We start from the raw sequence: 144,179 nt of genomic DNA on the forward strand, positions 1-144,179 counted from the left end.
CTCTGAGCTGATGGCGAGAATCAGCCAGCGTTCCTTTTGATCCGTAGCCAGTCACCCCAGCTGCAACCTGTGTGTGTGTGTGTTTTTTGAGGATACAGGCGTACTGAGTTGTGTGCTCTTCCACCAGTGGAATAGCCCGCCAACTTCCACTCTCTGGGGCCACTTGAGCGACGGAGTGTGCCAGTGCCTGTGGTGTACCATTGCATGAGCCACCTCCTCAGGAGAGGAACAGAATGGGGAGGGAGGGTGGAATAGAGGAGAGGAGAGAATCTTAATTTAAGGTCTTCTGAGTTGTGGGCTATTTACTAATAACTTTTTTTTGCATGCACCACTCTTGAGCTTGGTTAGTTATCAAGCCATCTTGCAACACTTATTCCAGCATTTATGGTGCAATTACACCCTCCCCGGGTTCTTGTCTTCTCTGGAAAGGACTTCAAAGTTAGCAGCATCAAATCAAATGTCATCAGCTTAACTCACGAGTATAGCTTGAAAAGTGGTGTTCCTGTGGCTTCCTCGAAAGAAGTGAGAGTGAAATTACTGAGGAAAGAATGCCATTTGTGGTTACAGATAACTTCAGTTTCATTAAAAGAGTAAGATTTATTTTAGTCAACAATAAAGGCTAGAATGAATTTCTTCTACTACTTTCCAGGTGACAGGTGCAGTAGCTGTCATTCCGCCGACGCAGTGAAGGTCAGAGCGTTGCTCGGGAGTGAAACTCAGCCCCAAACTTGGGGCTGAACAAACCACCGGAATGTGAAGGAGTTGGACTGGAAAATTGCACTGGTTACATTTTACAAGACAGCAGAACAGAATTTAAAAATGCATGCTTTTAAATTTGGATTGTAACATTTGTTATCGCAATTTTATACCAGTTGATGTTACTGCATGTAATTACAAAAGTATGTTTCTTTTTTTAAAAAAAGATCTTAGCATCTTTATGTAAATACATTTATGGCTGATGTTTTTTAGTCTGTTTCATAGAATTGTTGAAAATCAACTTGAAAATTCTAAATAAATGTTTCATAACCAGTATAATCCTCTGCAGCCTCGTTTAAATGACCTTAGATTTGCAATGATCATAAACAAACAATTCTCCAGCCCACAGAAATCAAGTGGCAAAATAACAAGTAGCATAATATTCATTTGCAAAATGTAGGTTGCTGTTGACACAAAACACGCTGGAATGCATTTCCTTTTCTTAGTAAGGTCTTTTTAAAAACATAAGGGTAGAATGTTTTTACCTAACAGCCAATAACACGCGCTGATTTTGAAATATTTACATTGTTAATACTGTCGCACGTGGAGATTGTACACTTGCTTCGCACTAAAAAAAAACAAGGAGCACGATCCCAGCTGTGGCGCAGCTGCATTCACGCACATCCCCGAGCAGTGCTGAAAGACCGACAGCCATGGACCGACTTCACTCGGGCATCAGTACACCTGGAGGTGCGCGGAGGTGCTCCCGTCCTTCCAGTAGCGCAGGGTTTCGACGACAGCGGTTCGGCACATTGGACAGCTCCTCTCTCGGTCGAACCACAGGCAAGCGCACTCGTCGCAGAAGACGTGCTGGGGGAAGCAGAAGAACAAGGGCAAAGAACAGAGCGCGCACTTAAAATTAGTGAGATCCGCGCGTGTGAAGATGCTCGAAACGCCCCAGTAATTGAACGTAAAGTCACACCGATAGTATGTCTGAGCTGTTAGTCGCTCCACACTCGCACAGAAAGCGTGCAGAAGCAATTTAGCCTAAAGAAGGGGGTGGGGCGGATTTACACTTTAGTTACTTTAGTTTCACATTCTAAATCGTTTATCTTTTGATTAGAACTCACAAGGCACCTTGAAAGAATACAACTAAAATCTAAGACTCAACTGCGTGTTCAATTATGTTAACTTCAATGCAGATGGAAATTGTAAGGCTGCACTTGAACAGTTTACGTTGCCCTCTCTATGTGTGATGCAGAAATAAAGTGTTCCTAAACGCATGAATAATGCAGTATTGTATTCTCTTACTCCACAACTGGGTTTCCACCGAATGCATCTTCCAAACACATTGAAGAAAGTCCCATAACATTCCAAGTGTAATCGTTAAAAGACGAGAAATTCAGACCGAAAATGCTGGAAATACTTAGCAAGTCTGGCAGCTTATGTCAAGGGAGAGAAAAAAGTGTTAACATTTCAGGCACGACGTAAGGGTTTTCTCTCTACAGAGGCTGCTAGACCGCAGTATTTCTAGCATTTCCCGATTTTATTTGTTGTTGTTTAACAATGCAGTTCGAATGTTAATGAACTCCACCCCCGCGTTCACAGTATTTTGCTTTTATAACAACGTGCATTTGTGCGGCGCCTTTAACGTAATAATAAGTCCCAATGTGCTTCACAGGAGAGTTATCGAACGACATTTGCCATGGAGTCACAGAAGGAGAAGTTAGGTCTGATGACCAAAAAAAGCTTGCTCAAATAGGTACATTTTGTGGAACGTTTTAAAGGAGGAAAGTGTGGAGGGAATTTCAGAGCTTCACACTTTGGCAACCATCCCTTCAGCTACCAATGGTGGAGGAATTAAAATCGGGGATGCTCAACAGACCGGAGTTGGTAGAGTGCAAAGATTGGGGAGGGGGAGGGGTAGTGCGGCGCTGTTGTGTGGCTGGAAGAGATGAGAGATGGGGGAGCAATGCCACAGAGGGGTCTGAAAACCAGGAAGAGCATTTTAAAAATCAAAGTTGTTGCTTATCCAGGAACCATGCTCTCTAGGTGCCATTCCATTCCTATTGGACTGCTGACCACACAACTTTCTTCCTGACTCCTATGTTATCACCTCTCTCCCAAAAAAAAATCCTAGATCCCTCTGTTCTTGTAAATTTCTGTTCCATATCCAAACTCACTTTCCTCTCCATCGTCCTCCAATGTGTTGTCCTCGCGCAAATCCGGAGCTTTTCCAGAGCTTCATGTTTACTCACTCCAATCAGGAGATTGCCACTGACCCGGTACTGAGGGCTCTTATCAGTCACAACTGGTTTCCTACTTGACAGTGACCCAGCGGGCGATTTCAGATCGATGACATTTCATAGCATTCATCGAGCTGAAATGTTAAGTCTCTTTCACTCTCCACATATGCTGCCTGACCCGCTGAGTGTTTCCAGCATTTATTATATTTTTATTGCACGGAGTCTTGCTTCGAGCTGCATGCATTGCAGCAGCAATCTTGTTCTCACATATCATTTCCACAATTATAATTGGTTAAGTGCATTGCTTCATTCCATTTTTGTCATGTCTCACGCTTCCCAATGCAGTGCCCCGAAGATAAATGTTACTCTTCAGTGTCTTAACAGGGCTGTTGACTAGTAATAGACCAACCAACCCCACGCCCACGACCGCCACCACCCCCCCCTCCCCCCCCCCACAACCCCCCTCCTCCATTTCTAACAATCAGATTGATCGCTTATATTGCATCTGTTGATCGGGTAATTAAAACCATGAAATCTTGCTCAGGGATACTCTCGGTGAGTACTGACAACGCCAGACATTATCATCAATATAGGATTGATTTGAACACACAGGAAAACTCATTTCTGTAACAGCTAAAAACAATCAACTTTGTTTTTTTTGCGCCCCCCCACCCCCACCCCACCCCACCCTTCCCCCTACCTGGCAAATCAACATCACAGGTTCTCGAAATTCTGCCTGGCAGATCGGACAGATATCTCCGGCTTCGCTGCACTGCTGGCTGGTAGCTCGCACGCCACAGCTCTGCCAAAAGAGAAGGCAATTGCAGTGAGAAGCACAGCTTTCATATTGCCGTTTTCCAAAAAAAAAAGACGCAGATTATGCCAATACTAAGGCTTTAGTTTATGAAGCGCCCTGCTTTTGGGTCTCCTATTGTTTTTTTACACTTTCCAATGTGGTGGCAATCTTTGGAGAAAACAGATGTATTTGGGGCGACTGATGATAGGACTGATGAAAGAACCCATTGGTCCCAATAAGAAATTACATCTAAAATCAATACGAAAGTTTCACTTTGTGTAACAGAAGTGCGCCTGACATAATGCTAATTGTGCTGATATAACACCAAGAAGACGCTTTCATAGTTCTGAAGTCAGAGCTGTATAACCTAATTAGAATAGACTCCGCATCCAACCCCGTAACATAAACGCTCCTCTTGAATTGATTACATCAGTAGCTGTAAAATTAACACAGCTTTTAGTCTCAGGCATCAATTATGTTGTAAAGTTCCACTTTTTTTTTGCAAGGATAGTTATTTTGACTTGGCACAGATTTTGCTTCTGGCCCCACTTAAAATTTATTTTCTTCCTCTTCATTATACCCACTACCTTGCAACACTCCCTGTCCTTGTGAAGTCAGAATGCTGACCTGCTCTGAGGCTTTTTGCCAATTCCATTTATCATCTTCCCCCAATTGCTCTGAGAAGAGAGTAGTGATTGTTTTACACGAGTGACTTGCTCGGCCATTTCAGAGGGCAGCAAGGGTCAACCACACAGTGAAAGACTGGGATCTCATGTGGGGCAGATCAGGTCAGGATAGCAGAGGTTTCCTTTCCGTTCATGCCCCAGCTGGGTTTTTAAACCACAATCTGGCATCTTTTCCAGTCGTTGTTATGCTGCCAGTCCTACAAATTATCAGATTTAGTGAATTCAATTTCATAATGAGATTTGGGCTCCTGACCTCCGAGTTACTATTCCAATCTTCGTCCATACCTTGATATTCACTTGACCACGGCTGAGAGCAACATAATAGATCTCATTCCGGGAGAATGTGATTCGCGTTGTCTCGGCTCAAATCAAATTCTCAGGTTTAGGGGAAAGCGCCGCTTACATCTCTTCTGCTTATGCTCAGAACTTTGCCCCTAGCAGATACTTTTTAAATGGTCTGAGTTTATGGGCTGGAATTTCTACGTGCTCAAAGCAGCACCTGTGAATTTGTACAAAGAACAAGGAGGTCAAAGGAACCCACAGACACATTTTAAGGCAGGTATTGCATATAACTGGAGTTATGGTTCATGTGGTGTCAAACCCCAGCAGCGTTAAACTTTCTCAGAGGAGGTCTCACTGCTTGGGGATCAGGTTGGGATCGAACTCTGGAATGGTACTATCATGTTTGCATAAGGTAAATGGCCCCTGTTCCTCCTGCTTTCTCTCTTTAACCATCTTTTCTTGAAGGCAATATGTCATGCTGGATATAATGTACTAGCATTAATAAGGCCTTCACTGCCTTGTTCATTCAGTATGAACAGTGTGTTAGTGGCTTAATAAAATATAGGTGGCATTATAAACACTGAATGCTGTCTACACATATACCATTTCTAGCTGAAGCCACTGGATAGTAATAAAGGTTTCCAGCCAGCTTCCAGCTCCATCCTTACATAGGAATACATAGAATCATAAAACAGCTAGGGCAAAGAAAGAGACCATTCGACCCATCGAGTACATTCTGCAAGAGCAATTTAACTGGTCTCACTCCACTGCCATTTCCCTACAGCCCTGCAATTATTTTTCCTTTGGGTGCTTATCCAATTTTCTTTTGAAAGCTACAATTGAATCTACCTCCACCATGCTCTCAGGCAGTGCATTCCAGATCCTAACCACTTGCTGCATAAAAAAAATGCTTTCCTCATGTCACTTCTGGTTCTTCTGCCAATCACCTTAAATCTGTTTCCTCTGGTTTTTGATTCTTTGGCCAATGGCAATAGTTTCTCTCTATCTAGACCCCCTCTTGATTTTTAACACTTGTACCAAATCACCTCTGAAACTCTTCTTTGAAGAGAACAATCCTAGCTTCATGTAACTGAAGCTCTTCATCCCTGTAAGTATTCTCGTAAATCTTTCTGCACCCACTAGGAAGGATGTGAAGGTTTTATAATGTGCAGTGCCCAGAATTGGACACAATACTTCAACTGACACTGAACCAATGTTTTATAAAGATTCATTGTACATCCTTGCTTTTGTACTCTATGCCTCTATTTATAAAGGCCAGGATCCCATTTAACTATTTTCTCAACTTGCCCTGCCATCTTCAATGATTTATGCACATATACCCCTAGTTCTCCCTGTTCCTGCACCTCCTTTAGAATTGTACTCTTAATTTAAATTGCTTCTTCTCATTCCTCCTACCAAAATGTATCACTTTGCACTTCTGAAGTAAATTTGACCTGACACATGTCCACCCAGTCTACTAACTGGTCAATGTCCTCTTGAAATCTATCACTATCCTCTTCACAATACTTCCAAGTTTTGCGTCATATTTTGCCCTATTTTGTACCAAAGTCTAAGTCGTGATATAAATAAAGAAAAGCAGTGGTCCTAGTACTGATCCCTGGGGAACCTAATTGTATAACTTCCTCTGGTCTGAAAACAACAGTTCACTGCTTCATTGCAAGACCAATTTCTGCAAATATTCCTTAGCTGAGTAGTTAGTAACACTTAAATGTGACAGAGAAACATGGTTGTAAGTACTTTCTAACAGTTTGAACATTTAATCATAAATTAATAATACGCAGAATCAAAACTTTTGACAGTTTTCCCCACAGAATGAGAGTGCTTGTGTGAAGTGAGTGCACACTGTTAAACATGCTTTTATGGATATGTTCCCAACTGCGGAACTTTAGTTTATGCACACCGATCAATGCTCAACTTCAGATCTCAGGTTTTTCTGTAACATAAAATGTTAAATAATTTTAGTGAATCATGTGTTGAAATGCAAAATCTAGTTCAGAATTCATAAAAACAGGTCAAATTTTTTTTTGTTACACATAGGTTTTTTTCTTTATCTTTAGACTCCACTGTGAGTTTGATAAGAGGTTGGGACTGATCACTTGCCACCATGTCCCTGCCAGTGCATCAATTTGATCTCCAGGGGTGTAGCAACAGCAACAAATGAAGTGCCCTTGGATGTTCCTTTCCTTTCTGGAAGGAAATGCCTGGTTTCCACTTAATACTTTTCCCTAAATATAGGTGATGGTGAAGAATGCTTCTATAGGTCAAACACGTTACCTGCGATTTGCACAAGATCTTCAAGGCCTTTCGCAAACCACCTATTCGACCACAGACATCCAAGAACTGCAGCATTTCACAAAGAGAGAACATAGTATTGGTCAAAAGAAAGAAAATCAGATAAATTGTCTAAGATAAGCAGCACCCTAGAAAAAGATAAGTTGCCTTATGCCACAGGGTTTGGGACAATTCATCTGTTTGTTATTTGTAGTAAAATTGTAGACTGGATTATAAAAGGAGATACTTATGGTCTTACTACAAATTTCAAACCGCAGAAGTGTTCTCTAAAAAATGCAGTGAGGCAATACATGTTTCAAATTGCACCTATTGCTCGTAATTCTGTACTTACTTAGTGAGACTATTAGTTGTCCCAAGAAGTTATTTCTGCACAATAGTTACTGTGTTTAAAATCTGGAGAATGCTCAATGGCCTGTATGCAATAAAAGTATTTTTATTCTGATTTCATGTACCATGTTTGTTAATAGAATGAATGCAAATTGAAAATACACCCTTTGTAAACTACAAGAACAAAAAGGGAGGAAATGTTCCTGTAATAAGGAATCTTCTGTTCGCTTCTGATTCTGACCTTGCAGAGACTGTACAGAACAATCAGGGTGCCTTCCAACAAGTAACTATTGGTGGAGTCTCCTCCCATGATGCATTTGTACCACAGCTGGATAGGGGTCAACGATCTCAATAATTGGCTCACTTCTTCTATTAGAAGGTAAAGGGTTCCCTGCAAAAAGAATTTTAGAAGATTTAATTTACTGTGAATAATACAAATTTTATATTTGATTTTAAACCAACCATATACTTCTATTCCAGTGTTATTGTTTACAGTGATAACACTTTGTTCAGAAATGCTTTAAAAGTTTAGTTCATTCTATAGGTTTAAAGTAGAAGACAGGGATGAAATGGAGTATTATATCTTGATATTTGAAAAATATATTCATCACTCCATATTACTCAATTTTTAAAAGTTTCTTTAGTAAGTGCCTAATCCAGCCCCTTCATTTCAGCTGGAATGACAGACCCAATATTGGACCTGTTAAGTCTGTCTGCTGCTCTATTATGGGACTCCTGGAAAACAGCTCAAGCAATATGCGGGCAAGGATCAGTTAGCTCATCCCACTAACATGCAAAGTACCAACCTGGGAATTTATCAGGAATCTACTCTGCTATTTCTTAGATCCAATTATCTCCCCTTCACTTCTTAAGGGGCATAACTTATACTGGGATACAGTTCCACAGCAACCACTGTTGCTGTTTGGGTTATACACATCGTGAGTCCAGGACACTGAACCGAAATCTGGTCCTCACACTACATCCATAAATGCACACTTTCCAGCCAGCTACTAGGGAACAATTAGCGCTAATAATTCCTTAGCAATTTCTCCTTCCAATGAAGGAACTCCAAAGGTACTGTTGCATCCCTGGAGCTGCTTTGGTTGAAGTGAGTGAGTGAGCCAAGAGAGCAAGGACTAGAGATAAAACCTGGAGATTCCGGGTCGGTATAGTTCAGCATCACACCATACCATATGGCATTTTGAAATCCATTGTGCCATCGGGAGAGGATGCATTAACTTCTTGGTAAAAGGTAGTATGTTGAGATTATTTATTTTTAATTGCCAGAGTGCTGATGATGGGCAGAACTGGCAGTTCTCACCCAACAATACTCACTAATGAGCAATATTCCTTTAATACTAACATTTAACCAATTTCTACACAATAATAGGTAAAACTTTTTTACCCCAGATTTTTATTCTGTAATTAAAAGTGAGTGGGGGAGTACAAGCAACATCCCTTAAACAAAAACAGACAAAAGTAATAATGCCTTGAAAGTAACATTTTCACAGCTGCATTTCCAAAGGTAATTTAAGTGACTGTATGTGGCTATGTAAACTATGAACATTTATTTAATTTTAGTAACTCCTGATTTTTTCAAGTTGAAGGTGGCCAAAGTAGGAAAATGGACAGTTTCCATCCAATTTTAGAACAAAGCACTCCCAGGTCAGGCACAGATGGCTTGATGCAGGATTAAAGTTCCTCTTTGTACTGCCCCAACAACAAACCTTCATCCGGCATCAGAGGTATGCCCCCTACTGCATCAATATAACAATTTGTATTTCAAAGATCAGTCATCCTTCACTTCTGTACATTTCCCATTTAGTGCCAATTCATGGAGAATTGTTCAATGCTCATTGTTCAAAGCTCTGATATCATAACTACGGGGAATTGAATTGAGTGCCCAAAGTCACTTCAATTAGAACTCTTACAGCTAGATTTTTTCAGTCCAATAGGCTGGTCTGAATTCAAACTTGTCTCCCATTTATGCAATAGACAGCCTTCAACTACCTTTCTTTATACAGATGGTCTGCTCCTGTGACAGTTTGCTTTATTCAGATAACTTTTTTTTTAAAAATGGAGATAAAACAAATAACTTTTACTTTTAAAAAGTGTAATAATTTTTAATGGCAGTGAAGCCAAAGGGAAGCTTTAAATTGATCTGGTTGTCATTCACTTTAGTCAGCATCACTAATATAAAAATAGGATTATAGTGAGAACCTTCTTTTTTTCGATAAAATAACAAGTCCCATATTATTTAACCTGTAGCTTTAGTTCTATTTCATAGTCCATAATGATTTTAATAACAATCTTCTGTATCTAAAATGAAAACCTGTGTAGAAAATAGAAACGTAACTAATTGACTATTGGAGACAAATACCACCAATACAAAAGAAAAGTTCCAAATGCTATAGATCTGGAAGAAAATTTTGAAAATATATAGCAGGTGCACCATAGTCTAAATCTGAAGAGAGGTTAATGTTGTTCTGACAAGGAGAAATTAACTTGTCACAGCACCCAGTGAATGCCGCAAATCACAATTGCACCACTGTGATTTTGACCTGTCCCTCTTAATACTTGGTTACCTCACTGCCTTCAGCAGTTTGATCACTCAATATCATCCAATGCCTATTTTTCATGCTCCATTTTGAATGAATGACAAGCTTCCATTCATATAGTGTCTTTCACATTCTCAGAATGACCCAAAGAGCTCCATTTACAATGAAATACTTTTGACATGTAGTCCCTATTATAATGCAGACAAATGCAGCAGCCAATTTGCACATAGTGAGGTCTGACAAACAGCAGGAAGTTAAATGACAAGATAATCCTTTATTGAGCAATATTAGTTGAGGAATAAGTATTGGTTAACACATTGGGAGAACACCCCTGCTCTTCTTTGAATAATGCCACCTAAGAGGACAGACATCACCTTGATTCAACATCTCATTGAAAATTGGCATCTCTGATAGTTTTCCCTCAGTACAGCATTGAAGTTCCAGCCTAGATTATGTGTTCAAGACTCTGGAATGGGGTTTGAACCTACAACCTTCTACTCAGAGAGGGCTCCATTAAGCCACGTCTGACATATTCACAACAGTATCTCGGTTAAATCCTTATCTATCTGAACACAAACTAGTCCGTTTCCCCAAATGATTTCCCAATTATGTCAAGCCCCAGTGTTCCATCCTTGCTCCCGCCATATTTATCAACTACACGTGGCCGCCCACCACCCCCACCCCCGAGTGCCATCGTCCTCAAGAAAAGGACCAATTACCACGTGTACCAACAACATCCAACTCGAATCTTCCCAGCCAACCACCAGAGAGAGCAAGGATGGTGCCTTGCTATCAAACTGTCCATTTAATGCCAAGTCCTGAGCAAGCTGAAATTTCCTTCAGCTCAAAATCAAAACAAAATTTTCCACTCCTGCCCCTACCTCTCCCCTTTGTGAATGAAATCCTCATGCAAGCTGTTTTAACAAAAGAATTATTTCTCAGATGTGCACCTCACCAGCCTCCCCTCTATCATCTGCAGTGTAGTCAACAGACTGTTCTATTTCTCTGCTCCTTGGAACTCTCTCTGAAAGCCATTTAGCATTGATACCTTTCCCCTTTCCTTCAAAGGCTTCTTTAAAAACCTATTTGTTTGACTGCATTCTGTTCTCCCTCACCTTTAATTCTTCCCACCTCCAAGTCACCAATCCCATTATAAAGCACTCAGATGTACTTCAGAGTATTTGGCACTGTAAGAATGCAAGCTGTTTGTGTCTTATCTCTTTCAGATACTGTCATAAGCTCTGTAGAGACCAGCAGTTTTTTCATTTATATCCCAATTAATGTCATGATTCTTAACAACTGATTTTTTTTCCCCAAATCTAAAAGGGGAAATTAAGTTTCCCTAATCTGACTGCTTCAATGCTGCAAGTGAAATATTTACAGGTATAAACACAAATTGCACCAAGGGCAGCTGCATCACAACAGTTGGCATGGAAACCTTGTGAAGATAGCATGATGTCACTGCAACAGGAATAAAAAGTCACCTGTTTGCCTTCCAAAGTCCATGAGTCAAGTTTGACACAGTCACATTCACGTGTCATCCTTCTCCCCCACGTCTGGTGCTGTAGGATAGGCTCTATGCTGGAACACCCAATAAAACAGCACAGATATCTCATGGGTCTTGGGGATGAGATCATATAACAAGCTGTCACTCTAATCTTTTGTGCTTTGAACAATTATAATCATTCATAGCTTTGGCATTTTTGTGATCTCATATCTCTGGGGAATTGAGTGATGTCAGTTCTGCAGCAGGCAGCCAGTACAGTTTGTGTTTCTGGTTTGTGCAGCTGACAGCTTGGGACAAATATATAACAGCAATCGTTTTAGTCCTATCATCTCCACTGGCCCATGGGCCCATTAATCTGACAAAAAATTTGCGCAGTGAGAATTTTACTTTAGAGAATGGAATATTAGAACCACTTCTTCATTTAAGGAGTACCCTGACACAAAACAGGATTGAAGCAAAAACAATCCACTAAAACCCAGCCAGTTACATAAGACTAGGTTTTGTTGACATGACTCAAATGACTCATTCTACTTCCAGGTGAAATGCTTGATTCAGACTTGACAAATGCTAGGAAAAACAACCTCAGTAGTTTTGTTTAAAAATAATATTGTTGCTACAATTAGTCTCTACATCCTTGAGCTTGGAGAGGGGGAAAAAAAAAACTGGCCTGGATTCCCCACTCCTGATTACTATCCAGTGACCCCTGCTGGATAGTGTGTGTGGATGACAGGTGCAGACAGGATCTGCTTTGGCTGTGATGGGCCTGACAGTTGAGCTTGCTGGCAATCACTGTCCAGCCTCAAACATGAAGAATGGCCACTTGGGCAAAGGATGGAATGCCTGCCAGCACCCCCTGAAACCATATTCCAATATAATTAACTGTCCTTGGAGTGGAGGGCTAAATCAGAGAGGAAGCTGGACAAAGAAATAAAAAATACAATACTTTTGCTGAATAGCATTGTAATTATTACAGAATTTACAGGCAAAAAAATAGGCCATTCGGCCCAACTGGGCTATATAGGCTTTTATGCTTCGCATGAACCCCTTTTATCCTATTTAATCTAACATAATGAGTTTATCCTTCTATTGCTTTCTCCCCATGTAATTATCTAATGTCCCCTTAAATGAATCATGACCCTTTAAAATTAAATTTGAAAGTATTTTTTTGTTTAATGTGTGGAGTGATGATATCATGAAGGCAAATCGAGTTGGATCCGTCTTTAAGCACTGTGGTGTAAGGGAGTTAAAATTAATGTGGACTATACAATTAAGACCAGGGTTCTCCCAATTAATGGGTTGATCTCTGCTAACTGTAGCTCCTCCAAGCAAAATCCCTTAACGATGTAATCAACACTTACGGTTTAAACATATATACAGAAAAATTTAAATAAATGCTAAAGTTGAAATAAAGGCCATTGACAAGCTGACATTTTTTTAAAAAAAGTTTCAGATGGTGATACTCACTCCCAGACATACAAGTACTTCTGCATAGTTGATCTAACGGACTTTCTGAAACAGAACTTCTGTTTATACATCCCTTCACTTCCAATGGAAGCAGTTCTGTCATACATAGCATCGGTGCTGGACTCTCCTAGTTTATGCCATGTGGCACGTTCAGTAATAATTAAACAATGCATATCCTGAACAGTTGTGCATGCATTGGGGTTTCTCATAAACAACTGCTGTAAAGTTATATTTGCACTCTGATGTAAGGTCATCAACCTAAAACATGAACTCTGGTTTTCTCTCCACAGATACTGCTAGACCTGCTGAACATTTCCAGCATCGCAGTAGTTCACTTTTGCTTTCCCATTCTTGTCATGGACTCAAAGATATCAATATAAACTTAGTTTGGGCAGAATCAAAATAGTGGACTCAATTGAAGTGCAGTTGGTAGGGGTTGCTTACGTTGTTGCCTGCAGCAATTTGCTGCAGGAGTTACCCAGTGAACTTACAGGGGAGGGTTGGCAGTGTCTAAAACAGTAAAACAAGACTGGACTTGTTATGCTGAAAGTGTTTATTCAATACTACAATTGTCTTCAGAACCAATCCTGTAAGGTTATGAGGCTTTCAATGCAAAGAAACACATCTGTGAAATGATGTTCAGTGCCAAATTCCTTAAATCCACACATTAAAGGTATATTTTGACTTTTGAGAGTTAGTATAAACTGGGTGGTAATGAATCAGAAGTCCGTTTTACATCTCTCCAGATTTGCATTTCCAATGCAATAATTCAGATCAACAAAGCTCAAAAAAAGCTTAGTTTATCAATATATGTAAAATTGTTTGGGATTAGGATTTAAATTAATTGCCAATATTATTTACAAATATATGTACATTTTAAACTTTTGTTTTCAACTTTTCTTACCAATAGATTAAGGCAGCAAATGTAAAGAGATGGTTATCAAAGGTGGCAGCAATGCAGGCTGCATCAGATATTATATATTGTTTCCTAGCCAGTACTACAAACATATTTTATGGCATTTTGAAGTACAGAGGAACCTATAATCCATCACTTGTGGATGATAGAAATTGTGACTTTCTAAATTTTACCTTACACATATACAACATCTTAGACATGAGAATGATGACAGCTGCAATATAAACACATCAAAATGGAGAACTGTGAATTTATTCTTGAAGAAAAGAATAAAAATAGCAAAAGGAAGTGTGGAATAAAGATTCTCCCTCAAAGATATTCTTCTATGTGCAAAATGGGGGTTCCCTACATCATAGGTGAATTTCCATTATAAATTTATAGGGAAAGCATTCCAGTTGTTAAAATTAGATTATTTAGCTGCAAATCAGACTTACAAAATGTTGGGAAAATTATTTCAGGTAACAAAATATTAAAAAAAAACTTACAATGCAAATGATACCCACATTATCTGATATACACCCTTTTAAGCATTGAAACAGAGGAGGCCAAAGGGAGAGTTAGTTTAAGTATATTAAATTGACGAGCCTCGATATAGTGGTCCCTATTTCACTTAGGTCCCTATTTCACATAGCAGAGAGGCCAATAACAAGCAGTTGGACAGGTTATAGGTTCAAAGTAATTGGTAGAAGGATTAGAGGGGAGTTGAGGTGCAAGGTTTCCACCCATTTGGGAGTCTGAAACTCACTGCTCGAATGGGTCGTAGAGGAAGATACCCTTGTTACATTTAAAAAGTACATGGACATGCACTTGAAGTGCTGTAATCCATAAGGCTACACACCAAGAGCTGGAAAATGGGATTAGGCTGGATGGCTCTTTCTCGACCGGCACCAACATGGCAGGCCAAATGGCCTCCTCCTGTGCTGTAAATTTCTATGATTCCACGCTCCTTCTTCTGCACCCCCCCCTTTTGTTTCTGTATATAATGTTGAGTCAGCTGCTTTCACATTCTGATACCAAGTCTGACACTCCAGCACAGGATGGAGGGAGTTATGCATTGTGGGGAGGTGGGGGGGGGTTGTCTTTTGGATAAACTGTTAACCAAGGCCCCAGCTGCACTTCCAGGTGGATGTAAAAGACCCCAAGGCATTATGTGAAAAAGAGCAGGGGAATTCTCTTGGTGTCCTGACCAATATTTATCCTTTAACTGACATCACTAAAACATATTATCCAGTCATTATTGCATTCTTGACTATCGAACATTGCTGCGCACAAACTGACTGCTGCATTTCCTATATTACAAAAGTGACTACACATTAAAAAGTACTTAACTGAATATAAAGTGCTTTGGAAAGACTTGAGGTTATGAAAGGCTACATGCAAGTCTTTCTTTTGATTCTTTATACAGCATTGAAGAGTATTAGTGGTGACGCCAGTTTAGCCATAGCTTAAATTCTTCAGTTTATCATTCAAGATATAAATTTCTACAAAGTGTAGGTTCAAAACTTAAAATCACAACCAAAATGTGTGCAGAGAAAGTTTGCTAATTAAATACTTATATTTAATGCTACTGAATAAACACAAATAATGGATTTGTCAATTTCTTCACGATGAAACAATTTCTCCCTGGATTTAATAGTAAAAAAGTAATTGTTTGTAATAATGTTTTTGAAAAAAACATTGGCACCCAATGGTTTTCCTTCGAATTGGGAAGATCATTTTTACACATTTTCCCAGGATAGTACTGAAAAAATTCTTCATTCACCCTCTGTTTCCAGCAAGAACTCTTCGCTTTCCCCCCCACCTCATGTTACTAACATCCATTCACGTAAAAAGTGGCTTAGATGGTGACCTTAAAATGTGTAAGAATTAATTGTTTTGTTCAGAATTAATTTTAAACCATCAAGTGTTGAGGCTGGGGAATTACTTTTACAATAAAACTTCTCAACAATGAGGCTATTGTGGTACCTTTCCCTGGAATAGCCCTGTAAATAAAAAAAAAGTACCTTTTAATATCTTATGGAATGTTTCCAGTTGCAATAAAACATTTCACTGCTCTACTTAAAACAAGATTAAACATAGTGTGTTCAGAAAGAAAGCTCAGGAATTACGAAAGAACGACAACAATGGAGTTTGCCGCTCATAACTACAAGAATAGGGTGAGAGAATTTACTCATTGTAACTGCTAAGGCCCCAAATTCTGGAATTCCTTCCCTAAATCCTTTGCCTCACTACCTCCTTTAAGACACTCTTTAAAACCTCTCTCTTTAACTAAAGTTCCTGTCCTAATATCTCCAACAATGGTTTGGTGTAAAAGTTTATTTGATGACACTCCTGTGAAGCGCCTTGGGGTGTTTCAGCATGTTACGGATGCTACACAAAATGCAAGTTGTTGTTGTTCTGACTGAAAGACATGGTCTATGATTTGAAACTACCAGAGGGCCTTGGAGAAGTTCTTTGTGCAAAGGCACAGTGCTAAACCTAACAGTGGCTATTTTCTTTAGTTTGCACAAAAAAATTAAATGTGTAAACTGATTAGCAAGACCAACAGAAAGCAACACACAACATTCCCTCCGAGTTTACTACCACTCTGAATCTGTTCCCATGCTAAAATGAATTTACAAAAAATAGACACAATCTTGATTTTGTTGCAGGAACATCAAGGGAAACTTGTGCATAATTTCATGGGGAAAAGAGGCTAATGAAGAAAACTGAATTCAGATCTTACATTTAGACCTGCCAGTTAATTGGATGGCAAAAGGGCAAGATTTCCAAGTATCACCATAGCACTGACAGAAGTAAATGTGTGGCCGAGATTGATACAGGGGTGAAAGGACAAGCAGCTAACCCATCCAAGAGAACAAATTTACATTCCCCATGACAGCATCCAAAAATTATTTCACAATATTTGCTGCCGCTATCCAACTGAAAGTCTTATTCCTAGTGTTGATCACTCTTTGTGTGAATTCTCTGTATTTGGAATGTCCCCAATACTTGCAGCCTGCATCTTTTTGCCTCGTCCTTTATGACCCGATTTACTTTTGGTGTAGGCTAGAGCCTGATATCTATTCACTATCGTACCATCCTCAGTAACATCTCTAATCCTTTGCTGCAACGTATTTCTAACTTCGTCCATCAACAACAATTTGTATTGATGTGGTATTCTTAATGTAGTGAAGTATCCCAAGGGTCTTCACAGGAGAATTATCAAACAAAGTTTGACATCAAATCACATAAGGAGATATTAGGGCAGAGGAGCAAAGGCTTGGTCAAAGAGGCAAGTTTCAAAGAGCATCTTAAAAGGATGAAAGAGAGGGAGAGAGAGGTTTAGGAAGAGAATTCCAGGGCTTATGGCTTTGGCAGCTGAAGGCATGGCCACCAATGATGGAGTTATAAAATCTGGGATGCACAGAATTGGAGGAGCAAAGGGATCTTGGAGGTTGTTGGACTGGAGGAGGTTACAGAGATAGGGAGCTATAGAGGGATTTAAAAACAAGGGGCAGAATTTTCTGAGCCAGCTGGCACCGGGTATGATAGGTGGCGTGCACGGAAAATATAGTGGGACCTGCTTCACGATGGCATGCGTCTCTGAGATGACCCTGATTATGGAGCGCAAGCGAGCTGCCCTCAGCCAGTCAGGAGGCTATGTGAAGATCTGTGAAGTGTCCTCACTGCACGTTGTCATTATCCTCCTGCGATCGAGCGACTATTAGGGCCTCCACTGCATCTCCATGACAGGAGCATTCCCTCAGAGGGTATTAGCGCTGAGATAAGCCAGGCTGGAGTCAAACATTCACAACTGCAATATGAGGATCTATGGGGATACCTCACAGCATGGTCATCACCCTCCACAAATCTAGCAGATATGAGGACCTCCTGAGCGCACCTGCCTCGTCTAGCCAGTGCGAAAGCCTCATCCCCATCATCATCATCACCGAGCAACCCCACCCTCATCCTCATCGGAGATGTGCAGCTCCTCCATCTCCTACTCAGCCAGCTCCTCTCCCCGCTGCAACGCCAGGGTGCAAAGGGCGCTGCAGACAATGATGACGATGCGTGACACCCTCTGTGGACTGTATTGCAGGGCTCGACCAGACAGGTCCAGGCACTGGAACAGCATCTTCAGCATCCCGATGGTCCGCTCCACCAAGTTGCAAGCTGTTACATGATCCTCATCATAGCGTCGCTCTGCTGCACTGAGGCCGCCACGCGGGTGTCATCAACCATGGCCTTTGTGGCTAGCTCTTATTCACAAGGAGCCAACCCTGAAACCTCTGTGGACCCTAGAAGACTTCAGGGATCTGTGAGCAACTCAGGGGGTAGGTGTTGATGTGTGATAGGTTTGACAGTGTGTGTGTTGGGAGTGATGAAAAGAGTGATTTTTCCTGGCGGAACGGAGGATATCATTCATCCTTTTGCGGCCCTTGGTGGCTGTCCTCCTCAGCAGAGTGTTTGCGCTGACCACCGCTGCCACAGCCCCCCAAGCTGGGTTGGTGACTTTGCCGCCCATCCTGTGGCCAGAGCAGGGGTAGAGGACATCTCAGCGGCCACTACGGCATCCAGCAGTCGCTCGAGGGACCCACTGTTGAAGCAGGGGGCTGCAATCTTTTTTCTTTTGCTGGCCATGTCTCCCGGGCAGCAGTGGTGAGCTGGTGGCAATGAGTGCTTTGCTGGCGGCTGCCTTTTAAAGATGGCGGCCGGCGTGATGCAACAATGGGGTGATGGCGGGCGGGTGAATGAGAGCCTACTCGCAATGGAAATGGCGTATTTTGCGGGAGTGAATAAATAATGAGGCCGGCTCGGGACAGTACGGTGTGAAAACCCGCCATTTTTGTCAGAGGGTAGGACTCCATTTTACCCACCCACTACCACACTTAGTGCAATTCTGGGAAATTTCCAGCCTAGGATGAGAATTTTAAAACTGAGCCAATGCTCAACCGGGAGCCAAAGTAGGTCAGCAAAAATAGGGCCCATGGGTGAATGGGACTTGGTACGTGTTAGGATATGGGCAGCAGGATTTTGGATGAGCTTAAGTTTACGAAAGGTTGAAGGTATTCCTATTTGCTTAACTCCCTCAGTACACTTGCTGACCTTGTGCCTCGCAATATCATTCTCAGCTCCCAAGGACACATCAGCATGAAGATAGTTCATCAGGATGGAGGCCCATGCTTCTGTTCAGCCAGGAATCAAAAATATCCGGGTAGAAAGGTGTGCAAAAGCAAAATCAGAATGAAGTGGGACATAATCTTCATTAGGAGGCACCACTATTGAAGACCAGCAATTTGTATATTCCTAACTCATCCCATATCTAGTTTGCCCACTTCATTGATTTCCAATGTCTCATTTATTAAGTCCAGCACGTCAGCATACCTTCCATAATCACCCTCCTTTCCACATGGTTTGCTAATTCCCCTTTTATCTACCCTCTTTGTTCCTGTACCCTTCTCTCCAAAAACGCCCTTCAACTTAATCAACAGATATTAGTATATCTGTTAATAGGTAGGATTGATAGAGAAGTGATGTAGAAAATGAACATTTGCTTTACATGCTCTGAAGTTGGCCCTAGATGAAGAGGCACTCCCAGTTTTGCCTTATGTTCTGCCTCTTAAGCATTTAGCTTTTATAAAAAGTTAAAGTGATTGGAGGTCAAGTGGACATTTCATTTAGTAACCTGTATGAAACAATACTGTCTAGCATAACATGAATTTGCATAATCATGCCACAAAATCTTTGAAGGTAACTAAAGCCAGAGCAAACAGAAGCAACAGAAACTGAGGCAAGAAAGTTATCTCCCAACAGCAGCTTATAGTCATGAAAGGTCTTTCAATCCAAATAATGACATCATACTTCACAGACTGAAATGCATAAACCACACACTCTGTCCTTCTAATGTGATTTCAGTAAATGCTAGGAAAACAGGAGTTGGGGGCGGGGGTGGAGGGTGTCAAGTGACCTAACTTTAAGGGTGACATCTGGGAGAAATTTATTGCAATTTAAACAGTCATTCAGACAATTCGACAAGGGCACGAACTGTGAAAGGAGCACAATTTATCTTCAGCAGTGGTTAAATTGTTCATCTATCTGATGCTTTCTTCTTGTACTTTAATCTGTTTAATACAGAAAAGGTTAACAAAACCATGGAATCCATCCAAACTCATTCCTTTTCTCATGTAAAATGGCGGCTTTATTTAAGTAATGAAAAGCTGCTGCATTCAGTTACAGTGATCACATATAATGTGTACAGGTTGATGCAAATCCAGCTGAGATTTGTCTTGCATGTGCTGAGATACATTAAAATCTGAACACTATAGTTAGCCATCATTCTCTGTTTGTGACACTGCACAAAAGGCAGCTTTTTAGAGACTTGTTTGTATAATTGTTGCGTGTGTACCAGCTGTCATGTTGCTTTCCCTAATATACAGGTAAAACATTAAATGTATACAACAATAATAAACATTTTAAAATAATCAACAATTGGGGGTGGGGGGAAAGAGAGGGGAGGGGCAGGAAGCTACCATAAAGCCTACAGGTAAATTAATCACAATCTAATCCCAATAGCAAAACATTTCCATCATACATGCCTTCCTTGTTCAAGTGCTTTGACATGTGCTGCTCAATTCCATCGCTGTAAATTTTAATGCCCCTTCCAAAACTGATTTTTGATATTTCTCACATGTTAAAGGTCAGTGCTCCTTGATGGCTCTTTTGGGGTCTCTGTGGATGTGTGAAACATCACAGAGTGTCACTTTGTTGCAGGCATGATGATAATGCGCTCAGTATTTTCCTGTTCTCTTCCCCGACTCTCAAAATACCCCTATGGCAGCTGCTTCCAGTAGCAGCAACTACTCTCCCCATTCTTGGGTCTACGATCTTCCTCTCACTGACTGACCTCATATTCATGGGCCTTAATGTCTGGCCTCAATATCAGATCTTAGGCTATTCTGCTCTCAGTTTGCTGCTTCCCAAATCTAATGCTACACCACTTTCAATGCCTTTTTATATTCACACAAACTTCAGAGATCATGGTCAAGAGAAAAAGCCATTGGCCAAACAGCCAAAAGTATCAGGTAAAATCCCACAGTTGTTATTGAAATGACAGGCAAATAAGAATATTGATTTTAAAAAAAAGTCTCTTTATGCATTTATAAGGGTGTAACCATCCCTGCTTTCACCAATGAAATATTTATAAAATGAAAGGTTACCATTCATCATATTTTCTGAAACTGAGATATATTGACTATCAAGTAGAAAAAGGACAGTCATAATAACATAATATTAAAGGGCCCTTCCCAACCAGTGAGTAGCACCATGGGATATCTATTGGTTAGCAGGACATTAAACATAAGCACCAGAAATCACCATATCATCATCAAAGAGCTGCACAGAGAACAATGACACGTTAACTGCATAGGAACAGGGGGAGGCCATTTAGCCCCTCGCCCCTGCTCTGCCATTCAATGAAATCATGGCTGATCTGCACTCCATCTTCATATCCCCTTCTTATCCCCGTATCCCTTAATACATTGGCAGAACAAAAAAATCCAGAAGTCTTCTTTTTAAAATTAACAATAGATCCAGCATCAATTGCCATTTACGGAGGACGGAGTTCCATATTTCTACCACACCTCATCTGGTAAAATGTTTCCCAATTTCACTCCCTAAAGGTTTAGCTCTAACTTTTAGACTACACTTCCTAGTCCTAGACTACGCAATCATTAGAACTAGTTTCTTCCAATCAACTCTATCTGTTTCCCTTAATATCTTGAAACCTTCAATCAGGTCACCCTCAAGCTTCTAAATTCCAAGCAATACAACCGTAGAAGCTAAATCCTTGCAGTTCAGGTATCATTTTAGTAAATCTATGCTGCACTTCCTCCAAAACCAATATATCCTTTCTGAGGGTTGGTGCCCAGAACTGCTCACAGTACTCCAGGTGTGGCTTTGTATCACCCAGACCTCCCTGTCACTTGCCATTTTAACACTCCACCCTGCTCTCTTGCCCACATGTCTGTCCTTGGCTTGCTGCATTGTTCCAGTGAAGCTCAATGCAAACTGGAGGAACAGCACCTCATCTTCCGACTAGGCACTTTACAGCCTTCCGGATTGAATATTGAGTTCAACAATTTTAGATCTTGAACTCCCTCCTCGATCCCCACCCCCTTTACGTTTCTTCCCCCTCCTTTTTGTTTTTTCCAATAATTTATATATATTTTTCTTTTCCTACCTATTTCCATTATTTTTAAATCTATACTTTTTACGCCCTTTTAGTCTTATTTCACCCCACCCCCACTAGAGCTATCTGTACCTTGCTTGTCCTGCTATCCATTCTTAATTAGCATATTCTTTTAGATATCACCACCTTCAACACCTCTTTGTTCTTTTATCTGTGACATATTTTGGTTATCTCCTCCTATCACTGCATGCTTGTCCCAACAACCTCCCCCCCACCCCCATTAAACCAGCTTATATTTCACCCCTCTCCTCCTATTTGTACTTAGTTCTGTTGAAGGGTCATGAGGACTCGAAACGTCAACTGTACTCTTCTCCGCCGATGCTGCCAGACCTGCTGAGTTTTTCCAGGTATTTTTTATTTTTTGTTGTGGCTTTGTATAGCTGAAGCATGAACTGCAAATGGACAGCTACAATATCCAGGCATTATTTTGTCTAGAATCATGCTCTGCAGTCAAAATGCTCCATCCATGTTCAAGAAAGAAGCTCAGAGATAAAAACGTAAATGCATTGACAGACAAATTAAACAAAAGGAACAGAAGAGGAGCAGCAACTGAGTAATGACACTGAAGGACTTCCTGTAAGGCCTTGATTGTCTTCGATAACCGTTATTAAAAAAGGGAAGAACATAACAAGTTCTGAATTGATCTAGAGTGGGAGGAAAACAGAGGTACGACTATTTTGTGTTGAAGTATAAAAAGGGAATTGCGAACACAGTTGTGCTCAATTGATGAGCAAAATACAATGAAAGGGTTAGACTATGATACTACCTGATGGGCATATTTCAAATGTCAGACTGATTCAGGAGGAAGAGAAATAGATAGTTACAATGAACTTGCACAGGTAGTGGTTCCAATTCATATTTACACTGAAGTCACAGAGTATATCCAAAGTCAGGTTGTGCACTAACTCCAGATTAGCACTACAAAATTTACTCATTCGTGCACAACAAACCACTTTGTGCATGTGCTACTGCTGTGGTGTAAATCTACCTTGAGAGAAAGAATGACTGCACGGGAGTCTTACAAGAGCCTGAAATGCAATATAACTCATTTAAGCTCTCTTGATGCTATCCTTGTTATAGCTGAGTACAGAAAAAGAGAATCTGGTACTGATATTCGTCTCCATAGCTTCCAGGACAGAAGAAGAAAAGGAAGGAAAGACCCATTGCATGAAGGGACCGACTCTTTAATGTTGTCCAAGGATTTTGTGGGATTCCTCAGAGAGGTAGACCTGCATCTACAATGGATGAAGGACAGCCATGGAAATCAGACTGCATTCTTGCCCTTTCCACTTCAATTTCCTCCAGGATGAATGAAAGGGTACCCATTTTGAGAAACTGTCTAAAGAACCTGGCGAGGGGTCTTCTGCCTGGGACCTGACAGATCAGGGATCCTGTGGGAGGCCAGGAATGTCGAGTAGCAAGACAAGGGAAGCAGGAGAAGAAAAGTCCTACCTTCATTTTGTAAAGAACCTATCTTTTTATTTCTGTTGGACTGCGGATTAAAATTATAATGATTGTCGTTTGAAAGATATGTCCACTGGAACAGTGTGAGGGATATATACAATGTTTCTGTCCTGGAACATAGTGTGCCATGAAAGACAGGATGGTGCTGAGGAGGAGTCTGGTCTAATGGGGAACTGCCTGGCAACAACATTTTAATTGGCTCCTGACCAGGTGACCAGGCTTTGTGTGAGAGCAGTGCAGCAGGATAACTTCTAGCCTGAAAGGAACAAGCCTTAAAACTCTGTCTCCTGTGTGTGTAAGATTCCAGTAATTCTACAATAATAGCTAGCTGGCTTTTTTTCTCTCATATTTCTATAACCTGCTCTCTCTTTGAAAACCCCTGTCAAGAGGAAAAAGGGAAAATTACTGTTGGAGACATTGAAAGGCAAGTGCTTAACCAGTGAACTAAAGATTGAAAGTGCTGGAAGATCACCTTGTGTCATCAACAAAGAACTGAAAGGAATTCGTGAGGCATCGATCAAAATCAGCCCATCGAATTCTGTACTCTGGAATTGGTGCTATTGAACTGTTTTATCCCATCCTTAAAATCCATGTTTTTGTGTGTCTTATACGTCGTGTGTGTGTGTGTGTGTGTGCGCGCGTGTGTGTGTATAGGGGTTTAAGAAGGGGTAGAATTTAGGTTATAGAGTTAGAAATGAGCAGTTCATATTTCTTTTTTTTCATTAAAGACAATTTGTTCAATAAAGTTATTTACTTATCAAGTTTACAAACCTGGTGCTTGCATTCCGTTAACCTAAATTAAATAATTAGGTGGGTTGATCAAACTTTTTCACATTTGTCATGGCTCCAGGAGCAGTGGGGCTTGATATTGCACTATCCCCAGTGAGTCACGACAATTTGCAACCTCCCTACAGATCTTTCGGGCCGAAAACCTGCTCTCCAACAGCAGCCAGAAGGCCATAAAACTAATGGCCAGTCCTGTCTCTTAGGCTTGCCGCTGCACTTTTATTTCCATCGCAAGGTCTGAGCAGAGGCTGGACCGGCGCCAGTGGATTTCCAGAGGCCTGGAAAGGCATGTTTTAGGCATGCAGCACCTGTCTAATACCTGGGCAAAGAAGGACAAACCAGCTAAATAACACACCCAAAGCTACAAAATTTTTGTTCACCACACAGCAATTTTTACATATCTTTTAAGAATGTGATCAGAGGAAAACTCAAATACAAATCATCTGGAATAAAATAAACATCGTTTGTGGTATCCTTTAATTAAAAAAATCTTCACTAGCATAATGCGGTTTAAAAACTATAGTTTGTGTTCCAGAAGCTATAATTTTTCTTTGAATAGCTATCCTGCACTTATGTAAAAATATAACCCACAAATAATGATGATAAATCTTTTTGTATGAGCAGCAGACAAGGAAATAGAGCAATTCAAATAATTTTCCTTTGAGTGATTGTACAATCCATGTGCACCAAACTCAGGCTTCACAGGGATTTTGACTTGATTTTATATTGAAGCTTTCTGCCCATAAAAAGCATTTGAAGTTGGATGGTCACTATAGACTACATCAGCAGCAGTCATTCCCTGTTGGAAGGGAGCTCGGAAAGAAGGAAAAGGAAAGAAAGAAAGAAAGAAAGAAAGAAAGAAAGAAAGAAAGACTCGCACTTGGATAGCGCCATTCACAACCACTGGATGTCTCAAAGCCCCTTACAGTCAATGAAGTACTTCTGAAGTGTAATCACTGGTGTAATGTAGGAGAGCAGTGCATTCACCACAGGACATTCTCTTATACTTATTTAACATAATACACACTGCTTTGAATCCACTGTTTGGAAAATGATAGCATTCATAATGGTATTATAAGTACGTCACTGTAAAACAATAATCAGTAACATAGAAACAAATTCAGGAAAAGCTAGGCCACATACCCTTGACTTGAAAGCTAAGATGATTCTGGGCAGAACGAGGACCAAACACTTGAAACCAATTGTAATGTATTTCAGCACAAAGTCCGTGATTCCTGCAATCCAAAGCAAATCAAAGAAATCCTTGCTTTCCACACTAGTCTTCAGAAATATCAAACTGAGGAGAAAGGAAGAGACAAGAATATAAGTAAAATACTTGATTTATGTACTGAAATGACCATTAAATTTAATCATCTAGATAACGTAGCAGCATAAAGGCAAAGCAGCAAGTAAACCTACACCATGTAATAGATATGCCTAACAGACTGATGTACTGGTAATACAACGGCCAGATTTTGCAGTTGTAATGATGACAAAACTGCCAGCGTTCACATCATTATAACAGTGAAATTGGCAGCAAATTCTGGAGTCAGCACATGAACAGTTAACTGTGGAAATCCAGATGTTTCCATTGCAGCGATTCCCTGCCTGTCCCTCTGCAGGATATGTTGTTGAAGTCCCCACAAATGGCAATTAATTAGAAATCCCTGAAGGGACGAGAACTTCATCTTTTACGCTTTAATAACACTGTTAAAACCCCCTGGAAAAGCTATACCTTGTTAATGAGGTGTAACAGGGTCTGAAGAACCTCTCTGGCCCAGAAAAACTAATTTTATATTTCTGTAATGGCAATTTTTTCCATTATAATAATAAATATAATAAAATGTTTTTTAATGCTAGCTTATGATATTTCAGCTTATAACGTGTATGTCACAATCTTTATTTAGTTCTGCAAAACATATGAAAAGAAAAGGGCGATCAGCGTCTTTTACTTCCTGGTTTGCTGTCAGTGAGAATTCTTCAATGTTTACCTTCACCTGAAATTATTCGCCTGTTTTTTCTGCTCACTACTGTTGCTGGAGATCCCTTTGATTTGGCACTACACTGAAATAAACATCAAGAGAGGTGAAACTCATGCCACAGAGACTGTTGGATTTTTGTGGCCAGCTTTCTTCAAGATTGACAGCAAAATTTGGTCAAAAATCTTACAATAATGAAAATAAAAAAAGGAGAAATGGGGTACAATGGAGAGTACTTTCAATGTAAAAGGGCTACTTTGGTCTTCCTTTCTATGGAAGAAATTTGAGTGGGGAAATCCTCTTGATAAATACCGTTTGCTAGCTATTTAGTTGGTAGTATGCGAGAGATCCCTTCAGATGAGAGAATCCTGGGTCATTCTGGGGGCTCTCCAATACATTTTGGATTTGCATCTTTCAAACAATTAGAATGAAATATTTTATGGATTAATATTTTGTGTAGAGTCAGAAATAAGTTGCTCAACAAAGCATAGCCTGCCCACAATTAAAAATGCTGAATTTCCATATTTAAAATTGACCATTAAGGAAGGACTGTCCAAGCTTAGGTCTTCATGGGCCACACAAGTGTGTACAGTTTGTGAAATGATAGATATAATGTTCAAGGCCATATTTACATTCAATTCTAGCATTTGGATCATCCTGAATGCCAAGGACAAATTAGGGTTTATTTTCTCTGCAACTAATGGCTTTCTTAAACCCCATTTCCTTGTCTTCCATCCTTACTTTCTGCTGCTAACTTCTTTCCCTGCTTTCTGCTGCTAACCTCCATCCCTTTCTTCACAGTCACCCACCCATTCTAGCCCTGATTTCACATCACTCTCAGCGATTCCCAAATCTCCTCTTCCTGGCTAATTTCATCCAGAAGATCCAGGTTCTGCCCCTTGATCGCTTCCTAAATAAATTTCTCACTAGGAACATCACACCATAAGATGCAGGAGTAGGGCATTTGGCCTTTCAAACTTGCTCCACCATTCGATAACATCATGGCTGATCTGGTTGTGGTCTCAACGCCACTATCCTGGCTGCCTCCCATAAACCTTGACTCCTTTTTCTAGTAAAAATCTAACCCATTCTTGAATAAATTCAATGACCCAGCTTCCACTGCTTTCTGGGGTAGAGAATTCCACAGACTAACAACCCTTTGAGAGAAAAAATTCTCCTCATCTCCATCTTAAAAAGGGAGACCTCTTAATCTTAAACTGTGTCCCCTGGTTCTAGTCTCTCTCACAAGGAGCAAAATCTTCTCAGCATCCACTCTGTCAAGTCCCCAAAGAATCTTATAAGTTCCAATAAGATCATCTCTCATTCTTCTAAACTCCAATGGCTGAATGTCCATCCTGTTCAACCTTTCCTCCTAAGACAATTCCTCATCCCAGGAATGAGTCAAGTGAACCTTCTCTGAACAGCTTCTAATGCAATTTTATCCTTTTTCAAATAAGGAGACCAAAACTGTACACAGTACTCCAGATGTGGTCTCACCAAGGCCATGTACAGTTGCAGTAAAACTTTCCTACTTTTATACTCAATTTCCCTTGCAATAAGTGCTACTGTTCCATTTGCATTCCTAATCATTTGTTGTACCTGCATACTAACTTTTTGTGATTCATGTACTAGGACACCCAGATCCCTCTGTATTGCAATCTCTCTCCATTTAGATATCACATTGCTTTTCTATTCTTCCTGCCAAAGTGGACAATAGACAAGTTCACATTTTCCCCCATTATACTCCATCTGTCAAATTAATCTATCTATAGCCAGACTCTTCACCTCCTCTTGACAACTTACTTTCCGGCCTATATCTTGGTATCATCAGCAAATTTAGCTTCCATAAATTCACTCCCTTCATCCAAGTCATTGATATAGATTGTAGATGGTTGAGAACCCAGCACTGACCCCTGTGGCAATCCACTAGACCCATTTATCCCTACTCACTGTTTCCTGTTTGCTAAACAATCCTTTAACCATGCTAATCCATGGTGTTATCCCTTACACCATGTGTAGTAATCTTATCTTGTGTAGTAACCCTTGATGTGGCACCTGATCAAATGCCTTTTGGAAATCCAAGTACACCACATCTAACCTGCTTGTTACTTCCTCAAAAAACTCTTTAATAAATTAGTTAAACACAATTTCTTTTTCATAAAACCACATTGACTCTGCTTGATCCCATTATGATTTTCTAAGTATCCTGCTATAACGTCCTTAAAAATATATTCTAGCATTTTCCCTACGACAGATGTGAGGCTAACTGGCCTATAATCTCGCGTGTTCTGTCTCCGTCCGTTTTTGATTAAAGGTATTACATGCTATTTTCCAATCCGCTGGGGGACCCTTCCAGAATCTGAGGAATTTTGGTAGATTATAACCAATGCCTTTACTATCTCTGCAGCCACTTCTTTTAAGATCCTAGGATACAGGCCATCAAGTCCTGGGGACTTGAGCCTTCAGGTCTAATAATTTTCCCAGCACTTTTTCCTGATGATGGTGAATGCTTTAAGTTCCACTCCCCCTTTCATTTCTTGATTTTCAAGTATAGTTGCAAAGTTTTCTAAGGCCAGAATTTTCCCGTCGCCAATTTAGTGGCGGGGGGGCTCTTGCCGATGGGAAAATGATGCAGGATGATGTCGGGAGGAACCCCTGACGTCATCCCGGTCCATTTAAATTTTTAGGAAGGCGGGCGGACAGCGAAATCAGCTGTTCGCCCGGCGACCTGTCAATGACCAATTGAGGCCATTGACAGGATCATTAAGCTCATTGAAAGACCTGCCCGTCCAACCTTAAGGCTGGCGGGCAGGCCAGGAGCCTCAGCGGGCTTCTGAAAAAAGATAAAACCTCATCCACTGGCGGGATGAGGTTTCATCTCAGTTTTAAAAAAGTTTATTAAAGTTTCACTCATATTTATTAACATGTCTCATCTCATGTGACAGTGTCACATGAGGGGGACATGTTAATAATGATGTTTTTCTTTCTCTATTTTTAAAGTTTTTTAAACATTCAGCGCTCTCCTTGAGACAGCACTTAGTCTCAGGGAGCAGCGCGCTCTTTCACGCGCATCCGTGAATCCCCCCCCGCACAGGAAGAGCATAGCGCTTCCCGTCGGACAGGCCGCTGGGCGGGCCTTAATTGGCCCGCCCACATAAGATGGCGGCCGGCCCCGTTTCAGCGGCGGAGTTGGGCTGCCCGCCCGCCGCCGAGCCGGTGGGGCCCGCACGCCCATCAAGGTCAAAATTCTGGCCTAAGTCTAAGTGAAGACAGTCACAAAATACCCATTCAATGCCTCTACCATTTCCGTGTTTTCCGTTATCAATTCCCCAAACTCACTCTCCAGAGGACCAACACTAGCTTTCATTACTCTTTTCCTATTTAAATAATTGTAGAAACTCTTACTTTTTAAATATTACTAGCTAGCTTTCTCTCAATCTATTTTCGCCCTCTAATTTTTTTTTGTCATTTTTTGCTGGTTCTTTAAATCTTACTTAAAGTCTTCAGACCTATTACTAATCTTTGCAGATTTGTACAGTGTTTCTTTCAATTTGATACTACTCAACATCCTCCCTTGGCCCCCATACTAGCTTGCCCTCATGTACCCTCACCCTTCTGAAACAGCTGTCATCACCTTCTTCCGAAAAAAACACCCTTGACATATCCTCTCCAACTATTTGAAAAACTGAATACTGTGGATGCTGGAAATCTGAAATAAAACAGAAATTGCTGGAAATACTCAGCAGGACAGGTCACATCTGTGGAGAGAGAAACAGAGTTAATGATTCAGGTCGATGACCTTTCATCAAAACTAGGAAAAATTAGAGATGTAATAGGTTTTGAGCAAGGAATGGGTAGGACAAGAACAAAGGAAGGTCTCTTAACTATTGCCTGTTTCATACCTTCCTTCCCTCTTCAAAAGTTGTCATATATTGTTGCCTCCCAATTCCGTGCCTGTTTCTCTCAGAATTATATGTTTGAATACCTCTAAACTGCTTGTGTGCTGCACATAGCACCAAAATGGTCCTGGCCAAAATCACAAATGACATTCTCCGTGACTATAACTAGTTCTTGCTATGATACCTGTGTTGTTCTCAGGTTGCCTCTCCTGCTATCAAGCTTCATGCTCCTCTCTGGCTTTCCACTTCTATATATTCTAATGCAGTCAGTGGAACTCCAGCAATGATTTCTCTTTCCATCCATACACTGTCACCTCTGAAGTCACCCAAAGTTTTATCCTTGGCCTCCTCCTTACTTAAATGTTGTTGCTTGGCAGAACAAATGCCAGCTTTCACATGTGTACTGATGATTTTCCAGCTTCACCTTACTATCAGCTCAAATCCATGGCCATCCAGTGCTGCCAGGTACAAAAGCCTGGATGATCCACTGTTTCTTCCAACTTTGTATTGAGAAGACCCAAGCCATTGTTTTTGACCCAACTCTCCTGCAAACTATTCTCCCTTACCATTGCTTCATTTCTATCCATAGCCACTTGCTTAGATTGAATAAGAATGTGCATTGTTTTGACCCCGATTGAAGCCTTGGTGACCCTGACCTCACCTTTCATGAACCCACGGCCATTCTAACACCAATTTTATCTGCACATTTTCTGCCTCTTCCCCTCCATCCCTGGCACTAAAAGCCTGATCTATGCTTCTTTCACCTCTAGACTTGATCACTCCATGGATTGAGGACATTGATCTTGGCCTTACATCATATACACAGTTCAGTTTGTGGAAAATGCAGCTACACGTATGCTTTGATAAGTCTCATTTACCACTCTGCTCTTCACAGATGTATACTAGCTCTCTTCCTTTCAACACAAATAAATTTAGAATCCTTGTGCTCATTTTCAATGTGTTCTAGAACTTGTTGCACTGTAATTCTGCAAACTCTTCACCTTTAATCCACCACTCCCACCAACATTCACTCCTCTGTTTGGCTCTTTTCACACCCTATTATCCCTTCACACTGCATTAGGCTGCAAGCTGGCATAGCCCCACCCTCTGGAAGTCCTCCCTACCTCTACACTTCTTCCTCTTTAAATCCTTCTCAAAATCCATATTTTCTACCAAGTTTTTAGTCAACCATCCTGATGGTGCCCTCTGTTTCCATGTGTGAAATGCCATGGGATTTTTTGTTTGTTAACTGTGCTATAAATTACAAGTTGTTGTTACAGATACCAGCAGAACTTTAGCATTAAAGATAACCCTCTCCAAACCTGAAGGCTCACAAATTGAACACAGCAGCAAATAAAAAATAAGAGGGAGTTGGGCTGTCTTATTTGGGCTTCGATCTTCAAATTGCCAGCTTGGCAGGAATTCAGGTTGGACAGTACTGCATTAAAAGAAAATCTATTTAATTGGTATTGGAGTAGAATTACAAAACAAATACAGTGCTTGAAGTCTGTTCACCAAGTTAGTCAGGCTTAAGAAATGTTAGCTTTCATGAACTATTAAGATAGTCAAAATAATAAAGTAAATTAGGTTCATGTTTCACTATTGAACAAAACAACAGAAAAATTAAAGGATTTCAGTTTAGAATCAAATAATAAAAACAAAATCAAATACTCACATTGCATAAGAGATCACATAACACAACTGATGTCTCAACTAATGTTCAAAAATCTGAATGTACAAATGAAACCTATGAAGAAACCAATGTGAAAAAATTGGTACCTTGTAGAACATGCAGGGCAAAATGAAGATCCAAAATATTTGCATGAAAACACAATTCAAAAATAGGAAGTAGCAAAAGATTGGGTTCTAATCAATACCTGCCTATAGTACAAGGGGTACATATATTTACATTAATGGGCAGGGCTTATATATTCCTTTTTAAATACCAAATCCTAAATAGTTTTTGAAGAATTTTTATTGTTGGAACTATTTTTATTAAGGTAAGGAACATAACAACAGGGAATCAAATATTCTTCCACTTAGTGTACTGCGCCAGTATCAAGCAGTCTCTGCTCAGATATACCATGCGAAAACCAAAGCTCAGAGCTATGCATAAAAAATTCCAACAATTATGTAAACATCAAAAAGGCTCTTTCAACAAACGCGAGTATCTTCTCATTTTCCGTAACAGCCATCCTTAAGTTTGTAAATTCCAAAAACTGGCAGGTTTTTTTCCCCATAGTAGTCTCACATCAGTTGAGGCTGCTTAGCTACATTTCACATAAGGGCCCTAAATTTGCACTTACAATATAACTGGCTTTGCTTCACATGGATGTTAAGACATTGTTGTGTAACTTTGGGTCCCAACAAAGTAAAGGGAGTAAGAGTTCCTCCTCCAGGGAGTCTCACTTTATTTCACACTAGATTTACATCAAGGCCCAATTCCAGATTTACACTATAATTTTAGGTTTTTGATAAGTAAAGCCTAGAAAAGATAACAAATAACACTGGAGGAAGGATTTTAAAAATACATTGTAAATAGAAAAACAAAGCCTAAACTGCTCAATGTTACTGCATGTAATCACAGAATGATACAGCGCGGAAGGCAGTCAACTTGGCCCATTGTGTTTGTGCTGGCTCTTTGAAAGAGCTACCTAAATCCCACTTTCCTGTTCTTTCTTTATAGTCCTGCAAATTTTATCAAAATGTTTATCCAACTCGCTTTCTGAAGTGATTATTAAATCCTCTTTCACTGCTCTTTCTGCAGTGCATTCTATTTCTGAATATAACAAGAAGCTGTGCAAATGCTCCCCCCACCGCTGCTTCTTCTGCCAATTATCTCAAATCGGTGTCCTCCGCCAGGGGAAACAGTTTCTCCTGATTTGCTTGATCAAAATTATTCACAATTTTGAACATCTCTATTCAACCTCCTCTTAACCTTCATTGCTCCAAGGAGAACAATCCCAATTTCTCTAGTTTTTCCACATAACTGCAGACCTTCATCCCTGGTACCATTCTAGTAAATATCCTCTGCACCCTCTCCAAGGCAGTGACATCCTTCTGAAAGTGCGGTGCGCAAAACTGGACACAATAGCTGTGAACTTCCAGTCCCAAATTCCCCCTCAAAATCAATGGACGTTTGGCTGTCTCTCTGAATTTTCCATCCTGCCCGAGACGGGTCCCAGTATGGGGAGGACTGGAAGACCACGGCCAATATTTCAGCTGAGGCCTACTCTCAGTGCTTTATGAAAAGTTTAGTACAACTTCCTTGCTTTTGTACTCTACGGCCTGGATTTTGAAGTAATAATCAGTGAAACTGTCAGCGTTTGCTATCATTACTCCTCTAAAATTGACAGTAACTTCTCAAGTCTGCACTCTTGCAGTTAAACGTGGAAAATCCAGAAGTTGCTGTTAGTGATTCGACTCTTGCCCATAGGTTCCACTTTTGAAGATCCCCCAGCCTGCAGTCAAGTAGGAAATCGCTGAACTGACAAAAACTTACCCTTTTACGCTATTGGTCTCACTGTAAAATCCCTTGAAAAAGTTACACTTTGTTGAATGAGATGTAACTGGATTTTAAAATTGAGTTCAAAGTTCATAATTATTGCTGAACAGCCTTACTATCTCTGAAAAGCTAATTCTATAAAATCATTTTAAAAGTTTTTTTTTAAGCTTCTATATCAGCTTCTACCTTAATCCCATGTGTACGTTCCAATCCTTTATTTTGCTGTCGATAAATGTTTTTAATTAAAAAAGTGAAAAATTCAGTGCATTTACTTTCTAGTTCGCTGCCTTTGCGAATACTTCAATCTGATCGGCTGCTTAACCTGTTTGATGACATAACTGTTGCCGGATGTCTGGAAATCCTCTTGACATGGTGCCAGATTCAAACTGAATTCTGGAAAGGAGAAATCTATGCCACAGAGACGGCTAGATCTTTGTAGACAGCTTTCTGTGACGTCATTGGCGAGTGCTGTCGCTTTGCTGCTGATTGCAAAATCTAGGTTTGTATCTCCATTTATAAAGCCAGGGATCCAGTATGCCTTTTTCATAGCCTTCTCAACTTGCCCTGCTACCTTCCAAGACTTGTGCATGTACACCCCCAGATCGGTGTTCCTGCAAATCCTTTAAAATTGTACCATTTAGTTTACATTGCATCTCTTCATTTGTCCAAAAAAATTTAGTCACTTCACACTTCTCTGCATTAAATTTCATCTGCCAAGTGTCTGTCCATTTCACCAGTCTGTTTAGGTCCCTGGAAGTCTATTACTATTGTCTTCACTGTTTATCGCATGCCTGCGTTTTACGTCATCTGCAAATTGTGAAATTATGTCCTGGATTCCCAAGTCTAGGTTATCAATATACATAAAAAGGAGCATGGGTTCCAACACCGACTCCTGGTGAACACAATTGAACACTTCTCTCCAGTCTGTAAAACAATCGTTGACCACTACTCTCTGCTTTCTGTCTTTTCGCTAACTCTGTTTCCAAATAGTAACATTCTCCGCTACTTCAAAGAACTCAATCAAGTTGGCCAAACATGCATTGCCTTTAACAAATAAATGCTGGCTTTTATTTATTGACTCATTTTACCAAGCCACTTCATTTTGTCCTGGATTCATAACTAAAGCTTTTCCTACCACTGAGGTTAAACTGGCCAGTCTGTAGTTATCATCCTCTTCTTTGAACAGTAGTGCAACATTTGCAATCTTCCAGTCCTCTGGCACCTTTCCCATATCTAAGGAGGATTGAAAAATTGTGGCCAGAGCCTCTGCAACTCCCAGCTTTATTTCCCTCAGCAACCTTATGTGCATCTCATGGGGACTGGCGAACTTTTCTACTTTGGAAGACTGCCAACCTTTTAAGTACTTCCTCTTTATCTAATTTTATCCTATCCAATCCAATCCAATCCAAGCTGCTCCAGTACAGCTACAGCACTGGTATCTACCCAGCAATGTAGAAAACTGCCCTGGTATGTCCTGTACACAAACAGGAGGACAAATCCAACCCGGCCAATTACGGCCCCATCAGTCTACTCTCAATTATCAGCAAAGTGATAGAAAGGGTTGTCGACAGTGCTATCAAGTGGCACTTACTCAGCAATAATTTGTTCACTGACGTTCCGCCAGGGCCACTCAGCTCCTGACCTCATTACGGCCTTAGTCCAAACATGGATAAAAGAGCTAAACTTAACAGGCGAGGGGAGAGTGACAGCCCTTGACATCAAGGCAGCATGAGACCGTGTGTGGCATCAAGGAACCCTAGCAAAACTGGAGTCAATGGGAATCAGGGGAAAATCTCTTCACTAGGAGTCATACCTAGCACAAAGGAAGATGGTTGTGTTTGATGGAGATCAATCATGTCAGTCCCAGGACATCACTGCAGGAGTTCCTCAGGGTAGTGTCCTAGGCCCAACCATCTTCAGCTGCTTTATCAATGATCCTCCTTCCATCATAAGGTAAGAAGTGGGGATATTCGATGTTGACTGCACAATGTTCAGCACCATTTGCGACTATTTAGATACTGAAGCAGCCTGCCCATAAGCTGCAAGATCTGGACAACATTCAGGCTTGGGCTGACATGTGGCAAGTAACATTCGCACCACACAAGTACCAGGCAATGACCAACGAGAGAATCCAACCATCTCCCCTTGACATTCAATGTCATTACTATCTCTGAATCTCCCGCTATCAACATCCTGGCGGTTGACCAGAAACTGAACTGGACTAGCCATATAAATATTGTGGTTACAAGAGCAGGTCAAAGGCTGGGAATTCTGCAGAGAGTAACTCATCTCCTGACTCCCCGAAGCCTGTCCACCATCTACAAGGCACAAGTCAGGAGTGAAATGGAATACTCTGTACTTGCCTGGATGAGTGCAGCTTCAACAACACTCAAAAAGCTCGACACCATCCAGGACAAAGCAGCCCGCTTGACTGGCACCCCATCCACTACATTCAACATCCACTCCCTCCACCACCATCGCTCCGTGGCAGCAGTGTGTTGCATCAACCTACACCACATAGACTGCAGCAGTTCAAGGCAGCAGCTAACCACCATCTTCTCAAGGGCAATTAGGGATGAACAGTAAATGCTCACCCAGCCAGCGACGCCCGCATCCCATGAAAGAATAAAAAATACAAAACAAATTCTCAGATTGAGGAATAGATAAAAACAGTGGTCAAGCATGAACCAATGTTCGTGCTTCTGTTTGCGCTGAAAATTAGGGAGCTAACATAACATTAACATTGTTTAGCTCAATTCCAATTTTTTTGTTACTATCAAGTTCGACTTTGTTTTATTCATATGGCTGGGAAAGCAGTAATAGTCCAATAACTAGTGTCCTCTAAGGAAGATAACCATTGTGGTAGACTCTTTACTGTCCTCCGAAGCGGCCTTGTAAATAACTCGGTTATATGAAATCACTATCAGTGGTTCAAGGGGAAGGACCACCATCACCTTCTCAGGGGAACTAGGGATGGGCAATAAATATTGGACTTGCCAGTAATGCTCCTATCTGAGAACGAATTAAAAACTCAAATATAACTCAACTTCCAATAAGCAAAGCAATACATTTTTAAAAATACCATTTTAAAAGCACACAACATGCTATACTCAAACAGCTTACCTTTTATAGAGCTCCTGGGCACTGAAAGTGTAATATAAAAACAATGTGTTCCCAGTGAGGAACACTAATATCCACAGGCATACAAGTGCTGATCTTTGCTCCTGTCCAAAGGAAAAAGCAACAGGAACATTATAAGCTTCAAAAACTAAAGGCTGCTTCCTCCCCACACCATCCCCACCATCCCCAAGATTCATGTTTACTTATAATTGATTTTGAAGAAATAGGTATTGCACATACATTGCACTTTGCATGCATAAAGCTCCAGTCTTACACAAAATGTGGTCATCTCTAACCTATCAGGAGCAGTACTAGAGGAGATCAACAACAGAAGGTGCGTTTATATAGAATATTTAACATAGAAAAATGACCCAAGTTGAGACACAATCAAAAAATAGATGTTGAGACAAAGAAGAATATACTAACATTGTGTAACCATAAATTTGTTTTCCTCAATGTAAAATTTTGCTCCAAAAAGAATTGATAGGCCTCCATGTTTTGGGCAGCGTACTCTGCCCATCATATGAAGGAATGACTGGTACAGGTGAAACAGTCTTCCTCTTTCATCTGTTCGAGTCATTCCTCCAGATGACAGGCACAGTACACCACCTGAAACGTAGAGGCCCATCAGTTTATCCAAGGAACTATTAGAAGGCACCAACTGCTCTATTCAGAGCAAAAATTTTACATCGTACTACTGTAAAGATTGTCTTCCTGGATGCTCTCACCATGCAAACCTTCAAACAACTTTTACAAACATATTAAAAGGAGAGTAAAAAACTTGGTCAAGGATGTGGGTTTTAAGAATGGTCTTAAAGGTGGGAGGGGGAGAATCAGAGGGAATTAGGGGGAGATTTCAGAGTGTAGTGCCTAGATGGCTGAAAGCAAAGCAGTTAATGGCTAAGTAATGGAGGAGGGGGATGCACAAGAGACCAGAGTCAGAGAAATGATAACCTTGTGGGAGGAAGTTATAGGGTTAGAGGTAGGCAGGGGCAAGGCTATGAAGGAAGTTAAATATGAGATAAGAATTTTAAATTTGAGAACTTGGAAGTCAATGCCAGTCAAAAAAGTCAGAGGTAATGGGTGAGTAGAACTTGGTGCTAGGGTAGGATCTAGCCAGCAGAGTACTGGATAAACTGAAGTTTAAGGAGGGTGAAGAATAGGAGGCTGGCTTGGAGTGCATTGAAATGGTCAAACCTAGAAGTGGTAAAGGATAATTGAGGGTTTCAGCCAGTAGGTGGGCTGAGGTAGAATTGGATACAACAATGTTACAGAGGTCAGATAGGTGGTCTTTGTAAAAGAGAAGATACGAGGCCAAAAGCTCAGCTTCAGTTTGAAAAAGGACTGACATTGCAAACAGTATGGTTTGGCCAGAGGCAATGACTAGGGAGGAAGATGGAATAGTGGCAAGAGTATGGATATTGTGACGGGGTGCGGTGTTGAAGGCGAAGGCATTGGCTTCAGTCTTTCTAATATTTATCTGCAGGAAACAGCAACTCATCCAAGTCTGGATAATAGAAAAGCAGTTTAACAACAAAGAGCCAGTTGAAGGGTTGAGAGAGGTGATGGGAAGGTAGAACTAGACGTTATTAACATGCATGTAGAAGCTGACCCCATTTCAGCAGATTATATCGTGAAGAGGCAGAAAAAAAGAGGGGGTTCTGAAGGCAGTAATATGTGAGTGGGAAAAAATCTAATTTATAGGTTACAAAAAGTAATCGTGACATAATTTTTAAAAACAGAAATGGGCTCACGTAGAACAGCAGTCAGATATCAAGCAATCTCTTTAATATCATTAGTCAGCTTAGATTAATTGGAAAGTGCACTACATGATGAGTGCAACATGTGGCAAGAACAGTGAATGACAATCTCCATTTTATACACAAGAAACTACTTAAGAAGAATTGCAATGCAGTGAGCTCACTCAGGAGTCCAAAAGCGACAAAAAAAACTGAATGATTTATAGCAGTGATCTCAACTTCGGAGATGAAATTATTCCACTGTAAATTGCTCTGTAATCTTTATTTTTATAATATATAATGAAGCAATTTTACTGTGCCTTCTTATGTTTGCTCAGGAATATATTAAGGAAACCTTAATTGCCAGAATCATATTCCATATGCTTGGTCTCTGATAATGTCATGTTGAAGGATCCATCACGATGATAGAATCACTGCAAGATTGTTAACTGATAAATCAACAGCTAGATAATAGAAAATAACACTGTCAAACAACATTTTTCCATCCAAGCAAAATGTCAGAAACAGGAACTGTGGACAGAACAATAAACAGTGTAATTAGTTACAGGCGTTCTCTGTGCCAAGTTAGTTGATCTCTGACAGGATGGCAAGAGAGAGCTACAACTGAGAGGAGATATCAGGCAAGGTTCCCACTCCCGGCAGCTATCCAGCAGGTCCTGCAGGAAACCGCTTGTATTGATGTTGATTGAGGACAGATTGGGCTCAGTTGTAATACTCTCTGCTAGCTGACAGCTTGTCAGGACTTACTACTATCTGGGCTCATATGAGGAAGGCAATTTGGGTGAGCTACTGGAAGGAAGTCAGCACCCATGAAACCATACCCCAGGCAAAATAAAATGTAAAAAGTTAGCTGCAGTCAAGAAATGAACACAATGGCAATATGGTAATAAATCCTGCAAATGAGAGAAGCTGAACCTAATATGATCTTTCAAATCCAATTATTTCTTAACATTAAACTTTGGTGACTGCTTACACTGGATCCCAATATATCTTGCTTTACTGAGTTTATACAAACCTAACACACCCAACAAATGTACCTGAGGAACCCTAAGGTTTAAAGTGGCAAGATAGATGCCAATGATCTTTCAACAATTTTAACCAAATATAGTGAAGAAAGAGTATTGAAGGTTCAAAGTAGAGCAAAGGCACAATCCGATAGGGCTGGAAATAATGAATGGAGGGCAACCCATGCCATTCTGCTCTTTTTCAGCTGCACAACAGCACATGACAAAAGGCAAAGTAGGAAACTAAAAAGGGTGTGAAAATATTTTTTTTGGGGGGGGCGGGCTACTCTAACAAAATCCAATGTATATTGAAGACAACAGAAAATCACTAACTAGTAAAAATACTTACTCTTAAAGAAACTTGGTGTTTAACCATTAAGTTTGCATATGCAAAGGTACTTGCCATTCCAATTAACACAGCAATGCCTGTATGGAAAAAGAAAACACATGCTGTATGTAGTATCACCAGGGTTGTCTGTTCCAAAAAAAGGCTTGCATTTAAATCGCGCTTTTCACGACCACCAGATGTCTCAAAGTGTTTTACAGGCAATGAAGTAATTTTGAAGTGTAGTCAGTAATGTAGGAAAAGCGGCAGCCAATAAGCACACAGCAAAAGCCTACACCCAGCAATGTGATGATGAGCAGCCAATCTGTTTTTTGTGATGTTGATTGAGGGATAAATATAAAGAAGTTAGAAGATAAAAATCAATGTCTTAACCTAACATCCTTCACAATATAGCCGAATTAACAAGTAATGACTGAATCCACTGCTGTTTGCACAAGTATATGAATCAGGATTAATTATATATCCATTATATTCAAGGCACTCTGAGAAATACTTAGCCCTTGGTGTCTTACTTGGCATCATCTTTGCAATGGCAAAGTGCAGTTATGCCTTCAATTCAGGATGATCATGATCCTTCTCTTGCACAGGGTAGTCATGGCTTACTTGTAATTAGCAACACTGGGAATACTCCCAAACATAGCTGCAATGTGTGAATGATAGTACACTGCCACAACAAGCTTTCTAGGATAGTTGCTCAATTGATTACTGTTATGCCCTAAACAATTCAGAACAATAAGCAAAGTTTTATTTATTTAAACAGGACCTTGACAGATCGAACAAGAGCCCCTTGACCTGAAAATGTGTTCTTGTACATCATTGCAGGTTTCAAAAAAAAAAGAATAAAGCCAGAACATAAAGGCACAGCTCCAATATTGAGATCACAAATAAAACAGTACCAAGTCAATTTAATGTAAAAACATGAAATGTTGGAAATACTCAGTAGTCAGGCAGCATCTGTGGAGGGAGTTAACGTTTTAGGTCAATTACCTTTCAATTTGACGTTTTAAATGTGATTTGTAGAGCATGGCCAAGCTTGATGGATTCTTAACTGTAACTTTTAAACTCATAAGCTTAATGTTAAATAGAGGGAGGAGGGGAAAGTTATGTGCAAGTTGGTTGGTTATCTCATTTTTAAAAAAATCTGCAAGTTAGACAGGCAGGAACAAGACATTGTGTGTTAATGTTCTAGTGATATAAATGAGGAATGCTATACACCATCTATCTCGTGTCACAGAAGTAGAACTGATTAAAATGTCACATTTATGGAGTTCTGGGTAAAATATACCTCTTTGGTTTTTATACAGTTATATTAACAACTGGAAACTGGTACACATCAGCAATTATATAGGTACCTTCATTCACAATATTTAGAATCAAGGTAAAATTCAATGAGGTATTTATCTCCTTTAAATAAACCTTAATGTCAAGTCCTCAAGAAATGTAAAGTCTGGAGCCAAAGGAGGGATATCTTAACACAAAAGCAAAATACTGCAAATGCTAGAAATCTGAAACAAAAACAAAAAATGCTGGAAATTCTCAGCAGGTCATGCAGCATATGTGGAGAGAAAGAGGGTTAACATTTCAGGTCAACCACAGATGCTGGCTGACCTGCTATCTTAAAATGCAATGGAACTAATCTCAATATTAAAAAAAAGTTCAAGCAATACAATCTATAATAACACAAATTTTTACTGTACAGGATTTTCTGATTGGTCAGCGAGTTGATTTGGTGGGCTGGGCCAGGTGCACACAGTGGATTGGGGCATGTGAGGAACATATTGTATTAAATCAGGGTTTACAGATAACAGCTAAATTCAGAAACAGCCCTGTTGTTACATTTTTATTTGTTTCGAAATAATTTTATTGTCTCTTTTTCTGGCTGGCCGAACACTCTGCAACTGACGGGCCAAGCAGGCTCAAACCTGGCTCCCTGGGCACAAAGCTCCTGAGACATTTGATGCAACTCCCCATCTGACTTTCCCCTCTCTCTGCTCTAATCCTCCTCTCCCTCCACACATCCACAGATGGGAGACATTTCAACTTCTTCCGGTGAATGTAGGCCAAGAGATCAGAAAGTGTGGGGAGCAGGGCTCAAAGCTGTGTCGTTCCACATGTTATTTAGCATTCCTCCCTCAAAAAAGAGCCTTACTTTTCAATGAGCTTTAGTTAATGGTTGCTGCTTTGACGCGTATATGCTCTGATGTGGTGTCGACGAGCATGTGAGGCACGTGCAACTGCCAACGGTTGCTGGCTGCAGTGGCGGGGAGGTGGGTTGGTGGAGAAAAATAAGCAGAAGGTAAGGTGGGCCCAACAACAAACTCATCCTCGCTGGAGGACTGCTTGGGTGGGGGGTGGAGAAATGGCATGGGAGGGGCAGTTGCTTACGGTGGGGCAGGGTGGGTTGGTGGAGGACAAAAATAGCAGAAGGTAAGGTAAGTCCAACAAGAAAGTCACAGTGGCTGAGGAATTGGGAAGTGTGGAGGGGTTGGGAAGGGGAAAATAGCACAGGAGGGATGGAGTGAGGGATGGGGATGGCACAGGAAAAAAAACAAGTAGGATGGGATGATGTAAGAGGGATGAAAGGAATGGGATTGATATGGCATAGGATGGAATGGCATGGTGGTATCGTGGTAACATCAGTGGACTAGTAATAAGAACATAAGAACTAGGAACAGGAGTAGGCAATTCAGCCCTTCGAGCCTGCCCCGTCATTCATTATGATCATGGCTAATCTCATTTCGGCCTCAACTCCAATTTCCCGCCCTCTCCCCATAACCTTTCAACCCATTACCACTGCACTCTGAGGTAATGAATTCCACAGATTCAAGACCTTTTGAGAAAAGTAATTCCTTCTCATCTCTGATTTAAATCTACCACCCCTTAGCCTAAAACTATGGCCTCTTGATCTAGAATGCCCCAGAAGGGGAAACATCCACTCCAAGTCTCCTTTGTCTCTCCCCTTTAGCATCTTACATACCTCAATTAGATCTCCTCTCATTCTTCTAAACTCTAGCGAGTTTAGGCCTAAACTGCTCAATCTCTCCTCATAAGACAAACTCTGCATCTCTGGAATCAATCTAGTGAACCTCCTCTGAACTGCCTCCAGTGCAACTACAACCTTCCTCAAGTAAGGGGACCAAAACTGTACACAGTACTCCAGGTGCAGTCTCACCAATGCCTTGTACTGTTGCAACAACACTTCCCTATTTTTATATGCTATTCCTTTAGCAATAAATGCCAAAATTCCATTTGCCTTCCTTATTACCTGCTGTACCTGCATACTAACTTTCAGCAATTCATGCACGAGGACACCCAGATCCCTCTGCACTGAAGCATTCTGAAGTTTCTCTCCATTTAAATAATAAGTCGCCTTTTTATTCTTCTTACCAAAATGGATAACCTCACACTTATCCACGTTAAACTCCATCTGCCAAATTTTGGCCCATTCACTTAACCTGTCCATATCCATTTGTAACTTTCTTATTTCTTCATTGCAACTTACTTTCCCACCTATTTTGGTGTCATCTGCAAATTTAGCTATAGTACCTTCTATCCCTGAATCCAAGTCATTAATATAGATTGTAAATAGTTGGGGCCCAAGGACCGAACCCTGTGGCCCCCCACTAGTTACAGCTTGCCATCCAGAAAAAGACCCATTTATCCCGACTCTCGGCTTTCTGTTGGTTAGCCAATCCTCTATCCAAACTAATATATTACCCCTAACTCCGTTGAATCTTATCTTGTGTATTAATCTTTTGTGCGGCACCGTATCAAAGGCCTTCTGGAAGTCCAGATATATTACATCTACAGGATCCCCATTATTCACTTTGCTTGACACATCTTCAAAGAACTCTAGCAAATTAGTCAAACACGATTTACTCTTCATTAAACCGTGCTGACTCTGATGGATTGCATTTTGACTTTCCAAATGCCCCATTACTACTTCCTTAATAACGGATACCAACAATTTCCCAACAACAGATGTTAAACTAACTGGTCTATAGTTTCCTACTTTCTGCCTCCCACCCTTTTGGAATAAGGGCATTATATTAGCATTTTTCCAATCCACTGGAACCTTTCCAGAATCCAGGGAATTTTGGAATATTATAGCCAATGCATCCACTATCTCCACTGCCACTTCTTTTAACACCCTGGGATGTAGACCATCAGATCCTGGGGACTTGTCACCCTTTAATCCCAATAGTTTGCTCAATACTTTTTCTCTAGTGATGGTGAATGTTCTAAGATCCTCCTTCGCTATATCCTCTGCACTACCTGTTACTATTGGGGTAGTACTAGTGTCCTCCACTGTGAAAACTGAGGCAAAATACTGATTAAATGTCACTGCCATTTCTGCGTTCCCCACTATTAACTCCCCAGTCTCGTCCTCCAAGGCACCAACATTCACTTTAGCTACTCTCTTTCCTTTAATATACTTGTAGAAGCTTTTACTATCAGTTTTTACTTTTTATTTTTTTTAGTAACCCTTTGTTGATCTTTAAAAGTTCCCCAACCTTCCAGCCTGCCACTGACCTTTGCAATTTGGTATGCCTTAGTTTTTGCCTTTAAGTTATCTTTAACTTCCTTGCTTAGCCATGGATGCTTTTTCCCCCCTCTTAGCATCTTTCTTCCTCATTGGGATATATTTTACTTGGGAGGAATTGAATATCTCCTCAAATATCTGCCACTGTTCATCAACTGTCCTACCTTGTAGTCTTCCTGCCCAGTCCACTAGGGCCAAATCTGCCCTCATGCCTATGTAGTTACCTTTGTTTAATTCCAGGACACTAGTATGGGACTCAAGTTTCTTGCTCTCAAACTGAACTTGAAATTCTATCATGCTATAATCACTCTTCCCTAGAGGATCCTTTACTATGAGATCATTAATTAATCCCATCTCATTACACAAAACCAAATCCAGAATAGCCTGCTCCTTGACTGTTTCTTGGAGCAATAGTTGTGGAACCAATCTCTAATACACTCTATGAACTCTCCCTCAAGGCTACCCTTGCCAATTTGATTAGGCCAGTCTATATGCATATTAAAATCACCCATGATTATTGCCGTGCCTTTCTTACATGCTCCCAGTATTTCCTGGTTTATACTGTGCCCTACTGCCAAACTACTGTTTGGGGACCTATAGATTACTCCCACCAGGGACTTCTTTCCCTTGCTATTTCTTATTTCTATCCAGGCTGACTCTACGTCTTGCTCTCCAGTGCCTATATCATTCCTCACTATAGCACTAATCTCTTCCTTTACTAACAAAGCTACACCACTTCCTTTTCTTTCCTGCCTATCCTTCCGAAACACTGAGTACCCTTGGATATTCAACTCCCAAACCTGTTCTCCCTGTAACCATGTCTCAGTAATCGCCACCAAATCATATCTATTTATCTCTATTTGCGCTGTTAACTCATTAGTTTTATTCTGAATGCTACGTGCATTCAGATACAAAGCCTTTAAGTTTGCCCTATTGTCAATTTTCCCTACTCTTATATGATTTTTTGGTGCAATATGGCACTCACACACTCTGTCCCTTCCTTTCACTTTTTGATAGCAATCAGCCTCATCACTAATCTGCACTCTTACCCTCTCCTTAAAATTTGATTTTTTATATTTCCATGCAACTGAACCCTCCCCCCCACTATTTAGTTTAAAGCCCTATCTACGACCCTAGTTATGCGATTCGCCAGGACACTGGTCCCAGCATGGTTCAAGTGGAGCCCGTCCAAATGGAATAGCTCCCTCTTTCCCCAGTATTGGTGCCAATGTCCCATGAATTTGAATCTACTTCTCCCACACCAATCTTTGAGCCACGCATTTACCTCTTTAATCTTATTGACCCTGTGCCAATTAGCTCGTGGCTCAGGTAGTAATCCGGAGATTATTACCTTTTTGGTTCTGCTTTTTAATTTAGCCCCTAGCTGCTAGTATTCCCTTAAGCAGAACCTCTTTTCTTCTTCTACCTATATCGTTGGTACCTATGTGGACCACGACAACTGGATCTTTCCCCTCCAACTCCAAGTTCCTCTGCAGCCCAGATGAGATATCCTTAACCCTGGCACCAGGCAGGCAACACAGCCTTCGGGACTCTCGATCCTAGCTACAGAGAACAGTATCTATTCCCCTAACTATACTATCCCCGATTACAACTACATTTCTCTTTTCTCCTCCCACTTGAATGTCTCCCTGTACCAAGGTGCTATGTTCAGTTTGCTCATCCTCCCTACAGTCCCCGCTCTCGTCCACACAGGGAGCAAGAATCTCGAACCTGTTGGATAAGGGCAAGGGCTGAGGCTCCTGCAGTGCTACTTCCCGGATCCCTCTACCTGCCTCACTCATAGTCACACCCTCCTGTCCCTGACCACTGGCTGAATTTAAGGTAGTTAATCTAAGGGGTGTGACTATCTCCTGAAACAGTGTCCAGGTCACTCTCCCCCTCCCTGATGTTATCCAGAGACCCAAGGACCCAAGATCAAGGATATGGGTTCAAATTCGACCATGGCAGCTGGCGTAACTGAAGGCTAGTTTCAATAATACTGACCAGGAAACTATCAATTGTTGTAAAAACCCATCTGGTTCATTAAAGTCCTTTAGGGAAGGAAATCTGTCATCCTTACCCAGTCTGGCCCACGTGTGACTCCAGATCCACAGCAATGTGGTTCACTCTTAACTGCCCTCCACAATGGCCCATCAAACCATTCAGTTCAAGGGCAATTAGGGATGGGCAACAAATGCTGGTCTTGCCAGTGACACCTTCATCCCATCAAAAAAATTTTTTTAAAGTACTGTTGCAAGAAACATACTAAGGTTGCTGCAAATGTTTTACTGGTCTCTGATAGTTTACCAAGAATACTAGCACAAGAGGGCACAAAAATAAAATTGAACCGTGATGACACATGCATGTACACTCCTATTATTTTCAAAGGGAGTAGAATATATGTCCATAAGCACCTCCTCAACCAAATAATTTTTAAAATTACGAGCTCCCAGAGTAACAAAATAAAAATGCTAGTACAAAAAGCTGACTAAAAGATGTATCTTGAGGACCTTAAACAGAACACCTTCTGCTCTTAAAGTTGCATTGTTTGTACAGCAGCTGCACTAACAGGGTGCAGCTGTGCACAATTGTGACAGATATCTGAAAAGACCCTGTTACTTGCTGTGAATGTTCGCGGCCGGGTGTCCCTGGAAAGGGAGCACGTGGTGTCTGCCGGCACCATCGAGGCCTTCCGTGCCCGGTGGGCACCGCGGGGACTGGGGTGTTTTGTTGACCCCTTTAATCACATCTTAGTTTGATGTTTGTAAGGTTCCTTTACAGTTTTTTCCTTGATTTTACAGCTGACCTGACTTAGGGGCTGTGCTTGTTTTCTCCCTTGTTCTTTTTGCTCATTTAGTTTATTGTTTTGACTCAAAAGAGTTACTTGCTGTGAATGTTCGCGGCCGGGTGTCCCTGGAAAGGGAGCACGTGGTGTCTGCCGGCACCATCGAGGCCTTCCGTGCCCGGTGGGCACCGCGGGGACTGGGGTGTTTTGTTGACCCCTTTAATCACATTTTGGTTTAATGTTTGTAAGTTTCCTTTAAACTTTGTCCTTGATTTTACAGCTGACCTGACTTAGGGGCTGTGCTTAATTTCTCCCTTGTTATTGTTAATTTAGTTAATTGTTTTGACTCGAAAAGAGTTACTTGCTGTGAACACAGAAGGTCCAAAGAATTTGTTCTGAGAAGCTAAGGAAAAAGTACAAGATTTGTCATTACACCATAAATAATCCAGTAACTGTAAAAGAATATGCACCTCAGTCAAACTGTTATTGGTAAATACAATTTTAACAGATGGATCTATATGCCCATACCAAGCTTATGTTGAAAGCAAACTTTAGCCAGCAATATTAAGATAAAAGGAAGGCCCTTCTGAAGCCAGGTAACTGCAGCTTTCAGCTCTGAAAGTGCTGGAGCAGGAGTGCCAGGGTCTTCGCTGACATCTTCTGTATTTCCATGGCGATCACCAGAAACGTGTAACAGAGAGGAACGATGGTGACTGTGGTGATAATGATGATGCCGATGGCGATGATGGTACTGCATATTCTCTGTGCGAATGGCTCCCTCTTCCTGTGGGGTCATCTGAATAAACACATCTCCACTTCCAACCGATGCACTCAGAGAAGATCCCAACACTAGGCCAGACTGGAATGATGCAGCAGTTATTGGGCCTGATTGCAGACCTGCTAAACCAGAGAACATCTGCTGAGCTGAGGAGCTTTCAGGTTTGAGTCCTTCAAAAACACCATTCTCATCCACACTGGTCTCTGAACCAACTGTCTGACTCCTTGTCCTAAAAGAGAAAATGAGTCAAGTTTGCAAACTACATTGCAGTTAAAAGGGGTGTCTAAAAGTGTAACTATACTAGTATCACAATTACAATACATATGTTGACAAACACACACAAACATAGTGCAGTACTCAGAAACAATAGGATAATTAATGAGGATGATGGATAAATTCATACAGAAGATAACTCTAAGGCAAATATTGTTTGAAAGGTATACAGTAATGCAAAAGCCAAAAAATAGATACTGTAAGTTTGTAACTTAAACACAATGTGCTGGAAATAATATTAGTCATAGATTTTTTGTTTGAACAACTCATTTCTGAATGACATTCTCTGCATTTCCAGCATTTTTGTCTTGCTATTCAAAAATTTTCTTCAGCTTCTAGCCTGTGCCATCATTTGCCACTTTTTAATACAGAAGAGGGAATTTTAACCACCCCCCAGGACCATCGACAGAGGGGAGAGTTAAAAATTCAAAAAGTAGAAACTTGATCCCAATGCGGCCACTCAGTTTTAATGGAGCCAGGTTGCATGGGGTGCAACTAATCTGATCTCCAGAGGTGAATGTGTAATTTAAATATTTTAATGGGGCTGTGTGTCAAGATTTGTCAGAGTTTGGAATTTAAGCACTGCAGGCCTGGTTTCCCAGAGCTTGAGAAGCCCTGCAGCTGAAGGGAATAGAGAGCATTGGATTACATAGGATATACAGTACAGAGACAGGCCAATCGACCTAACCAGTCCATGCCAACATTTATGCTTTACTCAAGCCTTCTCCAACTTTGCTCACCTAAATCTATCATCATTCTATTCCCTTATCCATCATATGCTTGATGAGCTTCCTCTTAAATGCATCTTTGTATTAGCTTCAACTACTCCCTGTAATAACGAGTTCCACACTCTCACCACTCTTCGGGTAAAGAAGTTTCTTCTGAATTCCTTATTGCATTTCTTGGTGATCATGTTATATTAATAACTGACTATCTTATAATGATGGCAGCCTGTTCCAGCAGACAAGTGCTTTTTCAACACTGTTTGTGGGCCAAAGGATGAGTGTTTTCTCTGGTCTCTCAAAGCTAACTGGCTTCCCAGTTATCAGACCCACTACTAATCAATGACCCCATCCTCCCCACATCCAACAAACTCACCTTTAAACCAGGATCTTACCCTCCCTCAATTCTCTGTATTCCCTACTGTGGCCAATCAGTGACAGGCTTCCTGCCTAGCAGCTAACCAGTCTTCCAATCAGGTAGGCTGGTGGTCAAGAAATGACAAAAAAATTAAAATGAGGTCCTGTCATTAAATTTCAAAGAACCTCTGTGTTACTGGGTTTCCAAGTTGCTCAATATGTAAACAAACTAAACCAAAATTAATTCAAATTCACCTGAAGTTTAATAATATGACCTAGCTGGAGCAGATTTAAGATTCAATTTCCAACTGAAATATCTAAACATAGCAAAAATAATTAAAAATTAAATACCAAAATAAACCAATGCTCATGGTTTGAATTTACTAAATAATTCCAAGGATGAAGTTAATGTTGACAGTTGCCCTCTCCCACCCACCCCTAAACAACAGGTTTCACAAATAACTGCAAACACTTGCCTTTCTGGTGGGATGTTGTCAGCATTGCTACTATGCCTTCTCTGCATCTTCTTCCAGTCCCTCTTGAATTGGAAAAAAAAATCTAAATGCAATGAAAAGTTGTTTTACTGACATAAATTTGAAAACGACAAGATGAGAAAAAGGACCAGTATTTATCTTTCTCTAGGTCGAATTGAATCATTTCAAAAATTACACATCACAAATGGCAATATGTTGACTATCTTATTTTAAGACATCCTCTTCATAGCTGGTTAAATCCATATCAAATAGCTCTCCTGTCCTTGTTGGTCTCAGGCCCAGTTAATAGCATCATCTACAGCCAACAATAACCTGGCTCCAACTGCAATTTCAAAGCAGTACCGGGAACACCCGGTTTAATTCTTAATGTTACATAAAGTTCACTTTAGATGAGCTGAGTGTATGAAGCTATTAGAGTTTGAGCCTCACCCCCAATCATTCTCTCCAGCCACATTCACCATGACTGACAGCAGTTCCTTTGTTTTGACTTATTTAACCTTTGACACACATGACGCAGAACGTAACGTGCACGCTGCAGTTTTGATTGGCAGCTAGGCTATCCAATCAATGTAGAGAACCGAACGCCCAGCGGCGACAGCGGCCCAATCGGACGGCAGTCCCGGGGCGGGATTGCATGCCCGGTTTGTCTCTTGTTTTTGAGCGGAGGGGGCAGCGCTGGCTCGACGGCGGTGGCCGGGGCCGGCCGGATCCAGCCGAGCGAATCGCTGATCGGGAGCTGGCGATTGCAATGAGTTGGGGTCGGTAGTGCGGATCAGAGTGGAGCCGATGGTGCAGTGTTTCTCTATGGTGTGGCGCAAGGTGCTGAGGAAGCGCTGGGTCCTCGCCGTGGTGTTCGGCCTTTCACTCATCTACTTCCTGAGCAGCACCTTGAGACAGGTGAGTGTCCGCCAGACCCGGAGAGGGAGGTCAGTGTCCGCCAGACCCGGGGAGGGAGGTCAGTGTCCGCCAGACCCGGGGAGGGAGGTCGGTGTCCGCCAGACCCGGGGAGGGCGGTCGGTGTCCGCCAGACCCGGGGAGGGAGGTCGGTGTCCGCCAGACCCGGGGAGGGCGGTCGGTGTCCGCCAGACCCGGGGAGGGCGGTCGGTGTCCGCCAGACCCGGGGAGGGCGGTCGGTGTCCGCCAGACCCGGGGAGGGCGGTCGGTGTCCGCCAGACCCGGAGAGGGCGGTCGGTGTCCGCCAGACCCGGAGAGGGCGGTCGGTGTCCGCCAGACCCGGAGAGGGCGGTCGGTGTCCGCCAGACCCGGAGAGGGCGGTCGGTGTCCGCCAGACCCGGAGAGGGCGGTCGGTGTCCGCCAGACCCGGAGAGGGCGGTCGGTGTCCGCCAGACCCGGAGAGGGCGGTCGGTGTCCGCCAGACCCGGAGAGGGCGGTCGGTGTCCGCCAGACCCGGAGAGGGAGGTCGGTGTCCGCCAGACCCGGAGGGAGAGGTGGGTGCCCGCCAGACCCGGAGGGAGAGGTGGGTGCCCGCCAGACCCGGAGGGAGAGGTGGGTGCCCGCCAGACCCAGAGGGAGAGGTGGGTGCCCGCCAGACCCAGAGAGAGAGAGGTCAGTGCCTGCCAGAGAGAGAGGTGGGTGCCTTCTGGGCCCAGAGAGAGAGGTGTGTGCCTGCTGGGCCCAGAGAGAGAGGTGGGTGCCCGACCCATGCACAAACCCTGATCCAGATCACTGCCCGCCCCTCCCTGGACTTTAAGATAGGCTATGCCCCCTCCTTACCCGAAAGACTTGAGACAGATTGGTGCCTCTACACCAAACCAGGGATGGATCATTGCCCCCAGTGTCCCTGAGACTGCTCAGTACCTTCTTCCTGACTGAGTTGGATTGGTGTGCTTTTCCCTCTTCTGAACTCTGAACGGTCAATGCCAACTTCTCCCTATCCTTAGATAAATCAGTAATTTTGGACCCAATATTCCGTGACAGGTCAGTATCCTCTAACCCACTGTCCTGAGATAGGTTTTTGCCCCCATCCAAATTAGTCCTTGAGCCCTGAGACAGGTTAGTGTGCCTCCTTTCCCTGATTCCTATCAGTGCCCTTACCTTGAGACAGGTCAATGTCTCCCCAGACCCCATATAAGATGTTTTTAACTCTTCAGGGTATGAGGGGTAAGCATCAACCCATATTGAAATATTTTTCTAATTAATAGGGTCTTATTGACTTGAAGACATGAAGGTTTCCAAGATTAATAAATTGCACAAATTTATTTGGGGAATACAACTGGAAGTTTAAAATGATCAGTGTGTCTGCTGTGGGAGACCAAGGCCTTAATTCTTTGTTGACATGTTCTTTAACTGCTTCTTCTGTCTCTGTAAAATGTATGTTTTCATATCTTTTCCTTTACTGGAAAAACAGTTATTTATATGGCTGGTCCAGTTGAGCTTCTGGTCAGTGGCAACCTTGAGGATTTTGATGGTGAGTCATTCAGCAATGGTAAATTGTTGAATGTCATACTGAATCCATAGTGCTCTTTTACCAAGTCCATTTCTTTTATCAGTATCCAAAGAATACAGTTTTAAGGCAATTGGCATAAGAACCAGAGGCAAGGTAAGGAGAACTGTTTTCACGCAGTGAGAAAAGGAGCATAGCCTAAGAGGCTGAAAACTTGGCTTCTAATGATGAAGCAGGAATGATAAGTGATTGGGACCAGTATCTGCCCTTGGCTGGTTAGAGCAACAATAACTTATTTATACAAATAATTTCACTCTTAAAAATAAATGCAGCTGCTTTAGATCACTCTTCCCACAGCTGGGAATGTTAATAGGAGCCAGACAAGTAGAGCCTGCCAGGTTGTAGAAGAGACTGAGAGCAACACAAAATTTTGAATGGGGGCAAAAGACAGTGTTGGAGGCAGAAGAGAGTCAGTAACTGATCCTTTGCAAGAACAATGGAGAGAGAGAGAAAGAAAGAGAGGAAAAGAAGCTCTTGAGCTAGGCAGAAGAAATTAGAGAGAGACTGACTAATGGACCCCTGTGGTAGGACCAAAAGCAAGCATAACAGAGGCCCTGTGCTGGAGGAAGAAAAATCCAGTAGAAACCAAGCTGAAATTGGCCCTATGCAGTGAACATAAAGATTTGGAGAAGGGATGAAGAAAATAAGAAGCAAAATAAAGGCTGATTCTGGATAGCATGAAGAGAAATCCAAAATAGGGCTGTATTAAAGACTGCGGATTTCAGGGGATGCATAGAAATACTGAGGTAAGTGCAAAGTTAAATGTATCTTTCCAGTAGCCCCTACACTATCCGTTTGGCTCAATTGATTACATCGTTACATCAGAAAGTTGGGTTTCAAGCTCGATTCAGGATGTGTGCCATAACCTAGTCTGACAATTTAGTGCAATACTAAATGAATGCTGCACTGTTGGATGAGCTGTTAAGCGATGAATTGTAAGTTTGTCCATTGGGGTAAGTGCATATTAGAGATTTCAAGGTAATATATGAAACTGAGCTAGGAGTTCTTCTGATAACCTGATAAATATTCTTCCCCCAATCAACACTAGTGATACCTTACTATGTGCAAATGTAGACTTACTACGTTCAGGTAAATAATAGCAGTGACTTTTTTTAATCTTTCACGGGATGTGGACATTGCTGGCAATGGCAACATTTATTGCCCATCCTAAATGCCTTGAACTGAATGGCTTGCTAGGTCATTTCAGAGGGCATTTAAGAGTCAACCACATTACTCTGGATCTGGAGTTACATGCAAAACAGGAAAGGACAGCAGATTTCCTTTCCTAAAGGACACTAGTGAGCCAGATGGGTTTTTACAACAATTAATGATAGTTTCATGGCTACCATTGCTGAGATTAGCTTTCAATTCCAGATTTATTAATTTAATTTAAATTCTGCCAGTTGCAATGATAGGATTTGAACCCAGGACCTAGAGCATTAGCCTGGGCCTCGGGATTACACGTCCAGTGACATTATCACTATGCCACCACCTCTCTCCCAGAGTAATTTGTTACATGTAAAGTGAACTTTGGCCTCTTGTGCATCCACCACTCTCTTTGCTGTACAGTTGGCAACTGTGCCTTCAGCTGTGTATGCTCTGGAAATCACTCCATAAACCTACACGTCTCTCTCCTTCAAGACTCTCCTTAAAATCCACTACCTCTTTGACCAGACTTTTGGTCACCTTCCTAATATTGCCTTTGGCTTGACATCAATTTTAACCTGACATTTCTTCTCTGAAGCACCTTTGGATATTTTTCTATGCCAAAAGCCTCTATATTAAACACAGGTTGCTGTTGTTTAAAGATGTTTCTGAGAGAAAGGATAAAAGCACTAGAATATACTAGCCAAATTCCAGATCCAGTAATTCTCATCCAGTCTTCATAGAGGCCACTTGTGAAGGAAAATAAACCTCAAGTGTCTTAAGGGTATCCACGGCTAGATACAGAGTCACCAAGAATCCTTAAAGAGTTGAGAGTGAGAATAGGTCAGGTTTCAGATGTTTGTTTCTTAAAAGTCAACACAGAAACTATATCCAAGCATAGCAAAAGCCATTTCTAGCACTGAAAGAAAGAAGTTATGTATAAATTTGTAAATTATCCCAGAGAGCATGGTATCTGCATGGGTGAAAATGTTTGAAAATAAATTATGGGATACTAAAAGTACTCGTGAACACCACAGACAACCAAGAAAACTTGCAATGGGTTTGGAAATATGTCATGCTGTACTGGGATTCTTTTAAGGAGAGATTGTGGAGCTGAGCTTGTTTTAAATGAAAAAAATGAATCTGGGACCATGATCCAGATCTTCAGAATCCTGAGATGCATAGATAATGTTAGATGTAGAAATGGAGAATATTGATTCTGGGTTAATGAGCAAATAAATGAGATCTGAGATGAGAAGCAATGTATATCTAAGTAGTGGATATGCAGAGCAGAGTGCTACCGATAGCAGCTGATGTGGTCAATCAACTTCAGGAGGAACTGAAAGAATAATCAGCTTTGAATGGTACAGGGTTAAATATGCGCCAAGATGATCAGATTTTCACAATGGTGCCCTTGCTGCAGGAATGGAGAACAGTTTGCCTGTGGACGGCTACAGTTAGGTTTGAATGATGTGAAGTTTGATTACCTTTGGGAATTGAGCAGTGTTTCTGCAGAACTTTACTCATGAAATAAATAGTTTGGTTACAGGCTGCAGCAGAATGATTTATATACATCCTTAATGGAAGCGAGTGAGTTTAATGGGTTGAATGTCATTCTGTACTATGTTTTTATCTACTCCCCTTGAGCTCAGCTGGATTTTAGCCGTTTTGCTAGAGGTAAAAGAACAAGAGTCCAGTGCCTGGCATGGCCAAGATTTGAACAAAAAGGCCTGAGCTGTTCACAACTTGGGCAAAAAAACAAGAATTTCCTTTGTTTTTTGATTAGTAAGAAGTTTATTGGTGCATACCAATATGTCACGAACAAGAGAAAATAGAGTTAAAAATTCACAATTTGTGTACAAAGTTCATTAATGGCTGCACACTTGACTTCACCCTCTACACCAGCATATTGATCGCACCTATTACAGGTAATAGGATAACTGAAGACTGCTCCATATACCCCAACAGGAATGAACACATAAACCATGCATTTCTACTGCAACCTCAATGTTGCTGTGAAACAGTAAATCCTGATCAGTATGTGACTGTGCAGAGAAACATAGACCCTGATATTAATCTGAAAATGGCTTCCATGTGGGTGTGGGTGAGAAACCCAGAAATCAACTTGGGTTGGGATCTATGATCTCAAATCAATTGTACCAACTGGTTTTGACTTGTGTTTCGCAACCCCTTGCTATGCAGCTGGAACGCTCATACCCACATGATGCAATCTCAGCTGTATTTAAAGGGACAGTCCACAAATGGAAATTGGAGGTATTCAGGATGAATGATGCACCTGGAGCAAAGGCAGCACCCAAACTTAATGAAAGCTTGTTAGAATTCCTGCTGGGTGCAGTGAGGATGAGGAGGAGAAAGAACTTTCTCCAGCAATGGGAGGAAGAAACCCGTGGCTCTCATCACATGGTGTGGTTGGAAGTAGCTGTGGTTGGAAGTAGCAGGAATGTTGTGCCTGGTCATGGATATAATATAGGAAGTGGCTTAATTACCTAATCAGGTCAGGAAAAGTGAGAACATTTACTCCTGTACTTTCATCCTGTGTTTTAAACCTCTGTGTCTTTTCACTATGTTTTACTGAGCATTTTCCTTCACATCACTCCTTATACCTGTTAATTTTATCGATTGAGGTTGAAGGATATGCAGGTGGAGAGCATTGATTAGATGGCTAATGGTCAGCGTGAATCAGGGGGAATACTCTTCATCGGTTGGAGTCATACCTAACACAAAGGAAAATGGTTGTGGTTGTTGGAGGTCAATCATCTCAGTCCCAGGACATGACTGCAGGAGTTCCTCAGGGTAGTGTCCTAAGCCTAACCATCTTCAGCAGCTTCATCGATCACCTTCCCTCCATCATAAGACCAGAAGTGAGAATGTTCGCTGATGATCGTACAATGTTCAGCACCATCCGCGACTCCTCAGATACTGAAGCAGCCTGTGCCCATATGCAGCAAAACCTGGACATCATTCAGGCTTGGGCTGATAAGTAGCAAGTAACGTTTGCACCACACAGGTCCCAAGCAATGACCATCTCTAACAAGAGAGAATCCAGCCATCTCCCCATGACATTCAATAGCATTACCGTAGCTGAATCCCCCACTATCAGCAACCTGGGGTTGTCATTGACATTGACCAGAAACTGAACTGGACCAGCCATATAAATATTGTGGCTACAGGAACAGGTCAGAGGCTGGGAATTCTGCGGCGAGTAACTCACCTCCTGAATCACCAAAACCTGTCCACCATCTACAAGGCACAAGCCAGGAGTGTGATGGAGTACTCTCCTTATCTGTGGGTTTACAATGTGTCACTGATCTTCATCAAAGTGGTCTGCAGTGGTGTGGTACAAGTGATGTGGCACTGGTCCAGGTGAGGGTTCATGGCAGAAGGAGACATGGAAGTGGGAACTCCATTCAAAGCACTCCGACTCTCAGCCTCACCTGATTTCCTCTTTCAGTCTGCACCTGTCATGTTGCCTCGACTCCTGATGCCCAAATCTGGCCCCACACCCAAGAGCTTAGGCCAAAAGTATCCCAATAGTCAGGGCAGGGATTTGAGCAGCCTATCTCTAGCTCTGCTGAAGCCTTGCAGATTGCAGTACATAGAAGTAGTAAGAAGTGTGAGTTGAAGAAATTATAATTCACATGGGTATGTACATGGGTGTTGACAAAATGTAAAGTTGCAAATATATATACATATAATGGGAGCAGTTTATAGGCTTCCTAACAAAATGACACGGTAGGAAGGGGTATACAGGAAGAATCAATGGAGGCTTCTAAGAAGGACACTGCGATAAATATGATCGATTTTAATCTAATATAAATTGGACGAACCAGAAAGGCAAAGGTAGTCTGGAAGATGAATTGATTTGGGGCAATTTCTTAGAGCAACACACATTTTAGAGCCAATGAGACTGCAGACTATTCTTTTCCTGATGTTGTGCAATGAGGGCAGGATTGATTAATGATCTCAAAGTAAATGACCTCACATGCCAGGTAGCAGTGACCATAACATGATTTGAATTTCACATTTAGTTTGAAGAAGAGTGAGTGTAAGACTAGTGTTTTAAACTTGAATAAAGGCAATTACAAGGGCATGAAGATTGAGCTGGCTAAAGTGAACTAGGAAAATAGGTATGAGGTAGGTCAGTAGAGATGCAGTGGCAGCTTTTAATTCTTTAGGTCCTGTGCATATGCGCATGAGGAAAAAAGAAAGGTGTGGAGTGCCACAGTCAGGAATTGTCCAGAGAGAAAGAGACAAGAGAAGGGGGACAGGGAGAGGTCCGAAGAACTGTCCCAGAGGCAGGGGCAAAGAGACAAGGGACAAGAACAAGTCCCAGTTGCGTTACAAATAAAGAACAAAGAAAAGTACAGCACAGGAACAGGCCCTTCGGCCCTCCAAGCCTGCGCCGATCATATTGCCCGTCAACTAAAACATTTTGCACTTCCGGGGTCCCTTTCCCTCTATTCCCATCCTATTCATGTATTTGTCAAGCTGCCTCTTAAGCACCACTATCGTACCTGCTTCCACCACCTCCTCTGGCAGCGAATTCCAGACACTCACTACCCTCTGCGTAAAAAAACTTGCCCCGCACATCTCCCTTATAGTTTTTTCCTCTCACCTTAAATCTATGTCCCCTAGTAATTGACTCTTCCACCCTAGGAAAAAGCTTCTGACTATCTACTCTGCCCATGCCACTCATAATTTTGTAAACTTCTATCAAGTCGCCCCTCAATCTCTGTCGCTCTAGTGAGAACAATCTGAGTTTCTCCAACCTCTCCTCTTGGCTAATAACCTCCAGACCAGGCAGCATCTTGGTAAACCTCCTCTGCACCCTCTCCAACGCCTCCACATCGTTCTGGTAATGTGGTGACCAGAATTGCACGCAATATTCCAAATGTGGCCTAACCAAGGATGGGATGAGGTTTCCAATGTTAATTTAAAAAAAAATGTTTGGGCAGAATTTTTATCATCAATATGTTTAGGTGAGTGATTCTTATGGGTGGAAATTTTTTTTTGAATTTTATAATGTTTATTTTTGGCTTTAAAATTCTTCAGCTCCCTGAGGCAGCTCTGTGTCTTCAGGGATTTTTCATTGCATGCTCCCCCGCTCCCATGCTGACTTCAATGCTCGCCCTATTCCCGCCCCCACCCCGGCAGCACTGGGACTTTCAGTGCGCCTTTCACGCTGGCTGTCCGTTAATTGGCTAGCCAGCGTAAAATCGCGGGTGGTGACCCGTTTTCCCAGCTGCGCCTGAGCCCACTCATCGCACCCGCCCGACGATCCCTCTGACTATACTGTTTCCTATCACTACCACATTCCTCTTTGCTCCCCACCCCCAACTTGAAAGGCATCCAGCCCTTTTCCTCATCCACACAGGTAGCAAGCACATTGTACATTTTGGACAAATTCAGGGACTGAGGCTCTTCCATCACTACCTGCTGGATCCCCTTACCTGCCTGACTCACCGTCGCACCCCCCTGTCCCTGACCAGTGACCAACTCTAAAGATCTGCCTAGCCTAAGGGGGTGTGACCGCCTACTGTGTCCAGGTAACTTTCCCCCTCCCTGATGCATCACAGTGTCTGCAGCTTGACCTCCTGGTCAATGACTCTGAGCCGAAGCTCCTCAAGCCGTTGACACTTACTGCAGATGTATTTGCCCTGGATCACACTGGTGTTTAGGAACTGTCACAATTCCACAGTCACATCACAACATCTGCCCTGCCACCTTTATTATGTGTTAATTAATTTATATTTTAATTAATAAATGCTACTACTCCCATAAGCTTTACAATTGCTACTCCAAAACCTTACTACTAATAAAACCTTACCAATAATTTGTGCCAGTTCTTAAAAGATAAAAGAGAAAAATACTCACTAAGCAATCACTTATCTGGCCCCTGTGACGTTACTCTTCATTTTCTCCGAATGTGGACAGGCCGCAGACTGAGCCCCACCAGTAGCAGGATTACTGGGTGTGCTCTCTGTCCACAGACTGAGCCTTACCACCACCAGCACTGGGCCTGCTCTCTATCTCACCCCCTCATGTGCTCTTTTAAGCCTCTGGGTCCACTTTTAGTCTTGCCCGCTCTCACACTGAAATGTTAACTCTGTTTCTGTCCACAGATGCTGCCTGACCTGAGGAGTATTTCTGTTGATCATTTTCTATTTCCATCTCAGATTTCCAGGATCCACAGTCTTTTGCTTTTGTCTTGGAAGGAGTGTATTTAGGTTTTTTTCAAAATAAGGTGGAGACTTTTATGTTAACAATATGAGTAGTGTGAAGATGTCTGAAGAATTAATTAATTCACCTTGAATTTGAAATTATTTGAATGAATTTTTGCAGACTGTTTAGTGGCTGATGCATTTCATAACAAAAGTTGCTCTAAATTTATTTTTGAAAAGGAAAACAAGATGTTGCAATTTTTAAAAAAACTGTAACTTGGTAAAATGTATTCCAGGCAAATTGACTTATCTAGCCTGAGATAAAAATGGATTTATAGATGTAGATAATGGGACTATTGCATCTGTTGTTGCACCACATCTGCCAGTGTAATGGGACAGGCTGCAGGTGGATGGGAGGCTACCGTAGCCAAATCCATTTTTCCTTAAACTCATGTATTATTTCAAGTTACTTGCCCATGAGAGTGCTTGGAAGCTGCAGCTGGGATTAGAATGCTGAGGGGCTTTGCTTTACCCAAACATGGTGGATAAGTGACTGATCGTGGCAATTTTTTTTAAGATCACGGCCTTTGTTTCCAAATCCTGAATGTTGCACCCATTAAAATGTATTTAGAAGTGACTATCCTTTGGTTATATTTGGTTCTTGTAACATGAACGTAATAACAGAAACAGAGATCGGTTTCATCCTCGGATGCTGTCATTTAGTCTTAACTAAATTTACTTGTACCTTATTTGAATACAAAAGCCATCAAAATTAGATAGGCTCCTCCCTTTTCAAAATGAATGGTGTATTTTTGTATGTACACTATAAATACAGTAGCCAGTCTGTACAAATGAAGCTATCATCACTAAAATAAAGGTAATATATCAGCAAAGATTCTGGCAAGAAAAGTGTGAGTATCTGTCTGCTGGGTTTGTATTTTAATTATAATTTCTTGTGAAAGTGAATGTATGGAATGCCCAAACATTTGGAATACATGGATCATGGTAATAGCTAAAGCTCTTAATGAGTCCTTTAATCATCTGTAGTATTTAAGAAAGGTTTTTAATTAAAATTGTCATTTATTCATCCTGGCATTTTTATAATCTGTTGTATACGTAACAGATGTTGAAAATTCTACATTCCGTCCAGATAATTTGTTGACTTGTTAGCACAGTGATGGTGTACCATAGAATCACTTAATATCCTTGTTAGATTTCATGATTCTTCTGCAGTTATGCAACATACATGAATTTTGTTGTTAAAATAAGTGCTAAATTGGGCAAAATATTTATTACAATTTAGCTTTGCGATTTATCACAATAGTTATGAATTGTGAAATTAAATTTTGCTGCCCCTATTCTACACCAGAATTAGGTAAGGTGTGAAGGTAGGCATGTGTAAAGTCCTTATTTTTTCACTTGAACTGCCTTTTTAAAAAAAAATCTTCCAGTGGTACGATTATACATTCTGGTCTTCCACACTTAAATTACGTTGAGATATTACTTTGAGCTAGATAACACTGGGTTGAAGTATTAGCAGTGACTGAAATATAAGGATATGGAATTCTAATGTCAGATTATTAAGTGTCGACCTTGGCTCAATCCTGACACTCTTGGCACTGAATCAGGAGGTCTTGGGTTCAAGCTCCACTTTAGCACTTGAACACACAATTTCACTTGACATTCTGGAGCAACACTGAAGGAGCACTGTATGGTCAGAGCTGCCTTAGTTTAGATAAAATGCTAAGATGAGATCCTATCTACCCATCCAGGTTGCTGTGAAAGATCCCTTGACAACTTGGCACTATTCAAGGAAGAGTAGAGGAGTTCTCCCCGTGTTCTGGCCAACAGTTATCCTTCAAACGACATCACTAAAACTGTTGAATTCATCATTTATTTCATTGTCATTTGTGGGAATTTGCTGTGCACAAATTGATTGCTGCATTTTTCTCCATGGTAATAGTGACTACACTTCAAAATTATTTCATTAGCTGTGAAGTGCTTTGGCCCCGAGGTTGTGAAAGACACTGTAAATTCAAATGCTTTCATTCAAGCTTTTCAGTTCAAGTGTAACTTTTCTTGTACCAAATGCTAAATGAGTACTTAGATTATTTTAGCAGAAGTTACTGATGATGCAAGCCACATTAGTACTAGGATATTTTTGTATCAACTAAGCAATTTTTTCTTTTCCCCATTGCATTCAGGAGGAAAGAACAGTACTTGACCGAAACTTGTTGCAGCTTCGAGGTTCCCAGCGACCGATTGTGTGGAAAGTGCGGTTCAACCTTGGGAACAGCAGCAGGCTATATACACAGTGTCGAAACTCTATCCAGGGTAAACTGCTAATTACAGATGAACAGGGTGAGGAAATGTGACATCACCTAGTTTCCATCTACCAAGCACTTACACTTGCTCGTTATCTTTTAGATTCACTAGTCTGTTGTTTAATATTAGTCTCCTTTGTTTTAAAGAGTCGATACTCTTCTGAGTAAAGTGTATTCTTTGTCATAGTGACATTGTCTTCCATTTAGAACAAGCTGCACTTGCTGCGAGATTTTAAATTGTTTCCCTTTCTTCTCTATTTTATTGCAGGCTATGTGTGTGAGAGGAAAGACTTACTTGTGAATGGCTGCTGCAGTGTAAACACACCTAGCACAAAATTATATGCATGTGATACCTGCCTGCCCAATGACTGCTGCACTGTGTATGAGTACTGTGTCTCCTGTTGCCTACAGCCAAATAAGGTGAGAAAATGCATCTCCCTCTATACAAACATCTGGCTTTTGACAGATTGAAAATGTAGCAATTCAAAATGTGAGTAAACCTTTCAGTACGTCAACATTCAAAATGAATAATGCAGCTACTTCAGCTTCTAGATTTAGATGAAGTTGGGTGTGAGGATGCAAGTGTGGGGCACTAACACTGGCATCGACCTGTTGGGCCGAATGGCCTGTGTCTGTGGTGTTAATACTATGTATGTAATAGTTTAAAAACGCTCTCAGGGTATTTGGCCTGATCAAACTGTTACTAAGTTAACAATAGTGGTCCAGCATGAGAAATTAGAAATATTGCATCCAACTGAATAGTTAGTCCAGTAAGAGATTAATATTGCTTTGCAGCAATTGGCCTGAAGAACACTCCTGTAAAGTAACACTTCGATTAGACATTCACTGCAAACTGTAATACCACACAAGATGAAATTAACTTTGAAGAAGAAAGATTTGCATTTATAGAGCCTTTCATGACCTCAGGGTGTCCCAAAGTGCTTTACAGACAATTAAGTACTTTTGAAGTATAGTCACTGTTGTAATGTATGAGACTGTGGCAACCAATATGTGCCCAGCAAGGTACCACAAAGGATAATATTTAAAATATTGTATTGTGAGCTACATTTAAAATCTGTGGTTTCTGATTCTCAGCAACCTCTATTGGAACGTTTCCTGAACAGGGCTGCAGAAGCCTTCCAGAACCTGTTTACAGCAATTGAAGATCACTTTGAGCTCTGCCTGGCAAAGTGCAGAACATCATCTCAGGTTCGTAATGAACTAATTTCAAACAACTACAGAGTTAGTCAGTGTAAAACACAATAAAAATCAATGCCATGCATCATTCCGTTCTGTTATATTTTCCATTATTTGAACAGTATATTTTTTGCAATCTCTAGACTTCTAACAATTCTACTTTATTATATCTAATGTGTGGGAAACAAGCTATACTTTTGTAGTTGGACAACTATGTCATGAACTAACTTTTATTAAAGTTGTGTTCAATTTTAAAAATTCAACATTATCAAAATAGGCTAAGTGACCTTTAATTTTCTTGAACGCCCATTTGTACAAATATATTCTGTAGAAAGACTCATATCCTGAAATTGAACTCTGGACTGCTGAAAACTATGTTTGTATTGGGTGGTATTCGATAGGAACATGCCCAAAGTCAACAACATCACTGCCTGAATATCACTATGCCTAATGTGAATGTATAAGCTCTTCATTCATGTTTTATTTTCTGAGCTGATCCTTGCAATCTGCTCATGGCTTCACTGGTTGCAGGTATTTGGTGCAACGCTACTAGTCTCCATGGACTAATGTTGTTTGAAAACAATACTGCTCAAGTAGACATCTTGATGATCCTGTTTCAGGCTTTCCTCTTTGAATATATTTTCCCATCTAATGTGAATTATTTTTCCACCTGCAGAGTGTTCAACATGAAAATAACTACAGAGATCCTGCTGCAAAATATTGCTATGGAGAAGATCTGCCAGAGCTGCTTCCACTTTAACCTATGTTGTTAAAATAGCCGTCATGACCAAACTTTGTACAAACCTCACTGTGGAAGGATTGCAGAAGTTTTGTTAAAATATGAGGAAACTACAGTAACTTTGTTTTTTACATCATTATTTAATATTTATTTTGTTTCAACTTTTGAACTGTCTTGATGGCAGCAATCAAGGTGACCAAATGCAAAACAATACTCTTCCAAAATGTGTAATTAGTGCTGTGCTCAATATTGCAGCCTTTGCAGACAACTGCCAGCAACTAAAGAATCATCAGCTACACTAATTACAGTTTATTTGCATATTTGGAAATTAATTTGTGCAAGATATGTAAATATATGCATATGTTTATCAAAACAAAGATGTACACAACAGTTGATTTATGAGTAGTTCAGGCTTTCTGCTTGCTTGAATATGTCTTACCTATTCATAAAGGAATATGATCATATGATAGATGGAACCACGTTAAGGTTGGTAGTCCTGTTTTGAATACCAGTAAAGCATGATATTTGATGCAGCAAAATTGAATTGTTTAGTTAAATATAAACTGCGAGCATTTGAGATTGCTAAGATTAGGCTATCTTCACTCCAATCTAAATGAAAAATGTGTTTTTGCCTTTATGTTGGGAACATACCTTCAGTAAAGATGTGACTTCTTATTTGAGCTACACAAACTAAAAATTAAAATGATACATTTGTAAGCTCTGGTCCAAGCTCCAAAGAATATTGTACCCACTAATTCACGAAAGATAAGATGAAAATTGAAAGGAACATTTCCTGCACTATAGATAAAACAAACAAAAGAGAAAAAGAGCTTGTTTGAGTTTCCTGATCACCTCTTGAATAAGGCAATGGTATTGAAAGAAAAGAAGTTGATAAAAACCTGTAGCATTTAGATGGTGAGAAAACAAGCCTGTTCGTTACAGTAACCTCAGTTTTTAAGAAAATAAGCTATCCTTTAATGAATACTTGAGGTTGAAAGGCATTTGTCATGCATTATTTTCTTTCATTTGAAAGAGTCTCTAGGCAGATGAGCCAAAAGTATTAATGAATAAAATATGTTAAAATATGAGGCAGCATTGTTTGTGCTTTTTTTGTTTCGTATGGTTGTGCATTAAAGACAAGTTATAATGTAGAGAGTTTTTTTCCTGAGGGCTAAAGAATAAATCATGTGCTTTCATTTTTTTGTTCTTTTATATTCAATGTTTCTATTAACTTAATATAAGCTAACTTAATTTGTGTATGGGAATGAGTGTAAATGTAACTGAGAGATGTATGTTTTTGATGTCATGCAATGGAATAACATCCTAATAAAGAACAAATGTAGTGGATAATATTTTTAACATTAACTCTCAATCAGACTCATCATTCTGTGGCAGTTTCTTTATTTCTTTGCCCTCCCCAACCAAGTTCCCAAGCTGAGTTAACATCTATCATAACGCAGAATGTTTGAGGGTGCACCTCCACTGTGGCTGTTGCTTTGACACCAGTAACTACAGTTCAGATTTCAGCCAGGCAGAATTATGTTTGCATTGCTGAACTCCTGCTTGGTTAGAATGCTAACCTTGTTGTCCAAGGGAGTGTTCTCTTTACATTGGGCAATCTTCCAACAGTGAGAGTATCTCTTCTTTAAAAACATGTAAACTGAGGTCAACCAGTTTAAAAAGGCCCCAGAAGGTCCTACATTTTCACTTTGAACTAGGTTTGATATCTCACTAGATTTACATGCTGTGTACTGTCAAACCAAAACCATGGGAGATTACTGACTCCAGGGAGTCCCACTCTCCATGCTGGAGCAAGAGGAAGTTATTGCACTGTAAATGCATCCCTTTGCCATATCATCTGAATGCCAACTTCACACTCCCAGGCTATACTTAACTGTAAATCAGCTACTTCTAATCTCTAGTCAAACAAATATTCAAAACAACAATATAAGAAGAACTTTTGTTAGAAATGAAATTTATTCATTTTAAGGATTTTTGTTATTTTGAAAGCATGGCATATGTTTAACAATTCAATTCTTCATTTGCACCAAAAATTGATCATTTAATGATTTGAATTAAGCAAAGTGGGAATTTAGTGCTAAGAAAATTTCACCAGATCATTTGAATGAATTGACTAAAATAAGATAGTAGGAAGACACTGAGCCTAAATTTCAGTACTTAAAATCTCCCTGCAATGAATTCTGATTTTAGGCTGTCAACTGAGAAATTTGGGCTGAATTTTCCTGCGGATGTCAGGCCCTGAGCCTGCACACTTTGGCAGTGGGGACGTCAGTTCAACTTTACGTGAGGTGGCCTCTTCCACATTGCTGTCCAATTAGGAATGGCAGGCAGAACAGGGATGAGGGAAGCCCAATGAGAAGGCCCACAGGAGTGGCTGCCCGACAACCTCACTGGAAGAGTTCGGCATAGCTGAGGCAGATGGTGGGTGCGAGAGCTCCTCAAAATGGAGACACTCAAAAGGCTGTAGAAGATACCATAAAAAAAGGCAGCCCAGAACTGTTAGAGCCATTACAAGAATGCTTTTGGCTGCAGCTGTGGCCATTTCAGTCTTGCAACTTTGTCACTGGAGCACAGAGAGCAGGCTCTGAGGCCCAAATCGTCGCCAGGCTCTGGGCTCAGGTGGGGGGGGGGGGGTGGGGGGTGTGGGGGGGGGGGGTGTGGGGGTGGGGGGTGGGGGGGTGGGGGGGGTGGGGGGGGGTGGGGGGGGTGGGGGGGGGGTGGGGGGGGTGGGGGGGGTGGTGGGGGGGGTGGTGGGGGGGGTGGGGGGGGGGGGTGGGGGGGGGGTGGGGTGGGGGGTGGGGGGGGTGGGGGGTGGGGGGGGTGGGGGGTGGGGGGTGGGGGGGGTGGGGGGTGGGGGGGGTGGGGGGTGGGGGGGGTGGGGGGTGGGGGGGGGGGGGGTGGGGGGTGGGGGGGGTGGGGGGTGGGGGGGGGGGGGGTGGGGGGTGGGGGGGGTGGGGGGGGGGTGGTGGGGGGGGGGGGTGGGGGTGGGGGGGTGGGGGGGTGGGGGGGGGGTGGGGGGGTGGGGGGGGGGGTGGGGGGTGGTGGGGTGGGTGGGGTGTGGGGGGGGGGGTGGGGGGGGTGCGGGGGGGGGGTGGGGGGGGGGTGGGGGGGCTGTGGGGGGGGGGGGGCGGCGGGAATACTGTCTGATACCTGGAAAGTTCCATCGTTGTGGGAAAATGGTTATTAAGTAAGGCTTTAAGTCCCTTGAATGACTGCCCACTTCCATGGAGCTGGTTGCTGAATCCCATGGCCCCAGGAAATTCGTCTGGAGGCAGGACACGGTCAGGGAGCTGACCCAATGGAGTTTTCTGCTATATTCCTGGCTGCCAACCTCCAAAACTGTTTCCAAGGGCACAGAAAGCAGCGGCTGCTATTTCAGACAAAGAGGAAAAGGATTGTCTGTTAACTTGCTACAACATTTTCTGCTTGTTACCTACTCAGCCTAGTAGAGATTTTAGTTTAATTGTTCTGATATTGCTATGATGGTAGATTTCAACTTATGAAGGGTTAACTCCCAGAGATACAGAAGCTTTTTAAATTGCTTAGGTTGGCTGCTGGATGGAATACCGAATGGGCCAGCCATTTCAGCCATCATAAACAGCTTACTTCTGAATAATGCATAAGCTTTGAGACAATGTGAAGTCGACGCGCACATCACAGAGTCATTTGCATCTTGATGCTGGCACTGGGTTTTCATTACATCTGGCAGGGGGTTTCGTTGGACAGACGATGTAGGTGCTGCGACATTATTCTGTTCATTCATATTTCATATAAAATACATCAGTTGGGTTTTTCAGAGTCAACCTAGTCCATTAGGATACTTTTCAGTCAACCTATAAAATGACAGAATTCACGTAGCAACATGCAAGATCATATATCATGTGAGGGATCTATAATGATCCTCCAGTCATGCCATAGTTTAACTCGATAATGGGTATTAAAAGTGTACTCCTGGTTTTAATGGATGCGAGGTCCCATTAGGAGAAGGACCATTGCAACCAAATCCAAGAGCCTATTTACGGCAGACCTGTGCAATTTGTAACATCTGCGCACCCCCTAACTGACTGGGTGAAGCCTATAGGTCAGGTGTGGCTCAGAGGTAGAAATTCCTCACAGAATAAAAGTCAGTTCAATGAAACCTCTGAACCAAAAACATGTTTTAGCACCCCACACAGTGCCCGCTTCTGTGCCATCAGGCCTGTTCCTACAACATTGAACTTCATCACAGTATGTTCTTCTGAAACTTTTCACTTCCACCAAAGAGCAATTAATGCTGTTAGAAAATAGGGGAACTTGCAACGATCGGTTGCACATTTCTTGCCCGAAACATGAGCAACTGGTGGTTGAAAGTATGGTGGGGGCCTGGTACATCTATTTGTCCACTGGAATCTATTTTCAAGCAGGCACCATCCAAACCAGACGGGAGGTTGATCATATAAATCAGAGCCCAATGTTAGTTGTAGAAATCTGATTGGAACTTTGAGGGTGATTACTCTGAACCTCAGTGAGGGTGTAAAACTGGCTGAATCTGAATGAACCTGTAACATTGCCCAACTTTGTCCCTGCCACAGCTGAAACTCTGCAACTCTGTTGCTGAAACTCTCATTTGTGCCTTGGTTACCTTTAGAGTTGACTATTCCAACTCACTCCTCGCTGGCCTCCCACATTCTACCCCTTGTAAATTTTAGGGGAGCCAAAACTCTCTTGCCCATGTCCTTACTTGCATCAAGTCCCATTCATTTATCACCTCTGTCTTCATTGACCTACATTGGCTCCTAGTCAAGCAACAATTCTCATCCTTGTTTTAAAATACTTCCCTGGCCATCTGTTACATGTCCACACCAAAATTTTCCTTTCTGCTGAAATCATGTGGAGTTTATAACTAGTGTCCAGTGCTATAACCTTGCCGAAGTTGAAAGTTACCCCCAAGGAGAAACATGTGACACATGTATGGCACAGCCTGGTCCTACTTTCTCTTGATATTCAGAGACCTAATTGCCAGTTCTTAAAGGTAAGTTGTGGGCAGGGTTGGGGGGGTGGGGTGGGTGGGGCAGGGGGGTTGCTCACTTAAGATTTTTCTGAGCAGCATAAGTTCTTCTCCTCCAAGCCCAAATTTCCACAGTTATGGCACCCTGCACCCCACCCCCTCCTCTGGAAATTCTTCTCATTTGTGCGGCTTGTTCTCATCATACCGGAGACATTTTAAAATGGTGATTGATGCGCTTTTTCCCATTTTAGCGGGCTTAGGCTTTGGCATGTTTTCCATTTTATGGCCTACGAATTGAATGGTGTCACTTGATTTTCTCCGTGGGACCTCTCTTTCCCCGCGAACGAACACCGGATTCTGTTTTTTAAGTTCTTTTGTCTTTGATCTACACTGCTTTCACCCACATTAAATTCTCTCTTGTCTGTAAGAGGCCTGATAATGCTTCATCTAATACCCCTACAATGACCCTGTCACAAATCAGCTCATCTTTTAAAATTCCATAAGCGCTGTTCCCTGCCAGGCTTTAGAGATCATTGATAAAAGAATCCATGCTTTCATCTAGCCTTTATTTTCTTCTGTTAGATTTAATCTTCTCAATTATTAAGTGTCAACAGATGCTGAAGTAAGAGTTGAAATCTTGTATGATTTCTTCATATGAAGCTGAGGTCTCATCAAACCCCCTGCTTTGCTATCACGTCACCAGCGATTGTTCCTACTGCATAAAGTATGATACTGACCTGGTCTTTCTGGTGTTTTTTTATGTAACCTTGAAGCAGCTCTGTATCTTGTAAACCTGTTTCTACAGTTGTCCCACTTCTGGACCTGCTGAGGGCCTTCTGCACTCTGAAATGGCTCTGGGGTTGTTAGGGTGGATTCTGAGCTTCTGCTCAGCCCTGGAATTGTTTCTGTATTTGACCCTGCTTCTCTGGTGCTGCTTGTTGTTTCAGCCTGTGCTCACTGCTGTCCAGTTTCCGGGTCTGTGTCATTGCTTGCCTCTGCTGCTCCCATGATGTTCCGATGTCTTGGTGAGCTTTGAAATTTTTTCTTCTGTCCTTCCTTTGAGATTCTCTTTTCTTCCTAGCCTTAATCATTTCTTTCAGTCTTTGCTGAGTCTTTCATTTGCTGCCACCAGGGTTTGTTGTGTGATAGGTGTTTAGATGGGGTTTGGGGATTGTCTAGTCTCCCAAAATTATGCTGCTCGAGCCCATAGTCTTTTTAACCGGGACTACCTATTTACAAAAAGTATTTACTCATCTGAACCTCCACATGCGGTAAGAGCTATTGCTATCTTCAAGATCTCACTTATCACTCAGTCATGTATTCTGACATCATTATTACGCCATCATCATGTATTCTTCTGATGTTAATCCTTGACTCTACACCACATATTTAGACCTCTGTGACATTGCCCAACTTCGTCCCTGCCTCAGCTTATCTGCTGCTGAAGCCTCATTCATGTCTTTGTTGCCTCTAGATTTGATTATTCCAATGTATACCTGGCCAGTACCCTACATTCGACCATCTGAAAACTTGAGGGCTTCTAAAACTTTTTTGCCCATTTCCTTACTCACACTCATCTACCACCCCTGTGCTCACTGACCAACATTGGCTCCCAGTCAAGCAATGTCTCAATTTTAAAATTCTCATCCTTGTTTTCAAATCCTGCCATGGCCTGGCTTCTCCCTATCTCTGTAATCTCCTCCAGCCCCACACCCTTCTGAGATATCTGCACTCATCCTGGCCTCTTGAGCATCCCTGATTTTAATTGCTCCATGATTGTTGCCTGTGACTTCAGCCGCCTAGGCCCTAAGCTCTGGAATTTCCTCCCTACACCTTTCCAACTCTTGACCTCTATTTATTTAAAACTGCCCTCTCTGATGAAGCTTTTGCTCTGTCGAAGCTCTAGGCCATCTGCCCGAACGTTACCCTAATACAGCCATATGTGACTTGGGCCAGAATTTTTCGCTCGTTGGGCGAGCGTCCCAACGTCATCGCGTTCTTGCGCGATATTTCAGTCGGCAGGCACGCATGGGAGTTAGCAACGCGCCCACTGACATTTAACAGGCCTATTAAGGCCGTTAAATATCTAATTGAATTAAATTTTTCGCTGCCCGTCCAACCTTACTGTTGGCGGGCAGGCGAAAAGGCCAAGCGGCCTTTGGATTTTTTCGGAAACCTCATCCATGGGCAGGATGAGGTTTCTAACAGCAATTAAAAATTAAATGCAAATTTTAACATTTCATTCATAATATGTCCCTGCTCATGTCTCAGAGGGGGCATGTTTTTTATTTTTTTACAATGCATTATTTTTAATTTTCAAAAATCATCTCTTTTCCTGTGCGCATGCGCGAAGTTCCCCGCTCGCCCTCCTCCCCCTCCCCCCCACATAGACAGCGCTAAGCGCTGCAGCACATGCTTCGCGCTGGGTGGGCCTTAATTGGCCCGCCAGCGTGAAATCGCAATCGTGGCCCCATTGTTGCTGGCGTCCGGCTTCCCGACCGCTCCCGCTCACTCCCGCCAAGCCCGCCTAACGAGGGCAAAATCCTTGTCTTGGTGTCTAATTTTGGTTCATAATATAATACTTGGGACATTTTATTACGTTAAACCTAATAACAGTTCCGAGTCAAGATCGTGCGTGGCTTGGAGGGGAAGTTGCTGGTGGTGGTGTTCGAGGTGGTCCCGTCGCAGGTTTGGAATGTGCTGTCGAAGGAAGGTTGTGGGTTTGAAAGGTGCAATCTTTAGTGTTCACTGAATTGCCTTTAATATTAAATTATTTGCTTCTACTGCTCAGCTTAGTATATATAGCTTATTACATCTATTTACTTATTTAAAGTGATACTTCCACTCTTGTCCTTGCCTGTTTTGAAAATGTTTTTCAAAGTAAAATAACTCCTTAGTCTAAGGTGTAGTTAAATAATTGCACATATAGCTTTTATTCTGAGGGCTCCATCTCTTCTCCCTTTGAGTTGACTATGATATCACATTTTCAAATTCTTCTCTGGATGGAAGCACTCATGCTCCTCCTGGTTCCACCTAATTAATTAAAAACTTACTTTTAGGCTCCACACCAGCAGGATCTCCAACTAAAACTGGATAGATTGAGCATGATTCTGCCTGAAAATGGCAATAGGGCTCCTCCGTACACCATATCACCTCCATTAGAATTAAAGAGCCTATGACTTTAAACAGACAGATGATTCAGCCACCCAATGATTTGGAAATGGACGATGGCTACAGTGCTGGCCAGCTTTGGGTTGTTGTTCTCCTGATTATTCCATGCAGCCCACGTTAACATTCAATCTTATGGGGTTGGATGTGCCCTGCTGATAATGAAATTCATCATCAGCAGGGCACAATCTGGGTGACAACGTATATATCGCACTTGGTTTTCTTTCCCATTGAAGTAAAAGACAGTTTTATAATTCACTTCCACCCAGTCCTCCATCCCTGATTTGCTCAAGCTAATATTAATGATTCTGAACAATAATGGGCATTCATAAAAGTGAGTACATCTACTTTAACATCTTGCTCACACAATCTGAAATGGCATAAATTGTTGGCAAGTGAAATGTAACAAACTTATTTAATAAAACCCAAAGGAAATGCTTCCTATCTACAATATTAATAACCCTGTATTTTCTAAACTCCTCATTAATTATTTCCTAAATCCATTACTGTAATTTTAGTCATGGACCATAATTAATATTTAACAGTTACACTACAAGCACTAAATACAACTGCAGTGTAAATACAAGATCATGACTTTCAGCAATTCAGTGAAGAGTCCGAAGCATGAAGCTTGAGCAGAGTTCCTTGTAGCAGCTCATTGTACAGTGTCATGCTAATAAAGCACAAAATTAAGGGAGAAACAGCTGACTCAGCTTTCCAGGAGATCAGTGAATCAGTGAAAGAAGAAATAACAATGGCAAGAACCTTAGATATGATAAATATACTAGTGTAAAAGTAGAGTTTACTGTTTTTGGCTACTCTTTTGGAAGGGAGATTTAAGGCTGATAAGTTTTTCCTCCTCCAAAACTTAAACCATTCATCATAGGATAAACGAACCCTCACTTAGCTCGGTTGACTACTAAATATGAGAAGATAAGATATAGTGCCAGAAATTTCCCACTACCACATAAAAAATAGCCAGAGTTGCTTTTTCTCAAAGCCCCCTCTACATGGGAATCTGGAATAAGGTACTGTTGAAACGTAGCACTGTACATGGCATTAGCGATAATGTCTGGAACGAGAATTCTTCCAACTCTGTTCCGGATAATGCTGCCAATTAATGCCTAAATAAGTAACTCATGCAGGGCAAGTACTGGGACATTTATCAATGCTCTATGCTGACAAATTGTGCATATTTGCCTGGTTATACTTCAAACAGTACCCTTATATACACTTGGACATCCCTTTCTCTTGGTCCCTATTAACCTGCATTAAGTTTCCAGTCTTAACAAAGTTGGATCTGTCCATATGCAGGAAGAATGCCTTCAATAATGTTATGATCTTGGTAGAGACCAGTATAGTTTTTATAATTTTTTTCCTCGGAACACCAAAAGCCCAGGCATTTACTAAAAAAATGAAATTACAAGGTTCACTGTTTAAAACAAAATAATTTTATTACTCAAAAATCAAAGAACATGAATACTAATGACTACAAAACAAAAACAGAATTACCTGGAAAAACTCAGCAGGTCTGGCAGCATCGGCGGAAAAGAAAAGAGTTGACATTTCGAGTCCTCATGGCCCTTCGGCAGAACTGAGTAAAATTAGGAGCGGGGTGAAATATAAGCTGGTTTAAGGTGGGGGGTGGGGTGGGGGGAGAGAAGTTGGGGGGGGGGGTGGGGTGGTAGTAGGGACAAGCAAGCAGTGATAGGAGCAGATAATCAAAAGATGTCACAGACCAAGGAACAAAGAGGTGTTAAAGGTGGTGATATTATCGAAGAGAATGTGCTAATTAAGAATGGATGGCAGGACACTCAAGGTACAGCTCTAGTGGGGGTGGGGCGGAAAGACTGACAGGGCATTACAGGTATAGATTTAAAAATAATGGAAACAGGTGGGAAAAGAAAAATCTATATAAATTATTGAAAAAAACAAAAGGGAGGGGGAAGAAACGGAAAGGGGGTGGGGATGGGGGAGGGAGTTCAAGATCTAAAGTTGTTGAATTCAATATTCAGTCCGGAAGGCTGTAAAGTGCCTAGTCGGAAGATGAGGTGCTGTTCCTCCAGCTTGCGTTGGGCTTCACTGGAACAATGCAGCAAGCCAAGGACAGACATGTGGGCAAGAGAGCAGGGTGGAGTGTTAAAATGGCAAGCGACAGGGAGGTTTGGGTTTTTCTTGCAGACAGACCGCAGGTGTTCTGCAAAGTGGTCGCCCAGTTTACGTTTGGTCTCTCCAATGTAGAGGAGACCACATTGGGAGCAACGAATGCAGTAGACTAAGTTAGGGGAAATGCAAGTGAAATGCTGCTTCACTTGAAAGGAGTGTTTGGGCCCTTGGACGGTGAGGAGAGAGGAAGTGAAGGGGCAGGTGTTGCATCTTCTGCGTGGGCATGGGGAGGTGCCATAAGTGGGGGTTGAGGAGTAGGGGGTGATGGAGGAGTGAACCAGGGTGTCCCGGAGGGAACAATCCCTACGGAATGCCGCCAGGGGGAGTGAAGGGAAGATGTGTTTGGTGGTGGCATCATGCTGGAGTTGGCGGAAATGGCGGAGGATGATCCTTTGAATGTGGAGGCCGGTGGGGTGATACTAATGACTACACTCTATCTTAAATAGTCAGATACATTAAAGATATTAAAAGTATAATGAACTCAGTTACTTTACTCTAAACCAAACTTCCTGACTCAAATTTTCTTCTACATCCATTTGACGTATTTTGCCAAAAAGCTCCAATCAGGTACTTATCAGAAATTGGAAGATTAACTACTTGGTTTGCATCCTGTTTCAAAAGTTTAAATAAAGGTCGAGACTCCCTGTGCTTTACACTTACTTCTGACAAGGTTGTACTTCAAATTTCTTCCAACTGTCCTATGGTTGTAGGGTCCCAGTTCAACACAGACATCGCTAACATCCTAAGCATAGCCACCTCAGGTCAGAACTCTCCTGATTCTAATGTGTTTTTAACTCTGGTGTCTTACATCTGGAAACTCTCTCTCTCTTTCTTCTCAGCTTGGCTATCCCAGAAGTCCAGATCACTGTTAGGGGAGTCCTTTGGTTATCAATGGTTTTGAACCCTTTTAGCCAGTACAGAGAATCTCAACTGAATTTGGCTTTAAAGAGACGTTCCCTGAAGCCAGCTTGTTCCAAACTAAATTGCTTGAAAGCAGAGCTGTATACAGGAATCTGCTTCCGCTTGTAATTAACTTCCTGATTACCTTTTTTTTTAAACTATAGTTTGTCTCCCAGACAGCTTAGTCACAGGATCAATTACTGGAAACAATTCATTTTTTTTAACCAAGAAGTCATCTTCCAGAGAAACCTAGTTCTTAAAGGGAATACCACCCCAACATAAAATATAGGTTTTCCTCCAAAAGCACATGGGCCATCACAATATCAAGCAAGCTTGTTTTTGTGTAGAATTCTGAATGATTAGATGTTGTGAACCTGGAGCTTAGTTATAGACTCTGTCTATGTTAAACAACCCGCTGACCAAAAGAAGCCAAATCCAAGATAAATCCCCTGCTGTTGTTGCTTATGTCGTATAACGTTACACTCCAGTTTTTTTTCTTGATAACCCAGCAAATTAATCCTCTTCAAATTTGTGTCCAACTGCATTTTGAAAGTTCCTATAGGCACTTTTCAGGTTTGCGTTCCAAATCTTAACATCCCTCCGTGTGAACAAATTTCTCATTTTTGTTTACATCTTTTGCCAGTCACTTTAGATTTATGACCCCTGGTTACCAACCCGCCCACTGGAGGAAACAGTATCTCCCTACTGCTTTCTCAATACCTGTCATTATTTCGAATAGATATATTAGGTCTCTTCTAACCCTTTTTACTCTAAAGAGAACAATCCCAGCTTCTCTAATCTGTCCATATAACTGAAGTCCCTCATCACTGGTATCAACCTGGTAAACCTCCTCCAAACTTCTTGATATCCTTCCTAAAGTGTGGTGCCCAGAATTGTACACAATACTCCATCCGAGGCCTAACCAGAGACCTGTAAAGGTTTTAAATTACTTCCTTGTTTTTGTAGCAATGCCCCTATTGACAAAGCCAAGTCTATTTATAAATCCCGGATGCTTTCTTAACCTTCTTAGCAACTTGCCCTTCCACTGTCAAAGACTTGTGAATATGCACTACCAGGTAACTCTGCTTTTGCACCGGCTCAAAATAGTACCATTTAAATTATAATGCCACTCCATATTGTTCCTCCTAAGTGCATCATTTCACATTTATCCACATTGAATTGCATCTGCCCATTTCACCAGTCAGTCTACTTCCTCCTAAGTCTGTTACTATCTTACTCACTGCTACTACTTGCCAAGTTTTTGTATCATTCACAAACATCAAAATTGTATACCAATACCCAAGTCCAGGTCATTTATTTATAATGAGAAAAGCATTGGTCCTAATACCGACTTCTGGGGATCCCATTGTCTGTTAGAAAAACATCCATTTATCATTATTCTGTCTCCTATCCCTTGGCTAATTATGTGCTCAACTTACCACTGTCCCTATAATATCATGCACTTTCATTTAGTAATAAATCTGTTATAAGCTACTTTATCAAATTCATTTTGAAAGTCCATATACACAATAGCTACTGTGTCAAACTCTGAACCACAATCTATGCTTACTGTTCACTAATAAACCATACTTAATTTTGTCCTTGACAATTATCACCACTGACATTAACTGATTGGCATGTGGTTACCAGATTTACCCTTCATTACTTTCTTGCAACAGTGATGTTGCAAGTGACTCCAGTCTTCTGTCACTACTCCCATATTTAAGGAAGACTGAAGGACTGTAGTCAGGGCTTCTGCTGTCCCCACTCTCAGCAACAAAGGATGCATCCCATCTGGTCTGGGTGACTGGTTAACTTGGAGCAATACCAACCAATTTAGCACCTCTTCTCTATTTATTTTTATCCTATCAATATCCCCACTCTCCCATCCTCTTTCTGTGACATTAACTTCATCCATTTCTTTTTCCTGGTGTATAATCTTCACTTTATATTGTCCATCATTTCCTTAGATACAAAAATATCATTTGACCAAATTGGGTAAAAAAAATATTTTATATATTGAACATATTTGGTCCAATTTATTTCTGTGTTAGTTGCCTTTCTGTCCTGTACAGTAAGTTCTCGATGGTTGTGTTTTACAATGTTTGGATCTTTCTTATCCTTTCAGGATTCACAGAGAAAAACGCCAGTGTTGCATCAGCTCCAAGCTTGCTGGGACTTTTTTTTTGTGTATATGAGAGTATTCAGTAAGCAGAAAAAGCTTTTCTTTCTAACTCTCAAAATGTGGCCTTCCAGCTTCTGGCCCAATGAATTCATTTATCTTACTTCAATGGAAAATAAACTAGATTGATTTGAATCAATGTCACTAAATAGGTTACCTTAGTGTTTTTTAAAAAAGTGACAAATTAAATAGAATATTGGCTTTTTAGTGATTTATAATGTGATCTTTCTTACCTGCATATACAGGCACGAAACTTTAACATTTTAGCCTCTTGCTTTTAATGAAGGTTCTGAATTTAGTGCACTGAGACTGAAAATATATCAGCCAACAGCTTTATCTGTGAATCGGAGGAGGAAATGGCCAGTCTGTCAAACAAATTGGATATAGATCTACCAGGAGAGCAGCAGAATCTACATAAGGAAGCATGCACTTGGGAGAGATTTTAATCCCCATTAATTTGAGAGATTTGTTTGTACATCAGACAAACAATCTGCTCGTTGTAGTTTGATGTATGTAAGAGGGAGTTTAATGGAAAGGTGCAAATTGTCTTTTTCTCAGCTTCTAGGCAAAACAACACTCAGTAAACTGGAGTTAGGAATATCCAGGAGAGCAGGGATTGCAGCTGACACACTAATTAATAATTTTGATGAGCTGGGAGCCTCAGGCCCAGAACATCTTGACTTGCTGAGGTCATGTGAGTCTTAAGCTAGCTTTCTTGTCACCCGCATGCATGATGATTCCCTAAACTAAGCATTATTTGGCAAAATATAGAAATGTTTGAGGGCTAAGCATTTAAGTGAAGAAAGAATATAACTGAATTCAAATCTTTTAGAGAGGATTGAATGTTCTTTTAATGATCAGCAGGTTAGCTGATATTGTTAATGCTTCCCCTCCTCAGGCATTCCCAGCCCCAACCCTTCAAATCTGTTGTTATCACCCCCTCCTCTTTACCCCTCTGTACTTACAAACTATCACCCCTAGTCCTTGCATATGTTATTGCTTCCCAAATCTGTGTCCATCTTTCCCAAAATTCCATGTTTGAATCCCTTCAAATCAGGTTTCCATCCTGGCCATGGTGCTGATGGCGTAGTGGTACTGTTGTTGGACTAGTAATCCAGAGACCCAGGGGAATGCTCTGGGTTTGAGTCCCACTACTGCAGATGGTGGAATTTGAATTCAATAAAAATCTGGAATTAAAAGTCTAATGATGACCATGAAACAATCTGGTTCACTAATGTCCTTTAGGGAAGGAAGCCGGCTGGTCTGGCCTACATGTGATTCCAGACCCACAGCAATATGGTTGACTCTTAAATGCCCTCTGAACTAGAGTAACTAGGGATGTGTAATAAATGCTGGCCTGGCCAGCAACGCCTATGCCTCATGAATGAATAATTAAAAAAAAATAGCCCTTGTTAAAAGGTACAGATTGCATTCTTTTTGATGGTGACTGTTACCTTGAATATTCAAATACTCTCCTGGTCAGGTACCCATCTTCCACCCTGCGTAAAATTGGGCCCATCCAAGACTCGGCTGCCGTATCGTAACTCACTCTGAATCTACTTCATCCATTATCCCTATGTTTGCTGACCTTCACTGCCTTCCATGTGACAATGCATCATTTTTAATATCCTCATCCTTGTTTTCAAATCCCTCTGTGGTCTTGTCCCTTCCTATCAGTGTAACCTCCTCCAGCCCTATAAACCTTCGGGATATCTGCTCTCTTCCAATTCTGGCCTCTTGGGCTTCCCTGATTTTAATCACTGGACCATTGGCGATCATACTTTCCCCTGCCTTGGCCATAAGTTGTGGAATTCCTGCCCTAAACCTTTTCATCTCTGTACCTCTCTCTCCACTTTAAACTGCTTCTTAAAACTTACTTCTTTCATCAAGCTTTTGTTCATCTGTTGTGATTTCTCCTTCTGTCAAAAAAGCTCAAAAATGTTTTTCTTGATATAGTTCATCAAATGTTTTGGGATGTTTTACTACGTTGAATGCACTATATAAATGTAAGTTGTTGTTGATCAGCAACAAGAAAGATGTTAATGGTGGGGTTTGGAACGCTTCGCTAGTTTTGGTAGGATGTATTGCCACCTCCCAAACTGGGCCCATATTTCCTCAAATTCTTATGTTTGAATTCCTGCAATCAGGCTTCCAGTCCTGCTACATTACTGAAACTGCTCTTTTCAAAATCACAAATGACTTTCTATGTGACTGTGACAATGGTAAACTTTCCCTCCTCCTCCTTCTGCACCTGTCTACAAACTTTAACAGAGTTAACTGCACCATCCTTTTCCAAAGCTTCTCCACTGTTGTCCAGCAGCACTCACCAGGTTCTATTCTTATCTGTCCAATTGTAGCCAGGGAATCACCTTCAATGGATTCTCATCCTACTCCCACACTGTTACTTCTGTTGCCATAGGACCTATCCTTGGCTACCTCCTACCTCCTACTTCTCATCTACATTCTATCCCTAGATGACATCATTAAAAGCATAACAGGTTCCACAGGTTTGCTATGTTCTACCTCACCACCATCTCTCTCAACTCCCCCAGAGTCTCCAAACTGTTGCACTGCTTGTCTGACATCCAGTAGTGGATGAGCAGAAATTTCCTACGATTAAATATTGGGAAGACTGAAGCCCTTATCTTTGATTCCCGCCAAAAAATTCATCCCCAACCATTGACACCATCCCTCTCCTTGGCAAATATTTGAAGCTTTACTGGACTGTTTGCAATCTTGACCCCAGGTCAATTTATGGCCACATATTCATGCCATCACTAGGACCACCTCTGTAACACCGCCTGACCTACCGCTGCCTCAGCTCATCTGCTGCTTGTGTTACTTCTGGACTGGGCTATTCCAACATAATTCTGGCTAGCCTCCCAGGTTCTACTCTGCATAAACTTGAAGTCATCCAAAACTCTTGCCTGTTTACTAACTTGCACCAAGTCCTGTTCACCCATCAGTCCTGCACTCGATGACCTACGTGGCATTTGGTTAAGCAAAGCCTCGATTATAAAATTCTCATCCTAGTTTTCAAATACTTCTATGACTGCACCCCTCCCTATCTCTGTAATCTTCTCCAACCCCACAACCCTATGAGGTATCTGCGCTCCTCTAAATTTGGCCTCTTGAGCACCCAATTTTAATCATTCCATCACTGGTGGCCATGCTTCTAGTTCCCTAGGCCCCAAGCTCTGAAATTCTTTACCTAAACCTCTCTGTCTCTCTATCTCTCTTTCCTCCCTTAAAACACTCTTATAACCTACCTCTTTGACCAGGCTTTTGGTCCTCTGTCTGAACATCTCCTTAATTGGCTCGCTTTCAAAGTTTGTTAGTTGTGCTCCTGTGAAGCCTCTTGGAACATCTTACTACATTAAATACGCTGTATAAATACAAACTTTAAGCAATGTCAGCATCAAACATGACAATCAGATACAGCAGGGCCACATAAAGAGAGAAAATTTCTTCATTGTGCTCCAAATTGTATCTTATCCTACCTTGGAAGAGAACACTGCATTGCAGCATTGTCATCTTTCCATTTTCTGCACCATATTTATGGTCTTTCTAATTGAGACTGCCAATCTGTGATGAACTCTGGACAGTTTTGTTTTGTTGGGGCTTGCCAGCAGGTACCAGGGTTAAAACTGCCACAGTCAAATTTTCCATAGGATCATTCCCCATCAGATTATCAGTAAAATAATTTTGGAAAAAGGCATTTTGTCAAAGCTTTGTGTCTTGTACTCATCAGGATAATTGAAAGAATACATTGTGCGTGTTTCAGCCAAACAGAATAAGCGTTAGCCATTTTCTGGTTCATTCCTCAGGGCAATGCCTTTACCAATCAGAGTCAAGCTGCCTGGATTAAATTTCAAGCAATGCTTGGCAGTTAACTGTCAGTCACCATTAACTGGCGCATTCTGCACGACAATGCCTCTACCAATCCGAGTCCACTTGTCAACCGATCAGCACTCCCTTCTCTTACAGCATAAAGTTGTTGCTTCCCCTGACATTGGTATTCTTGCAAATGTTCTGATGAGCGCAAGACAAAAAGCTTTGACAAAATGTCTTTTTTCAGCAATACTCGAGTACTGTACCAACAGACAACCATTTGTCGGGACCTGTAAAAATTTATTAATTTCGCTTCCAATCTCCACCCCTCCATCATTTTCACATGGTCCATCTCTGGCACTTCTCTTCCCTTCCTTGACCTCTCTGTCTCAATTTCTGATGATAGACTGTCCACCAATATCCATTACAAGCCTACCGACTCCCACAGCCACCTCGACTACAGCTCCTCACACCCCGCTTCCTGTAAAGACTCCATCCCATTCTATCAGTTCCTTCGCCTCCGTCGCATCTGTTCTGATGACGCTACCTTCAAAAACAGATCCTCTGACATGTCCTCCTTCTTCCTTAACCGAGGTTTTCCATCCACGGTCGTTGACAGGGCCCTCAACCGTGTCCGGCCCGTATCCTGCGCATCCTCCCTCACGCCTTCTCGTCCTTCCCAGAAACATGATAGGGTCCCCCTTGTCCTCACTTATCACCCCACCAGCCTCCACATTCAAAGGATCATCCTCCGCCATTTCCGCCAACTCCAGCATGATGCCACCACCAAACACATCTTCCCTTCACCCCCCCTGACGGCATTCCGTAGGGATCGTTCCCTCCGGGACACCCTGGTCCACTCCTCCATCACCCCCTACTCCTCAACCCCCACTTATGGCACCTCCCCATGCCCACGCAGAAGATGCAACACCTGCCCCTTCACTTCCTCTCTCCTCACCGTCCAAGGGCCCAGACACTCCTTTCAAGTGAAGCAGCATTTCACTTGCATTTCCCCTAACTTAGTCTACTGCATTCGTTGCTCCCAATGCGGTCTCCTCTACATTGGAGAGACCAAACGCAAACTGGGCGACCGTTTTGTGGAACACCTGCGGTCTGTCCGCAAGAAAGACCCAAACCTCCCTGTCGCTTGCCATTTTAACACTCCACCCTGTTCTCTTGCCCACATGTCTGTCCTTGGCTTGCTGCATTGTTCCAGTGAAGCCCAACGCAAACTGGAGGAACAGCACCTCATCTTCCGACTAGGCACTTTACAGCCTTCTGGGCTGAATATTGAATTCAACAACTTTAGATCTTAAACTCCCCCTCCCCCCATCCCCACCCTGTTTCTCCCCCCCCTTTTTTTTCAATAATTTATATAGATTCTTCTTTCCCCACCTATTTCCATTATTTTTAAATCTAAAACTAAAGCTTTGTTAGTCTTTCCACCCCACCCCGACTAGAGCTGTACTTTGAATGTCCTGTCTTCCATTCTTAATTAGCACTTTTCTTAGACAAATATCACCACCTTCAACACCTCTTTGATCCTTTTGTCTGTGACATCTTTTGATTATCTGTTCCTGTCATGGCTTGCTTATCTCCACAATCACCACACCCTCAACTTCTCTCTTCTCCCCCCGCCCCCCCACCTTAAACCAGCTTATATTTCTCCTTTCTCCTAACTATGCTTCAGTTCTGCCGAAGGGCCATGAAGGCTCGAAACATCAACTGATTTCTTCTCCACCGATGCTGCCAGACCTGCTGAGTTTTTCCAGGTAATTCTGTTTTTGTTAACCATTTGTAAAATCATTTTATACTTTTAGTAAGGATGTCTAAGTAAAGAAAGGAAGAACATTCATTCTTATAGCAAGTTTCTGACGTTCAATGGAGCTTGACAGTAAATGAAGTACTTTTGAAATATAGGCACTGTTGTAAAGTATGAAATATGGCAGACAATTTGTGTGCACAGCAAGGTTCCACAACAGCAAAGTGATAAAGTCCAGTTAATTTATTTTACTGATGCTGTCTGAGGGATAAATTTTAGCCAGCACACCAGAAAGAACTCCCCTACTTTTCTTTAAATGGTGCCATGGGATATTTTACCTTCAAGTGTGAAGGTAGGTGAGGTCCCAGTTTAACGTCTCACCTGCGAGATGGCACTGTCGTCAGTGCAGCACTGCATTGCTGTGTCAGCCTGGAATTTGTGCTCAGGTTCCTGAAGTGGGACATTCTAACTCATAGGTAAGCTTGCTACTTAACTGAGCCATTGACTGGCACCAGTGCAAATAGAATGTAAAATGCTAAATGCATAGTAGAATACTAACTCCAACAAAATTGTTCTCAAAATATATTGCACAAAGCTATCTTAAAGGGAAAATTGTTTAAGATTATAGAAAATCTGAAGGTAAATAATGGCAAAGCGAAAAAGCAACATTGAATGGGGAAATATTTAGTGATATGAAGATAAATCTCCCCCTGTGTTAAGTCCTTCTTCATAATGCTATTGCCAATACAGCTCCATGCTAAAAATATAGCTTTGATAAAAGTATTATTATTCTAACTTCACACTGAAAGTAGATTTCAAGTCATTAAACCAATATTTCAATCTGTAGATGTTATAGAAAGCTTTATCTAAAATGTTTTTGCTCAATTTTATGTCCAATGTTAAAAGAAATATAAAAAAAACTATATTGAATCATTTTAATAATGTATTATATTTCACAGATTTTTCTCTCTGCATGCATTGTATTAAATAGAATATTCTGCACATAGATAGGTTTTGGAACACTTATTTCCTGAATCCTTAATGGCTTTTGTACCTAGACTTTGATCAAAGATGGATCTAACTTAATTTACTGCTTCTGAAAGTGCTAAGTATTGGTGCCACTCAGAAAGCTGTGTTGTTCTTCTCTCAGTCTATATATATTTATTTATTTAATGAATGCAAATCCCTGAAGCCAAGCAATAGTCTCCTCATTTGCTGAGTTTAAGCAGGGAACACTCCTCAGTAATGTAGAGCGCTGCTTATGTTTCTCCAGAAGTGCATAAGGGGTTGGTACTGAGGCCCCAGCAGTGGAGGTTGGCTGCACAGGGCCTTGGGCTGCCCTGAACCTGGTTAGCAAGGACCACTCTCAATATGGTAGTTCAAAGCCTGCCGTTTGACAGATGGGGCTTTTCACAAAGAACTTGGTAGTAACTTCCTGGTTTCCCATTCCTTGGGTAGAATTTTATGGCCCTGTCGTGGTGGGGAAGGGCCGTAAAATGCGGCGAGCCGTTCAAAAGTCCATTGACTTCAGCGGGGTCGGAAAATGCTGCCGGTGGGAGAGGCCATAAAATTCTGCCCCTTGATTCAAAGGATATCTTCTGGTAGATCTTGCTCAGGAAGGTTGCTCCATATGGGGCACTGTGATAGAAAGTGGGTAGTAGGCAGCAGGTCATCATGGAGTGGTAAGTGAGGTGCAGCATGGAGGGTTTCAACCAGCTTGTGGTTTTTTTGTCAATTGGTGGATATGTGGGGGAATGATGTTTACGAAGATAGGGAGCCAGGGGAGAGGCATTTAGCAGAAGGTTCCAGTTATGATGCACATTGCTTTGTTCAATTGAATGTCTACAAGGTGTGTGTGTGTGTGTGTGTGTGTGTGTGATGATGATGACCTTTGCCAGACAGGTGCACAGTACTCTGCTGTGAAGTATGATAGGGCAAGTGCTGAGGTCCAGAGTGATGTGGCAGCAGCGCCCCATGTAGATCCAGCAATTTTGGTTAGTAGCTTCTCTCTGGCTTTGACCTTCACTGCTGTTTCCTCCAGGTGTTCCCAGAAGGACAGAGTCCTATCTAGAATCACTCCCAAGTACATTGGGTTGGGATCATGCTTTAGGGCGGAATTTTCCATGCCCGCTGGTGGCGGGCATGATAGGTGGTGTGAGCGGACAATATGGCGCGATCGGTTTCACGACGGTGGGAAGGGAAGTCGCGATTGTCTGCTCAGCCCGCCAACAGCAGGCCTCATTTCCCACCATTGGTCATCCAGAACCTCATTATAATACACCGGCATATCATTATCAGGCCACCCTGTCAGGCTCTTGCACCCCCGCTGGATTGTCTGTTCACATCGGTGGACAGAGGTGACGCGCACTTGGTGACCTGCTCTTTGGATGCACTGGAGGTGAGTGCAGACCAATATTCTGCAGAGCTCGCTAGGGTCGCCTGTTGTTTTGCAGGCCTCAGGGGCACCGGGGGTGGGGGGGGGGGGTCGGGAGTAAGTGCCGCCCTGCCTCGGAGGCGTCTTTTGAGGGTAAGGGGGCGTGGGGGGTGGGGGGAGGGGGAAGGGTGCCAAGTGCAGCCTTGCCGTTGAGGCGACTTGTGAGGGTGGGGCAAGTGTAGCCTTGCTATTGAGACGGCTGGTGGTGGGGGGTGGTGGTGGTTAAGGGCAGTGCTGTCATTGAATATAGCCCAGAAGCATTCGGGGTGGGGGTTAGTGTGGACGAGGGAAGTGGCCATGCATTCGGGAAACCTGTAGAAAGTGACCATTCCTCTGCAACTGAGACAGTTCAGGTGCAGCCACATTGATATGATTGGCGTTGGGCTCTTAGCTTACCTGCCCACTCAAGCAACGCAGAGGCATTAAAACACCACCAAGTTCTCCAGAGCTCCCCCCTCCATTATCACCCAAACTCTAAGCAAATTCATGAGCACTTTAGTGGACTGCAACTTCTGTACAATCTACTCACTAAAGCTGGCCATGTAGTAGTGACTGCTGGAGGTGCTCATAGCCCCTTGCAACGTCAGCATACCAGTTTGGACCAGTCTCCCCCATAGTTCAAGCTAACAGGGAAGCCATGCAGCGCACTAATCTCTGGCCTTCCAAGTGGTGGCCAGCACTCTCCGGGAAGCGTTAAGAGGCCGTCACACTTAACCAGGACTGGTTCTTAATACCCATGCTAACCAGGTGTCTCTCTCTTTCATCCTGCAGGAGGAATACATCAGAATCATGGAGCCTGGTGAACTAGCTTTATGCCTGATGGCCTACAGAGTGAAAGAAGACAAAAGAGGGAGTGACTGAGACTCCTGGCTGCACAATGGCAGGAGCAGCAACCTTAGGAAGAAGGGGCAGTTGGGCCTCCCTCACACGCCGCCCAAGAGCCACAGTGAGCCATCGCAGGCCGGCGCCTAGTGACACCCAGGGTCTATAGACGCCGCCTTTCATTCCTGCACATCACCAAGAACCAGTGTCGCTGAATACTGTGAATATCTAGGGAACTGGTCTCTACCATCTGCCATTTACTGCATTTGGCGCCAAGGGGATATGGAAGACGTCCAGTGCCAGTGGCTGTGAAAGTGACCGCGGCGCTCAATTTCTACGCCATTAGCTCTTTTCAGGGCTCCACAGGTGATCTCTGTGGGATTTCACAAGCCTCCACCCACAAATGCATCCATGGGGTCACGGATGCCATCTTTGCGAGGGCACACAACTTTGTGCATTTCGCACAGGACCAGGACAGATAGAATGCAAGAGTGATTGGATTCGCCCTGATCTTGGGTCTCCCACAAGTGCAGGGTGCAATCGACTGCACTCACGTGGTGCTCAGATCTCTTTTGCAACAGGTGGTGAACTACATCAACCGCAAGGGCTTCCACTCACTGAATGTGCAGCTGGTATGTGACCACCAGAAATGCATCCTGCAGGTGTGAGCACGGTTTCCAGGGATTGTGCATGACATCTATATCCTGAGTCTGTCACAGATCCCTGGAGTCTTCCAGGGTCCACAGAAGCTGCAGGGATGGCTCCTTGGGTCAAGGGCTACCCGCAGAGGCCGTGGCTGATGACACTTGTGTGGCGGCCTCAGACTGCGGAAGAGCGACAGTATAACGAGGGTCACGCTGCAGCTCGCACCTTGGTGGAGCAGACCATCGGGATGCTGAAGATGAATGGTGCCTGGACTAGTCTGGTGGAGCCCTGCAATACAGTCTGCAGAGGTTGTCATGCATCATCGTCATCTGATGTGCCCTTTACAACCTGGCGCTCTAAGAGATAGGCGAACTGGCTGAGGAGGAGATGGAGGAGCTGTACATCTCCGATGAGGAGGATGCCAATGCGAATGAGGCCGAGCAGGTCCTCAGAGGCGACGATGATGGGGATGAGGCCCTCACACTGGCTAGACGAGGCAGGCATGCTTGAGAGGCCCTCATAGCTGCTAGATTTGTGAAGGATGATGACGACATGCAGTGAGCCCATACTACAGTGACCCCATTGTTACTCACGTCACATTTATGAATGTTTGACTCCAGTCTGGCTTAGGGCAGCGTGAATACCCTCTGTGAGAATGCTCTTGTCATGGAGAGGCAATGGAGGCCCTAATAGTCGCTCAATTGCAGGAGGATGATGATGACATACATTAAAGACTCTCCATAAATCTCTGAGAATGCCTGAATCCTGTCTGGCTGAGGGCAGATCATGCGTTCCATGATCAGGGTCATATCATAGAGACGCAGCCATGAAACTTTAGAAGCATCTGATACTTTGTCTGCCTTCAGCACCTGAGCCCTTCAGGAGCTGGAGCACAGCATCAGTGGACACAGATGTTGAAGATATGGGAACCAGCCCCTTCTTAAAGATGCTGAGAGCACACAGAGAGAATGAGAGAACTCTGTGGCACCTGTCCACTACATTCTGGCAGCAATGACCAGCACTGCCAAGGTGCAGGCATCAGTAATGTTTCCAGGGAGAGTGAGGCCAGACCATCACTTTGGTCTGAAGGCTGCAAAGAGCACAGGGAAGAGGCCCTGGACTGAGACACCTGCCTTTATCTTGTGCAGAAAGGTTTCACATCTGAGTGACATGAACACTGCTCATCAGAACAAGGAGCCATAGACAGGGAGACATTCTTGGGAGCTTATTGACAATGGTGAACTGTATGTACAAGTGATTAACACCCATGCCCAGACTATGCAACTAATTCTCATTAACTGTCCTAACCCTGCTGCTACATCTTGATGCGCCCCATAAATGGAGGTGGAGGCAGCCTGCTCACTGTGACACCCTGTCTATGATGACTTTGGCGGGTGTCATCTGGAGGGCCCCAGCCTACTTTCGGGGTCCTGCTGTGTGGCAGTGGCACCCCCCTTGGCGTGTGGAGCTGGAGCTGCTGAGGTAACAGGAAGAGGAGAATTGGATGGGCCGGACACTCTCAGAGTGACCTGGATGGATGGGATTGGAGTGTGGACCTGTGGATCCTCCTCCCTATGGGTGCCTGGGGGCCCCCAGGCTGACTCCCTGAGGAGCAGGGGTAGCCGGAGTGCTGAGATCGAGCTGCCCGGTACCCTCTCGCGTACACACTGTAGGAGGCCAACTATGGCATCAAGGATGGAGTTGAGCCCGCGCATCAGTGCAGGAGTGAAGCCCTGGACCAAGGTCTCCATGCGGCTGCCATTCTACCAGTGTTGATCTTGGTGCATTGACATGCTGGCTCTATCACCTGAGACTGAAGGTGGATGGACTCCTCCATCGTGCCTTGCAACCTGCAGAGTGCAGCGGACACCCCTCCCTGATGTTCCCGAGTTTGACTTTGCAGCTCTAGCAACTGTGACATGACTGAGTCCAGAGGCTCGTCATCTGACTTGGACTCAGCAACGTTCTGGCCTCCAGCAGTCCTCCGAGTGCTAGGGACCTGGGAAGTCCCTGCCTCCACCTGCTGTGGATCAGAAAGTGCGATGTACTCACCAGATTGTGACCCTGGAGCTACTCCAAAGCTAGGTCCCACTGAGGTGTGTGTCTCTGCGCTGGTGGAGGGTGTGGGTGAGCTCTGTGATGGGACTTCAGGGAGGATGTCTCCAGAGTCCTCTTCAGAGGTTTCTTCGGCACTCGATTGGAGACCCTGGGTCATGGACTCTATCGGCTGTTTGGCAGATGAACCTGTGAAAACATGGAGAGATAATTAGTGCATCGCAGTGGCCTGTCAAACAGGACACATCACTCATGGCATGGTTGTCTGATGGATGTTGCACTGCTGGATCCTCATTTGGTAGGGCAGCGCTGACCTCACCATCAGTAAAAGACCAGTCCAGACCAGCTGGAGGGCTCTGTTTTTAAAGTCCGTGAGGACCTTGGCTTTGGGCATTCTGCCACCAGTCTGTGACCTCTCTCTTTTGTTGTGTGCCAGCTTGTCCTGCATTGATAGAGATGGAGAAAGTGTAAGCAGGACGCCTGCTGGGCCAGATGATAAATGTGCCTGTCCTGTGCGGGTGGTGAGTGGTCTCATGGATGGGATGAGGACCATGATGGTAAGTGTGAGAGAGTGGATGGTGATGCCCCTTGAAGTGACAATGCGTGAGGACCCTGAGGATGTGTGCTCAGTTTGTGAGTGTATGTGTTGAGAGTGATGAAAAGAGTAACTTACCCTGGCAGAATGGAGAAGATCTTCATCCACTTGCGGCACTGGGTGGCTGTCCTCTTCTGAAGGGTGTTGGTGCTAACCACCACTGCCACCACCTCCCAAGCTGGATTGTTGCCCATCCTGCGTCCAGAGCCGGGGTATAGGACATCCCGGCGGGCCTCCACGGCATCCAGCAGTTGCTTGAGGGACGCATTATTAAACCGGGGAGCTGCAGTTTTCTTGCCTTTGAGGACCATGTCTCCCGGGCAGCAGTGGTGAGCTGGAAGCAACAAGCATTGTGCTTGTGCCTGGCCTTTAAACATGGCGCCCAGAGTGATGCAATGGTGGGGTGATGGCAGGCGGGCAAATGAGGAGCCCACCCACCATGGAAACGGCGCATTTCCTGGGAGTGCATAAATAATGAGGTGGGCTCAGGACGATATGGCGTGAAAACCCATCATCATCGTCGACTAGCAGCACGCCGTTTTACCCGCCCGCTACCTCACTTACTGCAAATTTGGGAAAATTCCGCCCTTAGTCTCTGGCTATCCATGTGGATTGAGAAAATTGGTTGAAAGGTAAGACTGTAGATAAGCAGTGGCAGACATTTAAGGAGATATTTCATAACTCTCAACAAGATATATTCCTTTGAGAAAGAAGACTCTACGAGAAGAATGCACCATCTGTGGCTAACTAAGGAGGCTAAAGATAGTAGTAAATTGAAAGAAAAAGCATCCAATTAATGGGAAACCATGTTTGACAAATATATTAGAGTTATTTGAGGGTGTGATAAGCAGGGTGGATAAAGGGGAACCAGTAGTTGTAATGTATTTGGATTTCCAAAAGACATTCATTAAAGGTGCCACATAAAACTTACTGCACTGTTTGATTTCCTTTTCCATTGAATGTCAATGAAAGTTAAAATTAGTCTAAATGTGCTTCAAAACAATTTGAAAGTTTAGCTCATGAACTTTGAATTGCAACTGTTCTTCCAATGCATACAAACTTAGCTGATTTCTATGTGTCTAGGCCTGCAGTTGGTGATTGCACTACAATGTAGACCAGTAACTTAGAGAGCTATTTATTAAAGAGCTGAAAAGGCTTAAGTATTAGGAAGCCATTACATCCTAAACCCAACAATTCAACTACAAGGGTTTGATACAAAGAAAAAAAATAACATTTTGCTGCAATATTCTGAAATTTAAAATATATATATTTTATGGCTGCTCCATGTTGTCTTTATGAAGTTTCTGTCATGAGAGATTAAATGGTTGGTCAGCCATGGTTAATTGAATCTTCCTTTGATACAGTTGATTAATCTGTTTAGCAGCATGTTTTTGTTTATCATGTCTGGGTTCCTCAAAATGAAGCACATTATCATTTCAAATGTAATTTTCTCAGAATTAACAGATGATATTTAACTGAGTTTTGAAATTCATAACAGTAACTCCTTTAATTGGTAGGGGAAGATTAAGCTATTGTTAGGGCTCAGGTTATGTGAAAATGGCACAGTGGAGAGATTGAATCAGCATATTCGAACTAGGGCATCCATCACTGTGACAGCAAAGGCATTGCATTAAAGAGGGCCCAAGTGACACTGCTATATGCTTGAACCATAGTTATCTGGCACAATCACAGTCACAAACATATTGATCGGAAAAGCGTGTGCAGCTGAACTAACACTTTTTTTTAACCAATTAAGAATTATTTTACCTATTTTAGCCTGAGCATATATAAATTTGTGCTGATATTTTTCTTTTGTTTTGCTTTTGCAGTGTATAAAGGACAGACTGTTAGTATTATCTGCCTCGGGCATTTCATGATGTTCCTTGTGCTTGAAAGCAATGGAATTTTCCAGATAGATAAACCAGAATTTGCCAACCCAAGATTAACAGAAAATAATAACATGTCCACTCCATTAACAATGTAATTGGTGTATGTTTTTTCCATTTTGTCACAATGTGTTGATAGTATCAAGTTGTCATTGTGATGGCCCAATATGATAGGAGGCTATAGCTTGTTTGAAGGCACCGTACCACAACATTAGATGTATGAGGAATTAGAGAGTAAATCCTTTTAATAAGATCTGTCTTCTGCACAATGGTTTACTTATCAATGAGTAACTGCGTACCAAGTTGTTCACGGTACTGGCATCCAGCAGTCTCCAATCAATAGGGTAGATTTTGACTTTGTGTGATTGTGTAAAGTGCTAGCAAATCAACAGCTTGTTTTACAACTCTCCTGTTCTTTTTATTTCTATTGCCGTCAATAGAAATAAAGATAGCAAGGGTTGTAAAACGGGCTGCTGATTTGCTAGCAATTATTTTACACAATCACTCAAAGTCAAGATCTACCTTAAACATTTTAACTTATATTCTTATCACATGCCACCTCCAATTCTGTGCCCATCTTGTTGTAATCCTCTATGTATGAAATTCATTGTAAAATTTAATTTACTTTTAAATGCATTTTCTGATGATGGCAATCAATTTACAACTTCTACCAACCAATTAGCAATTATGTTATAGAGCTGTGCAAGGGGCATGTCAACTGACATATGGTGCAGATTAAGTTGAGTCACAATTTATGACAGGAAATTTCACTATACATTGTACACATTGACTTAGGTGCAATGGTCAAACGTACTGCATATCAAGGCACAATTACAGTGAGACATTAAACAACCCATCTCCCTGCAGAGGTGAGAACCCCGGCATCAGGTGCACTGTATGTACATAACAGAGCATAAGTATCAGTAATTCCTCACTTAATTTGAGGTAGCAATAATGATAACCCTGGAATAATTTCCACAAGCCAAGTCATGATATTAAAACAAAGTCTAAACAACAAAAATAAAATTGTTATTACTAAGCAAGTCAGGAAAAGAAAGCTAATCAACTTAGAAAATGATTGAAATAATTGGACAGTTCTGGCATATGTATATTTAAAAATTCCCAATTTTACGTAGGAGTATTAATTAGAAAAACAATTGATAGCAGCCAGGTCAGTTGAATTGTGATATGAAACAATGGTACATAAATTCAGACACCAAGGCAGTTGCTTAGTTAACTATATTTGATGTAGCAACAGTCGTTTTGCTTCACTGAGCCATCCTGGCATTTATTTTAATGTGCACTCTAGTATCTTTGACTTTCAATTGAAAATATTTTAGATAGCAAGATGTTCAAGTGCTGAATTTGAGTCAGACTCATAGATTTTATGACATCCTCAGAATTAAAATAGAATAACATATGAGTAGAAAAATATCAGTCGGATAACTACCATCTGATCAGAAAACATTTCAATTTTACTTTGACCAAAATGTTGACAATCTTGACAGGGAAGAAACTGAATTAATGGCTGATTGCAGTTATATCTATATTATAAATAGTTTATGCGGTTCTTTCATAAGGTGTGTTGCAACTCCATCTCTCCTTCCTGTTTATCATTTAAGTCCAAATCAGCAAATGGTAAAAATCTGCTATAATCATGATTGTCATAATTACATTCACATCATGATACCATTAATGACAAACACCATACAGGCTTTTTTTTAGGTCTGTACTGTACTTAAGCTACATCAACTTCATATTAATAGGATTCAAAAATTATTAATGCAAAATATCCTGCAATTTCATATGTGGGTGGAAATTTATAACCCTTTGGTTCTGTTAAGGTATTTGTATAAGTGGTAAAGGTTTATTCTTCCTGCTGCTACCAGGGTTTATTCATCATCTGGGAGTACATGGATAATCAGTTTTAGATTTTCTTACATTGAAAAACTCAAAAGCATAAAATGGGCCTTGTGAGTTTTTATTAATTTCAGGTAATTAAATGTACCAATGATTAAAAAAATGAAATTCCATAGGAACAGTTACATAGTGACAAATCAGAGTTTAAAAATAGTAGCAAAATGGACAAGATTTTAACTAATTCAAAACTCATCCACTTGCAGGGCATTATGATTGGGCCCAATATGTTTGTTGGTTTTTAAGTTATTGTCTGGCAGCAAAAGCAAAGCGACATTAGTCACAGAGTCATAGAGGTTTACGGCACAGAAAAAGGCCCTTCAGCCCATCGAGTCTGCACTGGTCAAACAAGTGCCTAACTATTCTAGTCCCATTTTCCAGCACTAGGTCCATAGCCTTGTATGCCATGACATCACAAGTGCACATCCAAATACTTCTTAAATGTTATGAGGGTTTCTACCTCTACCACCCTTTCAGGCAGTGAGTTCCAGATTCTCATCACTCCCTGGGTGACAAAATTCTTCCTCACATCCCCTCTAAACCTCCTGCCCTTTACCTTAAATCTATCCCCCCTGATTATTGATCCCTCCACCAAGGGGAAAAGTTTCTTCCTGTCTACCCTATCTATGCCCCTCATAATTTTATACACCTCAATCATGTTCCCCCTCAATCTCCTCTGCTCCAGGGAAAATAAACCCAGTCTATCCAATCTCTCCTCATAACTAATACTCTCCAGCCCAGGCAACATCCTGGTAAATCTCCTCTGCACTCTCTCTAGTGCAATCACATCCTTCCTATAATGTGGATTCCAGAACTGCACGCAATACTCTAGCTGTGGCCTAACCAGGTTTTATACAGTTTCAGCATAACCTCCATGCTCTTATATTCTATGCCTCGGCTAATGAAGGCAAGTATCCCATATGCCTTCTTAACCACCTTATCACCTGTCCTGTTACCTTAAGGGACCGGTGGACATGCACACCAAGGCCCCTCTGATCCTTGGAACTTCCCAGGGTTCTACCATTCATCGTGTATTCCCATGCCTTGTTTGTCCTGCCCAAGTGCATCACCTCACACTTATCCAGATTAAATTCCATTTGCCACTGATCAGCTCATCTGACCAGCCCATCTATATCCTCCTGTAATCTAAGGCTATCCTCCTCACTATTTACCACCCCACCAATTTTTGTGTCATCAGCGAACTTACTGATCAACCCTCCTACATTCAAGTCTAAACTTTGGTGTTCAAGTCTGAGGATCAAGAGTCCATGATCTCATAGTCAGCATTACCCCCTAGCAACCCTTGTGTTGTCTCATCGTGATCTTCTGATTTCCTGGTCAAAGTTGAACCTGAAGTTCACTGGGTTTGACCTTTAAGAACATTGCTCGATAGTTAGGTCAAAGTTGCACTCCGGTGGTTTAATTTGCTCTTCATAGACTTTTTTTTTGTTAAAAGCAAATCAATTTATTCCCTTCTGTTTTTTCCAGACACAGGCATACTCATTGTGCATTCCTGGAATTCAAATTCCACATAACTAAGCAAAAACTGCAGTGATGCTGTTAAACTGCCCCTTAATGCTCTTAATAGGTGCAGTGAGTGAAAAAGAATGTGATATACTAGACCAGCTCTTTACTTTGATGAGGTGTAAAGATGGCTACCACAATGTCTCTGGATCCATGGGTAATGTTTTGTTCCCATTAATTTTTTAAATCAAGTTCCTGATGCTGACAGTTTTTAGTATTCTGATTTAGGATTTATTTGTGAGTGAGGAGCAGCCCTTTACAAATCTTCAAGCCTACACAATTTAGACTGAGAAAACCGATGAATTAGAGATGCAAGTGCACATACTTTTTTTTTTGTAAAAATATACTTTATTCATAAAATATCTTCAATCACATTCAAAACCATTTCAAAAACAACATTACAAGGGTACAATCCAGGTTAAACTTTTACAAAATGTATCACCAGGTGCATCAGTACAAACAATATTACAATCATTTACAGCCTTTCATTTTGATCTGTACAGCCCGAGGGGCTCTAAACAGTTCCCAGTCTCTCGGTGCGCTGTGGTAGAAAGGTCTTAGACAGCGACCCTTCCCCATTGCGCCTTTGCGGCAGCTGCCCCAAGCTTTAGTGCGTCCCTCAGCACGTAGTCCTGGACTTTGGATTGTGCCAGTCCGCAACAATCGGTCGGGGACAACTCTTTGCGCTGGAAGACCAACAAGTTTCGGGCAGACCAAAGCGCGTCTTTCACCGAGTTGATGATCCTCCAGCTGCAGTTGATGTTTGTCTCGGTGTGTGTCCCTGGGAACAGCCCGTAGAGCACAGAGTCCTGTGTCACAGAACTGCTCGGGATGAACCTCGACAGCAACCACTGCATCTCTCTCCAGACTTTCTTTGCAAAGGCACAATCCACAAGGAGGTGAACAACGGTCTCTTCCCCACCACAGCCACCTCGAGGGCAACGTGCAGAGGGGGTGAGCCTCCTGGCGTGTAGGAAGGATCTGACGGGGAGGGCTTTTCTCACCACCAGCCAAGCTACGTCTTGGTGCTTGTTGGAAAGTTCTGGCGATGAGGCATTCTGCCAAATGACTTTGACAGTCTGCTCGGGGAACCATCCCACAGGGTCCACCCTCTCCTTATCCCTCAGGGCCTCTAGGACGTTACGTGCTGACCACTGCCTGATGGACTTGTGGTCAAAGGTGTTTTTCTGCATAAATTTTTCCACCAGGGACAGGTGGTACGGCACGGTCCAACTACTTGGAGCGTTCCGCGGCAGCGTGGCCAGACCCATCCTTCGCAACACCGGGGACAGGTAGAACCTCAGCACGTAGTGACACTTGGTGTTTGCGTACTGAGGGTCTACGCACCGCTTGATGCAGCCACACACAAAGGTGGCCATCAGTATGAGGGCGATGTTGGGCACGTTTTTTCCCCCTTTATCTAGAGGCTTGTACATCGCGTCCCTGCGGACACGATCCATTTTCGACCTCCAGATAAAGCGGAAGATGGCTCGAGTGATCGCCATCGCGCAGGAGTCTGGAATGGGCCAGACCTGCGCCACGTACAGCAACAGCGAGAGTACCTTACACCTGATGACCAGGTTCTTACCCGCAATGGAGAGGGAGCGTCGCTCCCACATGCCCAGTTTCCTTTTCACCATAGCCACTCGCTCCTTCCAGTTTCTAACGCATGCCCGCAACCTGAGGAGGCCAGTGCACCACAGCCCCTGGAATCTGGGAGCAGTGAGGCAATCATCGCACCCCAGCTCCAGGAAGCCGGGAACAGCAACACCCCAGAGGGGGTGAGTTTTGGAGAAGCTTCTCCAGCAAAGGTCATCTCAAAACCCACTCTCTACGTGAACCTCCAGATGCCACCGGAGCAGAACACGGCCAAGGAGATCTACCTCAGCCCATCCAAAGTGAAGGAATTTGAGCTCACTACGGGTATGAAGGTCTGGGACTCTCAGAGACAGTGGGTTTGGTAGGAGAATAAATGCTTTAAAATGGGTTTAAAGATTGTATCCATAAATGTGCGTAGCATTAAATCTACTACGCGATGTGTTGCGACCTTGGACTACCTAGCCAAGGTCAAAGCTGACCTGTTGTTTCTGCAGGAGTGTGCGATACCGCACCTCAGCTCCTACAGGCCCATGGGCCATCGATCTGGTCGGGCGGAAACGACTCTCGTTCCTCCGGCCTGGGTATTCTGCTGCGGGGAGGCAACTTCACCGTCTCCGAGGTCAAGGAGGTGGTGGGCGGGCGACTCCTGGTAGCAGACGTAATGTACAAGAACGCTCCACTCCGGTTAATTAACGTGTATGGCCCGGCACAAGGGGCTGAGCGGCTGGAGGTTTTTCAGCAGCTCCCACTGCTGCTGGCGACCTCCAGGCCGGTCATTCTGGGCGGTGACTTCAACTGCATCATCGATGCGGCTGGACGATCCGGCAGGGCCGGCAGCAGATTGGACGCTACGTCCAGATCCCTGATGGAAACAGTTAAGGATGCCAAGCTGCACGACGTCTTCAGCAACCCTGCAGACGGAGCGCAGCGTAGATACACCTGGTCGCGGCCAGACGGGTCCATTCGTTCCAGGATAGACTTCCTGTTTGTGTCCCGTGCATTCACAGTCAGATCCACCGAGGTCAAGCCGGTGTTCTTCTCTGACCACTGCCTCCTACTGGCGGACTGCCACTTGGAGAAGGACCTGAGGGTGGGCAGGGGGGCATGGAAGCTAAATGTGCAACTGCTGACCCCAGAGAACATTGAGGAGCTCAAGAGGGATTACAAAGGTTGGAGAACCGTGAAACCCCTCTTTGAGTCCCTGACACACTGGTGGGAAGCGATCAAGGGAAGCATCAAGAGGTTTTTCATCCGCAAAGGCACCCAGAAAGCTAGAAAGGAACAGAGGGAAATGTCCCGACTCCAGAAAAAGATGCAGAATCTGCTCCGGCTGCAGTCGATGGGGGTCGATGTCAAGGAGGAGCTCCAAGAGGTGAAGGGCCAGCAAGCCTCGCACTTTGCCTCGGAGGCCTCCAAGATCATCTTCCGTTCCAGAGTCCGCTCCGTGGAGCAGGATGAGACGTGCTCACGTTTCTTCTTCCAAAAGGTACACAGAGAGCGCTCTGTGATCAGCAGCCTGAAGGAAGAAGACGGCTCAGTAAAGTCATCACGGTCCGACATTCTGAGGATCAGCAAATCCTTTTATGCCGGATTGTATGACGTGAAGCCCACGGACAGCACGGCCTCCCAGTCCTTCCTGTCCTCTATCACGGAGGTCTTAGACCACAGTACGCGGGAGAGCCTGGACAAACCGCTAACTCCTGATGAACTGACTAAGGCCCTCGAGTCCTTCGAGAAGAGTAAAACCCCCGGAAGCGACGGCTTGCCGGCGGAGTTGTATTCGGCTCTGTGGGACTTGATCGGCCCAGACCTGCTAGGAGTGTACGAGAGTATGCTCCTGGCCGGTAGTATGTCAGAATCCATGAGGAAAGGCATCATCACCCTCATCTACAAGCACAAGGGGGAAAGGGAGGAAATTAGAAATTGGCGACCCATTTCACTGTTGAATGTGGACTATAAGATTCTGTCCAAGGTCATCGCCAACCGGGTCAAATCCGCTCTGGAATTGGTGATTCACCCTGACCAGACCTGCTCTGTGCCAGGCAGGAAGATCTCTGACAGCCTGGCGCTGCTCAGGGATACGATTGCCTATGTACAGGACAGGGGTGTGGATACCTGCCTCATCAGCTTGGATCAGGAGAAGGCCTTTGACAGAATATCGCACACCTACATGGGGGATGTGCTCTCCAAAATGGGGTTTGGGGAGGGAATTCGAAATTGGATCCAACTGCTCTACACTAACATCAGTAGCGCAGTCTCAATCAATGGGTGGGAAACAGATAGCTTTCCGATTAAATCTGGAGTCAGGCAGGGCTGTCCTCTCTCGCCTGTCCTTTTCGTGTGTTGCATAGAACCCTTTGCCGAGTCCATCAGGAAGGATCCGGGCATAAGAGGAGTGACGATCCCAGGCAGTGGAGGCACTCAGGTAAAAGCCTCCCTGTACATGGACGACGTCGCCGTCTTCTGCTCGGATCCGCTGTCGGTGCGCAGACTGATGCACATCTGCGACCAGTTCGAACTGGCCTCGGGAGCCAAGGTAAATCGTGGGAAGAGCGAGGCCATGTTCTTTGGGAACTGGGCTGACTGATCCTTTGTCCCCTTCACTGTCAGGGCTGACGGCCTGAAGGTGCTGGGGATATGGTTCGGAGGGACCGGGGCATGCGTTAGAAACTGGAAGGAGCGAGTGGCTATGGTGAAAAGGATGCAAGTGCACATACAGCCAGAATGTCAGGGCTGCATGCAGGCAGCAGTTTAGGTGGTCTTCCAGTAGTGTCAAAACATGAGGGACAGGGAGCAGCACTTCACATTAGATGTGTTGCACATATGCACTGTTAGGTTTAAAACTGTTACGGTTAAAAACAATAGGTGGACGCCATTAAAATTATAATTATTCCTTTTTTGTGTAAAATTTGCACATAACAATGGAGAAAAAATGAAGGAGTTTGCATTTATACAGCACCCTTCATGACCTCATGACATCCCAAGGAGCCTTACAGCCAATCAAGGAAAGTGTTGTAATGTATGAAGCACTACAATTTATGTCCAGCAAACTTGTACAAACACCAATGAAACCTTGTTTTAGGTGTTGGTAATAGGGTAAATGTTGGCCAGGACACTGAGGCAACTCCTCCATGAAATAGATCTTTTACATTCAACTAAGAGGGCAAACAGGGCCATGTTTTGACATCTCATTTGGAAAGCAACACTTCCGATACTGCAGCACCCTTTGAAGTTCTGCACAGAGCCGACTGTAGGCTCAAATCTCTGGAGTGGGACTTCAATCCATGAGCTTGTGACTCACTGGTGAGAATGCCACCACTGAGCCAAGGACGACATCTTACAAAACATACAGGGCAGGGTTTTGAGTTCGGCGTGCGGGCCCGGAAGCAGCTGGGAGACGGGCTGCTGCCTGCGATCGGCGCCCCCACCGCAATTTCACACGTGCAAGGCGCGCTGAAATGCTCAGCGCTGCCGGAGTGGGGGCAGGAGGAGGACGAGTGCTGAGGTCAGCGTGGGCGTGAGGGAGCGCTCACAGAAAACTTCCTGAAGGCAGAGAGCTGCCTCAGGGAGCTGAAGAATTCAAAAGACAAAAATAAAGATTTTCAAATGCTGAAAAAAATGTCCACGCGTCAGGATCAGCCACCTGAACATATGTCTGATGTAAGTTCTGTCCAAACATTTTTATCTTATTTTTAATTAATATCGGAAACCTCATCCCGCCCTCGGATGAGGCTCCCTTAAAAAGTCAAAGGCCGCCTGGCCGATTTGCCCGCCCGCCAATTGTAACGTTGGACATGCAACGAAAACTCACCATTGATTACTACATTAATGGCCTGAATAGGCCTTTTAATTGTCGGCGGGCGCGCTGCCGACTCTCACGCGCGCCTACTGACTGAAATATTACACGAGTGTGCAATGACGTTGGGACATACGCCCAACGTCATCGCGTGCTATTTCACGCTCAAGCGGGCTGGGTGCACGCCCGCACGCCGAGTGAAAAAATCTCCCCACAGAATAAAATAATTGACCGACAAGTGTGGAAGTGTGGATTGGCAATAGGGCTATAAAATTATAAAACTGATTCTCTAGGCTTGATTTTACATGCCCCCTCTGGGCGTGTTTTTGTTGGGGCTTGGGGCTTGGGGCACATAAAATAGGGTGCATGTCAACTCCACCATCTTCCCACCCACCCCCCCTAAGCTTACCCCCATAATATGGGGGGTGGGTTAGGCGGGTGCCGAGCTCGGCTGCCAGCCTGTCATATTTAAATAAATAATCAAGGGCCAATTGAACTTGCTAACAAGCCAATTGACCCTGATAATATGCTGCCCACACCATAAAATGGTTGGCGTGTGCAGTTGGGCAGGAATGGGCAGGATGTCTTTTTAAAAAGCTTTTTAAAAGGGTGAGTACTATCCTCAGAGGGGGTGACCTTTGCGCATTTGGGAGCAACCCTGCTAAGATAGTACCTCCCCTTCCTACCCACCTGCTCTATAAAACACATCACCCCCACACCCATGCTCCCCTCCCTAAGTCCTGCCAGTGCACACTAATGTGCTCTTTTTAAAAATTAATTTACTGGATGTGGACATCACTGGCTTGGCCAGTATTTATTTCCCATCCCAAATTGCCCTTGCGAAGGTGGTGGTGAGCTGCCTTCTTGAATCATTGCAGCCTATGTGGTGTAGGTACACCCACAGTGTTGTTAGGGAGGGAGTTCCAAGATTTTGGCTCAGTGACAGTGAAAGAACGGCGATATATTTCCAAGTCAGGATGGGGAGTAACTTGGAGCGGAACTTCCAGGCAGTGATGTTCCCATCTATCTGCTGCCCTTGCCCTTCTAGATGTTAATGGTCGTGGCTTTGGATGGTCAACATCCTGGGGGCTTACCATTGACCAGAAACTGAATTGGACTAGCCATATAAATACTGTGGCTACAAGAGCAGGTCAGAGGCTAGGAATCCTGTGGCGCGTAACTCACCTCCTGACTCCCCAAAGCCTGTCCACCATCTACAAGGCACAAGTCAGGAGTGTGAAGGAATACTCTCTGCTTGCCTGGATGAGTGCAACTAGCCATCTTCAGCAGCTTCAGTCTTGGTGAGTTTCTGCTGTGCACCTTGTACATGGTACACACTGCTGCTACTGTTTATCGAGGGAGTGAATGTTTGTGGAAAGGGTGCCAATCATGCGGACTGCTTTGGCCTGGATGGTATCAAGCTTCTTGATTGTTGCTGGAGTTGCACTCATCCAGGCAAGCAGAGAGTATTCCTTCACACTCCTGACTTGTGCCTTGTAGATGGTGGACAGGCTTTGGGGAGTCAGGAGGTGAGTTACGCGCCACAGGATTCCTAGCCTCTGACCTGCTCTTGTAGCCACAGTATTTATATGGCTAGTCCAATTCAGTTTCTGGTCAATGGTAAGCCCCCAGGATGTTGATAGTGGGGGATTTAGTGATGGTAATGCGATTGAATGTAAAGGGACGATAGTTCGATTCTCTCTTGTTGGAAGTGGTCATTGCTTGGCACTTGTGTGGTGCGAATGTTACTTGCCACTTGTCAGCCCAAGCCTGGATATTGTCCAGGTCTTGCTGCATTTGGACATGGACTGTTTCAGTATCTGAGAAGTCGCGAATGGTGCTGAACATTGTGCAATCATCAGCAAACATTCCCACTTCTGACCTTATAATGGAAGGAAGGTCATTGATGAAGCTGCTGAAGATGTTTGATACTACTCTGAGGAACTCCTGCAGTGATGTCCTGGAACTGAGATGATTGACCTTCAACAACCACGACCATCTTCCTTTGTGCTAGGTAAGACTTCAACTAGGGGAGAGGTTTCCCCTGATTCACATTGGTGCTGCTGGGACTTCTGGAGCTGCTGGCCAATGTGGGGAGGTCAGGAATCCAACGAGTTGGTTCCATGCCGACTTTGCTTCTGGTGAAGGGTGTGAGTGGGGTCCACTACCACCCTGCCGCCATAATAAGCTGCCCTCTGATTCACACTTCCTACAAGTACAGCTTCCTACTGGCAAGCACGAGATTGGGGAATTTATGGACAGAATTTTCTGGATGGTGGGGTGGTGAAGGGGGGGTGTGGAGCGGGACCGGGCGTGGACGGGCATGGACCCGAGCACTGCTTGCGATCGGATCTGCGCTGCCATTTTACGTGGGGGGGTGGCCAATGAAGGCCCGCCCAGTGTGCTCCACGACTCCCATGCATAGCGGGCAGTGGCGGGCAGTGGCGGGCGCGCTCAGACCGCCAGATCCAATAGTGACCCAGCGGCCTGTATAAAGGAAGGCCTGGCAGCCTGGGAAAGGCTGCTTGCAATGGCTGGGCAAAGGGCTCTGCAAAGGTACAATGGAGGTTATTCAAGTCCAGAGGCTAGGCCATCGGGGCAGGCCAGGCCGGAGGGTAGGCCATCGGGTCAGGCCAGGCCGCAGAGCAGGCCATCGGGGCAGGCCAGGCCAGAGGGTAGGCCATCGGGGCAGGCCAGGCCGGAGGGTAGGCCATCGGGTCAGGCCAGGCCGCAGAGCAGGCCATTGGGGCAGGCCAGGCTGGAGGGTAGGACAGGGGGCCAGTGTGCCCCTTGTTTTTCCGATGACTGCCTTGCTACCCTCCTCGAGGAGTTGGCAGCATGGTGGGAGGTGCTGGTTCCCCAGGACGGGAGGAGGAGGCCCCACCACATGACAAAACGTGCCTGGGAGGAGGTGGCGGAGGTGGTGAGCTCCCGTGACGTGGTGCGGCGCACCTGGATCCAGTGTCACAAGTGATTCAACAACTTGTTGCGCTCTGGAAAGGTGAGGACAATGTTGGCATTGGTCATTTAACCCAGCAGATCGGCTTTCCCCTCTTCTACCTCCCCCCACCACCACCCACCAAGTCTGAGTGTAGTGACTGCATTGAATCATTGATGGCATGTGTCCTTTGCTGGGTGGGCCAGCAGATATTGGCCATGCTGAGGTCAGTCTGAGAGGGTGGTGAGGAGGTGGGTTCTGGACCCGCAGCATGTGGTACACTGAGACCCACATGACTGTTTTGGGGGCAACCTGGAGGAGCTGCACCTAAGCGCAGTGCTTGAATCGCAGGGCATGTCCAAGTCAGGGTGATGACAGGCTGGGAGAGGAGCTTCAAGGTGGCGTAGCAATGAATCATTTGCTGCCCTTTGCGCTCCATGTGCTTGCGTCTCCTTACTATGGGAGTTTAGACCATGTGGTGCCTAGAGTGATGTACGCAGCATGTGGCCAAGTGGGGGGTGGGGGGGTGGGGAACAGGCCTGGCATCTTTGTGTGAGTGTTCGGCAGCAACGGGGTGAGGAGGTACTGGAGCCCTGATATGTCTCACTCTGGTTGGTGTGGGCCGTGCGCGAAGAGAGTCCAGGTACAATTTGCAAAAATCAATGCTCTTCTCTCATTTTCAGGAGAAGAAATCTCATGATGCTGCAGAGCGTGTGAGGACTGGCGGGGGCCAGGTGTAGTTAGCCATTCTCAGCTGGTTTGAGCAGGAGGCTCTGGATTTGGAGAGGTGCCATGTGCCCAGGTCCACTGGTGTCAGTGAGGCTGGGGTGCCACGGCAAGGTATGTATGCCCAGTGAGGTCAACATTGTTCTCCCAACAGCCATAGCAGTGCTGGGTGTTAAGTGATTTAATTTTGCAACATGACTTGACCATTGCTTATGGAAGGATGAGCGCATAATGATCCGGGGGACAGGGATGCACATTATCATTGTCTCCATGTTAACTGATCCAATGTCCTTGTTCTTCCTTTCAGCATCAGCGGAGCAGGGCCGGGAGGAGGAGCAGCAGAGGCCCCCTCTCACACCTGAGGACCCTGAAGTCTCACCAGCATCTCCCCCAGGCAGGCACCAGCGCAGATACTAGCACCTCGGTGGGAGTTAGAACATCGGCTAGTGCCCCAGGGCACAGCGGTGAGGGCACTTCACAGTCGCTGGAGGAGCTGGCAGAGACAGAGGGTGCCCATGGCACCAGCAGTCGGAGGACTGCAGGGGATCAGGCACATGCTCAGTCGGTGCCTGATGATGCGCCTCTGGAGTCATCCGCAACGCAGCAGGTGCAGGAAATGCGGCCGGGTGTGCGGGAGCATCTGGGGGAGACACATGAGGCTATGTTTGGCTTGGTCTGCATGGTGGAGGAGTTTACGCAGACGATCGCCAAAGCAATGAGCCACATTGTCTGAGCGCCATGCATCCTGCATGGAGACAGTGGCGACTCTCATGGAGAGCATCCTCCAGGAGACCTGCCAGGGCTTCCTGGGGATGAGCTCTGACCAGCAAGTCCTCACATCGGCAATGACCTCAGCTGGTCAGTGCCAGTGTGGGAGATGGTGTGGGCACCAAGTTTCCCAGCTCGGTGCCCATCCATCCACGGTGAGCAGAGAGGTCCTTAGCGACCTCACGTCAGTGCAGCAGCTGCCTGTTGTCTCTGCGGGCACCTCTCAGGGTGCTCTGGATGAGGGCATCAGCTTCTCAGCCCCTCTCCCAGTGACTGTAGCATCTGGTGAGGCTGCGATGACTGGGGAGATACTAGCTGTGGAACTGGCAGCTCCCTCCCAGGCGGGGCCAGCACAGGCTCCACAGGCCAGGGGATGACTGCCAAGGTCATTGAGGCCAACAGGACAGCAGAGTGATCAGGCTGTCTCATATGCCACTCCCAGCACCAAGACGTAGCACCTGGAAATGTAAACATAAGGCATCTTAGGCACACCACGGGTTTATCACTGGTGCTTTTGTGTTGGCCCGAGATGAGGTCTTAATGATTTACTTTGAATTGTAACACCCTTGCCATTTTGTTTCATTAAGTTTCTTTGCATTTGATATTAAATTCAGATATGTCACCATGGCTGAGGGTGCCTCTATTCTTCTGCATGTTTATGGTTTCCAAAAATGTTAGGAGTGCTTTGTGGGACATTCAGCTTTATTAACAAGGCCCTTAGTTAATGTTCCTAACCTGGAAGATTTGGCACTTAGGTATCGAGTATGGAGCCTACAGCCCAGGCTTGCCTTGGAGGTTCATCTGTGTTATGCTAGCTGAAGGTTCATTAGATTAAAGCGTCCAAGGTGTCCCTGCCACCCTGCAGTATGCCCGGGTCAGCGTCTACCCCCTCAGCATTTCCCTGTGCATGCTCATCCTCGGACTCACTGCTGGACTCATCGTGTGCAGCCGCAGCCACTCCGTCATCGTCTTCATTGTCCACTGCGTCCCCCCTTTCTAGCGCTGGATTGTGGAGAGCACAGCATGCAACCACTATCACCGACACATGATCTGGGGGGTACTGGAGTGCGCCCCCCAAGTGGTCCAGGCATCGGAAGTGCATCTTGAGAAGACCGATCGTTCTCTCCACCACAGCCCTTGTGGAGGCGTGGCTCCTATTGTACCACTGCTCAGCTTCTGTTCTTGGATGGCGGAGAGGCGTCATGAGCCACCTTCTGAGGGGAACCCAGCAGCCATCCATCAAGCTGGGCTGGAGCACTGAAGAGCCCTGGCACCTGGGAGTGTCTGAGGATGAAGGCGTCGTGGGAGCTGCCTGGGTACCTTGCACAGACTTGTAGAATCAGCATCCTGTGATCACACACTATCTGCACGTTCATGCAGTGGAATCCCTTCCTGTTGATGAAGGCACCCGGCTGACCTGCTGGCGCCTTGATGACCACATGTGTGCAGTCGATAGCACCCTGGATACGGCGGAACCCAGCAATCGCTGCAAAGCCCCTGGCTCGCTCAGCCTGGCTGGCCTCATCCATACGGAAATGAACGAAAGTTTAAACCTGCCTGAACAGAGCGTCTGTCACCTCAACTGTGATTGGGAGACTCTACACAGATTCCCCATTGAGTCCTGGAAAGAACTAGAGCCATAGAAGTTGAGGGCCACTGTGACCTTCAGAGCCACTGCCATGGGGTGTCCATCCGTGTAGTCGGAGCTGATCTCAGGCCCAATCATCTGACAAATAGAGGTCACCGTCTTCCTGGAGAGATGGAACCTCTTCGGCATTGCACGTCGTGCATATTGAGGTAGCTGCATCGCTGCCTATAAACTATGGCAGCAGGATAGTGGCATCTTCTGTTGCGCCTTCTGTCTTGGGCTACCTGCTGGCCCTGTGCCCCTTGTGCCTATGCCTCTCCTCCCACAGGTCCCTCCCCTGGAAGCTGCATTGGGACATGTGGCCCTCCTCTCCCTTCTGCCCCGCTACTCCTCCTCAGAGGAGGTGCCTCCATCGGAGACCACAATCCCCATTACCAGGGTAAGGGAAGGCTGTCTGGTACCTGGAAGGGTCCACACAGTCCGAATCCTCAGGTGGCCTGGAAGCCGCCAATGAGTCTAGAAATGAAGCCTGGAAATGCTAAGAATGAAGCCCCGATCAGAGATTAAGTTGACAAGTACCAATAAGCCACCAGCAGTGAGTTATCTCCAAAACTCCTCACTATTCACATTGACAATGCTGCTGACCCTTCTTATCCTACCCATAGATGAGGTTTTGCAAATTGTGGGCTGACCACCTGCCCATGTGATGAGCGAAAAACCGCTCAGGCAACGTGAAATCACCGTCAGTTGGGTTGTCAAGGGCCTTAGCTGGCTTGTTAATTAATAGCGGGTGTGGCTCTGAATCCCATGTGCACCCACTGACCAAAATATCACGCGAGTGCACGATGATGTTGGGACGCTCGCCCGATGTCATCATGCGTCATTTTATGCTCGTTTGGGTCGGGCGCGCCCACCTGACGAGTGAAAAATTCTGCCCTATAACTAAAGAAGAACTCCCTATTGAGGTTCCCTGCGCTGCTAATTGATTGGTTAACATAGCTCCTTCAGCTCGGCTACCTAAGATCAGCTTCAAACACATGCCAGAGCTGCTGCCTCCATCCCGGATGTCTGAAAGGACCCTTTCATTTGAACATGAAGAACACTCAGTGCCTGTGCAATAAAGTTCAGAGCCACTTACGGCCAACATTACATACTGGCGTTCCCTGCACCAATAAAACGAAAAGGTGAAGCATACTCAGGCCATGACTACAAACACAAAATTTATCTCATTTTGACAATTCAAAACTATTTACATAAACTTCTCTGGTCTTCATTCATTCCCAGACCAGTATGGATAAAGTAAACATAAATGAACATAAAATCACCTGTGGCCTGTCCCTCTGGCGCTCATGGTGCCTTTAGCTTACGCTTCCAAGTGCTATGTCCAGGTCTCCCCCCCGACCCCCCTTCGCTGGCACTGGCATTGGAGACAGCCTGCTGACTGTGCTGTCCTATTGGCCTTGAGAATCTTGTTGTCCTCTGGCCAGTGGAAGCGGTGCTGGCCCTGCCTGGGAGGGAGCAGCCAGTGCCATGGTTGGCATCTCCCAGTCACCGCAGCCTCATCAGATGCCACGGTCACTGGTGGACGGGCAGAGGTGCGGAGGAGCTGCTGCTGTCATGCAGAGCGCCCTGAGAGAAGCCTGCAGAGACAGGTAGCTCATGTGCCAACATGAAGTCGCTATGGACCTCCCTGCACACCATTGATGGACAGGCACCTAGCTGGGATACTGGGTGCCTCATCCATCTCCTGACCTCAGCTGAGGTCATTGCCTGTGTGAGGGCTTGCAGGTCCGAGCGCAACCCCAGGAACCCCTGATTCTGTTCCTGGAGCTGCCTCTCCATGAGAGTCGCCACTCTCTCCATGGAGGAGGCAGTGCGTTGAACCATGAGGGTCAAAGCAGTGCTCATGCTCCGCATGGACTTCTCCACAACAGAGACCATGGCACCCATACCCTCATGGATCTCCGCCAGATCATTCCGCACATCGCGCTGGACGTCCAGCATCTGCCACCTAATGGACGACTCCAGAGGCTCATCATCAGCTTTCAACTGAGCATCATCCTGGTCTCCAGCAGTCCTCGGACTACCCGGCGCCCTGGGCACTCTCTGCCTCTGCTTGCACCTCAAGCGATTGTGAAGTACCCTCACCAATGTGCACCAAGATACTAGCTGCCACTCTAATGTCCACCGAGGTGCTGGTATCTGTACTGGTGCCTGGTTTAGTGAGCAGGTGTGACGGAGGTGCAAATGATGCCCAGTGGTCCTCCAGTGTCAAGGGCGGCCCTCCCGGGTCTGGAGAGCAAACCTAAAAAGGAGGACAAGGACATGTCATTAGTTAAAGTCATCACACTGTCACTGTGCATGTCAGGTACCAGAGATCTGGAGATCTGCATCACGGTGCCCTCGTCTTCCAATGATCAATGAGGATTCCAGGTTCGAGGCTCACATCAATGAAGAGACTACATTATAATGGTTGCACAAGCTGGAAGTCTCAACTCTGTGCACTGAGCTCATACCTTCATCTGGCACCCCCACCTCTCCATGCCCGGTTGCAGGGGGGTGTGCTGGCTCTCGAGCTTCAGGGCTTCTTGCTCAAATCTCAAGAGGATTAGGAGGCTAGCAGGGCCTCCGCCCTCCGCGATCTTTCTATTTTGTTGTGATATGTCTTCTCCTGAAACAACAGAGGAGCATTGATTAGTCCACTCTCTACTTGCAGCGCCATTGCAGCCTGGCCAGCCCCAGCTGAGGAGCACTTTGCAGGGCATATCCGGTTCATGGCCCTCGAGCCACAAGGCACTCAGTCAAAGCAGCCAGGGCTCACCCCCTTGGCCAGCTCTGGCATGATAGGCAGTTGGTACTCAGACTCTAGCACCCCTGAGGTCCATGCGGGGATGGCCAGACCTTAACACATCTGCACACTGACCCATGCCAACCCAGTACTCACCCTTCCTGAGTGCAGCAGGTCATTGAGGTGCTTCCGGCACTGCACCCATGTGCGCCGCACAACATCACGGCTGCTGACCACCTCCCCCCATGTCCTCTTGGTGAGGTGCGGTGGCCTCCTCCTCCCATCTCTGGGGACAAGGGTGTCCATCCTGGCAGCCACCTCCTCCAGTAGGGCGGTGACACACTCATCGGGAAAGCGGGGGGGCCGACTGCCCACCCAACCTGCCCTCCCACCTGCCGTGTCCAGCCGCACTCGGGTCCATCGCAAAGGTTCAGGGGAATTCCTCCATGGCAGCCTTCCAGGGGCTGCCTGGGCTGCTTTTAAACTGGCTGCTGGGTCACCATTGGGCCTGGTGGCTGAGAGGCCCCTGGCCCCTGCTTGGCCCTTGCTGGCCAGTGCGAAGTGCATTTCACGCTGGGCAGGCCTTAATTGGCCCACCAGCGTGAAATTGCGGTTGGGACCTAATCGCGGGCAGTGGTCTGTTTCGTGGCTGTTCCCGGGCCCGCCGGCCATGCCCGCCCAACATAAGGAAAATCCTGCCCTATGTGTGCATCAAATTCTATAACTAAAGAAGAATTCCCTCTAGAGGTTCCCACGCTGATAACTGATTGGTTAACACAGATCATGTGATCTTACAACACAGGATTATTCTTAAAGCTACAGTCCTACGTTTATCAAAATTATAATTACTACAGGTGTATACTGTGCGAAGCTCATATTCTAACCCAAATGCTATTTGTAGCTCCATTTTGGCAAGTGTGTATGTACCTCTCTCGATAGCAAGATTGTGCAGCATGTAACATGCAACAATTATTGAATCCACATACACCAGATCAACCTGAAAGAATCACCAGGGCAGTCCACACATCAGAGATACTGTTGGAGATTGTAGTACATTTGTGCCTGCTGCTCATGTACCATTGTACTTATGAGGTCTGTGAGGTTCTGCCATGGTTAGAGCGGGAAGCCCATGTTTCCAGTGAACTAGACTTATATTCTGTCTCTCCTCTTGAAAAGCGGAAGAACCTTTGATCTGAATATCCTGAGCATTCCCAGAAAATGAGTTTGCTTAGATAAATCAATGGTGATGGAGTGCGGTTAATGGTATTCAGGAAATTCTGTATGACTGGAGTCTGCCTCTGCAGCCAACAATGGATGCTGCTATTTAAATTGTTTATGCTGAAGCTTGGTGCATGTGGAAACTTGATACCTTATAGAAAGAGAGGTGAAATGCTGGTTGATCTGCATGATATTTCCTGTTGGTGTGCAGAAGCATTGGTAAATGTAGAAATTGGGTGTGGTGGTTGCTTTAACTTGCCTTGAGAGAGCTGTCCAAGTGTTGCTGTGTAACCTTAACGTCTGATTCCAAGACCTGATAAGTTTGAGCGCCAATGCCTATCAAATAGCTGCTTTTAAATGTCTCATCCTTCAGTTGGATGTAGGTGGATGATGTGCCATCAAGCTGATGCAATGAGTCAAGTGCATTCACCTGTTATCTCCTCAACACTGCTGGGCTGCAGTCATGACACTGCTTCTTCTCCAAAATATCCACCAAGGATAGCTTTCATCTGGCACCAATGCTGCAGCATTCACTTGAAAGGTCCCTTCTTTAACAAGTGTCTTCAGTTCTGTTCACCACTGGAACACTAATGGATCTCTTTGGTGCTTTAACACAACTGGCACTGTACATTAATGCGTATTAGAAATATATGTTTCCAAGAACAAGTTTAGGCACTTAAATGTAGTGCGAGAATAAAGTGAAATCTGAGCCGATTTGCTTATTCAATTTTAATTCCTGCCTACAAGCTGGTTAACAACAACTTGCACTTATATACTTCCTCTAATGTAATAAAACGTCCCAAGGCTCTTCACAGGACTGCCTGTGATACACATTTTGGCACTGAGTCACATAAGGAGAAGGACAAGTGTTGTCAATAGGATCCAAGCTGGTTGGTGAAGCTGAATAAATAGAGACAGAGCTTTTCTTTATTGAGCATTTATTGACTTATTCACTCACAGCTCTCCTCCCAACTCAACCCAGTGTCCCAGCTATCCCCTATTTATTGACTTTTTAGAAAAACAAAACTCAGTAAATTAAATAAAAATTAATAAATGAGGGGGTGACAGCCTCTGGTGGGACACTGTAACAAGAGATCAAAATTTTCAAGAGGAACCTTACAAAATCAAATCAAAATGTCATTTCCAGGGGTGATGATGCACCCCAGCCCCGGCGGTGTCCAAACATTGAGGAGAAGCACCTTCAAATAACGAAAGAGGGGCTGCAACCCCTGGCAATCTATGTGTACGTGGAACACGGACTCCCCTTGGCCGCAGAAAACACAAGCAGTCTGGGTGTCCATGAACCACCTATTGCATGGCACTGCTGCATGCAAAACCCTCCATGCCTTGTTCCTGATGGAAAGAGGGAGGACTCCCATGTAGAGAGCCCTGCACTGGGGGCCTCCCCCACTGGCAGGCAGCAGGACAGAGTGCCACGGCATGTCCCGATGGTGAAGGAAGGCAAGGCAATGGAGTGTGTGCAGTGGTAGGTCAAACCTACTGCGCCTGGCATTCCCAGGTGATCTCCCATCAAAGTACTAACCAGGCCTGAGTCTGCTTAGTTTCTGATATCAGAAAAGATCAGACGTTTTCAGACTAGTATGGCTGTAGGATATCCCCTATTGATATTCTCTTAAGAAACAAAATCAACAAATATAACTAAAATTCAATAAGGGGTGACGACCTCTGGTGGGGCACTATACTTAAAACAAAAGTGTGAAAGGAAATTTACAAAATTAAATCAAAATGTCTCCCTATTTATATGTTCTCTAAGACTATTAATACCCATCACCTGTTTCTCTTTACCTTAATTGACATGAAAGACCATAAGAACGTATTTAGCAAGGGATTAACAGGTGTGAGGTATGTTTTAAGGAGTTTCTTGAGCAGGAGAGAGAGATAGCGAGGTGGGCGATTTCGAGATCGAATCCAGAGTTTAGGGCAGTGCTGCTGATGGCATGGCCACCAATGGTGGGATGATGGAAATTGGGATGCACGAGAATGAACAAAGAAGTGAAAGCAGCGCCACTGGCACTGTACGTTAATATGTATTAGAAATATGCATTTCCAAGAGCAAGTTTAGGCACTTAAGCAAAGTTGTGGTAAAGCCCCATGAATGTTTACACAGCTAATTATTATGTATTAATGCAACATAAGCCTCTGAATTAGATCCAAGGCAAATTAGAGCTCCAGAGGCTTAGAAAGAACAAATACGTTTTTTTTTTGCAAGATCCAAAATGAAATGTGCAAGCTCGTCCTTTGGTTAAAGGTTGGATTGTGCCTGTAACAGAATGTTCTGGAATCTGAAGAAATCAAAATATTTTAACAGTGTGGTGAGTTTTTTTTTAAACACTTCTGGCGATTGAAGAAATTTTAATGATTCTGCGTAATTCATAATCTAAATTTACACTGAAGTTGTGGCCCTGCACTTTCCAGGCTTACTTGTGAACAAAGCCTGTAATGAAATAATAAATAAATCAAATAAGGCATTAATGTTAAGAAAATTGCAGAATTTTTAACAATAATACCAATGGAATATCTATGTTTTCTTTCGGAGGAAAGATTCCACAAATTACCAAAGATGTTGCTACAATACAAACTCCACAGTGAAAATTACTGTTTAATCCGAACTTATACTTCTGTGTATTTCAAAAGATAAAAGTAAACTTGATTGATAACCCATTAATCTAAACAGAAGATAAGAAACTTATGGGGATGGAAGAGAAAAGGGATCTGGGGATACAGGTGAAGAGTATATTAAAAGAAGCATTACAGATTAACAAAGCAATAAAAATGCTAATAAATCATTTGATTTTCTTTCTTTTTTTTATTCATTTACGGGATGTAGGCCTGGCTGGCTAGGCCAGCATTTATTGCCCCTTCCTAATTGCCCTTGAGAATGTGGTAGTTAGCTGACTCCTGGAACAGCTGCGGTCCATGTGGTATACATACACCCACAGTGCTGTTAGGGAAGTTCCAGGATTTTGACCCAGTAACAGTGAAGGAATGGCGATGTATTTCCAAGTCAGGATGGTGAGTGGTTTGAAGGGGAACTTCCAGGTGGTGGTGTTCTCATGGATCTGCAGCCTTTGTCCTTCTAGATGGTAGCGGTTGTGGGTTTGGAAAGTGCTGTCTAAGTAGCCTTGGTGAGTTTCTGCTGTGCATCTTGTAGATGGTACACACTGCTGCCAGTGTTCTAGGTGTATGGTGAAGTTATGTAACACTTGTATAGGACCCTGGTCAGGACGCACCTGGGATACTGTGCACATTTCTGGTCTCCACACTACAAAAAGGGCAAAGGAGCACTGGAGAAAATACAAAAAAAAATTACAAAGTGGATACCAGAACTAGGAGATTACAGCTATTGGGAATGATTGAGTAGGCGATAACAGGTGAAAAGGAAAATTTTGCAGGCCAACACAGGAAACAAGTAGGGGAGTGGCACTCGGTGAATTGCTCCGTCAGAGGGCCAGTGCAGAGATGATGGACTGAATGGCCTCCTTCTATGCTGTAAACATTCTATGATTCTAGGTTTAGACCTTTTTTATTTAGGAAGTTCAGACTTAAAGCTGACCTTTTGGAGGTCCTTTTGATAATTCATTGGTTGGACAGGGTAGATGTGGGGAGAGTTTTTTAATTTTGGGAGAATCCAAAACTAGCGTCCATATTTCATGTTAATAAATCCAAGAAGGAAATAAAGAAGAGCTTCTTACTCATGAAATGGTTAGAATGTGGAACTGGCTACCAAAGGAAGTGTTTGAGGCAAATAGGTTAGATGCTTTCAAACAGAAATTAGATAAATACATAGAGCCATAGAGTCATAGAGGTCTACAGCACAGAAAAGGCCCTTCGGCCCATCGAGCCTGCGCCAGTCAAACAAGTACCTAACTATTTTAATCCCATTTTCCAGCACTAGGCCCATAGCCTTGTATGCCATGGCATCGCAAGTAAACATCCAAATACTTCTTAAATATTATGAGAGTTTCTGCCTCTACCACCCTTTCAGGCAGTGAGTTCCAAATTCCCACCACTCTCTGGGTGAAAAAATTCTTCCTCACATCCCCTCTAAACCTCCTGCCCCTTACATTAAATCTATGCCCCCTGATTATTGATCCCTCCACCAAGGGGAAAAGTTCCTTCCTGTCTACCCTATCTATGCCCCTCATAATTTTATACACCTCAATCTCCTCTGCTCCAGGGAAAATAACCCCAGTCTATCCAATCTCTCCTCATAACTAACACTCTCCAGCCCAGGCAACATCCTGGTAAATCTCCTCTGCACTCTCTCTAGTGCAATCACATCCTTCCTATAATGCAGATTCCAGAACTGCATGCAATACTCTAGCTGTGGCCTAACCAGCGTTTTATACAGTTCCAGCATAACCTCCGTGCTCTTATATTCTATGCCTCGGCTAATAAAGGCAAGTATTCCATATGCCTTCTTAACCACCTTATCTACCTGTCCCGCTACCTTAAGGGACTGGTGGACATGCACACTAAGGTTCCTCTGACCCTCGATAGTTCACAGGGTCCTACCATTCATCATGTATTCCCGTGCCTTGTTTGTCCTGCCCAATTGCATCACCTCACACTTATCTGGATTAAATTCCATTTGTCACTGATCAGCCCATCTATATCCTCCAGTAATCTAAGGCTATCCTCCTCACTACTTACCACCCCACTATGAGACGGAAGGGAATAGAAAGGTATGTTGAAATGCTGAGATGAAATAGAGAGAATATGAGCAGATTTGTGTGGAATATAAATAGCATCACTGATGGATTGGGCTAAATGACCTGTTTCTGTTCTGGATTTTACATGTAATTCTATGTAAATATTCATTCCCTTGATCATTGGCATAATATGGCTGCAGCGGGTGCTATCTACAGGGTGCAGTGCGGCACTTCACCAAGGCTCCTTTGGTAGCTCTCACCACTTCATCCATGGCACAATGGAGGCACCTCCAGGAAGAGGGGAATAGCTGCCATAGCAGTAGGAAAGGCATCAGGCTGCATGAACTGGCTGCAATGACATGCCTTCTGCTTGGGGATACATGAACATTGAGAATTACAGTTTGCAAATAATTAAAATTTTCAATTGCCAGGCAGATTCAAGCTCCCTCTGTGAGGCTGCCTCCAAAAGCATTCCTGGGCTCCTGACAAAGCTGGTGGCCCACGTGACACCGGGGAAACTTGCCTCCATCTATGAAAGTGGTTGTTAATTGAGGCCTTAACTGTCTTCATTGCCTATTTGTCTCCTCCGGGCGTGCAGCCAATGCCACCCGCAACCCATCCCAGAGACTATCACTCAAAGGCAGGAACACATCGGAGAGCTGACCTGACACCCTGCGTTCTAAATTTCCACTTTGCCCCCAGCCCCCCTCGTCTATGCAGAGCTAGGAAAATTCTGGCCAAAGTTTCAATAACAAACTGAAATGAAAATTATTTCTTGAAAACAACAGGTATAGAGAGGAGCAGGAATTAAAAGATTAATATCCACAATTTAAATTTATGACATGACTGTCGATACCAGCTCGTTCTTTTATATATATTTAAATAAAATACAGGAGCTGTTTTGGGTGTTACAGGGAGATTTGAATTAAATAATACCATGTGTCATATGAGAACTAAATGTTACTAATTTCACTGTTTTGACAGCTGTGTGGTTTTTTTGGCTTTTATTTTTTTTGTGAGGCCTCACTCAGATGTGTCTGGCTGTCTAGTGCTGTGCTTGTAATTACTTTGGATAAAATCCATGATATCTCACCTACATCAATGACACTTAGTCAAATTTCAGATTAATAGAAACAAACTTGTGAACAATTCTTAGAAATTTCTTGTCTTCTGCAAAGTTTCTATATATGGATAAGTCATCATACATTTTAACAATTCTAAAAGATATAACCACTTCCTCCTCCCTCAGGTATCTCTCATCTCTGGGCACGCTGACTCTTACTGGTGTCTGGATCCATTGGAGCTGGTAGTTTGATGATAATCCAAATGGTTCGATTTCAAGTATAAGTCTAAGCAATGAACATTGGGAGCTATTTAACTGTTTAAGGTTTCACGTTGAGCATGGCCCTGTCGCCATATGACTCCACATGTGTACTTTCCAATCAAAAGTGGGGATTGTTACCCAATTCATGCCACCCTCTCCTCTCAGCCCTAGACTGCTCAGGTCAATTGTAATATCCCTCCCACTCTCCTGGTTGAGATCAGCTTGAATGTACAATAATGAGTGGCAGAAGCTAGGTGCTGTTTCAGTTGTGGATCAATGGTAAAATGAATGCTTCTAACTTAGAAAGTTATAAGTTCAATTTCCAACACAGAGACTTGAGCACGGGACCTCAGTTAACATATCACTGTAATACTGAGGGAGTGCTATAATGATGTAAGTATTGTCTCCAGATGAGATGGTAAACATTTTGCCTTTATGGGTGGATGTGAAATATCCCATGGCACTATTTGAAGAAGAGCAGGGGTATTGCAAAGGAACATAGGAAATAGGAGCTTGAGTAGGCCATTCGGCCCCTCAAGCTGCTCTGCAATTTAACTAGATCATGGCTGATCTTCTATTCAATGCCATTTTCCCACAGTATCCCTATATCTCTTGATATCTTTAATGTCTAGAAATCTATCGATCTTTGTCTAAATTTACTCAATGACTGAGTCCTGTCAAGCCTTGTAAAAATGTTGTACGCTTCAATGAGATCACATCTCATTCTTCTAAACCCTAGAGAATATAGGCCCAGTCTCCTCAATCTCTCCTCATAGGACAATCCAGCCACCCTAGGGCTCCATCTGGTTAACCTTTGTTGTACTCCCTCTATGGCAAATATATACTTCCTTAGGTAAGGAGACCAAAACTGTACACAATAATCCAGGTGTGGCCTCACCAAGGCTGTATACAATTACAGCAAGGCATCTTTACCCCTGTACTTAAATCCTCTTGCAATAAAGGCCAACATACCATTTGTATTCCTAATTTCTTGCTGCACCAGCATGATAGCTTTCAGTGGCTTATGAACAAGAACACCCATGTTCCTACAGACATCAAGACTTCCCAATCTCCCACCATTGAAGAAATACTTTGCATTTCTGTTTTTCTTACATAAGTGGATAACTTCACATTTTTTCACATCATATTCCTGCCCACTCACTTAGCCTGTCTAAATCCCCTTGAAGCCTCTTTGCATCCTCTCACAACTCACTTTCCCACCTAGTTGTTTGTCATCAGCACACCTGGAAAGATTACATTTGGTCTGCACATCCAAATCATTGACCCAGGCTGCGAGTAGCTGGGGCTCCAAACACTGATCCTTGTGGTACCCCCACTAGTCACAGCGTTCTCCCTGAGAGTTCTTCCTGGTGTTCTGATCAATATTTACCACATTACTGATGTCAGATGATTTGGTTGTTATTGCATTGATGTTCATGGGAGTGTTACCTATGTGAATTGGCTGCCTCGCTTATTACAGCTGTGACTACACTTCAGTGGCTGTGAAGTGTTTTGGAATTTCCTGAGGCTTTGAAAGGAGCCATATAAATGCAAGTCTTTCTTCTAGTTATTCTCTAAAAGTTACAATAACTTTTACATAGTGTGGAATTTTCCATGCCCATTGGCATTGGCCGCAACATGAGCGGGCACTATGGCGAGAAGGCCAAAAATCAGTTTCACGACGTTGTGAAACCAGTTTGCAATCATCTGCTCTGCCCATCAATGGCGGGCCGCATTTCCCGCTGTCAGATGTTGGAAGCTTCATTATAAGCCCAGCTCGCCGGAATCATCCCCCCACATTGGGTTATCCAAGCACATTGGCGTGATTGCCGCTGACGTATTTCACAACAGCTCGTAAGCGACGTGCACCTGGCGGGCTGCACTTCGCTTGGGACTTTGAGGTTTGTTTGCCTATCTTGCTTCAGTCAGCACTCACCATCATCGGAGCCAAGCTTCACAGAGAGCACCACATCGCTTTTAAGGGGGCTCACAGGTGGACCTCTACCTACCGGACCAGCCATAATGTGTGGGTGGCTTTTCAGTGGCTACATGGCTAGGGCTGGCTTTGTGAAGGGGGAGAAGTGTCCTCAGTCAAGGGAAGAGACTGCAGGGTGAGGGCTGTACTGGGGAAGTGGGGTATCCCAGTGTGTGCATGGGGGCACAGGTTGACCTGTGCAAATAGCTTCAAGGTGGTAAGTGCTGAGGAGGCAGTGTCCAGAGAAAATGAGGCCAGATGGAGATGTGAGGGTTTGTGTGAGAGAGTGAGTGGTGGTGTCACTTGAGCTGGCAGTGGGTGAGATGCCAGTGAATGCGTGATGGGCTTGAGTGTGTGTTTAGAGTGATGAGATGGTTGCCTTACCCTGGTGGCACAGATGAGATCATTTTTCCTCTATCTGCATTGGATGGCCAACCTCTTCTGTGCAGCATTGGCACCGATCACCACTGGCATCACCTACTGAGCCGGAGTGGAAATGTTGCTGCTCCTCCTGTGGCCAGAGCAGGGGTAGAGGACATTACGGCGTTCAAAAGGCACTCGAGAGGCGTGTCACAAAGCCTGGGGGCTGCAGTGTTCTTGCCTTTTGGGGCCATGTCTTCTTTGTAGCAGTCCTGGGCTGTAAGCAGAGAGGCGTGCACGCGGTTACACTTTAAATGTGGCGCCCAGCATGATGAAGTGACGAGGTGACGGGGCGGTGGGTGAACCGGACCCTGCCCGCCATCGAAACAGCGTGTTTCCTGGGAATGCATGAGTAATGAAGCGGGATTGAGATGATACGGCGTGAGAAGCCGCCATAGCGACCGGCAGGTAAAAAGTTCTTTTTTCCACCTGCTACCACACTTAGTGCAAACGTGGGACGATTCCGTCCAGTGTTTGAATTGATATTAACAATATAGCGTAATTTTCAGCCCTTAATTCTTTAAAAAAATAAACACAATCATGTTGGAATTGGTTGGCAGATGAAGCAGTGAAAGAAATGATTCTTTAGTCTGTTAATTATATTTTGCTGCACTCTCTCTGTATGCCTGATGACTGAAACAGCTTTCTTTTCCAGTGTATATCAATACATACTTGGTAGCAGAGTGGGGAGTGGGGAGACATAATAGGTGCAATTATAAATTTTTCAAAGATTTCTTTGAATAACATACATGGTTATTTGATGTTAAAATGGCAGCTTGAGCTTGTGTTTTATCGTCCAAAGTGCTTGTCTTCTTCCATCATGGGTTGTGCTCGGTAGGTGGCGATTTATGCCTGGTTCAGTGGCTCCAAACCACACACAGATGTTTGTTGAGGATTAAGCATTCAGAGGCAAAGCTAATCCATCTCTGACATAAACACAGCTGCCACCGTGTTCATGCAGCTTCGCACAATGTTAAAACAGAGCAAAAGTGTAAAGAATAAATTTCCTTAACGTCCTTTTCGAAAGTAAGTGCAAATACATTTTTTCTCTAATGTTTGGCCATAAATGTAACAATCTCCCTTGATATTAATACTTTGATCAAACATCTTTTCCTTTGCTGATTGTATAAATGTGAAAATGTGAAAATTTAAAGTCATTACAATATCTCTTAAGGCTCCGCATCAGTTGTTAAGAATGTAAAGTTCCTGGTCAGCCAACCAGGAGAGGCTTTAAATCAGGAAACTGATGATAAAATCCAAGCCATTAATGTGGCAAAATGAATGTTTACTTGATCAAAATTCTGTAGGTTAGGTAGCAGCCCCTCTTAAAATGAGTTTAAAGATAAAGAACTTAAAACAATTTTAATTATCATTGGCTGCTGTTTGACAAACACACACGGCACACACAGTAAGCCCCACATTTGTTAATCATATTTATAGTGTTCCATGTCGTGTATAAAATGGCTATTGCCCAAAACCTTTATTTACATACAATGACATTGCAGGCCTCATGAGTATGGCAAGCCATAGTATACAAAGGTATTTATCCAAACACGCAAATACTAAATTCAAGTTCCATTTCCCCAGCCCCCCAGGTTTCTCCCATTCTCCTGAACATTTTTGAAATTCTGCAGACGGCAGCAGTTTTCCAACATCTGACCCATGTGTCCATCCTTCATGTTTAGGCATAGATTTGAGTAAGCTATTCAACCATGAAGGATACATCATCTAAGCTCAATCCAGATCTTGTCTGACATTGACAAGCGTCAATATTTCAGCAGCTGTCACTGGCGATTAATTGGGAATGGGAATGCAGGCGGATTTTTTTTCCCCTTTTCCTGACCCAGGGATGTTGATTATAGTGCTCGACTGCAGCCCTGGCTGAGGTCAACTAACCCAGCAGAGACTAAGAGGGGAATTGTCCCAGGTTTGTGCAAGTGTGGTAGCTGGCAGGAAAAGCAAGTTTTACCCGTCAGTCACACTGGAGAATTTTCATGCTGTATCATCCCATTCCTGGTACGTCCTGCCTCATTAATAACGCATTCCCGGGAAACACGCTGGGCCACTGGTGGGGAGGTCTCTAATTCACCCGCCCCGCCATCACCTCAGGCCTTCAGAAATCTGGGATTTGCAGGAGCTGCAAAGGCAAGCTCCAGAACATCAGGACAAGATGACTGCTGCGCTCCTCAGAATGCAAGGCACGATAGAGGAGTCCGTCTGCCTTCAGTCTGAGGTGATAGCGCCGGCATGCCTATGCACCGAGGCCAACACTGGTAGAATGGCACCCGCCATGGAGACCTTGGTCCAGGACATCGGACCTGCACTGCTGCGCAGATAAAACTCAGTCACTGATGCCATAGTTGGCCTCTAACAGTGTCAAGGCGAGAGGGGTGCAGGGCAGCTTGATCTCACTCCAGCTTCCTCTTCTCCTCAAGGAGTCAGCCAGGGGCCCTTGGGCACCCATAGGGAGGAGGTCAGGTGCTGAAGGCTGACAAAGGATCAGGTGCATTTATAGTTCCATGGCTGCGTCTCCATGATATAACCCTGATCACAGAGCGCAAGCGAGCTGCCCTCAGCCAGACAGGAGTCAGACATTCACAGAGGCAGTGTGAAGATCTATGGAATATCCTCACTGCATGTCATCATCATCCTCCTGGAATCTATCGACGATTAGGGTCTCCATGACATGAGCCTGAGCACAGAGGGTATGTGTGCTGCCATCAGCCACATGGGTGTCAAACGTTCACAGATGCAAGGTGAGGATGGCAGGACTGTCCTCATTGCATCTCATCATCATCCTCCACAAATCTTGTGGCCACGAGGGCCTCCCGAGTGCGCCTGCCTTGTCCAGCCAGTGCGATGGCCTCCTTGCTGGCATCCTTGCCTTCGAGGACCTCATCACCATCCTTCCCTTTGATGTCCTCCTCATTGGAGGATATGTGCAGCTGCTCCATCCCCTCCTCAGCCAGGTCCTTCCCGCTTTGCAGTGCCAGGTTGTGGATCATGCAGCAAGTGACAATGATGTGCGACACCTCTGGGGACTGTATTGCAGTGCTCCGCCAGACTTGTCAGGTTCAAAATGCCCATAGTTTGCTCCATCAAAGTCTGGGTCATGGCATGAGCCTCATTGTACTGTCGCTCTGCTGCAGTCTGAAGCCCTGGGGCATCACCAGCCATGTCCTCTGCAGGTAGCCCTTGTCTCTGAGGAGCCAACCCTACAGCCTCTGTGAACCCTGGAGGATGTTAAGGATCTGAGACTTGCTACGATGTAAGAGTTGTGGACGCTCCCTTCGAATCGTGCGCAGACCTGCAGAATGTGGTTGTGATGGTTGCACACCAGCTGAACATTCAGCGAGTGGAAACCCTTATGGTTGGCGTGGTTGACTGCTAGTTGCCACAGAGATCTAAGCACCACGTGAGTGCAGTTGATGGCATCCTGCACCTATGGGAAACCTGAGATCTGTGCAAATCCCAGCGCTCTTGCTTCCTGGCTTTCCTGATCATGGACAAAATGCACAAAGCTCTGTGCCGTTGCGAAGATGGCATCTGTGACATCCTGGATACACTTGTATATGAAGACTTGTGAGATCCTGCACAGGTCAGCTGTGGAGCCCTGGAATGAGCCACTGGCGTAATAATTGAGCGCCGCAGTCACTTTTACGGCCTCTGGCAGTGGATGCCCTCCAAGTCCCTGTGGTGCCAAATCCTGCAGCAGGTGGCAGATGTGGCCAACCAGTTCCCTAGACATGCACAGTCTTCAGGGACACTGGTTCTTAGCCATCTGCAGGAATGACAGGCGCTGTCTATAGACCCTGTGTCTTGCGAGGTGCCTACAAGTGATGGCTCACCGTGGATCTTCAGCTGCGTGAGCAACAGGCCCTGCCGCCCCTTCATCTTTTTCTCTGCTCCCTGTAAGTCACGAGGCATACCGCTAAATCACCAGGCTCCATGACCCTAATGTCCTCTTCCTGCAGAATCAATAAGAGAGATGCATGGGTTAGCATAGGCATACTAAGAACGGTTAAGTCAGAAGGCCCCTTCATGCATGCTGGAGAGTGCCGGCCACCACTTGGATAGTCAGTTTGTAGTGTGCTCATTGGCTGTCTGAGACCTCACCCACCTCTGCCCCAATCCTAAACGGCAGCTTCAGCCACTGGACTGCATGCTGTGCTCTCAGCTCAGCGCAGGCATTCTCCTAACCCACACTGCGAGGCTGCACTGTTAGCTCGAACCATGATGGACACGGGTCCAAACCTTAATAAAGGCATTGCAAGGGGCTGTGAGTGCCTCCACCAGTGACTGCGCCATGGCCACCTTTCACAAGGGGATTCTACAACTTGCCCAGTTGGCCAATTGTTCTGCTGCCCCCTAATGCACACATTAATTTGGAGTCTGCGCCTGAGAGGTGGAAAGCTCTGCAGCATTTGGTGGCACTTTCATGCTTTTGCATTGCCTGACTGTGTTGAAAAGCTTCAGAGGCCCGACTCCAAGCCTGTCAATGAAGCTGCTACTGAATGGTCTCAGCTGCGGAAGAAGGCTCACTTTTGACAACCTTTTCCAAGTGCGTGGCTGCTTCCCTCACTGCCCTTCAACCTGCCCCCAACATGTGCTTGAGTATTTCCTTCAGTCTGTGCTGCGCAAGGTTGTGCGCACTCACCTCTGAGTTCCCCTTGAAGTCCAGTTTGCCAGGTGCACGTCTTTTAAAGGCAGTCATGGAAGCCATTCTGAAGTCATGCCGACGCAGGCAGTAAATTTGACTTGGGGGGAGTGATTTCAGTGAGCAGGGTTTATAATTAGATGCAAATGTATTAAAACAACATTCCCAGACAAGCGGCGGCGGGAAAATTCCAGTCTAGACCATGGACTTTGCTGGTCTGTATGGCTGAGGAATACATTGGACAGAATTATTAAACCATGATGGAGTTCAGTGGTTGTGAACTTGTAACAGTTACAAGTAAAATAGAGAGATATTTTTCCTGTAATGTTATCCTGTGCATTGAAATGCCCACAGGTGTATCAACTGTCACCGTTGTAAAAAATATCCTGAAATGAGCTTCATCTCCTTTCTAATGCTTTATAAATGTATTTGGAGTTCAGATCAGTGGGATCTGGAGTAAATCTATACTCTCTCACAAGTGGGATATGAGTTTGTAGTATCTGTGTAGTTCACCAATCAGCAGTGTATGTTCACAAAGTACTCTGCAGAGGAAATAATCAGCAGAATTTATGTAGCCAGAATACAAGTGCTAAAATTGACCTGTCAGAAAGTGGGAAGAAGCAATACAGTGAGCAGTAGTAGACCAGCCTGCAAATCTCCTAGTCCAAACAGTGTAGTAGCTTTTAAATCTTTACATGTACTAGCTCGTGCGACTTTTGTTACCCAAGGAAGTAGAATCAGGTGTGTTTTCCTCATTAATACACCCTGGTTTTATTTACCAATCCTCATTGATCGAGGAAGTTCTTCAGGTGTCCAGGACAAATACACGTCTCATCAGCACTATCTTTTTATGAATCAATCTGTTACAAACTTCTGATGATTTTCATCGACGTGGAAAATTAGTTGGCGAGATTCAGACCTATCCACTTATACAGAGTTAAAACTGAGCCGTTAACTCTGTTTCTATCTCCACAGATGCTGCCATGTTTGCAGGCTTTTCTGCTTTTGTTACACATTGCTATTTCCTTTGCTGAGATTCCTTTCCCTTCCACAAAAACAGCTGGTTAAGCTGCAAGTGTGATGATCTCATATGCGGATCTGATTTGGAGTTACAGAGTCCAACAGGTAGAGTGAGGTGAATTAACATATGCAGCAAAAACAATGTGATCACTGAAACACCCCGAGGGTTAATGGCTTGTACCTTGATTGATGTTAATTCAGTTTCCTGTGCAGTCAGTCTCAGTAATTATTCCAGTTCTGTTTTCTGGAAAGAGAAAGTTAAGGATATAAAAAAAAACCCACTGGATTTTCATATTTGAAAAAAAATGACAATGATATGCTTTCTGGTGCTCTACAATATCAAAAACACAATGTAGGATGGGAATGCTCCGCACCTGTATTAAATGTATAATTCTGATAGAAAACCCAATATAGCTGGCACCAAAATGTCAGGTATAAAAAAAGGAAACAATTTTATTTTAATGGCTACAATTTAAAACCATGGATTAATTGTAAACTGCATTATGTACAGTTTCAACCATACACTTGTGATGTGAATGAAACCCAGATACAAAGTTAACACAAAAGCAAAGTACTGCGGATGCTGAAAATCTTACCCCTCTGGCAGTCGGGTTTTCTTTTTATTCATTTCAATAGAAGGGAATGTGGGTGGGTCATGTTACTAGGGTGTATTCCTCCCCATCAGATTATCCGCTCCGCCCTACGTTATCTCCCCTCCCCTCAGATAACATGTAACGCTCGGGCAATAAAAATGACAAATCTGCCTCAACTGCAGGTTGCTCACAAGCTGCATTTATATTGTGCAAAACCCTGTATGCCCCTGGCATAAAACCATACATGCAGAATACCGCTGACTTCACCAAACTCACACTGGTTGGCCACCAGAAGGAAAAATCAAAAAAAATTGAAAAACAAAAGCAAAATGCTGCGGATGCTGGAGATCTGAAATAAAAGCAGAAAGGGCTGGAAAAACTCAACAGCTCTGGCAGCATCTGCGGAGCGAGGAACAGAGTTGAAGGGCAGGATTTTCAAGTTGGCGGGCAGGCGCGTTGGGCCACTGCTCGCAATCAGCCCCCAACCACGATTTCGCACTGGCTGGCCAATTAATGGCCAACCAACATGGAAGGCGCGCTGAAAAGCTCAGCAATGCCGGGGTGAGGGCGGGAGGAGGGCGAATTCTGGAGTCAGCGCGGCCGTGGAGGAGTGCGCAATGAAGGCTTACTGAAGGCAGAGAGCTGCCTCAGGGAGCTGTAGAATTTTAAAAACAAAAATAAAGATGATGGGATTCTGAAAAAAATGTCCCCACATAGGACTCACTCACCTGAGCATATAGACAATAAAAATTCTGTCAAAGCATTTTTATTTTTCCTTTAATTAATCTTGGAATCCTCACCTGCCCATGGATGAGGTTTCCTCAAAAATTCAAAGGCCGCTCGGCTGATTTGCCCACCCGCCAACCATTAAGGTTGGACGGGCAGCGAAAAATCGCTCTTAATTAATACATTAAAGGCCTTAATAGGCCTCTTAATTGTCGGTGGGCACGCTGCCAACTCCTGTGCGCACCCGCCGACCGAGATATCACACGCTATTTTACACCTGATTGGGTCGGGCGTGTGCCCACCCGTGGGACTAAAATTCTTCCCAATGTTTCGAGTCCAATATGACTCATCTTTGGTACCTCGCAGAAACTTCTTCGGAGTTCTTGAGTGTTGTTGAAGCTGCACTCATCCAGGCAAGTGGAGAGTATTCCATCACATGACTGGTGAACTCAGGCTCCGAAGATGAGCCATATTGGACTCAAAATGTTAACTCTGTTTCTCTCTCTACAGATGCTGCCAGACCTGTTGAGTTTTTCCAGCATTTTCTGTGTTTATTTTTTCATGAAACAATGACTTGGGGAGGTGGTGGCGGGGGTGGGGGGGGGGGGTGGCGGTGTGGTTGGAGAATAGCCTAAAGACTATTTAGACAGAGGAACAATAAGTAAAAGAAGCCAGAGAATGGAATGGGGAATCAGGGAGGACAATGGATTTACAGCCATCACAATCGCCACATGCAAAATGCATGTGGTAATTGATTACAGATAAATTCAGTGTTTGGAAAATCCACAGTTATAATAAAATTCTTGTTTGCTAATTCATTCTTTCACATCTTCATTTTGAGCCAGTTCTTTTGGGAGAATAAAATTGGCAGATGCTACAGTACAGATTCATTATTGTGGAGTATTTTGCCAAGTCAGTAATACACCATGACTGTCCTTTCCTCTCCATGATTGCTTTGTGCTGCCCTAGGAAACAGCGCAAACTACACACATCGGCTATTTATTTTGCGGAAGAATAGACAGAAATATAGCTACATGTGTAAACAGAATGATCTCCAATTCCAATATGCCTCATTGCAATCAGTGATGTGTTTTGAACAGGGCAGCTGCCTCAGAACCAGGCCATTGTTGCCTTCCCTTTCTTGCTGATTGTCTGCACTGTAGTGGTTATTCACTGAGATTTTTTAGTATTTTCAAGTTTTCCAGGGATAACAAGGAGCATCAGTTTCATCTCAGATCCCTTCTGGAGTACTGCTGAAGCTGATTTTGCTAAGTCCTGAGAAATTCAACCACCTCTCATTAGCTGTGATACTTTGTCTCAGCAACCGTTTTCCCAGTGCAGGACTCAGAATTAATTATTGAACGTTCAAGCATATAAATAAATGGATTATTTGGCCCGTCAAGTTTGTGTAAGTCTTTTTTCCTGCATGAATCACCTATCAACCTTGGCTCAATGCCAGCACTCTTGCCTTCAGGACAGCAGGTCTTGGGGCTAAGCCCCACTCCAGAGACTTGAGCAAATAATGCTGGTTAACACACCAATGCATTACTGAGGGAGTGCTGCACGGTTGGAATGCCATTTCTGGAATGAGATGTTAAACTGAGAACTTGCCTGCCCTCGCAGAGGTATAAAAGATCACATGGCACAATTTGAAGTAGAGTTGGGGAGATTCCTCAGTGCCTTGGCAAACGTTCATCTCTCTACTAAACAGATTAACTGACTATTTATCTCACTGCTGTTTGTGGATCCTCGCTATGTGTAAACTGGCTGCTGCATTTCTCTAAATTAAGACAGGAATTGCACTTCAGTGGGTGGAGTTACAGGGGGTCGGGGGTGTGGGTGCGTATTGCTCAGCACCGCTCCCCCCTCCACCACCACCACCCTGGTAGAAAAGTCGGTCATAAATCAACCGACTTTAAAAAAAGTTGCCCCACGGCAATATTACATTGTGGGCGGCCTTAACAAACTCAGTGTGGGACTTTCACCCCTCAGGGCAGGAATTCCCGCCCTGGAGAGCTCATGGCCAACCTGATTGGAAGGCAGCCCTTGTAGCCCAGCAGCACCAGAACTCAGTAGTGGGTGCTCCTGGGACTGCAAGCAAACCGACAAAAAAGACAACATGGGCACCGGGCTAAGGTAAGTCTGGGAGTTTTGGGCAGGGAGAGATCGGGCACCCTATGGAAAGGTGAGAAGGGGTTGGGGTATCAGGTTTTGGAGGGTGGAGTGGGTGGGTGGGTGGATACAAAGGGGGTACCATCTTGGGCTGGGAGAGAGCCCCTGATGCACACAGGGCACCCCCAAAGGAGGTATCCCCATACTTGCTGTTTTTTTCACCAGAGTTGGCGAAAAGGTAGACTGCCCTCTCTTGTCTGCTGTCCAACCATATTATGGTGGCAGAGGCAGAATTAGACCCTTAATTTCCCTTAATTGGGAAATTAAGGCTCTCAATTGGCCTAACAGCAGGCGGGCTAACCCACCCAATGTATTATAGGGAGTGGGTCGGGGTGTGCGGGAAGGCGGTGGGTTAGCTACATATTCTACTTGCCCCCTTCTAAGAACGTGCCCAGTGGAGAGCTGTAAAATTTAGCCCCAAATGTTCATTGGCTGTGAATTGTTTTCAGATGCCATGAAAAGTGCTATACAAATACTTAGTTGTTGCTTTGTGTACAGTATTTCATTTTCCTGCACGTTTTGCACAGTTTTTACTATGCCTCTTTTTCAAGCAACTGTCCAATTCTCTTTTAATAGAATTTAAAACTCTTCAATGAAATTGTCATGTACCATGCACTATTAAAATGAGGGAACATATATCAAATGAGTGTGAATGGAGCCAAATATAATTCAAGAATGATGAGGTAAATCTGTAAACTGACTATTAGATCTTGCAGGAAAAAAATTAAGACTTGGGCCTGAATTTTGGTGTAGGCTCGGCAAATACAACCTGCGCACTTTTGCAGCTATTGAACTGAAAACCTGACCCAAGTATGACTTTGCCTGGGAGTTTTGTTTTTGCACACCAGGTTTGGGCTCGCAGTGCAGTTTACGATGCGATGGAGAGTGGGTGCAGAGGCGGGCTTGTTAGAAAGGCTGCCTCCATTCAACAGCGCAGCTGGCTCTCAGCATCATTTAAAGGCCCCCTAAACCTCATCCCTCACCCCCTCATGTCCCACCCACTCCCATGCCACCCCCATACCTCCTCAGATCCCGCATGCCTCCTCCTTACCCCCTCAGATCATTATTGTCACCTCCTTGCCCATCAGATCCCTTATGCCCCTGTGATCATCCATGCTACCATGCCCACTCAGAATCCCCATGCCACCCCATTCCCCTTCAGATCCTGCATGGAACATCCATGCACCCCTTATATCCTCAAAAGCCACTCACCCACTATGTACAGTTCTCAGGAGCCATGCATAGCAATGGGAATTATTTTAAATGCAGGTGTAAAAAGATTAAACCTGTGACAAGGTAATAAAACTATCATTCAAAGGTCTGTCATTGCTACTACTAAAAAAATTTTGCCATTGGAAAACAAGGTAATCCTTTAAGTGACCATGACTTTGTGTAGACAAGCAATCATGTACTCTGAAACAACATCAAAGGCTGAATAATTTATCATAGCATCAAACATTGTCAGTCACTTACCTGAACAGCCATGTCAACAAACTGAGCTGAGAGCTCCATGGTTTCTGGAACTCAGCCAAGCATTCATAATAACCACAGCTATAAAAACAACTGCAAGAGCACAAAATTGAAAGAATAGGTGTTCTCTCCATTTTAAAGCAGATTTTACTGTCAATCAATGGAGGGGGCCAGGTGGTCAGATTTTTCTTACCTTTCAAAAGCAGGTGATGTTTTTTTCACAGTCAGAGCTGCCTGAACATTTAAATTCCAGTGTCAAACACAACAAGGAGAGTTTACCAACACATTTTAATACATTTTTAACACATTTTGGCACTTTATCCAATGAAAAAGGTACTGTATTGCATGCCAATACTTACACAATGGTGGCCAATGTAATAGTTAACTTAACTCTGCAAGACAATGCCCTATGATGAATCACTGCATGCATCTATGTTACAATACAGCATCTAATAGTGACATTTTGCACTTACCTTTCAGAATGTTCCAGACTCCTCAGCAGGCTTCCCCCAGTGCTCATGAATTCTCCAAGGAGGTGCATTTTTTTAGGGCTTCCAAAATCAGCACCAGCACACAAAAATAGTATTTTTGAGGAAATACAATTTCCCTGTGGTCCATCTTCCAACTTGCGAACATGCCTGAGCCAGCGAAGTCGCCTCTGCTTGATGAGCGCCAACATACTTGGAACATTCGTCTTTGAGAGGACTGGTGCATTTGTGATTTTGTCCTTCCACGAAATGCCCAGAATGTGCCACAAACAGTGGTAGCTGCTTTCCCTACTTGTGTATCGAGTTCTGCATCAAAAGACAGATTGTCTGTTCCCATGGACCCAAGGTAGAAAAAATTTGGTAATCACTTACAACCGGTGTTATTTAGTATGAACAGGGGCAGAGATGAGACACCCTGTCACTTACAATAAAGGAGAACAAGTTACTGGCATGGGGATAGAACCCATGAGACTTTATAGCTGAGTTTCCGTGTGAATGACTAACACAGTAACATCAACATGGAGGAGTTCCTTAATCAAGGCATGTTATATTTTTGTCTTTGCTTTCAATCTGGACAGACTGTAGAGCTTGTCGTCTGACCTAGTATGCAGATACATTCTTTGCATATCTGCAGGGAAGGAAAATGTCAGGAGCATGGAGAAGAAGATACCAAACAAAGTGGGTCTAGGACGCAGCCTGTTTCACTCCATTCTTCACCCTGAAACTGTTGGAAGTGGTGGCGTCAAACTGTACATTGCAGTGCATGTTGTCATTAAAGGAGCGAATCATTCTCACCATCTTCTGAGCAAAGAAATTCCTCTTAAATTCTTTACTTAATCTGTTAATTAGAGGTTACCTGATATTTTCTGAAGTCGGCTGCAAGTGAAAATAATTTCTCCATGTTGACCCTATCGAAGCGCCTTTAAGATTTTGAAAACCTCGATTAAATATCCTTGATCTATTTTCCAGAATAAAATGTCCCAGCCAGCTCCGAATGATTTTCAGTTTGAAAGCAATATTCTAGTATGGCTGTGAGAAAAAATATAATTTACAGCAATTTGAAATACCTTGCTTGCATTGAGAACCAAACATGATAGGCTATGCTTTGACTTCTGAATAGAATAGCATAAAACTTCTGCTGTTCAGTGAGGAATCCAGAAAGATGGCAGCAGAGAGCCAGAAAACAAATGTTCTGCCTCCAAGTACAAGGCTAAAAACGTAAGTAACATATATTTAAACGGACATCAATCTTTGGACTGACTTGGAAGAGAGGAGATAAAAAGGATTTAAACTGTTATTTTGATAAAGAAGAGCGGTACATGTAATCAACTTCAGTTACAAAGTGGAGGAAGAATAATAGCCCTTTATATATTTGGAGGTAAGGCTTTCAACATAAGCAGCAAGTTTAGAAAGCCAGGGCCTGAGACTGAGCTACACAGACAAAAGGACCTCACCTCAATTCTGCCCTATTGTGTATTAGGTAATCTTAGCTAGCTCAGAAGTAGGGGCTCCATGATTGCCTCAGTTTCCCTAGGTTTGGAAGGTTGGAAGGGTGATATCAGCCAGGTTTCCTGTTCCTGCCTACTCTCCAACAACCCTATTTCATAATTATATGTGGCAATGTCAAGAGAGGACAGAAATGAGCTTGTCTGAGATGCTCCCCAGCCTCAGGCCCTGGCCAGTTGACACTTCCGCCCTGGCATTACACATTAAGGATAGGCCATTAGAGTCAGGTACCAGAAGGTGACTAATAGTCATAGAATCATGAGGTAGATTTTTGTCTTCAGCTCCTGATCTGCTGGGGTTAATTTTTTTCTTTATTCATTCATGGGGTGTGGGCGTCACTGCTTAGGCCAGCGTTTGTTGCCCTTATGTAATTGCCCTTGAGAAGGTGGTGATGAACTGCCTTCTTGAACGGCGGCAGTCCATGTGGTGTAGGTACACTCAAAGTGCTGTCAGGGAGGGAGCTCTAGGATTTTGACCCAGCGACAGTGAAGGATCGGCGAAATATGTCCAAGTCAGGATGGTGAGTGGCTTGGAGGGGAACTTCCAGGCGGTGGTGTTCCCATGTGTCTGCTGCCCTTGTCCTTCTAGATGGCAGCGGTCATGGGCCTGGAAGGTGGTGTCTAAGGAGCCTTAGTGAGTTCCTGCAGTGCATCTTGTAGATTGTACACACTGCTGCTACTAAGCGTTGGTGGTGGAGGGAGTGAATATTTGTGGATGGGGTGCCAATCAAATGCCTGCTTTGTCCTGGATGGTGTCAAGCTTCTTGAGTGTTTTTGGAGCTGCACTCATCCAGGCAGAAGTTTGTGGAGCTCACTTGACATTTATTTCATTGAATTTGAGGACACAACTCTCTGCATGCGTGTTTACGGGTGGAAAAGCGATTTGCTCCAGTCATTACATTTTAAGACCCGATAGAATGTAGCTACAAATCTAGAGTTAAAACTTATTGTGGAAACACCATGCAAGAACTCAAACAGGAAGGGCCTGATTGTTGAAATGCAATCATAAAATTGTACCAAGATGAATTGTTCCTTGTTAATTGAATAGGATCTCCTAAACAAAGTATAGATGGGCCAATGATCTCTGTTGGTGGCTGAGCAAGAGTCAGGTTTCTGGAATCATGAAAAGCAAGAATAAGTCGTCAGAAGCTTTGTAAGGCTGATTGTGTAACCCGCTATAAAAGCTTAATGAAGGCTGTTGGTTTAGCCTGACCTGGTCATAATCCATCGAGAAAACTGCTTATTATCTTTTCCACTCATGTTTAAAAGATATAATAACCCTTCCAGGTTATTTTTAAAGTAGCTATTTTTCAAAATATTAATGTCAAGGATTGTTTTATTCACTTTCTCCCCAGTATGGAATATGATAACTAATGATGAAATGTCAATATTTCTTGACAGTGTGACCATCCAACCACCACCTCCCCACCCCACCAACAATCTATCCACCCCCACTTCTAAAGTTAGCAGATCATATTCCTGGAATTTATAGGTCAATATTCTTGAGCATCAAATTATTGAAATTTGACATTCTTGCTCCATGGGTATTAGCCCCTCAGGCCTAAACTTCCCATAGAAAGTGCTTGGATTTTAAAACTACTGATAGTGGCATGGTCCAAGAAGAACAAATTCTAGCTCGTAACAAGTTTAAGTACATGATACAGTGAAGCCATTTCAATGGCTGCCCTGGATTTGAAGCAGGGAGAGGCTAGGGAAGGGAAGCTAGGCAGGGGTGCTTGGACCTCCAGCATCCGACCTGCAGTCAGGTGAAGAACTATATCATGCAAGCAAGCTTCAACCACTTGGGCAAATGTGAAGCAACTTCTCTTCACTATCGACCATTCAGTAGGAGGGCCATCATCACCTACAGCAGGCTGACCTACAGACAAGATAGAGCACGTGGAAAGTCCTACCTACTCTGCTGAATTCCTGTACCACATCGGGCTGAATCTTCCATCCTGAAGTCTAAGTTTGTGGCAATGCGCAGAAGTGCAAATGATTCCCACTGCGGGGCAGGATGGCTGAACATGCACGATCTTGCACTGTTCAGCTCATTACTTATGCCTCCATGTGGAGCATGGCGAATCTCATGTTGGAGATGGGCAGGAAGTCGCCATCTCTGCCATTACCTCATGGGGTTGAAGGTCTGGGCGCCATATTTAAAGGGCACCTGGACAGCCCACTCCCTTCCCCCACTTAGCCTACCTGCCAGGTCCAGCCTCCGCTTCACCCTACCCACCCCTTCCAGTGTTCGTACAGCTTGTGCTACTGGCACCTGATATGAGTGAAGTTGCAAGTGGTGCCTGAGAATGCGAATGCAGCGTGCACTGACCTCAAAGTCATGGAAGAAGTGAAGCTCACAAGGTTCACTCCACTCATATACAATCATGAAAGTGAACATTCTAATAACTTAATTTGGCACGGGAACTTAATTCTAATGGGGCGTCCTTTTAATGAGCATGCATGACATGCTAATGCATGCAAAAGGGCTTCCTGACATTGTTTGTTAGGAAGTTCAACCTGCTTTTAAAGTACCAAGAACAACATTCTGGCAGTTCATCCCAATGTCAAGGAACTGATTTTTGGCCTCATGCCAAATTAAGGTCCCTTGCCCGCCATGTTGCTGGTGGGACCAGAAGACTCTACCCTGAGTTTTTGCACCATTTCATCCTTTCAAACAGAAACAAAATGTAGGGCTTCATTGATGACATCCAGGTAGTCACCAGGGTGCCTTACCACATTCTCATGGCATCATGCAGATATGCTGCAGCAACTTGCAAGCCTTCTTCGAAAGCATCCCCTAAACTCCCAATCTCTACCACCCAGAAGGACAAGGGCAGCAGGCTGGGACCATCACCACCTCCAAGTTCTGCTCCAAGTCATACACCATCCAGACTTGGAAGTATATCACTGTTTCTTAATGGCCATTGGGTCAAACTCCTGGAACTCCCTCCCCATTAGCACTGTGAGAATTTCTTCACCACACAGGCTACAACAGATCAAGAAGGCGTCTCACCACTACCTTCTCAAGAGTAATTAAAAATGAACAAAATAAATACAATCCTTGTCAGTGATGAATGGTTAAAAATAAAATATTCATTGCCAAGGCCACTATTTTATCAATATCCATATAACGGCAACAATAGAATAATTCAGGTAACTGCACCTCTTACAGAAATAGACCAAACAGATACTTTCAGCATTAGATTGTAACAATAAAATGCAGCTCAATGTGCAGCCTATTTGGCCCACACTGGTTTGAACTGGTGGTGGACCAAATGAAGAGGTGGGGAAAGGAGGCTTGGAGTGTCCAAACCCCTCCCAGTTATTTTGATGTTGGCTAATGTGGCATTGGAGGATCACTTGCAATTCACTCCCGGGAACTGAGCCTCCAGGCTCAGTTTGCAAGACTGTGTGGTTCCTGGCTCAACCTTTGGACTATGTAATTTGGCATTCCCTAGTTTTTAGCTTGATCCCTTTCCTACAGCATTCTTCAATGGGCCTTTGTCCCCAGATGCTCCCAAGCATTCTGAATGAATTTCTGTTAGAAATGGAGAGAGGTCTATGTTGGCAGGCAGAGGCAGAGGGGTTTAGATACTTACAAAACACAAAATCCTCTATCCATGCGAATATGTTCCCCCCTTCAACATTAACTCTTATTTTGCTTTGGCACCTTAGCAAATGCCTTTTGTTAATCCAAGTACACCACATCTACAGGTTCCCCTTTATCCACATACCTTGTTACTTCCTCAAAGAACTCTAATAAATTAATCAAACACAATTTCCCTTTCACAAAGCCATGTTGACTCTGCCTGATTGCAGTGAGATTTTCTAAGTGCCCTGCTATAATCCCCTTAATAATAGATTCCAGCATTTTCCCTATGACAGATGTTAGGCTAACTGGTCTGTAGTTTCCTCCTTTCTGTTTCCCTTCTTTTTTGAACAGAAGAGTTATATTCATTATTTTACAATCTGATGGGATCTCTCCAGAATCTAGAGAATTTGGGAAAATTACAATCTATGCATCTACTATCTCAGCAGCCAATTGTTTTAAGACCCTAGGATGCAGGCCATTAGGTCCTTGGGATTTGTCAGCCTTTAGTTCTAATTGTTTTCTCAGTACACTTTGCTTGGCGGTTGTAATTGTTTTAAGTTCCTCCCTCCCTTTCACCTCTATATTCCAAGTATTTCTGTGATGTTATTTGTGTCTTCTACAGTGAAGACAGAACAAACGCCTGAATTTTTGTAAAGATGGAAGGGCTCCGCACCTTAGCACAAATGGTACCAGAGCCCAGAATTCCGAAGTGTCACCTCCTTGAACCTGTCACCTACCATTTTTGCTGGGGAATGGGGGAACGGGAACAGAAGTATTTTGTCCACCTGCAGTTTATGGAGGCAGATGCACTTTTAACAGTGCAGCTGCCTTCAAACAAAACCAATTTTGGTCAAGTTACAGAAACTCGACTCATGGGCTTTAGACATTTGAGGAAAAGCTCTGCATCTACTGGAGTTCTTTGGAGAGGTATGGTCCCCTTTTGGAGAGGTACGGTTCCCTTTGTAGGAGGTCAGGTACCCCTCTGGGGTTGTTGAAAACAGACATGAATGTGCGTAGAAAGTGGATAAGCTCTGTGGAATTGGCAAGCTGTCAAGTCATTTAAATCTCCTGCCCTGCAAATTTTGAAAAAAAAAAACAGCCAGCCTGCAGTTGAAAAAAATGGTGCTTGCAGTTTTACTAGATGCTTGTAGACATAAGCCTGAGTGCTAACATTAAAGTATTATTTCTGTTTGACTGCTTTCACAACCTATCATTATCACAGTGGTGGACCTGTAAGTTCACAGTTTGGTTATAAAGAGATTAGCTATCTCTGATGTGGGGCTATGAATACAAATGCTTATTTTTAGAAGGGATTAAGTACTTGAAGAGATTTAAATTCATTGAATAGACTTTTATCAATGAGGGTTTTAAAAATAAATATAGTGAAGCCTGTGATACTTAGAACTTTATTTCATTTCATCTCACCATGTCTCCTGAGGTCTGCCAATGGTGGATACTACATGTCATCTCCAGTACTGGCATGTCATATTCATAACTCTAAACACAGATTGTGCTCTATGCTCATATGGAAGCTTCTGGAGCTGGCTTTTATTTATTTAAAATGGACAGTGATTAACATTTAAGTTGGCTGCTAAGGGATCAGGTAAACTTTGGCTTTTTTAATTCTTTCATGGGATATGGGCATCACTGCAAGGACAGAATTTGCTGCCCATCCCTAACTGCCTGTTAATTGAATGGCTTTGCTAGGTCATTTCAGAGGGCAGTTAAGAGTCAACCACATATTGCCTTACCTGGTCTGGAGTCACATATCAGCCAGACCAGATAAGGATGGCAGATTTCCTTCCTTAAAGGACATTAGTGAACCAAATAGGTTTTTACAACAATCAATGATAGTTTCATGGTCACCATTACTGAGACTAGCTTTCAATTCCAGATTTTATCAATTGAATTCAAATTCTACCTGCTGCTATGTTGGGATTTGAACTCATATCTTCAGAGCATTAGCTAGGGCCTTCTAGGATTACTAACCCAGTGACATTACCACTATGCCACTGTCTCCCCCCCATTCAACATGTATGATTAAGTTTCCAGAAAGTTCTGAATTGAAAAACCATAGCCAGGAGATATAATATAATGTGGGAAAATATGAAGTTATGCACTTTGGCAGGAAGAATAGAGGAGCAGAATATTAATTAAATGGAGAAAGACTGCAGAAAGCTGCAGCACAGAGGGATTTTGGAGTCCTCATGTGTGAATCACAAAAAGCTAGCATACAAGTTCACCAGGTAATAGGGAAGGCAAATGAAATGTTGGCCTTTATTTCAAAGAGAATAGAGTATAAAAATAGGGAAGTCTTGCTAAATCTATACAAGACACTAGTTAGATCACACCCAGAATATTGACTGTGAACAGTTTTGGTCCCCTTATCTAGGGAAAGATATACTGGCATTGGAGGCAGTCTAGGGAAGGTTCACTAGGTTGACCATGGGTATGGAGGGACTTTCTTATGAAGAGAGATTGAGTATGTTGGGCCTGTACTCATTGGAGTTTAGAAGAATGAGAGGCAACCTTATTGAAACATATAAGATTCTTCGGGAGCTTGACAGGGTAGATTGATGCTGGAAGGTTGTTTCCCTTGTGGGAGAGTCTAGGACCAGAGGGCGTAATCTCAGAGTAAGGGGTCACCATTTAAGACAGAGACAACGAATTATTTCGTCTCTCAGAGAGTAGTGAGTAGTAATTATTTATCGCAGAGGGTTTTAGAGGCTGGGTCGTTCAGTATATTCAAGGCTGACATAGATTTTTAATCAGTAAGGGAATCAAGGGTTATGGAGAAAAGGCAGGAAAGAGGAGTTGAGCATTATCAGATCAGCCATGATCTCATTTAATGGCGGAGCAGACTCGATGGGCTGAATGGCCTACTTCTGCTCCTACGCCTTATGGTCTTAGGGGAGCTTTCCCCTGGAATGGACAAACCAAGATGAATATTATCTTTGGAGTTCACGCTTGTCCTTGTTCAAAGCTTACTCAAATGTTTCCTAGGGCGGAATTTTCTATGGGCGGAATTTTCTGCCCCCATTGGCGGTGAGCGTGATTGGCGATGTGAGTGGCCAATATGGTGAGAAGGCCAAAAAATAGGTTTTATGCTGTCATGAAACTCGTTTGCGATCGTCTGCTTCACCCTTCAATGCAAGCCGTGTTTCCCGCAGCCGCATGTTGGGAACCTAATTTCAATTATTTAGCATCTCATTATAAGCCCTGCTTGCTGGAATCATACCCCCAAGGATCATCCGACCACATGTTTCACAACTGTACATAAGCAACGGGCACCTGGCGAGCTGCACTTCGCTTGGAACTTTGAGGTTTGTTTGCCTACCTTGCTTCAGGCAGCACTCGCAGTCATCAGCGCCAGGTTTCGCAGGCAGCACCACATCACTTTTAGTGGGGTTCAAGGGCAGGTTTGTATCTACTAAACCAGCTGTAAGGCAGGGGGTGGCTTTTCAACAGCTGCAGGGCTAGGGCTTGCTTCAGGAAGGGGGTATCCCAGGGTGTGTATGGGGCACATATTGATCTGTGCAAGTGGCCTCAAGATGATGAGGGCTGGGAAGGCAGTCTCCAGAGGAGATGAGGCCAGATGGAGATGTGAGGCTATGTGTGAGAGAGTAAGTGGTGATGTCCCTTGAGCTGGCAGCGGTTGAAAAGTGTGTGAGCTTAGAGTGTTGAGATGGCTGCCTTATCCTGACAACACAGATGAGATCATTCACCCTTTTTCTGCACTGGCTGGCTAACCTCTTCTGCATAGCGTTGGCATCGACCACCAAGGCCACTGCCTCCCAAGGCGGAGTGGTGAGATTGCTGGAACTCCTATGGCTTGAATGGGGTGGAGGACATCATGTGGGCCTCCAAAGGGCATTCCAGTGATGGGTTACTGAACTCTTCTTGGCTTTCACTGCAGCAGTCTTGGGCTGCAAGCATTGAGAACTACGTGCATGGCTACAGTTTAGATATGGCACCTCAGGTGACGTGTATCCTATGGAGGCATAATTAATGAGGTGGGAAATGGATGAAATGGCACGAAAACTTGCCATTGCGGCTGATGGACAAAATGTAATTTTTCATGCCCGCTACCACACGTAGTGCAATTCTTGGATGATTCCATCCTTTGTCTCCAGGTTTGCAATTCAGTAAAGGAAAGCTGATGAGACCAGTTATCCACTAGTTAAGTGTGAACGACTGCCATCTACCTCCTATTGTATACTAATGAACTTTTAGCTTTAAGCCATCCTAGGTGGACAATGGTCATTGACCATGTGAGTAAAATCATTTTCCGATACCAAAATCCTTTTATTATAAGGCTCAGAAGTGACTGGGGCAGTCTACAGAATAACACTGACAAGGCAGCGACTGCAGAGAAAGGCAGTGCCACCTTTGCCTTTTAAGAACTGGAAGACTGCAAAGTCTTTTAAAAAGCCCCCCTGTCTGATTCCAATGCTCCAAGTACAGCTCAAAAGAATATGAACATAGGAACATAGTTCTTAGGAGCAGGAGTAAGCCATTCAACCCTTTGAGCCTGCTCTGCCATTCAATAAGATCAAGGCTGAACTGGTTGTGGTCTCAATTCCCCATAACCCTTGTCTATCAAAAATCTGTTTAACTCTGCCTTGAATAAGTTCAATGTCTCAGCCTCCTCTGCTTTCTGGGGAGGAGAATTCCACATACTCTATTTGAGAGAAAAAATTCTCCTCATCTCCATCTTAAACATTAGACCTCTTATTCTTAAACCGTGTCCCCTAGTTCTAGACTCTCCCACAAGTGGAAACATCCTCCTGGTATCTAGCCTATCAAATCCCCCCAGGATCTTTAACGTTGCAATAAGATCACCTCTCATTTTTCTGAACTTCAATGGGTATATGCCCAACCTGTCCAACCTTTTTTTCATAAAATAAGCCCATCATCCCAGGAATTAGTTGGTTGAGCCTTCTCTGAATTGCTTCTAATGCAGTTATATCTTTATTTGGACCTCCTGATACTAAAGCTATGAGTATCTGACTTCATGAGCTGCTAAACATTCATCTATTCAAAGGAATCCTGTGGTAATTGTGATATCTTACTCCAGCTGTCTGGACTCATCTGAACTACAATCCAAGAGTGGAAAAATACTTCTCCACCAGAAGCACAAAGACTGGTTTTCCTACAATGAGCTAAACACGTGAACTATTAAATATTCTTTGGGGTTAACACTTGTAGAAGGGCACTATCTTCTTTAACTGTATCTTTTTTGAGTGTGTGGGATGTGATTGATGTAGCGTTTAGATTTTTCAGGGTGCATGTATGAATAAATATTTGTCTTAATTTGAAACCCATAAAAGTCTACTGCTGTAAATTTAAATTGACCACACACTACTGGAGACTCAGAAGCATAGACATCTACCCTTCCAAAAATAAACCACATTGATTATGGACAGGAGGGAAGGAATTGGGGATTTCAGTTTATCCTTCCTCCCTGTCTGTAACATGGGTGATAAAAGCAAAAAACTGAGAATGCTGGAAATCCAAAACAAAAACAAAAATACCTGGAAAAATTCAGCAGGTCTGGCAGCATCTGTGGAGAGGAGCATAGTTAACGTTTCGAGTCCGAATAGCCCTTCAAAGGGTGAGTTGGCATGGAGGGAGATAGGGCAAAGGGTGGGGGGCACTAAGTTGGCATATGGCCTATAAAGGTCCCTGGGTTGAGTGGGGGGTCATAGGTTGGCTTGAGTTGGCAATGAGTTGTCATAGGGGCTATAAAGGGCTATGGGGATGAATGGGGGTTTATGGGTTGATATGAGTTGGCATCAAGTTCACTGGAGGTTACAAGGAGCCATGGGTGTGGGTAGAGGGTGATAGGTTGGCATGGGGGTATGAGGGACCATGGGAGGCAGGTAGAATGGCATAGGTTGGCATGGAATATATGAGGGGCCATGGGGGTAGAGTGGCACATGTTGACATAGAGGGTATGGGGGTCGATTGGAGGGGCAGGGGGCCATAGGTTGGCATGGAGTGTCTGAGGGACCATTGGGCAGATAGAGAGCCATAGGTTAGCCTGGAGGGTATGAGGGGCCATGGGGAGTGGGTGGCGGCATGCAGTGGCATAAGGTGGCTTGGATGGGGCATGGAGAGTATGTGGGGGGCTGGGGAAGTGTGAGGGGTGAAGGTTTGAGGGCTGTCTTTGGTCCCAGAGTATTGAGGCGAGAACTTTAAACAGACTTTTAACAGCCTGCCTTGGCATCCAGCAGCCCCTGTGGCTGCCTCCAAACTCTTTCCAGGGATGGCAGGCCTGACTCCAGTTAGCACCCGCCTCCCGGATCGAAAATCTGGCCATTCAAGGCAGTTTCTCCCGGGTTGGGAATTTTCCTGCCAAAATTCAGACTAAAATATCTGTTCAAATCTTCTGCCATTTCCTTATGTCCCATCACTAATTCCCCAGACTCACTCTCTAGAGACTAGCTCTCACTTTGGTTACTCTTTTCCTTTTTAAATGCTTGTAGAAACTCTTAGTATCAATTTTTATATTTCTAGCTAGCTTTCTGTCATACTCCATTTTCTCCCTCCTTATCTTTTTTTCATCATTCTTTGCTGGTTTTTAAATCCTGTTCAATTCTGACCTACTACTAATCTTCGCAGGATTGTATGCTTTTTCTTTCAATTTGATACTATCCTTAACTTCCTGAGTTAACTGTGGATGGTGTATCCTTCTCATAGAGTCTTTCTTTCTCACTGAATGTTTATTTTATTGAGTGTTGTGAAATATTGCCTTAAATGCCTGCCACTTCATCTCTATTGTCCTACCCTTTAACCTAGTTTCCCAGTTCACTTTAGCCAGCTCTATATTCATACCCTTGTATTTGCCTTTATTTAATTTTAAAACACAAGTCTTTGGCCCATGCTGCTCAACCTCGAACTGAATGTGAAATTCAATCATCTTATGATTATCGCTACCTAGAACAGTACTTATAGGCCATGCTGGCTAATTATGGTGGTGGTGGAGGTGGTGGGGAGGCAAGTGGCCAAAGCTGGAGATTTCCCCCCTCCTCAATCCTTCTCAATGTCACTGGTCTGAGAAAAACGAATATTCATCATCCAAGTTGTCGGAGAAGCCACAGTGACTGGGTGAGAAAACATGCAACAGTCGGGTGAGTTTGGCTTCAGTTGGCACCAGGTGGGACTGCTGCTACACTGGTGTGATATGGAGGGTGTGTAAGTTGTGGGGTCAGTGTAAGCTGCATTACTGATGTGTCACCACAATGTGAACTGAGTGCTTGATGTTTGCGCAGTACAAGCATTGTAGTGGGCAACTTCATGAAAGTCAATTTTGACATCATTTTTTTGCACATTTTCTCCAAAGACCTATGGAACTGAGAGACTGCCTGCTGACTCTGCTGACTATCTCCTGCTGTGTTTGCTGTATGTTTATTTGATTTAGAAGGACTACCATTGTCATGAGCATGTCCAAGTTGACTTCGGAGAAAAGGACAATTCTCAGTGCCCCTCCAGCCATTTTACTAAGCAGCAGTCAGCTTCCATGATAAGACAGGTCTGCCTTTCTTCAACAGGAGCTGTTTTAAGAGGTGCTGCAATCAGGATTCTCTCCCTCCCCATTAATTAAACATTACCACTTCCACATGTAAAAAGCATGCAGGGAACATATTCTAATTATGTAACTGAACCAACCCCACAGATTTGGGTGGGTAAAACTGCTGAGAATGCAAGTCATTTTCTCCTCGATTGGAGAATTAGCCCTTGTGTTTACTCATTGAACCATCTGGGGAGCTACGCATTATTTTTGAGCTCCACAAATTTTAATTATTGAAATAAAAAGCAGTTAATCCAGTAATTAAGATTAGTTGAGTTCAAATTAGATTAGGTTTGAATATAATCAGAACAGATTCAGCACAGATACCAGATAGTCCTGCCACACTCAGAGTACATTAACCTCTTTGCTTTTAGTCAGATTTTAAAATATTATTAAAAATTCATTTTCACAGTTGCTGGGTTAAGTGCTCAGTGGAATCGACCCAGTGATGATCTTTATTTAGACTAAAACACAAGGCTCTAAACAAGTGATTTTTCAGGCACAAATTATCACATTTTCTTGCATTTCCACAGCTAAGTTAAGAAAGTGATCTCCTAAAGCCACACGCTTTGTTTGTCATTATATTAGCGCTCCAATCACTCTTTAATGACCTCATATAAATTCAAAATTTTTACTAATAATGTTTTGGCAAGATACCAAACATGAGTGTTTAATATAAACATGTTCGTAATTTCCATATATTGGCTCTAATGTCCTTGAAACTATTTTGAATACTCAAGCAGAATAATATTGATGAGGACCCGTACGATTACGAAAGCAGGGTTTATCTTACATTAACAATGCAGAGAAGGACTTGATAAAAAGGAATGATTTAACTGTTCATGTCATTAATTATTTACTTGCTCAACAAAATTACATTTGTGCTGTGGATCCTGTGCTCTGATTCTAAATTAAAATGTTATTATTTTTAAAATAGTTATTTTAATCTTCATTTTCGCTTACACTATTTGGTCATAGATGGTATGTGTGTGTGTGTGTGTGTGTCTGTGTCTGTGTGTGTGTCTGTCTGTGTGTGTGTGTAAATGTAGACAGCAGGCAGTTACATCTGGTCCTTTTCTCCCATTGAAAACAACTCATGCAAATATATTTGCCTGAGGAAAAAAATGTGCTTTTCTTCCCTTTTCTCCTGAAGGGAGGGTCTGGTTCTTTGAGCATTAGTAGCCCATAGGCTCCTCATCCAAGTGTCATGTAGACCCACACAAGCAGGGAACGTTGCCAGACTATTACACAAGTTACATTGAATGTACAACATGGAAACAGGCTATTTGGCCCAAGTAGTCTATGCCGTTGTTTATGGCCAGAATTTTCACCTGTAACGAGTGTTAGTAATGCCAGTGATTAGTTTCCCAACTGGACCCAGCCTGATTGACAGATGGACCTTAAGTCGGGTGGGGAGACGGTCATTGATGACCATCGCAGCAGGTAAGTCCGCATCGGAGGAATTGACCAGGGAGAGGAGCGGGGCAACAGAGTGGGGTGCTGAGGTTGAGTCCTGAGCTGGGGATTGGGCGCGGGGTTGGGGGGGTGGGGAGGGGGGGCGGCGGGTGGAGGTGGTGCGGGTTTGGATTTGGACCCTGCTGGTGGTGGGGAGATCAGGCCCCGGAGGGGAGGGATTATGTTGTGGTGGTGAGGCGAGGGGTGGCTTCAGTTCAAGAGGCCTCTCAGGCAGACTCCTTGAATTTTGGCCGACAGCTGTCAAATTTCAAAAGCTGAAGGATAATAAGGCCAAGAACCTTATTATATTTAAAACTCCAACCTGCCTC

At 43.6% G+C, this 144,179-nt stretch overlaps 2 protein-coding genes and 1 pseudogene across 5 annotated transcripts; 1 reads left to right on the forward strand and 2 right to left on the reverse strand.

The window, feature by feature from the left end:
• Nucleotides 1-300: 300 nt before the first annotated feature.
• Nucleotides 301-50,335, reverse strand: rnft2 (ring finger protein, transmembrane 2). Of its 4 annotated transcripts, none has more exons than XM_078554032.1 (10): nt 50,266-50,324; nt 49,813-49,900; nt 47,741-48,213; nt 39,888-39,964; nt 36,778-36,878; nt 25,415-25,568; nt 7,588-7,737; nt 7,002-7,067; nt 3,643-3,744; nt 301-1,566 (listed from the first exon to the last, which is right to left on the reverse strand). In XM_078554032.1, exons 1-10 carry the CDS (start codon nt 50,288-50,290, stop codon nt 1,432-1,434), a joined length of 1,371 nt encoding a protein of 456 aa, XP_078410158.1. In that variant the 5' UTR covers nt 50,291-50,324; the 3' UTR covers nt 301-1,431. The 4 variants fall into 4 exon arrangements, with proteins under 4 accessions (XP_078410158.1, XP_078410157.1, XP_078410159.1 ...); XM_078554031.1 differs by having other exon boundaries at nt 302-1,566; nt 47,741-48,219; nt 49,819-49,900; nt 50,266-50,335; XM_078554033.1 differs by having other exon boundaries at nt 302-1,566; nt 47,741-48,219; nt 49,819-49,880.
• A 116-nt stretch (nt 50,336-50,451) lies between these two features.
• spring1 (SREBF pathway regulator in golgi 1) lies at nt 50,452-64,974 on the forward strand. The gene is made up of 5 exons (XM_078554035.1): nt 50,452-50,733; nt 61,833-61,989; nt 62,221-62,372; nt 63,048-63,161; nt 63,826-64,974. Exons 1-5 carry the CDS (start codon nt 50,623-50,625, stop codon nt 63,907-63,909), a joined length of 618 nt encoding a protein of 205 aa, XP_078410161.1. The 5' UTR covers nt 50,452-50,622; the 3' UTR covers nt 63,910-64,974.
• A 46,724-nt stretch (nt 64,975-111,698) lies between these two features.
• Nucleotides 111,699-111,817, reverse strand: LOC144688047 (5S ribosomal RNA; annotated as a pseudogene).
• Nucleotides 111,818-144,179: the final 32,362 nt, after the last annotated feature.

Source organism: Cetorhinus maximus, chromosome 12 (genome assembly GCF_964194155.1).
Source record: "Cetorhinus maximus chromosome 12, sCetMax3.hap1.1, whole genome shotgun sequence".
NCBI classification, from domain to species: Eukaryota; Metazoa; Chordata; class Chondrichthyes; order Lamniformes; family Cetorhinidae; genus Cetorhinus; species Cetorhinus maximus.

Excerpts from the sequence above, each read along its gene's own strand:
- rnft2 (XM_078554032.1), bottom strand. The coding sequence starts at position 50,290 with ATGTGGCTGGAGAGAATGATTGGGG. Across the intron at positions 25,569-36,777 it reads GCCCAGGAGCTCTATAAAAG|TTTGATATTTCTGAAGACTA; the intron begins GTAAGCTGTTTG and ends CTTTCTCCTCAG. Across the intron at positions 3,745-7,001 it reads AGATCTTGTGCAAATCGCAG|AGCTGTGGCGTGCGAGCTAC; the intron begins GTAACGTGTTTG and ends CTCTTTTGGCAG.
- spring1 (XM_078554035.1), top strand. The coding sequence starts at position 50,623 with ATGGTGCAGTGTTTCTCTATGGTGTGGCGCAAGGTGCTGAGGAAGCGC. Across the intron at positions 50,734-61,832 it reads TGAGCAGCACCTTGAGACAG|GAGGAAAGAACAGTACTTGA; the intron begins GTGAGTGTCCGC and ends CATTGCATTCAG. Across the intron at positions 61,990-62,220 it reads GCTAATTACAGATGAACAGG|GCTATGTGTGTGAGAGGAAA; the intron begins GTGAGGAAATGT and ends ATTTTATTGCAG.